Source organism: Salvelinus alpinus, chromosome 4 (genome assembly GCF_045679555.1).
Source record: "Salvelinus alpinus chromosome 4, SLU_Salpinus.1, whole genome shotgun sequence".
Taxonomy (NCBI): domain Eukaryota; kingdom Metazoa; phylum Chordata; class Actinopteri; order Salmoniformes; family Salmonidae; genus Salvelinus; species Salvelinus alpinus.
Window position 1 is genome coordinate 80542134 of NC_092089.1, and position 140735 is coordinate 80682868.

The window sequence follows — 140735 nt, forward strand, 5'->3', positions numbered from 1 at the left end:
AGACAACGAACCCGATGGCAATTTGAATGCACAGAGATACCGTGACGAGATCCTGAGTTCCATTGTTGTGCCATTCATCCGTCTCCAGCACCTCATGTTTCCAAATTCAAGCGGCAACGCACCCCGAACCTGAATTAACATCTCTTTGCACTTTTCTAGTGAGAACATAGGGCTGGAACAACACACCCAGATTATAATCTAATCAATTTAATTTGAATGTGGAATGTGCCTGATAACCAGTCAACCCAGCATACAATTTCAATCCATTCACTTTAATAATACATCAACCAGAAAACATACAATGCTATAAGATATACAGTTTACAAATGTGCAGCTCTTTATAAGCTCTTGAAACAAACCTAACATGATTTAATTTAATTCACACAGTAACATTAATTTAGTCAATTGAAGTTTTCATTAGTTGTCACACCTCTCCTGGCGTCAGTGACCCCAGGACTTCTGTGGGAACGTATCATCCTGGAGAATGCCACAGCGAAGGTATGACTCTCACCTGTGAGATCCAGACAATGCCAAATTGAATCAACACACATGTACAGCTGCACATAGATCAACCTCAGCCAAATCATTGAGACAAAGCTATAACAGTTCAGTGTATGTTGTCAAATTGATCTTATTTATTACATCTTGGCTCTCGCCGGGTCTCATTTGTTGAGCCTGTCGGGGGGGGGGGCTTTATTCCACATCCATCTCAGGATGGCTCCATCATGGCTGCCAGAGTGGAAGCAGAACGAGCGGGGCAGAATTACACAATCTCTTCTTCAACAGCTGGCTCCTACAGAGAGCAAGAGAAACTTCAAAAACACAGATTCCAAACTGCTGCTCGATAAGGCCCAACATTCCCCTTTATATCGATCCTGAGAAGAGAAGCTTGTATGGGGATACATGTTATACACCTCACCACTCCACCACTCAACTAGAGCTTGTAAGAGATACAGCAATAACTGGCAATTGATCATTTGACTGCAATAGATTCAATTGAAAACGCATTGGTGTTTTCCAAATCCAGTCAACCACAGTCACCATCCTATGTAGATCTGCTTCCAAACACGGGGTGCAGAAAAGTAATAGGGTGTATCCCAAATGGGCCTATGGGCCCTGGTCAAAAGTACTACACTACATCGGGAATAAGGGTCTATTTGGGATGCATAGGTTTAAATCTCCTCCGTGTTGGTGATTCAACGTGAGGGCAACCTTGTATTACTCAGAGGTTAACATGAATAATTGATGCAGGCTGGTTCAGTGCGTCAGATGATGATCATTACTACAGAAGACGAGATAAAAAAAAATGTTTTTGAAGAAGAAGAATTGGTCCAACTTTACAAATGTTGCTGCTACTTCTTCACAGACCAAAGCATCGAAAGACCCATTTACTCGGTTACACACAGTTGGACCGGCAGCCATGTAACTGCCAGATACAAATTAAATCCAGGGTTTGGGAGCCTTTAAAAGACGATGGTTGCCATAGAGACGAGAGGGTAGAGAATGGTTGGGTGGTTGGAACGGGTGCCGGGGGAGACATCACCAGTGTTTGCCTGGTTATTGTTCCAATACGTTCCTTTCCTCCCTCCTAACTCCCTGCTGCAAAATAACCAGGCCCCGTACAAACTCAGGTTGTACAACTGATGTACAACACATTTGACACAACAGTTGGGATACAACAGATATTTGGGGATACAACAGAGAGTTTGTCTGCACAAAAGTTATTACACAACTATTGCGCGGTCTGTGTCTCGACAATCATTGTGTAAACATTTTTGTGCAGACAAACTCTGTTGTATCAAAACAGTTGTGTCAAATGTGTTGTACATCAGTTGTGCAAACTGTGTGTGTACGGAGCCAGCTAGCAAGCAACACGGTAACAGACGACCCTCATGAATCTGCTGAATTATTTTAAACTTGTAGTGTTTTTACATCTTGAACACCACCTTCGTCATACATTCTTTGGTTATCGAGGTCCTGTGCCTCATTTTCCTACTAACCATATTTAATTATGCTATTTCTAACTCACGAGACAAGAGGCCCAATACTATGGCTCCTGGTGGGCTTTGCAGTCATGTCGTCAATCTAAATTTGTTTAGAAGTAATGGGAACAGCCAACACACAAAAATGGTATCTTCTATAATTCACATTTCTAAATTGTGTGTTCCTGAGGTGGGTAGGCACAGCTGTTCCAGAGTTAGATTTAGTTAGATTGTCATCACTGTCCTACAAATTCATTTCTTTCAAGCAAAAATACAGAAATAGAAAAAGTACTAGATGCTCATTGTGGCGGTGATAGAGCAATCAACATATCTCAACCACATCAAGTTAGTTATCATTTCCTTAAAGGGCAATCTGGGATTGGAATTTTTTAAACTTTTAAATAAGTTATAAAGAGGTGATCCCAGATTGCCCGTTTAAGTAGCTCAATTCCCCAAAAAGAGAGCCAAATAAATTAATACTATTTTGTTCAAGACAGAATTAGACAGACGCTAATATCTGCAGGCGATCCTTTTATTTCCTATGTAATTCCAAATGTCGTGCATTTAACAAGAGATTCAGTAATTAAAGCCCCTTGCTGTGTCCCAAATGGCACCCTATTCCCTACATAGTGCACTACTTTTGACCAGAGCCCTATGGTATTCATAAGGAATAGGGTGCCATTTGGGAAACATTCTCTGAAAACCTGTATCATCCTGCCCCCAGTCCCCACACACAAAGCAGCTTTAAACAACAGACAGACATTCATAAACATTTTGTTAATTTGATCTGATTAGGACACAGAGACATTTGGGTGGCCTACATTTCTCCAGCCAGTTTGCAGAAAATAAAAGTATGTGGATGTTAAGGGGATTAGATACACTCACCTGGCCTCGTACAAAAGCTCCATTTATTCCCGCTTATTGGATTGGAGTCTACGTTGCTACTGTTTTATTCAATTGTGCGCCGCAGTTTGTATTCATTATGGAGACTATAGGCAAGTCAATGTGCACCAGAAACAATGCCATGCAGAGTAGCAAGTATCCTGGACAAGGCATAGATCTGCTAAAAAAATATCCTAGCATTACCATTTCAATGTGTGACACTCTGTCTCTCAAAGAATGGAGAGAAACAAGGATGAAATACCAAGCGGTAGATTTGTTTGGGATCCACCTGTTTAGGTGGATCGCGTTGGACTAGTTATAGAAAAAATCTTTGCCCAGTTCGAAGGTGAAAAATCGCTGTTCTGATGTCCAGAAGTTATTTCGGTCATACGAGACGGTAGAAGCAACATTAGGTACAAAATAAGTAAAGAAATAAGTTACAAACAATGCGGAAAATAAATAAATAAATAGCATAGCTGGTTTGGAGCCCGTAAAACGGCAACCATCCCATATTGTGCTCTTCTATCTCACGTGCAATGATGTCAGAGGGGGAAAAAACAGTGTTCGTTGTTTGCTGTAACTTCGTGGTCGTAATATTGCAAACAGACATGACTGCTTGCAAAAAAGAGAAAAAGAGGAGAAATGCACTACAGGGTCTCGGCAGCAGTATGAAGTAGAGCTCAAAGGCTGCCTCAAGCAGAGAGCCCTGCAAGTACCTCTACACACAGATTTCGCTCCAAGGCCTATTGAAGTTCTAGGAGTGGGGAGGAGGGAGGGAGGAGGGGGAAAGAGAGGAAGGTGTAACTATCTCTGAGTCACCCATCTTAAAGCGAGCTAAGATGAAAACTTCAAGTAAAAAAAAAAAAATACGGCAAAGAAAGGGATTCACCAACGTATTTTTCAAACGCAAATCTTCCAAGCCTCGGCAACCACATCATTAAATACAAATATAGACACAGGGACGGAAGATGGCTGGTTGTTTTGGGTATTTGGTATTTGAAGGTGTCTGCCTTAAGACAGCAGCACCAGGTGGTGGGTACCACTGATGTAATCAAAACACGGTGGGTCGTTTGAGGTATGAAATCCAGAGATTTGAGAAGAAAAAGAAGGATGGCGGTGGAGATGGTGATGGTGGTGATGAAAATCATCAATAGATCATTGTTCATTACAGAAGATGTGGCTGTGTCAAGGCAAATGTGTTACTATAAGCTGTTTGCATCTGTTTATGTTATGAAAATGTGTGTGTTCGTGTGTCGCACAACAAGGAATCTCCACATTTTGCAGTCCCCTCAGAGTGGGTGTTGTATCCCACAATAGAATAGAGACACTTGTGGCTGCAGGCGACCAAATCTGATTTAACCAAAGACGCGTCTGTGACCTAAATGCTCATGCACCAACTTGAGATGTGTATGATTCATACAGTTCATTTCCAAGGGACAAAAAATATGTTTCCCCAATGACTACATGCTGTCTCACATTGCATGGAGGGACACGGGATGTATGCATTGAAAATAGAGGAAAATTAAGTGAGTATTCATAATGTGTAGACTGCATCATTTGTGCTCCCGATAACTAGAAATGCGACATCTCATTTGCAAAATATGCTGTCGGCTAGTTGCACAATTATTACCAGTGCTGCTGTATGACTTGATCATCAGTCAAGAGGGAAACAAACACATTGTATGTCTGTATAGTGCATTCGGAAAGTATTCAAACCCCTTGACTTTTTCCACATTTTGCTTTGTTACAATCTTATTCTAAAATAGATTTATTTATTTTTTATCCTCAATCTACACACAATTCCCCATAATGACAAAGCAAAAACAGTTTTTTCGATTTTTTTGCAAATGTATTAAAAACAAAAAACAGAAAAAGCTTATTTACATAACTATTCAGACCCTTTGCTATAAGACTCGAAATTGAGCTCAGGTGCATCCTGTTTCCACTCTACAACTTAGAGTCCACCGATGGTAAATTCAATTCATTGGACATGATTTGGAAAGACACACACCTGTCTATATAAGGTGTGCATTTCAGAGCAAAAACCAAGCCATGAGGTCAAAGTAATTGTCCGGGATTGTGTCGAAGCACAGATCTGGGAAAGGGTACCAACAAATTTCTGCAGCATTGAATGTCCACAATAATACAGTGGCCTCCATCATTCTTAATTGGAAGACTTTTGGAACCACCAAGACTCTTCCTAGAACTGGCTTCCCAGCTAAAACTGACAATCAGGGTAGAAGGACCTTGGTCCGGGAGGTGACCAAGAACCCAATGGTCCTCCAGAGTTCCTCTGTGGAGATGGGAAAAACTTCCAGATGGACAACCATCTCTGCAGCACTCCACCAATCAGGCATTTATGGTAGAGTGGCCAGACGGAAGCCGCTCCTCAGTAAAAGGCACATGACAGCTCGCTTGCAGTTTGCTGAAAACACGTAAAGGACTCAGACCATGAGAAACAAGATTCTCTGGTCTGATGAAACCAAGATTGAACACTTTGGCCTGAATGTCAAGCGTCACATCTGGAGGAAACCTGGCACCATCCCTACAGTGAAGCATGGTGGTGGTAGCATCATGCTGTTGGTATGTTTTCCAGCGTCAGGAACTGGAGGACTAGTCAGGCTTGAGGGAAACACGAATAGAGCAAAGTACAGAGAGATCCTTGATGAAAACCTGCTCCAGAGTGGTCAGGACCTCAGACTGGGGCGAAGGTTCTGTCAAAACCCGGTGCGAGAAACAGTCACTAATAATCGTCAGAACCCAGAAGATGAGGCAGACACAGCAGTACTAGAGATGGTGGTTTAATTAAAGAACAAAATCTTCAGGCAAAGAAACTAAATCCACAATGTCCAAAAATAAAGCCAAGAGGCACAAAATGGAAATCCTCCAAAATACAAAAGAAACTCCACAAAGTGGTAAAAAACAGCAGGGAAAAACAAACCTCAAAAGACTACTCAAATAATACACAAGAACTAAACCAGAGAACCTCTGGAAAATCCAACAAGAGAAATATCTGTATAAAACAAGGCTTGGGCTGGGGCTGGGTGCTAACTTACAAACACTGAGCAAGGAACTGAGGAACACACAGGGTTTAAATACTAACAAGGGAACGACCCACAGGTGCAAACAATAATAAGAGCAAGAAAAAACAAAAGGTACAAAAAAGGTGCAATGGGGACATCTAGTGACCAAAACCCGAACAGTCTTGGCCAAAACCTGACAGAATCCCCCTCCTAGGAACGGCTCCTGACGTTCCTACCAGCCTTCTCAGGGTGGAGGGTCCTGAACTGACGAATGAGGTCAGGGTCCAGTATGTCCTTGGCAGGAACCCAGGAGCGCTCCTCGGGACCGTAGCCTTCCCAGTCCACCAGATACTGCCAGGACCGCTGCACCCGGCGGGAATCCAGTATCCGGTGGACGGTATAAGCCGACTGGCCACCGATGACACGGGGCGGAGGGGGAGGTCTGCCTGCCGGGATAAGGGGAGAAAAAACAACAGGTTTTAATAAAGAAATGTGAAATGTCGGATTGATCTTAAGGGATCTGGGTAAGTGCAGGCGAAAAGTAACGGGATTGACTCTCCTGGCAATCTTAAAGGGACCGATGAATCTCTGGGACAGCTTGCGAGACTCCACCCGTAGTGGTAAGTTCTTTGTTGAGAGCCATACTCTCTGGCCGGGGTACAGGGTAGGAGCGGGACGGCGACGTCTGTTGGCTTGTCGTTGGTACTGCTGAGAGGAACGCAGAAGATTAAGACGTGCCTTCTTCCACGTAAGCCGACAGCGTCTGATGAACCTCGAGGCTGAAGGCACTCTGACTTCTGCCTCCTGGTCCGGGAACAATAGAGGAGCATAGCCAAACTGACACTCATGCGGGGATACACCAGTGGAGGAGGAGCACAAGGTGTTGTGCGCGTACTCGGCCCAAACAATGAAGGATGACCATGTGGACGGGTTGTTGGAAACCATACATCTGAGGGTGGTTTCCAGCTCCTGATTCATCCTCTCAGTTTGGCCATTGGACTCCGGATGGTACCCTGAAGATAAACTGGCCGTGGCCCCTATGAGTTGGCAGAAGGCCTTCCAAAACCTTGAGGCGAACTGGGGACCTCTGTCGGAAACCATATCTTGCGGAATGCCAAAGACTCGGAACACATGGTTAATCACCAACTCAGCTGTTTCCTTGGCAGAAGGTAATTTGGTCAAGGGAACAAACCTGGCCGCCTTAGAAAACCTGTCGATGATGACTAGGATCGTAGTATTACCATGGGACGGAGGAAGGCCAGTAATAAAGTCCAACGAGATATGGGACCAGGGTCGGTGGGGAATAGATAAAGGGTGAAGGAGTCCTTGAGGGCGGAGGTGAGAAGATTTGCCCTGGCAGCACACGGAACAGGCCTTGACGAAAGTGGCAACGTCGTCCTTTATGGTGGGCCACCAGAACTTACGCTGGATGAACTCCAAGGTGCGACCTACGCCCGGGTGACAGGTGAGGCGAGAGGAGTGCCCCCACAGAAGGACTTGGGACCTTGCTGCCTTGGGAACAAACAACCGATTGGCCGGACCTCCTCCAGGACCCGGTTCGATGGCTTGAGCTTGTTTCACGGTATCCTCCACTTGCCACGAGATCGGAGCCACGATCTTAGCGGCCGGAAGGACAGTCATGTCAGTATCTTCTCGAATGGCAGGAGAGTAGATTCGTGACAAGGCGTCCGGTTTGAGATTCTTCGACCCGGGTCTATAGGTGAGGATAAACTGAAATCGGCTGAAGAAAAGAGACCATCGAGCTTGTCTGGAGTTCAACCGCTTCGCCTGCTGGATATACTCCAGATTTTTGTGGTCCGTAAGCACTTGAAACGGTTGAGAAGCCCCCTCGAGCCAGTGTCTCCATTCCTTCAATGCCATCTTAACCGCTAGGAGTTCACGATCCCCCACATCGTAATTCCTCTAGGCCGGGGTAAGCCGGTGAGAGAAGAAGGCGCAAGGATGAAGCTTCTTGTCTTCACCCCTCTGAGACAGGACAGCTCCAACCCCAACCTCTGATGCGTCTACCTCCACCACAAAAGGTTCATCCGCCGTTGGTAGTGTCAGGATGGGAGCAGAGAGGATGCGCTGCTTGAGTCCTTGGAAGGCCGTCTCAGCCTCTCTTCCCCACAGAAACCTTGTGTTGCCACCCTTGGTTACAGCTGAGAGAGGGGCTGCAACCGAGCTGAAGTTCTTGATGAACTTGCGATAAAAGTTGGTGAAGCCCAGGAAACGCTGAACTTCCTTAACGGACTTGGGGGTGGGCCAATCCGCTACCGCCCCTACCTTCTTGGGGTCCATCTGGACTCGACCGGGTTCCACTATAAATCCCAGGAATTGTACTCGAGAGGAATGGAATTCACACTTTTCCGGCTTAACGTACAAATGGCTGTCTAGGAGGCGTTTGAGCACTTGTCTGACATGCTTAGTGTGTTCTTGAAGGGAGCTCGAAAAGATGAGGATGTCATCCAAGTAAACAAACACGAAGATGTTAAGCATATCCCTAAGCACATCGTTTATGAGCGCTTGGAACACAGCCGGGGCGTTGGTCAAACCGAAGGTCATCACCGAGTATTCGTAGTGACCAGTAGGCGTGTTGAAAGCGGTCTTCCACTCGTCCCCGGGTTTGATCCGCACAAGATGGTATGCGTTCCGCAGGTCAAGCTTAGTGAAGACAACTGCTTCCTGGAGCAGCTCAAAGGCTGTAGCCATAAGGGGTAGCGGGTAGCGGTTACGGACGGTTATGGCATTGAGTCCCCGGTAGTCAATGCAAGGTCGTAATCCACCGTCTTTCTTGGCCACAAAGAAAAACCCTGCTCCCGCCGGCGAGGTAGATGGACGCATGAGGCCTGCTGCCAGAGCGTCCTTGATGTAGGTATCCATAGCAGCTCGTTCGGGAAGAGAAAGGGAAAAGATCCGACCCCTGGGAGGGCAGGTCCCCGGAAACAGGTCGATGGTGCAATCGTAAGGTCTATGGGGTGGTAGTTTGGTGGCCCTCTGTTTGCTAAATACCAGTTTGAGGTCATGGTAACACTCGGGAACTCGGGACAGGTCGATGGATTCTAGAGACTCGGAAGGGGAACTCTGGGAACTCGGGAAGATACAAGTGGCTTGGCACGTAGGACCCCACTGCTTGATAGTGCCCACAGACCAGTCGATGTGAGGGTTATGGCTGTGAAGCCAGGGATAACCAAGGACGAGAGGGAACTCGGAACAGGAGATCAGATGAAAGTTCATCACTTCCTGGTGTTGGGAAACTGAAAGTCGCAAGGGGGTAGTGGCACGAGTGACAAGTCCAGATCCCAAAGGGCTTCTATCCAACGTAGTAACCCTTATGGGGTCACTTAGAGGTTCAGAAGGAACGCCATTCTCCTTCGCCCAGACCCCATCCATGAAGTTACCTGCGGCTCCAGAGTCTACCAAGGCTTGAAGAGAAAACTCGTGGTCGTCCCAGGAAAGGGTAACTGGAATGAGCAGGCGGGAGTTGGATGGATGGGAGGAGGTTATGTTTCCCGTTACAGTCCTCCCAGGCCTGCACGGGAGAGTGCGTTTCCCTGGAGCCCGGGACACGTAGAGCGGAAATGGCCCGGTTTGCCGCAATATAGACAGCATCGCTCCCTCATCCGGCGGTCTCTCTCAGCCTGGGAGATGCGTCCAACCTGCATGGGTTCTGGTGGAGCCAGCGAGGATAAAGGTGGAGACTCGGAGCTGGAACCGATAGGAGCTAGGGTGAGCGGTCTACGGTTGAGTTCTCTCTCTCTCAGACGCTGGTCTATGCGTGAAGCCAACTTGATCAGGGACTCGAGGTTGTCCGGTGGTTCCCGAGTGGCCAGTTCATCTTGGATGGTGTCAGAAAGACCCTTCAAAAAACACACTGTGAGCGCCTCGTCGTTCCAGCCACTTGCTGCTGCCACAGTGCGGAACTGGATGGCATAGTCCGTCACGCTGCGCCGACCTTGGCGGAGAGTCAGGAGCTGTTTGGCTGAGTCAGGGCCGTTGGTAGGACCTTGAAACACTCGCTTGAATTCTTCAGCAAAGGTAGAGTAGCTGGCACAGCAGGGACTTTGGGCATCCCACACAGCAGTAGCCCAGGCTAGGGCTTTTTCCGACAGCAGGGTGATGATATATGCTATCTTGGACCGGTCGGTGGGAAACGACGATGGTTGCAGCTCAAAGGAGAGAGAACATTGGGTGAAAAACCCCTTACAAACACTCGGATCCCCTGAGAACCGTTGGGGAGGCGGCAGACGAGGTTCAGCCAGGGGGTTAACTGCCAGGGGCACTTGAATCGGATGAACTGGAGCAGAAGCGGTTGCCGGGGAAAGTCGATCCGAAATCTGCTTTATGGAAGTCAGCATCTCTGACAGAAGTTGAGAATGTCTAGCCATTAAGGCCTCTTGCTGAACCAGAGCAGCTTCGTGGCGTTGGACAGTCCCCCCGTGGTGGGACAGCATGGAAAAAAAATCCTGGGTACTGGCTGCCTCTGGGTTCATTATAATGGCTCAGTGTTTCTGTCAAAACCCGGTGCGAGAAACAGTCACTAATAATCGTCAGAACCCAGAAGATGAGGCAGACACAGCAGTACTAGAGATGGTGGTTTAATTAAAGAACAAAATCTTCAGGCAAAGAAACTAAATCCACAATGTCCAAAAATAAAGCCAAGAGGCACAAAATGGAAATCCTCCAAAATACAAAAGAAACTCCACAAAGTGGTAAAAAACAGCAGGGAAAAACAAACCTCAAAAGACTACTCAAATAATACACAAGAACTAAACCAGAGAACCTCTGGAAAATCCAACAAGAGAAATATCTGTATAAAACAAGGCTTGGGCTGGGGCTGGGTGCTAACTTACAAACACTGAGCAAGGAACTGAGGAACACACAGGGTTTAAATACTAACAAGGGAACGACCCACAGGTGCAAACAATAATAAGAGCAAGAAAAAACAAAAGGTACAAAAAAGGTGCAATGGGGACATCTAGTGACCAAAACCCGAACAGTCTTGGCCAAAACCTGACAGGTTCACCTTCCAACAAGACAATGACCGTAAGCACACAGCCAAGACAACCAGGAGTGGCATCGGGACAAGTCTCTGAATGTCCTTGAGTGGCCCAGCCAGATCCCGGACTTGAACCTGATCGAACATCTCTGGAGAGACGTGAAAATATCTGTGCAGCGATGCTCTCCAATAACCTGACAGAGCTTAAGAGGATCTGCAGAGAAGAATGGGAGAAACTCCCCAAATACTAGTGTGCCAAACTTGTAGCGTCATACCCAAGATTCAAGACTGTAATCGCTGCCAAAGGTGCTTCAACAAAGTACTGAGTAAAGGGTCTGAATACTTATGTAAATGCAATATAGATTTTTTTTTTAAATCAATTTTCAAAAATGTCTAAAAACCTGTTTTTGCTTTTTCATTATGCGGTATTGTGTGTAGATTGATGAGGGGGAAAACAACAATTTCATATATTTTAGAATAAGGCTGTAACGTAACAAAATGTGGAAAAAGTCAAGGGGTCTGAATACTTTCCGAATGCACTGTATATCCAAAGTACGTCCCAAATGACACCCTATTCCCTATATAGTACACTATTTTTGACCAGGGCCCATAGGGAATATCGTGTCATCTGGGACACATCTCAAGTCTCCATCTGTAGTGTATGTAATTACTGGACTGGTTCAGTCAATGAGAATCCTCTGCTCATTCCTCGTACCCCCTCTCCTCTCATTCCATCCACCCCCTCCTGTTCTCCATCACATCTAGGGAACCTTTAACCAAACAAATCATCAACTTACAGTACTTGAATGATTTAAATTTGACTCAGATAGCGTTGCAGATAGCGTTGCAATTAACAGTTTGCTGTTCGACTCCCCGCTCTCGATTCAGCCAGTATACAAACAAATGACCATCCTTGCCCCTTCACCAGCCAAGCTGGCCCAGGTAGAGCGTGTCAGAAGGGGCGGCTTCCTCTTTAGCTAGAGCAGCTCTGACAAAAACACTGGGGGCAAAATGTAGGTGCTCTGGGAAGCAAGGGGAGTTTTGTCTGTTCGGAGCCACAGCAAAGCGTTTAATTAATTTCCCAGCCAGAGCGTGAAGTAATTAACCTACATCAAACTAGAGAGTGTGGGAGCTGCTGTCAAAGGCTGCATCCCAATTCTTCACCCTTCTCCTCAAGTGCGTACCTACTTGAATGGATTTAGCAATTGTGGAAAGTTACTCCTGCCAATGCTTACACCAATTATATTGATGGGGAATGTGCAAGTGCATACTTCTGAAGAAGGGTGGAGAATGGGGACGTAGCCCCACTAGGGTGGAGAATGGGGAGGTAGCCCCTGTAGGGTGGAGAATGGGGACGTAGTCCCTGTAGGGTGGAGAATGGGGACGTAGTCCCTCTAGGGTGGAGAATGGGGACGTAGTCCCTCTAGGGTGGAGAATGGGGAGGTAGCCCCTGTAGGGTGGAGAATGGGGACGTAGTCCCTGTACTGTGGAGAATGGGGACGTAGTCCCTGTAGGGTGGAGAATGGGGAGGTAGCCTCTGTAGGGTGGAGAATGGGGAGGTAGTCCCTGTAGGGTGGAGAATGGGGACGTAGCCTCTGTAGGGTGGAGAATGGGGACGTAGTCCCTGTAGGGTGGAGAATGGGGACGTAGTCCCTGTAGGGTAGAGAATGGGGACGTAGTCCCTGTAGGGTGGAGAATCGGGAGGTAGCCCTTGTAGGGTGGAGAATGGGGACGTAGTCCCTGTAGGGTGGAGAATGGGGACGTAGCCCCTGTAGGGTGGAGAATGGGGACGTAGTCCCTGTAGGGTGGAGAATGGGGAGGTAGTCCCTGTAGGGTGGAGAATGGGGACGTAGTCCCTGTAGGGTGGAGAATGGGGACGTAGTCCCTGTAGGGTGGAGAATGGGGACGTAGTCCCTGTACTGTGGAGAATGGGGACATAGTCCCTGTAGGGTGGAGAATGGGGACATAGTCCCTGTAGGGTGGAGAATGTGGAGGTAGCCTCTGTAGGGTGGAGAATGGGGACGTAGCCTCTGTGTACTCTACGAAGAGAGCTATAACGGGTGCTCTAATACTGAGTTAGAGCTGTTGCCAGCTTGGACAGAGCATTGAGTGCAACGTTGGTCTCCTTGGGCAGCTTTGTTGTGTGGACAGTAGAAGTGTAGCTGTAAAGAAAATGACAGTGTTCATCAAGAAGTGAACACTGTAACAAGCATGTTACATGTAACAGGAGTATAATATATATTATTTTTTACCCCTATTTCTCCACAATTTCGTGATATCTAAATTGGTAGTTACAGTCTTGTCCCGTCGCTGCTACTCCCGTACAGACTTGGGAGAATCGAAGGTCGAGAGCCATGCGTCCCCCGAAACATGACCCTGCCAAGCGGCACTGCTTCTTGACACACTGCTTGCTTCACCATCTCTGCTTCACCATCTCTGCTTCACCAGCCGCACCAATGTGTTAGAGGAAACACTGTACAACCAGCGACCGTGTCAGCATGCACGCACCCGGCCCGCCACAGGAGTCGCTAGAGCGCGATGGGACAAGAACATCCTGGCCGGCCAAACCTCCCCCTAACCCATACGACACTGGGCCAATTATGTGCCACCTCTTGGGTCTTAGACCGCTGTGCCACTCGGAAGGCCCCAATAGGAGTATAATCTAAAACAGTGTGATCGTGCAACCATATGTTTTATGGGTCACTGACGGGGGGGGCATTGAATTCAATATATTTGCTTTTATTCTTTGTATACCTTGTCAATATTTATCTTCAAAATTGATCAAATTGAGGGTGCACGTTGGACATGATGACACCTCAGAAAGTCGTTCATGTTTTAGATATCCGCTCAGGAATCTCTGCTCCTTCTCTGATTTGACCAGAATGTGATTTTCTAGTCCAAAGTGAGAGGCGAGGCATCAAATGCATTTATAATAGATCCTAGACAGTCCTGCTGAGCCCTGTATGGTGGAGTAGTTTCAGCGCATCAAGCTGTCTCCCACTGGGCAAAACTGTTTGAATCAACGCTGTTCCATGGCATTTCAACTAAATAAAATCTAAGTGATAATGTTCAATCAATGTGGGAAATTGATTGGATTTGCAAAAAGTAATCCGTGTAAGGAAATTTAGTATTTTTGTCACCCAACTTTTAACATAATCCAATTACAGAGTGAAATTTTTTGTTGATTTCACATTGAATTCAGGTTAGTTGACAGCTCAACCAAATGTAAATCAAAAATAGACGCTGAAATGACGTCTGTGCCCAGTTGGCTAAAATTTAACCGAGACCGAGTTTGAGAAATCTCTCAGAGGAGCTTAAGCCAAAACCCAAAGTAGTTAAAGAGGACGTTTATCAACGGAATGCTGGGATGTTCATTTAGTATTCTAACCTTCTGCACCAGAGCTCTGAATTCTGAAACTTTTCTACATTTTTCTGTTAGCTGGTGCCGTCAGGGATTGAATAGGGCATGAGACGTCTGGCCTTTAGAGCAGGTGCGTTAAGCGATAATACCCTGCTCATGACCGGAAGAAGCATCTCACAGCTCTTTCTCACAGGCGCTTTGGGCTGCTTAATCTGGTTCTGCTACCCAGAATAAAATATGAATGAGCAGGGAGACCAGGGAAAGCCTATGAGGAAGCAGCATTCTCAAAACAAACTTGGCACCTGGCCGAAGTTTGAGAAGAGTGTGTTCCTCCTGCTGCAACGTCTTCCTTCTTGTTTGTTCTGATGGCAAAGGTCAAGCAAGAAGGAAGACCCCATGCTTGGATTGTTTGCCATTTTGTTGCATCTCTGGTGGTTTTTCTAGCTAGGGGCTTATTTTGAAGCCATACTGATGGTTTGAGGTTATTATACAAAATGGTCCATTAGACTGCAAAAGGTACAGAAAGAATACAATGTTTTTATTTCAAACACAAGTACACATTTCTTTCATAATGATTTATATAAGGCTACTTAAGATTATAAAAAGGTTGTTTTGTCACTAGTTCTGGTCTCCAGCCATTCAACAAACTTAATTCCCCAACATCACTTTGTTTTCAGTGTTATATTTTGTGTGTACATTACACAACCCTTTAAAAAGTGATAATAACCTGGATTAAAATAAAGAAATTACTCATAATTTCTTTATTTGAATCCAGGTGAATATCACTTATTAAAAGGGTTGTGTACTATTGATACATTGACGGAATAACCAGTCGAGACAGCAAACTGAAGCTCAAGCAAACGTGGCTCTGGGCGGTGTTCAGACTTCAGAAAATTGACTTTCTCTCCTCTTTTCTAACATTCCCTCCCTTCCTCCTTTCCTCTCCGACTCTCATTAAATAGTCATTACTGGGACTCCTGGAAGTTTCATTCTGTACTCATCTGAGAAAACCGACCCCAGACCCTCCTGCATCTAGCCCCCAGGCCCTCCTGCATCTAGCCCCCAGACCCTCCTGCATCTAGCCCCCAGACCCTCCTGCATCTGGCCCCCAGACCCTCCTGCATCTAGCCCCCAGACCCTCCTGCATCTAGCCCCCAGGCCCTCCTGCATCTAGCCCCCAGGCCCTCCTGCATCTAGCCCCCAGGCCCTCCTGCATCTAGCCCCCAGGCCCTCCTGCATCTAGCCCCCAGGCCCTCCTGCATCTGGCCCCCAGGCCCTCCTGCATCTAGCCCCCAGACCCTCCTGCATCTAGCCCCCAGACCCTCCTGCATCTGGCCCCCAGGCCCTCCTGCATCTAGCCCCCAGACCCTCATACATCTGGCCCCCAGGCCCTCCTGCATCTAGCCCCCAGGCCCTCCTGCATCTAGCCCCCAGACCCTCCTGCATCTAGCCCCCAGGCCCTCCTGCATCTAGCCCCCAGACCCTCCTGCATCTGGCCCCCAGACCCTCCTGCATCTAGCCCCCAGACCCTCCTGCATCTAGCCCCCAGGCCCTCCTGCATCTAGAACTCAGACCCTCCTGCATCTAGAACTCAGACCCTCCTGCATCTGGCCCCCAGACCCTCCTGCATCTAGCCCCCAGACCCTCCTGCATCTAGCCCCCAGGCCCTCCTGCATCTAGAACTCAGACCCTCCTGCATCTAGAACTCAGACCCTCCTGCGCCTAGCTCCCATACCCTCCTGCGCCTAGCTCCCAGACCCTCCTGCATCTAGCTTGACGTTCGCACCATTTAAAAAAAATTACAGTAGCCCCCATAATTTGCTCTCACGACGTGCTGAGGCAGACTACCGCTCAACTAGGACATTGATGGTGTGGTGGGTGGCCTCCTGAGAATAAAAGTGTACAGAGGAGGCTAAAGAGTAAAAAGTGGGCCAACAGTACACAGCTAAACACAAACCTCTCTATGGCCTTTATCACAGGACTATATACTTTCATCTAAATGTTCAACATCTTGAATGTTTTTGCATGTCAGGCCCCACAAATTCAGGAAAAACTTGTCTATAATCACTGCAATGTCAACACAGCCTTTGTGGGCAGGCTTTGTGTAGCCTAAAGTAAATCCCTCAAAACACCCTCAAACTTTAGCAAAGGCCTAGCTCACCCTATGCCAACACCAGCATGCTACCAGAGCACAACAATCAATCATCTAGGAAATGCTGCTTTATCCTCCCACAATGTGCTGTCATGCAGCAAGTACTAATGTTATAAGGATAGTTATGGTCCTTCCTCTTGCCAAGGACTCATCTAAAGTTGACTACATCAATTAGCAAGCTGTGCTTTGAAGTGCTTAAACGTCTGTTTCACATGAAAAGTGCTGGTGCGCTTGTCATACAGCAGGGGAAGGATAATTGTAGTTATCATTTTATATTAGTTGACATTAACTGTCTTTGCTATATTTGGAGGACTACAGTTTCTACCTTTTGCAATCAAAAAAATAGAAACTGAGCTTACTTCAGATTTCATCATGGGTCAAAAACAAAAAGCCCTTTCATGTTGGACTCAGTAACCACCTCTCTTCTTCCTGACAAACAGTTTTAACGGTCGAGGAAAGCTTTCTGTCTGGTCAGTGTTGTGTAGAGAAACTCAATTCCCACTTCGACCATTAACTCTGGCTCTGAGAAACATTTCCATTCCACAGCAGCTCTGGACATCAATAACAATCAGAGAAAAACAAATCAACTCATGCCAGCGAATAGGATTCAGACCAACCAGGGGTGTCAATAGACACAATGGTAATTGGAGCCAATTTCTCAACCACTAAGTTCAAACTTGATTCATGTTGTGGCTTAGGGACGCCATTTTGTTTTCTTTTCTTTTTTTATCATTTCATTTTGAACTATGGGTAATCTGAAAATCAAACAATTCCATTATGAATACATATTAATTTCTAATAACCTCACAGACGCATGTATTTCAAATGCCCTGTTGATCTGCGGTAATCGTCTCATACCAGTTAATAAGATGGTTCAGTAGGAGCACTCACATCATTGCGCTTCATTTTAAGGCGCTTCCCCCAGAGTAGACAAGGCTAAACTAATTGTAGGTGCATTTTCTCAGTCAGACATCTGATGCTAGCCTTGCACAGGGCTTATCAGAGAGAGGTTTACATGGTGAAGAGGGAGCATCACTCATGTAACATGACGGTTCCTAGTCCCTGGTCAAGACAGCTCTTCCATCAGTCCAGGTCCCAGATTACACAATTGATATATGACAACATAAAGTTGAACACTAAAGGAAATTCAAACAGTCACATGACTTGACGTGGAGATGCTTTTCTTAGACTTTGGAAACTGTGCGCTTTGATACTTAATAACCTTTTAAGGATCGCACCCTTTTTTTCCAATTTTAGCCTAAAATGACATACCCAAATCTAACTGCCTGTAGCTCAAGACCTGGCAGAAGGATATGCATATTCTTGATACCGTTTGAAAGGAAACCCTTTGAAGTTTGTGGAAATGTGAAATTAATGTAGGAGAATATAACACAATAGATCTGGTAAAGATAATGCAAAGAAAAAGCATGTGGTATTTTGTATTCATCTTTGAAATGCAAGAGAAAGGCCATAATGTATTATTCCAGGCAAGGCGCAATTTAGATTTTGGCAGCAGTGTATGTGCAAAGTTGTAGACAGATCCAGTGAACCATTGCAATTCTGTTCAAAATGTTGTGACAAGACTGCCCAAATGTGCCTAATTGGTTTATTAATAACTTTTGAAGTTCATAACTGTGCACTCTCCTCAAACAATAGCATAGCATTCTTTCACTGTAATAGCTACAGTACATTTGACAGTGCAGTTAAATTAACAAGAATGTAAGCTTCCTGCCAATATCAGATATATCTATGTCCTGGGAAATGTTCTTGTTACTTACAACCTCATGCTAATCGCATTAGCCTACGTTAGCTCAACCGTCCCGTAGGGGACCTACCAATCCTGTAGAGGTACCAATCCTGTAGACATATTGAGGGCATAACATGCATGTGCCTTTTCCTTCTATTGAGGTTAAAGTTGAAAACATTTTCAAGTAATGTATCTCTGCTTTCCACAGGGGAATGTATCATATTCTGGAGTCCAATAAAAAATAAATCACAAATTCCAGGTGTGCTAAGCAAGACACATGCAAACGTAAAAACAGCAGTGGATGGGAGTTCATACAATTCTCCAATGACCAAGTGATTCAGCAGCCACACTGCTGTTTGCTAATTTAACTTTAATGCCTGTGTTACATTCATTTTTCTCCATTATGTATTCAGCACTGCAGCTACATAGGAGCCACAGGGCACTGTATTGTTGCATTTTCCACATCGTCCCATCTCCATCCCCATGAGCGCTCCAGGCATAGCTGAGGAAAATGGGGCAGCCCACGTTAAACACTCCTTCACATCCCATTGTTACGAATCTGACTCATATTGATGCTGCTCAAAAGGGCCACCTCTACAATTTACGGCGAGATAGTTCTTTCCCTGGCGAAAAAAGATTGCAGTCAGAGTGCAGTTTAACTGCAGTACAATGCAGTATAACCGCAGTATGCTGCAAATACTGCGTCCAAAATAACACAATTTTTTTACTACTGTAATTTTGCAGGGTAACTGCCGTTACAGTGCATTATAACTGCAGTTCAACTGCAGTATACTGCAGTTATTCTGCAAGTGCTGCGTCCAAAATACCACAGTCAACAACAGTTACTGCAATTCTACTTGTAAGGGTTGGTTTGTGAGCTATTTTAAGGGGCAACAAAAACTGTTTAACCCCCTTGAGTCAATTGACACACCGGTGCGTCAATCTAAGTTACATAATACAAAAATCCACATCAAAATCCGTCAATTTAAGGTAGAGATATCAACAACTACAAAAATCATTGAATGTGTCTCAATCCACCACATCAGCCTGTGTCGCACTTCCGCATCTACGGTGAAAGGTGGCAGAGCTAGAGCGGTGTTTGTCAGATCATTGTGGTGTTATTTGCATATTGCATCCTGATTAGCCATATGCTAATGAGGGCCTGTGGGAATGTAGGGGTTCATGAGGAAAAAATCTTTCATGTGGCTTCTAATGTGAAGCAACGTTAAGTTGGAAATAAATGTCCATTCATAAAGATACACCGTTAGTAGTTATTTTACTCAAGTATTGACAAGTTTGATTACACGACAACCATGAGACATCCCGAAAATCGCTCTTCTCACATTAACGTCTGTAGCATCCAAACGGTTTGACCACTCTACAATGACCACTCTATGGAAAGGGGAGACTCTCACAAACACAATGGTGTTCTCCGTGTTGCTCTACCCCCACATGTGTCAGGAGACTCGTCTGAAGGCGGTACTGTCCGTGTGCCAACTTCTATTCGGTAGCGTCCGAACAGTTTGGGCTACAAGCTAATGAGACCCCATTGTGAAAAGGGGAGATTCTCACAGACACGATGGTGTTCTCCGTGTTGCTCTATGACCGCCACGCCCAAGTGTCACGGGACTCGTCTGGAAGTAACCAGTACCGGTTTAAAAAGCAAATGGAAGTATTAAGGTAATTTTGTGCATACCCAAAAAACTGAATAACACATTCATAAATAGCAAAAAGGACAGTCAAAAAATAAATCATAATAAAAATGGTTTTGAAGTGTGTGCTAGATCTAAGAAATATGTGTAAAGACTAAAATTATAAATATATTTTTTGGGGGGGTTGAGTTTTTATATATTTCCTAGATTTAGGACACACTTCAAAACCTTGTTAAATATGAGTTATTTTTTGACTGTCCTTTTTGCCATTTATGAATGTGTTATTCAATGTGTTTCTCTGGGCATTAGTAGTATTGGCCAAAATCAATATTTTACCAAAAGATATATATACAGTACCTACTCATTCAAGGGTGAAAGTTAATTTGTGGCCAATCAGTTGTGTTGTGACAAGGTAGGGGTGGTATACAAAAGATAGCCCAATTTGATAAAAGACCAAGTCCAAGAACTTTGAACGTTTCTTCAAGTGCAGTCACAAAAACCATCAAGCGCTATGATGAAACTGGCTCTCATGAGGACCGCCACAGGAATGGAAGATCCAGAGTTACCTCTGCTGCAGAGGATAAGATAATTAGAGTTACCAGCCTCAGAAATTGCAGCCCAAATAAATGCTTCGCGGATTTCAAGTAACAGACAGATCTCGACATCAACTGTTCAAAGGAGACTGCATGAATCAGGCCTTGAATTGCTGCAAAGAAACCACTACTAAAGAACATCAATAAGAAGAAGAGACCTGTTTGTGTCAGTGATTTATTTAGAATTCAAGGCATTCTGCATTCTGCAGCGATCCCATCTGGGAATATCATTTGTTTTTCAAAAGGACATGGACACAACACACCTCCAGGCTGTGTAAGGGCTATTTGACCAAGAAGGAGAGTGATGGAATGCTGCATCAGATGACCTGGCTTCCACAATCACCCGACCTCAACCCAATTGAGATGGTTTGGGATGATTTGGACTGCAGAGTGAAGGAAAAGCAGCCAACAAGTGATCAGCGTATGTGGGAACTCCTTCAAGACTTTTGGAAAAGCATTCCAGGTGAAGCTGCTTGAGAGAATGCCAAGAGTGTGCAAAGCTGTCATCAAGGCAAAGGGTGGCTACTTTGAAGAATCTAAAATATAGAAAAGAAACGTCCTCTCACTGTCAACTGCGTTTATTTTTAGCAAACTTAACATGTAAATATTTGTATGAATATAACAAGATTCAACAACTGAGACATAAACTGAACAAGTTCCACAGACATGTGACTAACATAAATGGAATAATGTGTCCCTGAACAAAGTTGGGTTCAAAATCAAAAGTAACAGTCAGTATCTGGTGTGGCCACCAGCTGAATTAAGTACTGCAGTGCATCTCCTCCTCATGGACTGCACCAGATTTGCCAGTTCTTGCTGTGAGGTGTTACCCCACTCGTCCACCAAGGCACCTGCAAGTTCCCGGACATTTCTGGGGGGGAATGGCCCTAGCCCTCACCCTCGGTCATGTCAGGAGGAGCCTACAAGAAGGGTACCACAAGAGGGAGGAGGATGTCTTCCTCACAGCGTTGAGATTGCCTGCAATGACAACAAGCTCAGTCCGATGATGCTGTGACACAGCGTCCCAGACCATGACGGACCATCCACCTGCAATACAGGCTTCGGTGTAACGCTCAATCCTTCGACGATAAACGCAAATCCGACCATCACCCCTGCTGAGACAAAACCGCGACTCGTCAGTGAAGAGCACTTTTTGCAGGTACTGTCTGGTCCAGCGACGGTGGGTTTGTGCCCATAGGTGATGTTGGTGCCGGTGATGTCTGGTGAGGACCTGCCTTACAACAGGCCTACAAGCCCTCAGTCCAGCCTCTCTCAGCCTATTGCGGACAGTCTGAGCACTGATGGAGGGATTTTGGTAACTCGGCCAGTTGTTGTTGCCATCCTGTACCTGTCCCGCAGTTGTGATTTTCGGATGTACCGATCCTGTGCAGGTGGTGTTACACGTGGTCTGCCACTGCAAGGACAATCAGCTGTCTCCCTGTAGCGCTGTCTTAGTCGTCTCACAGTAAGGACATTGCAATGTATTGCCCTGGCCACATCTGCAGTCCTCATGCCTCCTTGCAGCATGCCTAAGGCACCCTCATGCAGATGAGCCGGGACCCTGTGCATCTTTCTTTTGGTGTTTTTCAGAGTCAGTAGAAAGGCCTCTTTAGTATCCGGTGCTTTCATAACTGTGACCTTAATTGCCTACCGTCTGTAAGCTGTTCGTGTCGTAACGACCGTTCCACAGGTGCATGTTCATTAATTGTTTATGGTTCATTGAACAAGCATGGGAAACAGTGTTAAACCCTTTACAATGAAGATCTGTGCAGATATTTGGATTTTTACAAAATATCTTTGAAAGACAGGGTCCTGAAAAAGGGACGTTTCTTTTTTTGCTGAGTTTATTTTGATTTGTTTAACACTTTTTTGCTTACTACATGATTCATATGTGTTATTTTATAGTTGATGTCTTCACTACTTTTCTACAATGTAGAAAATAGTACAAATAAATAAAAACCCTTGAATGAGTAGGTGTGTCCAATCTTTTGACTGGTACTGTATATATTTTTATAAAAAAGGGACGTTTCTTTTTTTGCTGAGTTTATTTTGATTTGTTTAACACTTTTTTGCTTACTACATGATTCATATGTGTTATTTTATAGTTGATGTCTTCACTACTTTTCTACAATGTAGAAAATAGTACAAATAAATAAAAACCCTTGAATGAGTAGGTGTGTCCAATCTTTTGACTGGTACTGTATATATTTTTATACCTAAAGGGGTCCTACAATTCAAAATCAAATAGCTAAATGAGCCATAGTATAACCATGTTAAAACAATTCCATATGTCAGCTTAGCACCCCTCTCTCCTCCAACGTCTTAGACTGTAAAGAATTAATAGGAAGTGCTTTGAGGTCTGAAATGAGGACGAGGAGCAGAGCAGAATGTTCAGTAGCAACAAGCAAGTGTTAGTCAGCACTTCAGATGATTTACATCCACAATATGTTTCAGTCTCATACAATTGTACACACTCAAGCCAACACAATTAGATCTGTATTTCATTGTTACAATTGCTCTGTACAACCACTTGCCATGTCATAAAAAGGCTTCACAATTCAAATCCACTGTAACATATCTAACATACCCAACATGTCTTGTTAATGGACCAATGTGCTCGACGCACAAATCATGGCATTTGATATATGGAGAATGGAAGGTGTGCGTGTGTGTGTGTGTGTGAGAGAGAGAGAGAGAGAGAGAGAGAGAGAGAGAGAGAGAGAGAGAGAGAGAGAGAGAGAGAGAGAGAGAGAGAGAGAGAGAGAGAGAGAGAGAGAGAGAGAGAGAGAGAGAGAGAGAGAGAGAGAGAGAGAGAGAGAGAGAGAGAGAGAGAGAGAGAGATGTCAGTCATTTTCAAAATTATCGCAAATAATATCATTGCATGCTTTTCAGGCCAAATACACGTTTCAATTAATACGTGTGTGTGTGTGTGCATATGCATACACTCTCGTGTGTGCTTGTGCATGTACTGTTTTGCATATGTGTCTATAATTGAAAACACAGCATAAGGCAGCTGGACCAGGTTGAACAGTGGCTTCTCTGAAGTCAGCCACTGGACTGAGGCGTTGAGAGGCACAAGCCCTGAACCACTGAAGGCGTGACACAAGGACACCTGTAGAAGAGTCCCAGGTTATCTCTCCGCACCACACAATCCTTCCTCTACTTCTTTAACTTCCAAATGAATGACATGGCCGAGACGGTAGGAATGCAAATGAAGTAGGAAGGGGCAGACAAGGTCTAGAATCGTCATTTGGGCCTTCCCCACATGGTTGAAAAGGAGCTTTATCGGAGAGTCGGAGACAGAGACACTCTAGCTAAGCAGCAGGACATAAGCCGGAGAGAGAGTGTGAAAAGGTGGTGAATGGACGTTACCGATTGAAAGACCAGCAACGGTTCCACTTTGGGTTTCTGGTGCTTATCTGGAAGTAGGGAGAGTAGTTGGTCTATCTGTCAAGGTCTCTGTGAGGGGGGTAAAGTGTCTGGCAGTCAAGGTCTCTGTGAGGGGTAAAAGTGTCTGGCTGTCAAGGTCTCTGTGAGGGGGGTAAAGTGTCTGGCTGTCAAGGTCTCTGTGAGTGGTTAAAGTGTCTGGCTGTCATGGTCTCTGTGAGGGGGAAAAGTGTCTCGCTGTCATGGACTTTGTGAGGGGGGAAAGTGTCTGGCTGTCATGGTCTCTGTGAGGGGATAAAAGTGTCTGGCTGTCATGGACTCTGTGAGGGGGTAAAAGTGTCTGGCTGTTGTGGTCTCTGTGAGGGGGGGAAAGTGTCTGGCTGTCAAGGTCTCTGTGAGGGGGAAAGTATCTGGCTGTCATGGTCTCTGTGAGGGGGAAAGTGTCTGGCTGTCAAGGTCTCTGTGAGGGGGGTAAAGTGTCTGGCTGTCAAGGTCTCTGTGAGGGGGGAAAGTATCTGGCTGTCATGGTCTCTGTGAGGGGGGAAAGTGTCTGGCTGTCAAGGTCTCTGTGAAGGGGCAAAGTGTCTGGCTGTCAAGGTCTCTGTGAGGGGGTAAAGTGTCTGGCTGTCATGGTCTCTGTGAGAGGGTAAAGTGTCTGGCTGTCATGGTCTCTGTGAGAGGGGAAGTGTCTGGCTGTCAAGGTCTCTGTGAGGGGGGAAAGTGTTGCTGTGGGCCCACTGAGTAAAGTATAGCAAAAGGACCTTTAATATTGATGAAATAAAAAAATATTCATCACATGAAGCTCCAAATTTTCTCCTCTTCAGATCAATCAATTTGCCTGCTTTACTGTTATTAGTCAAAGCCGGCTTTAGCTAGCTAGTAGGATTAGTCTCAGGAGTACTATGCCAGCACGGCAGAGTCTGTGCGTTCGGTGCACACACCAATCACAGAGAAAATCGTCATTCCATTCAAGGAGGAAGTAGCGTAGTTCCACAATCATGCCACACATAGTGTCATACAGATAGCATTGCTGAATTAAAGCTCTAAAATGGCACGCTTCTTTCATACACAGTTTGTCTGCCAGCGTTTTTTCTGTTTTGGAGATTGGTACAGCGTACATTGCTCACTGCCTGTAATTATAATTATTATCTTAACATTATGCACGCTCTGGCTGTGAGTTACCCCGAAGGAGCAGAGCCTAACGCCAAGACAATGTATCCAGTACGGTAATCTTTTTAATAAATGGTTAAACGAATACGTGGCATTTTCTGTCTGAAATGTATTTTTAGATGTAAGGGGACCACTTTGAATGAGGTATCTGGAGATCCTCCCCCAACAAAACTATACAGTCAAACTGTCCATGTAAGGCCATAAATAATAGGAAACCATACCATTCGTAAGTAAAATAAAAGGAAACCATACCATTCGTAAGTAAAATAAAAGGAAACCATACCATTCGTAAGTAAAATAAAAGGAAACCATACCATTCGTAAGTAAAATAAAAGGAAACCATACCATACGTAAGTAAAATAAAAGGAAACCATACCATACGTAAGTAAAATAAAAGGAAACCATACGGATGCCCTATGAGCAAGCAGGAAGGCATCCCAATAATCCAACAGAGGTGACCTTACTAACCTGCATAGCCATGGTCTGTCATTAAAGCATTTTCCTTTCATTAAACCTTTTCCTCTCATTTAACCGCACTGGCTATTTATGCTCACGCTCACTGCTCTCGATACAAGACTCTGCTCTCTCCTTGAGTCTCACCACAGCTGTTTGTTGACATCCTAGCCTGCCCTATCCAGGGGAGACATCCTAGCCGGCCCTATCCAGGGGAGACATCCTAGCCGGCCCTATCCAGGGGAGACATCCTAGCCTGCCCTATCCAGGGGAGACATCCTAGCCGGCCCTATCCAGAGGAGACATCCTAGCCGGCCCTATCCAGGGAAGACATCCTAGCCTGCCCTATCCAGGGGAGACATCCTAGCCGGCCCTATCCAGGGGAGACATCCTAGCCGGCCCTATCAGGGGAGACATCCTAGCCGGCCCTATCCAGAGGAGACATCCTAGCCGGCCATATCCAGAGGAGACATCCTAGCCGGCCCTATCCAGGGGAGACATCCTAGCCTGCCCTATCCAGGGGAGACATCCTAGCCGGCCCTATCCAGGGGAGACATCCTAGCTTGCCCTATCCAAGGGAGACATCTTAGCCTGCCCTATCCAGGGGAGACATCCTAGCCGGCCCTATCCAAGGGAGACATCCTAGCCTGCCCTATCCAAGGGAGACATCTTAGCCTGCCCTATCCAAGAGAGGACAGAGAAAGAAAATGAGGCCAGCAAATCCACAGGGGTATGACATCCATATAATTCCCCATTACCTTTTCCACTTCTTCCTCCTGGCATTGTTCATGTCTAATCTAAGAGGGGTTGATGTTGTTGTTGTGGAGATCTCCGTCTCCCGCTGAGTTCACAGAGATTCCTTTGTAATTATGTGTCAATCATGCACCTTTCACTGCATTAATGGCCCAAGCGATCCGGGAGCTCGACTTGAAGCCGGCCGGGTGGATTCGATGGCAGATGTCTGCTTTTTTTCTGTAATCTTCTCGAAGGAGGTTTATTTATGTTCTGTCATATCATTACTTCTGAGTTCCGACCACTTTCACATATATCAGAAGCTATAGCAATGTTGGTGTTAAGGACATAATGGATAGGCTGGAGGACCTTGAGTAGTAGTGTATGGAAAATAACTCCTCACAGTACATTCTGGCCCACTTCTGATACCGAAGTCATACATCCTTTAAATACTTCTGACAAACTCTCAGAGGGTGTCTCGGGGAGAGTTGGGATATGTGAAAAAAAAACATTTCCAATTCACACATGCCCATAATACACACTTGTGTATGAAATAGGATAAATATAAGCACCCACCAAATTATCATTGTTATTATTACTATTATTAATATTACATCCTTTAAATTGGTGCTGCATGTCTGGAGGACAACTCATGACCTGGGTCATCATTTAGATCCCTTTTTCTCAAAACTGGACCTTGAGGCCGGGCACTGATTCAGACTTGGAACACTACCCTGCAGGCAAAACTGGTTAGGTTATAAACATCATGTTCAGATTGTAAAACAACATTTTCTTAACGTCTTTTAGCAAACAGATGTTTTTATCCGGTTGTAATCTGGTTATCTGAACAGATATTAAGCAAAATAGGACGTCTTTCTCATGATGTCTTAATGTCATCATGAAAACGACATCTTTACTAAAATGCAACCAATTGGTTGTAAACAGGTTATATTTTGATTCCTCAATTTTAAAAAACTGCTTGCAACCAGAAAATGACCATTTGGACTGTGACTTTTCACAAAGCACAACGCTGTCAAAAATATATAAAAACTTATTTGAAAGTCGTGGGAGAAATTCTCAGAAAACCTTATGAAGATTCTTTATTGAGTCTGTGTTAAACATTGGAATTTAGTTTAGACGACTCTCGTCTTAGCACCAGGGCAAGTTTTCAAATCACAAAAACACCCTATTTTTGCCCCGAGAGACATCTTACCCAAATGTTGCATTGTTAATGAAAATCTTTTTTGGCATCTTTGTTACCCACATACTTTGAGACAGAATACTTCTGACTGCTTAGAAAACACCTTGGGAAGTAAGAGAATTGTTTGTCTTCCCTTGTTTGGAGAACAGGGCTCATCTGTTAAAGAGAACTTGGTCTCAGCATGACTCGCTGTTAAATGAAAGGTTAAATAAATAGAAAATTGGCACTCACCACAGCACCGACAGCTGATGTCAGGGTTGAATTTCCTAGCACCCTGGCACATGGTAGACATATCAGATAAACATTCAAGAAAGGTCAAGAACAAAATGTCAAATTTCAACTTCTGGGTGGAATTCCCCATTTAACTCTCCTTATATCACCACTATGATCTTACATCATATCTGGATATGGGTAGTCATCTGCTCGATGTCAGCCCTTTCATTCTGTCAGTGCCTGTTGCCATTCATGTGGATGGGCTGTCTACTTTGGCTGCCTTGGATATTGTACGAACGCTTTAGGCCTGCTAACTCATGCTAGAGTCTGTCCCATTGAATAAAGCCTTGCTGTCAACAGGGAGAAAGAGCAAGCGAATGCTATCCCTCTGGATTTACATCTGCTTTGGGGAACGTTCCTTTCTGGCGCGCCACACACATGTAATCAAATGATATAAATATTATATTTAGAAAGCATTTTTGTGCTTTCGAAAGTTGCCTCAAACCAGGTTTTTTTGGAGATAAAAAAAAATAATGTGAACCGGCAAATTGAGAAAGGCCATGAGGATTAGATTTAAAGGGAGGAATGACATCTTTATGTATGAGGCACTTTAAAATGAACAGGCATATTCTTTGTTGCATATGGGTCCTCTCTCTTTGAATAAGCTTATCTGCATACCTTTTAAATCACTTTCTCATAGAATTGGTTTTGTTGTCTTTGCACCATGTGTATATTCTAAGTAGATGTTCTGTATTTCTAAAAGCCTACCATTGGAAATGCTAAACAGATCCTTTAATGTTGTGAATGGGATTGTACTTATCTTACTCTATTGTTCACCTTAGAATAAAGTGATTTGTGAATCTAACTCCACACCCCCGTCTCCATTATCTTAAACCTTCCATTTATTTTATGTCTCACTGTCCACCAGCTTGATTTGAAACGACCTGGTTGTCTAACATCTCTTTTTGACTAATTGATGTTCTCTAACCTTAAAAGATGCTTCTCCTGATCTAAGAGGAGGGGCCAAAGATTTAGCTTGACTCATTTCTATGTCCAAGACAAGCCCTGTAGTATTCCACTGAACCAGGGTCTTTGGTGTTTAGTCTGCTGCTGTGCTATGGAGGATCCGTGGAAGGAGAGGTTAGCTACAAACAGAGCTTTACAGCCACAGGTCAATCCCTCCTTGGGGACTTCAGACTGGGGGGGATTGTGCGCCTCAGGGATGTGTTTGTGCACGTGCTTACCAATTTCACAGGGAAGTGTAGGGTCAACACCCCTTGGAAGGTAACCCCTAAGCCTGCTTTATGGCCACTTTCTGTTGGATTGCAACTCACATCAACAACATAATAGAGAGCTAAAGACCGGATCGTGATGTTATAGGCTTTGGGGCTTTGCTCATTTTCGTTTTCGATTTCAAGGTTGGTTCTGTTTGGGTGTGACTTGCCCTGATTGGAATCATCCTAGTTGGTCAGGATGGGTTGCACCTGTCGCCTCGTTAATCAGTCATTAGTTTCACCTGTGCTGGCACAGGTGATATGTAAGAGCGGCTGGCCCAGTGGGCATAAGAGATGTTGGAAGACCTTGACTCTTCCTCATTGAGTTTGGGAAAAACAAAGCCTTTTATCTTGTGTTATCTTTAGTTAGCGCCACTTACTATTTACTCCATATAACAAGTTGGTGTGGGTTTTTATTTTCATTTGCCTTTTCTTGGGCAAATTTAGTTGGACTCATAGTTGGTGTCTTTTAGGACCCAGTTTCTTGTTGCTAGTCAACTTTCAGTGGACACCCCCATGTGTGTCTGAGAACCTCTCCTAAAACCCCACCTGTTTCATTTTGGTTGTTGTTGTCACGCCCTGACCTTAGAGATCCTTTTAATTCTCTATTTGGTTAGGTCAGGGTGTGACTAGGGTGGGCAATCTATGTTTTCTATTTCTTTGTTGGCCTGGTATGGTTCCCAATCAGAGGCAGCTGTCTATCGTTGTCTCTGATTGGGGATCATATTTAGGCAGCCTTTTCCGACCTATTGTTTGTGGGATCTTGTTTTTGTGTAGCTGCCTGTGAGCAGCACAGCACGTCACGTTATGTTTTTCTTCTGTATTGTTTTTGGTGAGTTTCATATTTATTAAACATGTGGAACTCTAAGTACGCTGCGCCTTGGTCCATTCATTCAGACGATCGCAACAGTTGTTAGTGACTCTTTGTTAGTTCCCCCTTCTTTTTGGTTTCTTGTTGGGGAACGTATTAGTGATCATCAGGCACCTAGCAGAAGAAAACTGACTGAAACAGGGAGGTACTACCTAGCCTTATAATAATAATAAATGCTTTGTTTTTTTCTGTTGCATGCACTTATGAACACAACCTTGACAACCTTTGCTGTAAATACATTCTGTTGTTGTTGAAAAGTGGGCATGTCTGGTGTTTTAAAATCTCTGTGATTTAGACTGTGATACAGGTATGTGACAGGGATGAAAGCAGCAAAGTACAGGACCTAAGAAGCCCTACCTGCGTGTTTGGTTATCTTAAGGTTGTATAGGTAAAAGGGACACGTTTAAATTAAGGTTGCCGGGAAGTTAGACAGAAGTAAAACTAAATTTGTGTACTGTATGTGACAGGGATGAAAGCAGCTGCATTAAGATCAAGACCTTGGCTAAGTACATGCATGTTTGGCTGTATTAGGGTTTCTGAGAGGTATGTGTTTGGTTATATTAAGGTTGCTGGGAGAGGATGTTCTATTGGGGTTGCATAAGTGAAAGGAACATGAAAGAGACACGATGTGACTGACTGCCACAGCTGGAGTCATACCTTTCGTGGCTAGCTCCCAGAAGTAGAAGGCAGGGAATAGAATGATGTTAGAGGTTGCGCAGCATGAGATGGATTGGAATAACTGGGCGGGTATTATTTTACAGCAGCATCCATCGTGTTCGGTTTGTCTGTTGTAGCTGTCTGTTTTCGCCCGTGTAAGGTGTTCTTAAGTATACTGTACATACTTTAATCTGTAGTGTCTATGTTAGCATTGAATTGTAGGACAGACCTTTTTTCCTATATTCAGAAGAGTACACTATATCAAAACGTTTCAGTACTTTTTCCTCCGTTTACTGCCTAATCAATAAGACTGTGTTTTTAATGGGTATTGACTGTTGGGGACTTCTCATGTAAAATGTTGTCTCTGTTATGACGATGAATAACGCTCCCCATTGCTCACTTGTAGACCCACCAGAGTACATACACACAAACGCACTAAGGCAAACAGCAGAAGTGACAGTGACAGCTCCTGTGCTCCAAATCTCCCAAAATAGGGGAGAATTCACAACTTGATTTGTGGCCGAGCAAGCTGTCCCCAAGCCAATGGGGCAGGGATGTCACGCACCATTAATATTCGCCTATATTTGGTCAGAGCTGCGCTCTCCCTGTCACGTTGTCTTTAGGTGGGTGACAGATGTACCCCCGGCCCCAGATGTCAGCACTCCCGTTAGGGGGGCCATGGCAGCCAACCAAGCCTAGGTGTGTAGCTCCATGCTCAGGGAAAATGATGCTGTCAGAACAGTGTTTGATAAGTGCTGCTGCCAACAAACACCATTCTTCTTCCCCCTATCTTCTTCAATTCTCCCTCCACCATCACTTCTTCTCCCTCCACCATCACTTCTCACCCCATTCCACAACTTTCGTCTCAACACTGCTCCACTTCCCTCATTATCACTCGCTTCCATTCCTCCTCCATTGCAAGTTGTTACCATGGAGTGGTTGGCTACAAGGCATGATGGGAGGGAGGAGAGAGAGAAAGCAAAAAAATAAAGAGAAATATACAATTGTGTCAAAACACACAAAGCCACCACACCAGCTACCAGGGAACCCAACAGTGGCAGGTGTAGCAAGCCATTTTTCCAGTCAATTTTCCAAATCTTTTCTGGCTTCTACTCTGTCTGCTGAATCATGGCACCCCAGGGAGAAGCGCTTTAGCAGCCAGAAAAACTCCCAGTAATAGCAACGATAAAATAAGAGCTTTTTATTTCAAAGTGAAGAGAGAGGAAGAGAGAGAAAGAACAAAAGAGTGCAAAATCTTGTGATTGGGAAAATGTGAAGCTGGCAATCATAGCATCAGAATCAAATGCATTTTTAATAAGCTGGCTTCAGTGCAGAAGGAACAGGCAGATAATTGTCCTACTCACAAAAAAAGGATGAGTTTAATCGGGCGTGTTTTCTCCCCACGAATAGATAAAAAAAATACAAGACCTTTATCTCTTTAGGAAGCGTCAGGGGCATATGACAAAATCCGCAAGGAAGATGAATGACTTAAACAGAATGGAGGAAATTTGATGGTTAGGACCCGTGAGTGATTTCTCATGTTGTGCTCCCACCCTTTGATCTCCCAGTTTACAAACCCGTTAAATGAATTCCGTTATCACTCCTTACTTTGTGTTGTTCTTCAGAAAAGTGCCTCGCGAGACATTCCTATTCAGATTGGTGATTGAGGGCTCAGCGTGGTGGCATCAAAATAAACTAGTGGATAGATGAGAATGTAGAGAAAATTACTTCCCTTACAAAAAGTGCGTTTACACAGTCAACCAAATTGTTTATTTCACTAATTGGTCCTTTGATGTGAATAGATCGGATAGGTCAAAAGACCAATTAGTGGAAAAAAGATCAGAATTGGGCTGCTTGTGTAAACGCAGCCAAAGTGCTTTGGTGTTCTTTAAAAGACTATATCCCCAGTTGGGTGTCTTGCGCATTAAATAGATTTAACCCCCCAGGACACACTACTTTGTGTGTCGCGTTTTATGCACCCTTTACCTCCCCTATGCTTTACAACTCGGTAAAATGTGGCAGGTATCAGTGGCGACCTGTCATTCAGAGCAGAGCCCCACCTGTTTTGAGCCCCATCTGTTAAGCGAGAAACTAAAAATGTGTTGGCATTAATGTGTCACATGTCAGTTTGTAAACAATGTTAAATAAATTAGTTAATTGAGTAAATAAAGCCACATACAAACATGGTCTCTTTTTTGCTTTCTTGAGTAAGGAAGTTCCAAAATGCAGGTGTTAAAGCCTTTATAACTTTCAGTGGTGATGGGGCAGCCAGCGGAAAATACAGAGCGTAGGGGTTGTTAATGTTATCTAGTTGGCCGTGATTGGCTCAGTATTCTGTCAATCATGGGGACACTACATCACCTCAAAATATACAGGGAGAGCTCGAAATTCAATCCCCTTGGGTGCTGCCATAGATTTACATTATAAGTTCCCATCCAAGAAGGCTTAAGGTCATTGGCCACAGAGAAAATGACGTCAAATCACGTTATATCTACCATAGCTTTGATTGGACTGATCATGTCAACATCATACTTTCAAAATCGTAGCTAGCAAGCTAGACAAGCAGTCATCATTATGAATCAAGTCAACAATCTACTGGCAAATCCTTTTCAAGGATTTTCATATGAAGAGAAATGATAGATAAAACATATTGGTGTTCATCGGACATTGGACATAAACATTACAAAACAAATTGGTAATCACAAATTCAACAATGAGTGGTTTGGAAGGAATCAAAGTCTAACTGCAAGCGTTGCAAAGCAATCATTAGCTTGCTATTCAGTTGAGAGGGTGTGTGGTCCATGTCTGGGTTTAAGGGTCTCTTTTCCTAGCTTAAAAGGATAAACATTCACATGCAATATCATGGGCCATAAAAGGTTGAATACATTGGCCATGCTGTCAATCCAGCATGACTTCTGCCGCATTCAAAACAGCTGGAAACTCAGAACTGGAAAATCTCAGACTTCAGTGAGTTCAAAACAAGTAGGAATTCTGAAGAAAAAAAAACGAGCTCCGATTGGGAAAATACGTTTTGAACAGTCAACTAACTCAGAATTCCAAGTTGTGAACTCAGGCCTCTTTCTAGAGCTCGACTCGAAGTTCACTGACGTCATGAATCAACCTTGTTTTTTGTCCCAGAGTTTCCAGTTGTCTTGAAAGCACCATAAATCCAGAGAATGCCAAATGTTGATGACAACATTTTCCCACAAGGACCATCGCAGCAACTCCTGTTCAAGTTAGCACAGCACAACAAGGGGAGTCCAAAAAGTGTAAGTTGTGTTAGTAGACCATGTGCCTCGCCCTAATAATTTGGTCCCTTTCCCACTCATAACTTAGCCTACTGTTCTGACTTGGTGGTGCACATGTAGCCTATAGCCTGTTTTAGAGAAATGTCACCATTGAATATTGTAAGAGCTTTCATTGTCTGCTTATATGCTCCCTTTATTTATCCTACGGTTCTGACTTGGTGTACAGGGAGAACACTAAGAATGGCCCATATTCTGTTGCTGTAAATTTCAAAAGTGCTGAACAAAAAGTTGACTATATCTGTCTTAGATCTCTCATTAATGTCTTAATTGAAATTACAGATAGCCTCTTATCTGCCCATCATTCCCTTATGCCATAGTTTGTACATCTCAATTGTCAGTAGAAACCATATTTGTTTAAGCAAGTCAGCCATATCAGCTATGTTAAAAAAAATGAGGCTGAAAGCACTGTTTCACTTTCAGACAAGGCTCTGCTGATAGCCAGGTGTAGCAGTGTTAAGGATTCACTCCATTGTGCTAAAAAGAAAGCTCTGCTGTTGGGACAGCTTTATGTCGGCCCTAACAGTTTGTGTGCACCGTTTGTCACAGTTATAGTGCATTTCATGTATTGTATAGTGCAGGGGTGTCAAACTCAAATACCCAGTGGGCCAAAATGTAAAACCTGAACAAAGTCGCGGGCCAACATTGAACAAATGAACCTTTTAATATGGACCCAAACAAGTTTTGCTTTAACATTGAATATGGAACAAGCATCGCTTATTACCATACAATATATAATTTAATAGTGGAGACATGCAAAATCGAATTTCAAATGAAAAAACACATCAATGGCATTCATTTATTAAATAAATAAAATTTAAATAAAAATCGTATGCCTCTTTTCTATTTGCAGCCTTCTGATTTAAATACCAAAATAAACTTTTTCCACTGGCTAATAATTTTACAAATAAAATGATAATAAATCAATCAACCATTCAAGCCCATGCCTTGTAGCAAGAAAAAGTGCACAAAGAAAACGTTAAATATTGCACACTGATCTAATCTGATGTGCCCAAGCCAGATACCTGGCATCTCTTCTTGGATGCTAGTTCATCAATGTCTGGGCTCAGGCTCTGAGCTGAAGAAATCCTCAGTATCGAGCGAAGGTGTTCATCAGTCAGACGTCTCCTGTGAGTTGTTTTGGTCATCTTCATCGAGGAGAAAAGTTGCTCGCATAGATAAGTGCTGCCGAACATGGAGAGCATCTGAGCAGCTTGGGTGCGGAGCTGAGGCATTGTGTCAGGGATGAACCGTGGAAACTGTGCGGCGCCCACAGCATCATACTTTGACTTCAGCGTGTCGTTCCACTGGAGTTCAATCAGCTCCATTTGGATGTTGGTTGGTGCATTTTCCACATCAACTGCGAAGGGATTACTAAGCAGTTCAAACTTACATTTCTGGACATCGAAGTCGGCAAATCGCGGTAGAGATCTGCGCTTTTATGGTTTGGCAGCAGGGAAAATGGCAATGGTTTCCTTGCAGCATCTGATTCTCCCACAGGCACAGTTTAGTTTTAAAGGCCCTCACTGCAGCATACATGTCTGTGATGATGCGCCCCCGCCCCTGAAGCTGCAGGTTCAGCGCATCGAGATGGCTCGAGATGTCACAGAAAAAGATATTCTGCCTCCCACTTGTCCAGAAAGCTCCTGTTTTCTGCCTTTCTTTTCGCCATTTTTGGGAAGGGATAGCGCGCTGACAGTTGTAGCGTCTATGTTGCTATGACTACTGTCACAGAGGAGAGGGCGTTTCTGGGTCCTGTCCTGATTGGCGCGCGAAAACAACAGCAGAGCATTATGGGATTCGTAGTATTAGCGGTGAATGCGCTGTATAATACCGGCGGGCCAGCTCTAGTAGTAATTTGGTATTGTCTCGCGGGCCAAATATAATTACCCCGCGGGCCAAATTTGACACCCATGGTATAGTGGCTTTGCTGGCATGTATCTAAAAAAAAATGGGGGGGTTTGCAAAAATCACCACTGACAGGTATATGCTTGTCGGTTGATAATGTAAATCAAGGGTTATGGTTACAACAGTCTTTTCACTTTGACAGTTCACAAGTTGAGGACCAGACATTAAATGGGTTTAGAATATTTGAGGAGACGAATCGGAGAATAAGTTTCATAAGGGGAATGAGAACGGACTGGATGAAGCCAAGATCTGCAGATGAAGGATCTGGGTGGGGGGGGGTTTGGGGGGACTCTGTAGGGTTTGGCTTGGAGTCTCCCGTAGGCATTACTGTCAGGCCGGGATAGTTAGATGGCTGTGGTGAAGGCAATCCACAAAAAGAGAACTCCAAGTTAGTCAGACCCTGGAGAGGAAGTTAGAGGTTCTGGACTGTAACTGCTGAATGGGTGGCAATATAGTTGAGGTAGTACAGGCATACGGACGAGATGTCCACAGTGAACCAACCGTAGATCCCAGGAGAACTAGCAGAAGCGACGGTGGCAAGGAAAACAAATACTTCCTTAAAGGAAGAAAACCTGGAACCAGGCTCAGCATGTGGTGGGCTGTCCTGATGATGTCGGAGCAGATGTAGGAATGATAGGCTTGCGTGGACAAGTGGCTGAGAAGTTGTACGGTGTAGTCTGGGATGCTGCGTCGGGATGTCAGGGAGACAGCTCCGATGCGGATGGACCACTGGTGTGGTTCCGCCAAACTGATCGGTTTTGGTGTGTTTGATGGTGAAATCTTTGTCGAGGATGGGGACATTTGACTCGCTAGGATGACAGGAAGGGTTGTAGATAGCAGATGAGGATATAAACTAAGAACATTTCAGGAATATATTTTTTCCTCCAAAATAAAAACATTGACTCTACTGTGGAAGAGACTGCAAAGGAGATAATCGGACCGCAGCGTCTGGATGCAGGCAGACAAGATGTCGATTGTGATGGGCTGGCAGCAAGGGGCGGGGGGGAGGGGGCTTAGGTGCATTGGAGGACCTTGAGGAGAAGGGAGACATTTGGGTGAGAGGATGAACATGGAGACCCATTAAGCAAATTGAGAAAGTTCGGATGGAGGATGTCCGCATGGAGAGGGATGAGCTGGCATGTGTAATGAAGGCAGACATAATGACCAAGTCATTGGAGAAAAAGGCATGTGATAGATGTATTAGGAGGGATTGGGGTTGGTAGGGGTTCTGTATACGGGGCCAAGCACCTGAATCGCGATTGAGTTACATTAGCCGGGTAAATGTGCAGCTCTAAGAACGAAGCGATTGATTAACAGATTGCCAGGCTAGACGTCTATGGAAACTCATGATACGGAGGGAGTCAGAATGGCCATTCTTAAGGTGTACCACAGAAAGTTGGTCAGAATGAATAAGTATGGCCCTTCTGGACCATTCGTGCCTGCAGAGAGGTGTCTACGACAATTGGGTACAACTCAAATAGGGCGTGGGGGTGGACGCAGGAGAGGAGGCAAATTCATGCAGCAGCAAGACAACCACTGTAGAAACCCCTGTACCTGATGGAAGGGGCTGCATCAGTGAACAGCTGTAAGTCTTCAGGAGAAGAGTAATCGGTGATACCATTCAATTGACTCTGGAGGTGGCAAAGCCTGAGCTCCGAGGGATCAAAACACCACAGTGTGAAGCAGGGAAGGCACGGAGGAAGCCAAGAGAGAAGATGGGAAGGAGCTGCCTTGAGGGATGATCCTGATTAGCATAACTCAGGTGACCCAGCAGTGAAAGCAGCTGACATTTAGTGCAGGGGGGAGATGCCAAGTAATTGGAGAGGGAAATGTGCTAAAGTTTATTGAAACGCAGGGAGGCCTGAAAGGAGACTGGGTCCAGCATGATGCGGTGGAATTTGAGTCGAGTGGAGGGACCATTGACTTTTAAGAGAGAAATACGCCAGAATATAAGGAAGCCTATTGACATTCAGCTAGAGCCAACAGAGTACCTCGGCTAAGGTGTTGAATGTTCGAGGGCTGCTATTGCATCCAAATGTCAGGCGGACAGAGAAGTAGTACTGCTAGGTGTCGGGAAGGAGGGGCAGCACCTTGAAGGCGGAGAGGCCAGAGCAGGCATACAATTTGGAGAGGGCACTGCTGGCAGAGGAGGCAAGGGCAGGGAGTGAGGGATGGAGGGTGGGAAAAGCTCACGATAAGATAGACAAAGGGGCAGGGGAGGACACAGAGAGAGCTGGAAGGCCATTGGCAGGGGGTGGAGCCATGGCGTCCGGGATGTTTGCGGGCTGCGTCTGGGCAGAAGCAGTGTGCTTACCCCCCAGAGAGCCCACGTACAGGTAGAACAGCTCTGCCTTATCATTACAATAGAACGCGATCCCTCATTCCCAGAGCTTCTTCTGTAGACTAAAAACAGTCCAGGCTGACAGCACTGGAGGCTCTGATTTGGATGACTCAGAAGTGGATGCGGGAGAAGAGGGGAGGGGTTCTGTAGAAGGGCGGGATGGTGGGGGTCGAGCCTTCCCCGCATGCGGAGAAGGGAGGATGGTGAGCTTCGGCGGGCAGGGCGGTGGGGAGATCAGCCTGGCGGCTGGCCAAAGCATTTTGGTTATTTGTGAGGCTTGGAACGATGTTGGGGTACTGAGACAACGGACACAGCTGTCTAGTTAGAGGTGGTGCGTCCCCGATAATGGAGAGTCTGGAACTTAGTCTGAAAACATCTCGGAATACAAGGCAGTGAGATCAATCTCCATTGTAATCTAAGTAAGTTATCTAACTTGAGTAGACCTTACGATAAAGGTTTTTCACACACAGTGTCTTGCATGAGAAGCAAAAAAAGAATGACTGTTTGGTGAGGTTTTAGTAGGATGGTAGTGGTGATTAAGGAGAGTGAGAACAGGTGTTGAGGCTGATTAGCACTTAGTACTTCCGGCGCCGACAGAGATGGCCGCCTCGCTTCGCGTTCTTAGGAAACTATGCAGTATTTAGTATTTTTTATGTATTATTTCTTACACTGTTACCCCAGGAAATCTTAAGTCTTATTACATACAGCCGGGAGGAACTATTGGATATAGGTGCAATGTCAACTTACCAACATTATGACCAGGAATACGACTTTCCCGAAGCGGATCCTCTGTTTGGTCCACCACCCAGGACAATGGATCGGATCCCAGCAGGCGACCCAAAACAACGGCGCCTCAGAAGAGACAAATAGAGCGGTCTTCTGGTCACGCTCTGTAGAGGGGCACATCGCCCACCGCTCCCGAGTATACTACTCGCCAATGTCCACTCTCTTGACAACAAGGTAGACGAAATCCGAGCAAGGGTTGCCTTCCAGAGAGACATCAGAGATTGTAACATTCTCTGTTTCACGGAAACATGGCTCACTCGGGATACGTTATCAGAGTCGGTACAGCCACCTGGTTTTGTCACGGATCGCGCCGACAGAAACAAACATCTCTCTGGTAAGAAGAAGGGCGGGGTGTATGCCTTATGATTAACGAGTCGTGGTGTGATCATAACAACATACAGGCACTCAAGTCCTTTTGTTCACCTGACCTAGAATACATTACAATCAAATGCCGACCGCATTATCTACCAAGAGAATTCTCTTCGATTAGAATCACAGTCATGTATATCCCCCCCAAGCAGACACCTCGACGGCCCAGAAAGAACTTCATTGGACTCTATGTAAACTGGAAGCCACATATCCTGAGGCTGCATTTATTGTAGCTGGGGATTTTTACAAGGCTAATCTGAAAAGAAGGCTCCCTAAATTTTATCAGCATATCGAATGTGCGACCCAGGCTGGCAAAATTCTGGATCATTGTTACTCTAACTTCCGCGATGCATACAAAGCCCTCCCTCGCCCTCCTTTTGTCAAATCTGACCACGACTCCATTTTGTTGCTCCCAGCCTATAGACAGAAACTTAAACAGGAAACGCCCGTGCTCAGGTCTGTTCAACGCTGGTCTGACCAATCTGATTCGATCACGTGAACTGGGATATGTTCCGGATAGGGTCGAACAACAACATTGATGTATATGCTGATTCAGTGAGCGAGTTTATTAGCAAGTGCATCGATGATGTTGTACCCACGGCGACTATTAAAACTTTCCCGAACCAGAAACAGTGGATTGATGGCAGCATTCGCGCAAAACTGAAAGCGCGAACCACTGCTTTTAATCAGGGCAAGGCGACCGGAAATATGACCGAATACAAACAGTGTAGCTATTCTCTCCGCAAGGCAATCAGACAAGCTAAGCGTCAGTATAGAGACAAAGTAGAGTTGCAATTCAACGGCTCAGACACGAGAGGTATGTGACAGGGTCTACAGGCAATCACAGACTACGAAAAGAAAACCAGCCCAGTCGCGGACCCTGATTTCTTGCTCCCAGACAAACTAAACAACTTCTTTGCTCGCTTTGAGGACAATACAGTGCCACCGACACGGCCCGCTACCAAAACCTCCTTCACCGCAGCCAACTTGAGTAAAACATTTAAACATGTTAACCCTCGCAAGGCTGCTGGCCCAGACGGCATCCCTAGCCGCGTCCTCAGAGCAAGCGCAGACCAGCTGGCTGGTGTGTTTACGGACATATTCAATCAATCCTTATCCCAGTCTGCTGTTCCCACATGATTCAAGAGGGCCACCATTGTTCATGTTCCCAAGAAAGCTAAGGTAACTGAGCTAAATGACTATCGCCCCGTAGCACTCACTTCCGTCATCATGAAGTGCTTTGTGAGACTAGTCAAGGATCATATCACCTCCACCCTACCTGACACCCTAGACCCACTCCAATTTGCTTACCGCTCCAATAGGTCCACAGACGATGCAATCGCAATCACACTGCACACTGCCCTAACCCATCTGGACAAGAGGAATACCTATGAAAGAATGCTGTTCATCGACTACAGCTCAGCATTTAACACCATAGTACCCTCCTAACTCGTCATTAAGCTCGAGACCCTGGGTTTCGACCCCGCCCTGTGCAACTGGGTCCTGGACTTTCTGACGGGACGCCCCAGGTGGTGAGGATAGGAAACAACATCTCCACCCCGCTGATCCTCAATACTGGGGCCCCACAAGGGTGCGTTCTCAGCCCTCTCCTGTACTCCCTGTTCACCCATGACTGCGTGGCCATGCACGCCTCCAATCATCAAGTTTGCAGACAACACTGCAGTGGCTTGATTACCAACAACGACGAGACGGCCTACAGGGAGGGGGTGAGGGCCCTCGGAGAGTGGTGTCAGGAAAATAACCTCACACTCAACGTCAACAAAACAAAGGAGATGATCGTGGAAACAGCAGAGGGAGCATCCCCCCTATCTACATCGACAGGACAGTAGTGGAGAAGGTGGAAAGTTTTAAGTTCCTCTGCGGACACATCACGGACAAACTGAAATGGTCCACACACACAGACAGCGTTGTGAAGAAGGCGCAACAGTGACTCTTCAACCTCAGGAGGCTGAAGAAATTTGGCTTGTCACCAAAAACACTCACAAACTTTTACAGATCGAGAGCATCCTGTCGGGCTGTATCACCGCCTGGTACGGCAACTGCTCCGCCCACAACCGTAAGGCTCTCCAGAGGCTAGTGAGGTTTGCACAACCCGTCACCAGGGGCAAACTACCTGCCCTCCAGGACACCTACACCACCCGATGTCACAGGAAGGCCAAAAAGATCATCAAGGACAACAACCACCCGAGCCACTGCCTGTTCACCCCGCTATCATCCAGAAGGCGAGGTCAGTACAGGTGCATCAAAGCTGGGACCGAGAGACTGAAAAACAGCTTCTTTGTCATGGCCATCAGACTGTTAAACAGCCATCACTAACATTGAGTGGCTGCTGCCAACATACTGACTCAAATCTCTAGCCACTTTAATAATGGAAAAATTGGATGTAATAAATGTATCACTAGTCACTTTAAACAATGCCACTTTATATAATATTTACATACCCTACATTACTCATCTCATATGTATATACTGTACTCTATACCATCTACTGCATCTTGCCCATGCTGTTCGGCCATCGCTCATCCATATATTTATATGTACATATTCTTATTCATTCCTTTACACTTGTGTGTAAAAGTAGTTGTTGTGAAATTCTTAGATTACATTTGAGATATTACTTCATGGTCGTAACTAGAAGCACAAGCATTTTGCTACACTCGCATTAACATCTGCTAACCATGTGTATGTGACAAATAAAATTTGATTTGATTTGATTTAGTAGCAGCTGGAGCTTGTTTGAGGAGCTACGTTCAAGGCAACTAGTTAAGTGTTGCAAATGGCAGTGGAGGCTGATTGGCAATTGTTAGCAGCTGGTGCTTGTTGAGTTGCTAGGGAGCTGAGTTCAAGGCAACTAGTTAAGTGTTATACTACATGACCAAAAGTATGTGGACAGCTACTCAGCTACTCAAACATCTCATTCCAAAATCCTGGACATTAATATGAAGTTGGTCTCCCCTTTTCTGCAATAATAGCCTCCACTCTTCTGGGAAGGCTTCCACTAGATGTTGGAACATTGCTGCGGGGTCTTGCTTCCATTCAGCCACAAGAGCGTTAGTGAGGTAGGGCACTGAGATTGGCAAATTAGGCATGGCTCGCAGTCGGCGTTCCAATTCATCCCAAAGGCGTTCAATGAGGTTGAGGTAAGGGCTCTGTGCAGGCCAGTCAATTTCTTCCACACTGATCTTGACAAACCGTTTCTGTATGGACCTCGCTTTGTGCACAGGACATTGTCATGCTGAATCCAGAAAGGGCCTTCCCCAAACTGTTGCCACAAAGTTGGAAGCACAGAATCGTCTAGAATGTCATCGTATGCTGTAGCGTTAATATTTCCCTTCACTGGAACTAAGGCGCCTAGCCCGAACAATGAACAACAGTCCCAGACCATTATTCCCCCTCCACCAAACTTTACAGTTGGCACTATGCATTCAGGCAGGTAGCATTCTCCTGTCATCCGCCTAACCCAGATTCATCCGTCGTACTGCCAGATGGTGAAGTGTGAATCATCACTCCAGAGAACGCATTTCTACTGAACCAGAGTCCAATGGCGGCGAAATTTACATCACTCCAACCAACGCTTGTCCACCTTTACATTTACCACTAGCCCAGTAATCACTCCTTTCAATGGTAACCTGTTACTAAGAGCAAAGCAAGAAACCGATCTTGCCCCGAGTTGTGTGACACGGAGCGCCCACTCCTTTTTGGACGGAAGAAACACGCAAATATCGCAAGCCCACTACAGGTTTCCTTCACTGACTCAACTGCACCCAACTCCTTTCCCACCCACCCTGAAATCCCAAATGGATCTACTAAATGGCAAGGATTCACTTTCTCCCAAAATGTCACTCCTACTGGACCAGATTCTTCTTTATGTCAATCGATGAAAGGCTTAGGCTCCAAGCTCTTCACCACACGTTCCACTTTGCATAACTCGCCCTCACTCAATTCCATTTCACCTCCATTACTCAACCTGGTGCACTGCTCACTCTTCTTCGCCCCCCGTCCCTCTTTCTATCACCATCTTCATCAAATTCAACCTCAACCTCTGCATTCCTCATTCTCTTCAACGCCTTCTTCCTCTTTTTCCTCTTCCCTTCCTCACAGCTGAAACAGAAGACTGTCTCCTGCAGCTTAGGTAGAGCCAGTAGATCCCCACACTCATAACAGAAGACTGTCTCCTGCACCTTAGGTAGAGCCAGTAGGTCCCCACACTCATAACAGAAGACTGTCTCCTGCAGCTTAGGTAGAGCCAGTAGGTCCCCACACTCATAACAGAAGACTGTCTCCTGCAGCTTAGGTAGAGCCAGTAGGTCCCCACACTCATAACAGAAGACTGTCTCCTGCAGCTTAGGTAGAGCCAGTAGATCCCTACACTCATAACAGAAGACTGTCTCCTGCACCTTAGGTAGAGCCAGTAGGTCCCCACACTCATAACAGAAGACTGTCTCCTGCAGCTTAGGTAGAGGCAGTAGGTCCCCACACTCATAACAGAAGACTGTCTCCTGCAGCTTAGGTAGAGGCAGTAGGTCCCCACACTCATAACAGAAGACTGTCTCCTGCAGTTCAGGTAGAGGCAGTAGGTCCCCACACTCATAACAGAAGTTCCTGTGGTTCCCGCTTGTCTCTGTAGCCTTTTTCCACACGACCGTCCCCACAAAATCTTCTCCCCGTATTGAAACGAAGAGGAAAACCCATTGTTTTTACCACCCCTGCACATCCACTCTGTACTAGTACCCTGTGTATATAGCCAAGTTATCATTACTCATTTTGTATTTATTCCTCGTGTTATTATATTTCTATTATTTTTCTCTCTGCATTGTTGGGAAGGACCAGTAAGTAAGTCTACACGTTTTGTTTACGGAGCATGTGACAAATAAAATGTGATTTGATCTCCCACACATAGAGCTAATTGCAAAAGAGAGAAATAGTAATGGCGTATTTTTGTAGGCACTAACTCCGCCATGGTTTGTTGGACAAAGCCTATGAGAAAAATGAAAAAGTTTTTTTGAGTTTTGGGATGAACGCCCAACATAAGGTCTGTGGTAAACACAGGTTTAGGAGATCGTATACGTTTTGTCCTATGACATAATCTTCATCAGCTAACGTCACTTTTTGTGAATTTTGAAGAATATATGTAATAATAAAAATAGATCAATCATAAAGGCTTCATCATTCATAAAGTTCATGTTAACCAACTGCTATTATCTCGTAACACAAAATATAAGAGCCTGTGCTAACCTCAGAATTTATTTGAGGGGTTTATTCCTAAACTCTATTCTTTCCCATTCTTTTTATCCATGGGGATGGCTGAACTAACCAGATGTTATTTTTTGAGGGGTTGTAGGACTGCAAAAAGCTCTGTAGCATCTATCTATCTGACCAATATCAAAAAAGAGGCTACTGTCCCTTTAAATCCTCCCCCGTATTATTCCTGGAGTAAGCGGTTTGCCATTAAAAAAAAGAGCGAGAAAGAAGGAGAAAAACACACTCCCGCTAAAACACACACTGACAAACACAAACACAAGTGTAAAAGAAGAGACCGAGTGGATTCGTACTGTTCTCTGGATTTAGTGGTTGGGGGGAAGAAGTTTCTTTCCCCAAAGCCAAACTGTTGTATTAGATTTGCAGACTCACAGAGACGATGCCTTTCTTTTGCCTAGTCTCAAAAACCGCTCAGTGGATTTGATTGCCGCTCAGATTATTTTCTGCAAATGATTCCAACGGGAGGGATTGAGAGACTGAGCCAGAGGATGCTCTCACAGGTCATAAGGATTCTATATGTCTTGTCTTTTTGCTTTTTTCAAGGAGGCTTTATCAGGTAAGAAAGACAGAATTGCATTGCTTGTGGGTTATCTTTCACTGGGCAACAGAGTGGATTTAAAGCATTTCTTCTTTTTTTTACATTTCATATAATCCTTTACAGAGATTATATCACTATCTATCTGATTATTGTGGTTAAATTTTGCTTTGAGTATGCAGAGGAATAAAAGGTGAAGTTAAGATCAATTGATCTTGAGACTAACCGGACATTGATTGCTACCAGATTTTTGTATATTTGGACATTGGCAAACACATTCTAATATAGAATATTTGAGCCCTAGATCCTTTGTTTAAAAATGCATTAAAAGTTATCTTGACAGCTCAGTCAAAAATAGAGGCAAGATGTTGACCAGTAACAATCGATTTATAACGGAGGGTAAATAACTAGCAACAAAAGAGACATGCAAACAATGGATTATTCACAGCACTGTCTCCTTATGTGCAAGTAACAGGTTTGTATGATTCTACCTGGCATGTTACCCTTGTATTAACACAATATGATGCAAAATACCTCTATCTCACCCACACCTAAACAGAAGAGAGAGAGAAGATAAGATAACCTGTATTGACTTAAACTACCTGTAGAGCATCCAGCTGAACTTGTATTATACGTAGTGGATACATGTATATTGTAACCATTATATAACAGTCACCATAACCTGGTAACCTCACCATAAACTGTACCTACTAAAAAAAAAAAAATTATATAGCAAATGCCTTCTTTCGAAAAATCTGTCCTGATGTGATTTCAGAAATGGAGTGATGAAATGAGTGTGCCTGGCACGTGTACAATGCTTGATTTAATTATCATAGGAAAACAGTGGAATGCTGCTGTCTCATTTCTGTTTAGACAAGGTGTCTGGGTTGACAGACACGAGAGAGACGCTCACTCTATTTCTCTCTCGGTCGCACTCTCTCTCCCTCTTCCCTGCTTTCTGTATATACATTTTTTGCTTCCTATCTTCCTTTCTCACTCTCTCTCTTGGTCAGTCTTTCTCTCTATCTCTCCTCTCCCCTCTCCCTATATATATATGTATGTATATATATATATATATATATACAGCTGAAGTCGGAAGTTTACATACACTTAGGTTGGAGTCATTAACTTGTTTTTCAACCACACCACAAATTTCTTGTTAACAAACTATAGTTTTGGCAAGTCGGTTACGACATGTACTTTGTGCATGACACAAGTACATTTTCCAACAATTGTTTATAGACGGATTATTTTACTTATAATTCACTGTATCACAATTCCAGTGGGTCAGAAGTTTACATACACTAAGTTGACTGTGCCTTTAAACAGCTTGGAAAATTCCAGAAAATGATGTCATGGCTTTAGAAGCTTCTGATAGGCTAATTGACATCATTTCAGTCAACTGCAGGTGTACCTGTGGATGTATTTCAAGGCCTACTTTCAAACTCAATGCCTCTTTGCTTAACATCATGGGAAAGTCAAAAGAAATCAGCCAAGACCTCAGGAAATACATTTTGTAGACCTCCACAAGTCTGGTTCATCCTTGGGAGCAATTTACAAATGCCTGAAGGTACCACGTTCATCTGTACAAACAATAGTACGCAAGTATAAACACCATGGGACCATGCAGCAGTCATACCACTCAGGAAGGAGACGTGTTCTGTCTCCTAGAGATTAACGTACTTTGGTGCGAAATGTGCAAATCAATCCCAGAACAATAGCAAAGGACCTTGTGAAGATGCTGGAGGAAACAGGTACAAAAGTATCTCTATCCACAGTAAAACAAGTCCTATATCGACATAACCTGAAAGGCCGCTCAGCAAGGAAGAAGCCACTGCTCCAGAACCGCAATAAAAAAGCCCAACTACGGTTTGCAACTGCACATGGGGACAAAGATCATACTTTTTGGAGAAATGTCCTCTGGTCTGATGAAACAAAAATATAACTGTTTTGCCATAATGACCATCGTTATGTTTGGATGAAAAAAGGGGGATGCTTGCAAGCCGAAGAACACCGTCCCAACCATGAAGCACGGGGGTGGCAGCCTCATGTTGTGGGTGTGCTTTGCTGCAGGAGGGACTGGTGCACTTCACAAAATAGATGGCATATTGAGGTAGGAAAATGTATGTGGATATATTGAAGCAACATCTCAAGACATCAGTCAGGAAGTTAAAGCTTCGTGGCAAATGGGTCTTCCAAATGGACAATGACCCCAAGCATACTTCCACAGTTGTGGCAAAATGGCTTAAGGACAACAAAGTCAAGATATTGGAGTGGCCATCACAAAGCCCTGACCTCAATCCCATAGAAAATGTGTGGGCAGAACTGAAAAAGCGTGTGCGAGCAAGGAGGCCTACAAACCTGACTCAGTTACACCAGCTCTGTCAGGAGGTGGTCCAAAATTCACCCAACTTATTGTGGGAAGCTTGTGGAAGGCTACCCAAAACGTTTGACCCAAGTTAAACAATTTAAAGGCAGTGCTACCAAATACTCATTGAGTGTATGTAAACTTCTGACTCACTGGGAATGTGATGAAAGAAATAAAAGCTGAAATAAATAATTCTCTCTACTATTATTCTGACTTGTCACATTCTTAAAAAACAGTGGTGATCCTAACTGACCTAAAACAGGGAATTATTACTCAGATTAAATGTCAGGAATTGTGAAAAACTTTAAATGTATGAGTAATAAATGAGTTTAAATGTATTTGGCTAAGGTGTATGTAAACTTCTGACTTCAACTGTGTGTGTGTGTGTGTGTGTGTGTGTGTGTGTGTGTGTGTGTGTGTGTGTGTGTGTGTGTGTGTGTGTGTGTGTGTGTGTGTGTGTGTGTGTGTGTGTGTGTGTGTGTGTGTGTGTGTGTGTGTGTGTGTGTGTGTGTGTGTGTGTGTGTGTGTGTATATATCTCACTCACTACCAGTCAAATGTTTTAGAACACCTACTCATTCAAGAGTTTCTCTTTATTTTTACTATTTTCTACATTGTACAATAATAATGAAGACATCAAAATGATGAAATAACACATATGGAATCATGTAGTAACCAAAAAAGTATTAAACAAATCCAAATATATTTTAGATTTGAGTTTCTTCAAATAGCCACCCTTTGCCTTGATGACAGCTTTGCATACTCTTGGCATTCTCTCAACCAGCTTCATGAGGTAGTCACCTGGAATGCATTTCAATTTTACAGGTGTGCCTTGTTAAAGGTTAATTTGTGGAATTTCTTTCTAAATGCGTTTGAGCCAATCAGTTTTGTTGTGATAAGGTGGGGGGGTATACAGAAGATTGCCCTATTTGGTAAAATACCAAGTCCATACTATGGCAAGAACAGCTCAAAAAAGCAAAGAGAAATGACAGTTCATCATTACTTTAAGACATGAAGGTCAGTCAATTGAAGAAACGTTGAACGTTTCTTCAATTGTAGTCGCAAAAATCATCAAGCGCTATGGTGAAACTGGATCCCACAGGAATGGAAGACCCAGAGTTACCTCTGATGCAGAGGATAAGTTCATTAGAGTTACCAGCCTCAGAAATAGCAAATAAATGCTTCACAAAGTTCAAGTAACAGACACACTTCAACATCAACTGTTCAGAGGAGACTGTGTGAATCAGGCCTTTATGGTCGAATTGCTGCAAAGAAACCACTACTAAAGGACCCCAATAAGAAGAAGACTTGCTTGAGCCAAGAACCACGAGCAATGGACATTAGACAGGTGGAAATGTGTCCTTTGGTCTGGAGTCCAAATGTGAGACGCAGTGTGGGTGAACGGATCTCCACATGTGTAATTCCCACCGTAAAGCATGGAGGAGGAGGTGTTATGGTGCTTTTCTGGTGGCACTGTCTATGATTTATTTAAGGCATGCTTAACCAGCATGGCTACCACAGTATTCTGCTCCCCTGTCGTGTGTGTCTACCGGTCCAAAGTGTTTCTACCGAGAGTTTTCTTCTATATTCTTTGTAGCTGTTTACAGACCACCACAGACTGAGGCTGGCACTAAGCTAGCATTGAATGAGCTGTATTCCGCCATAAACAAACAAGTAAACGCTCACCCAGAGGTGGCGCTCTTAGTAGCCTGGGACTTGAATGCAGCGAAACTTAAATCAGTTTTACCAAATTTCTATCAGCATGTTAAATGTGCAACCAGACGGAAAAGAACTCTGGATCACATATACTCCACACACAGAGATGCGTACACAGCTCTCCCTCGCCCTCCCATTTGGCATATCTGACCACAATTCCATCCTCCTGATTCCTGCTTACAGGCAAACAAAGTGACTAGATCAATAAAAAGTGGTCAGATGAAGCAGATGCTAAGCTACAGGACTGTTTTGCTAGCACAGAGTGGAATATGTTCCCGGATTCCTCCAATGGCATTGAGGAGTACACCACATCTGTCATTGGCTTCATCAATAAGTGCATCGACGACGTCGTCCCCACAGTGACCATACCAGAAGCCATGGATTACAGGCAGCATCCGCACTGAGCTAAAGGCTAGAGCTGCCGCTTTCAAGGAGCGGGACTCTAACCCGGAAGCTTATAAGAAATCCCGCTATGCCCTCCGACGAACCATCAAGCAGGCAAAGCATCAATACAGGACTAAGATCAAATCGTACTACATCTGTCTGACACTCGTCGGATGTGGCAGGGCCTGCAAACCATTACAGACTACAAAGGGAAGCACAGCCGAGAGCTGCCCAGTGACACGAGCCTACCGGACAAGCTAAACTACGTCAATGCTTGCTTCGAGGCAAGCAACACTGAAACATGCATGAGAGCACCAGCTGTACCGGACGACTGTGTGATCACTCTCTCCGCTGTCGATGTAAGACCTTTTAGACAGGTCAACATTCACAAGGCCGCAGAGCCAGACGGATTACCAGGACGTGGTCAGCGCATGCTTGGAGTACAACTAGCAAATGTCTTCACTGACATTTTTAACCTCTCCCTGTCCGAGTCTGTAATACCAACATGTTTTAAGCAGACCACTGTAGTCCCTGTGCCCAAGAACACTAAGGTAACCTGCCTAAATGACTACCGACCCGTAGGACTCACGTCTGTAACCATGAAGTGCTTTGAAATGCTGGTCATGGCTTACATCAACAACATCATCCCAGAAACCCTAGAACCACTCCAATTTGCTTACCGCCCCAACAGATCCACAGATGATGCAGTCTCTATTGCACTCCACACTGCCCTTTCCCACCTGGACAAAAGGAACACCTATGTGAGAATGCTTTTCATTAACTACAGCGCAGCGTTCAACACCATAGTGCCCTCAAAGCTCATCAATAAGCTAAGGACCCTGGACTTAACACCTCCCTCTGCAACTGGATCCTGGACTTCCTGATGTGCCGCCCCCCAGGTGGTAAGTGTAGGTAACAACACATCCGCCACACTGATCCTCAACACAGGGGCCCCTCAGGGGTGCGTGCTCAGCCCCCTCCTGTACTCCCTCATGACTGCACTGCCAGGCACGACTCCAACACCATCAAATTTGCAGATGACATAACAGTGGTAGCCCTGATCACCGACAACGACAAGACGGCCTATAGGGAGGAGGTCAGAGACCTGGCCGTGTGGTGCCAGGACAACAACCTCTCCCTCAACGTGGTCAAGACAACGGAGATGATTGTGGACTACAGGAAAAAAAGGACCGAGCACGCCCCCATTCTCATCGACGGGGCTGCAGTGAAGCAGGTTGAGAGCTTCAAGTTCCTTGGTGTCCACATCACCAACAAACTAACATGGTCCAAGCACACCATGACAGTCGTGAAGCGGGCACGACAAAACCTATTCCCCCTCATGAGACTGAAAAGATTTGGCATGGGTCCTCAGATCCTCAAAAGGTTCTACAGCTGCACCATCGAGAGCATCCTGACTGGTTGCATCACTGTCTGATATGGCAACTGCTCGGCCTCCGACCACAATGCACTACAGAGGGTAGTGTGAACGGCCCAGTACATCACTGGGGCCAAGCTTCCGGCCATCCAGGACCTCTATACCAGGCGGAAGGCCCTAAAAAAAGACTCCAGCCACCCTAGTCATAGACTGTTCTCTCTGCTACCGCACGGCAAGCGGTACCGGAGCCGAGGTCCAAGTCTAGGTCCAAGAGGCTTCTAAACCGCTTCTAACCCCAAGCCATAAGACTCCTGAACATCAAGTCAAATGGCTACCCAGACTATTCACATTGCCCCCCCCCCCCCTCTCTACACCACTGCCGTCCTCTCACTGTCAACAGTGTTTATTTTCAGCAAAATTAATGTGTAAATATTTGTATGAACATAAGATTCAACAACAGACAACCTGAACAGGTTCCACAGCCGTGACTAACAGAAATGGAATAATGTGTCCCTGAACAAAGGGGGGGTCAAAATCAAAAGTAACAGTCAGTATCTGGTGTGGCCACCAGCTGCATTAAGTACTACAGTGCATCTCCTCCTCATGGACTGCGCCAGATTTTCCAGTTCTTGCTGTGAGGTGTTACCCCACTCTTCCACCAAGGCATCTGCAATTTCCCGGACATTTCTGGGGGGAATGGCCCTAGCCCTCACCCTCCGATCCAGCACTTCCCAGACGTGCTCAATGGGATTGAGATCCGGGCTCTTCGCTGGCCATGGCAGAACACTGACATTCCTGTCTTGCTGGAAATCACGCACAGAACGAGTAGTATGGCTGGTGGCATTGTCATGCTGGAGAGTCATGTCCGGATGAGCCCTCAGGAAGAGTACCACACGAGGGAGGATGATGTCTTCCCTGGAAGGCACAGCATTGAGATTGCCTGTAATGACAACAAGCTCAGTCCGATGATGCTATGACACACCGCCCCAAACCATGACGGACCCTCCACATCCAAATCGATCCCGCTCCAGAGGACAGGCCTCGGTGTAACAGTCATTCCTTCGACGATAAACTCTTGTCCATCCTTCACCCCTGGTGAGACAAAACCGCAACTTTTCAGTGAAGAGCACTTTTTGCCAGTCCTGTTTGGTCCGGCGACGGTGGGTTTGCGCACGTAGGCGACATTGTTGCCGGTGATGTCTGGTGAGGACCTGCCTTACAACAGTCCTTCATGCCCTCAGGCCAGCCTCTCTCAGCCTATTGTGGACAATCTAAACACTGATGGAGGGATTGTGCGTTCCTGGTGTAACTCGGCCAGTTGTTGTTGCCATCCTGTACCTGTCCCACAGGTGTGATGTCCGGATGTACCGATCCTGTGCAGGTGTTGTTACACGTAGTCTGCCACTGCGAGGACGATCAGCTGTCCGTCCTGTCTCCCTGTAGCTCTGTCTTAGGCGTCTCACAGTACGGACATTGCAATTTATTGCGTTGGCCACATCTGCAGTCCTCATGCCTCCTTGCAGCATGCCTAAGGCACCTTCACGCAGATGAGCAGGGACCCTGGGCATCTTTCTTTTTGTGTTTTTCAGAGTCAGTAGAAAGGCCTCTTTAGTGTCCTAAGTTTTCATAACTGTGACCTTAATTGCCTACCGTCTGTAAGTTGTTAGTGTCTTAACGACCGTTCCACAGGTGCATGTTCATTTATTGTTTATGGTTCATTGAACAAGCATGGGGAACAGTGTTTAAACCCTTTACAATGAAGATCTGTGAAGTTATTTGGATTTTTACGAATTATCTTTGAAAGACAGGGTCCTGAAAAAGGGATGTTTCTTTTTTTGCTGAGTTTACATGAGTCCATATGTTATTTATTAGTTTTGATGTCTTCACTATTATTCTACAATGTAGAAAATAGTATAAAAAAAAATAAAGAAAAACCTTTTTGAATGAGTGGAGTGTGTGTGTGTCTGCGCCTCTCGCGCTCTTTCGCGCTCTTTTTATATATATATATATATCATCATACACACCTCTCCTCTCCCTCTTATCTTTTTGCTGTATCTCTCGGAAACTTTTGCAGTGAACGCTTTCCCTATTTCATGCCCTGTCAAACCCAGGTGTGAGCAGGAGAGGGAATTAAGATCTGCATAATCCCATCGCCAGGTTCCACACCCGGTGAACCTTGGGGCTGGAGAGAGCAGCCCTTTAGCCTTGGGGAGCAGGGGAACTGGCAGCACCACCTCAGAGAAATCAGCCCTCCAACTAGGCAGGGAGAGAGTGAAGAGGAGAGCGCAGGGCCCAGAAGTGGTTAGACAGAGGACAGAGGGTGTGGAGGAGATGGGAGGAATAGAGAGACGTAGAAAGAGAATGGGGTGTAGAGTAGGATAGAGGTGGACTAGGAATAGGGAACATCTGGTTTGGTGGACGGGAGGGGGCAAAATATAGCAAGAAATAAGAGGGAGGGAGAGGGAATGACACAGTCCCCTGTGGGGATGGAGAATGAGTGACCTGTGGCTGGGTAACATGGTTGGTTTCTTAGGGACTAACAACCCAGGACATCGAACAGGGCTCAGTAAATTACACGCTTTGTAATCAGTCATTGTAGTGGAGACTCCGTGTGTGTAATTTAGGTCTGTGTGTGTTCACTACACTGCTAACCCAACGTGTGGATAAAGACAGACACCGGCATCTACAGCCGTAAAATTGCATAGACCCTGCTCCCAGTGCTATTTGGTTAGTGAAGGGACCCAGACTGAGTCAGAGCTGAGCTGGTTGGTGTTCATTATGCATCATAAAACATGCGTGAACATGACCCTGATCTCAGAGCACCTCCCGATCAGTAACTGCTGTGTAGCCGGGCCTGCAGGGTTGTGATTAGCAGGCACGCTAAACGTGAGTCTGCTCTGGCCTACTCAGACACTACAATATCTCAGTGTCTGTCTTCCATGCTGAACTGACCCATCTCATCAAATGCCCCAGGGAGGGACGACAGGGAACACGAACGAGGACTTTAATTTATTAAATATGTACTCAACACTGGATAGTCAACTTCGAGATTGTTTCTGAAAATGGGTTAGTGGTCATAATTATGTAAATAAGCAAGGGATTGGGTTGAACGTGGTCGAGTGGGTGGAACTAGGGCTGTGGCGGTCATGAAATTTTGTCAGTCGGTGATTGTCATGCAAATAACTTCCGGCCTCACTGTAATTGACCGCTAATTAACATAAGCACGTTTAGCATCTCCGGTTTCCACGCATAGTCTACAAGCCAATGATTCAGGTTCTTTGGAACATCTACATTTTAAAAAGTCTAATAAATCCATTTAATATAGCCTACTAGGCTTCAGTGGGATCCAGATTGTCATCCTGAGATATTCAGTTATACCGGCACTGAACACAATGGTACTATTTTTGAAACCCCCCTAAGCCTTTAATCTGAATGTTAGCAATGCCAACAAGTACATATAAAATGCTATAGATAATGCTAACGAGCACGAGCAAACATTTTTATACAGTCTCTGACTTAAACTGTTTTCAGGACAGACATGCCAGCTCATAAAGTTATACAAGTCAATAAAAAATGCTACTCACAGTTTGTTGCAAAACAAATATTAGACAGCAAGGCTCTTGATCCAGGAGGGAGTTCTCTGTTACCGGCAAGTGAAGCTTGATATTGAAGAAGCTAAACACTTAGCTAATTAGCAAACCAAATTCACAACTGCATAGCATTTTCAGCACCTTTTTAGACAGTTAACTTAATAGTTATAAGATATCTAGCTGGCAAACATTTAGTTGTGAATTCCATACTGTAACTAGATCACCTGGTGCGTGCTGTACAACAGTGAGTGACTCCCAAGGCTCCGGTCTTTCGTTAGCCTCGTACGAACCGTCCTGATCTGGCGAGCTCACATTCTGTTTCACTATACGGATACACAATGTGAGCTCACGAGATCAGAATGGTTCATACGAGGCTAGTCTCTCGTCATTATGTGCTTTTAAACATAAACCACGTCACTGAGTACTACCGGTAAGCTTCATAATGGAAAAATTATGCGATGGGTGAAATGAAGAACACTATCTTACATATCAACTAACATGTTGCACAAGTTGACTGCAGGTATTTACTTAAGTACCAACAAATATTCAAATGTATTAAAAAAATATAAAATAAATTGTTTCTATTGACGGTATTGTAATACCATCCTGTGGCTATTTCCATATACGGTGCACCACCCAAGCCTAGCTTGTATGACATCAATGGGGTATTTTATTATAATCCCCAACGTCTCATCTTTCCTTTCAGAACAGATCGACTCCTCTCGATTTACAGCATTTCCCTCACTCAGACAAGCGCCAAATCCTATAGCATACACCATCAAAATAAATCCATTATTTATTTTAGGCAGGTGTAAAGAAACATTATCACGAGGAGAAATTGTAGCCTATTTCAGGGGAACAGAATAGCATATTTTGAGTCATCCTGATCTGGCTATGCCATATGTCTGTGGGCTGCATTAGTTCATTTAGCAGGCAAGATTTACTTATAATTCCTGTTGCATTATTTGATAGTAGGAACAATAGAATTGAACCGAATAAAATAGAAAGGATATTTTCCACAAACGATTTCCAAGGGAGTGCGCACATGTGGCTATTGTGTTGAGCGGTTAGCAAAGAAACGGGTTCTCTGAGTTATTTATGCAACTTTAGTTGTGATACAAATGTTAGGCTATATGTTTTAATTCTAATACATTTTAAGGCTGCATGATAGAACTCAAAGTATTATTTGAAAAAAGTTGCATGAAAGGTAAGAGCTCTACTGTTTCTTGCTCATGCGGAACACACTTCATCAATCTCTTATTCACCATTTGACAAGCACTTGATAATATTCTTACCCATCAGACTATTCTCAATTTAATCTGGTGTTTATATATGGCCTAATAATGTATGTGTGGAATGGATATTTTTATTAAGAATGGCCCATAAAATAGCCTGCACTTGAATAGCAAATGGAGATTATGTGCAGTAGGCTACACCGTTTGTAAAGCAAGTGAATGTGCTTAATTTAAAGATTTGAGCAATAAATATAGCAGCACGAGAGAACTGGGATCATCTTTTTAAAGTGGCCAGTCAAAACTGTTTTCAAACGTGATTGCGTTATGACTGGGCTTATAAGAACACGTTTCACTAAGCTCTGTAGACTATGGGCTCTCCACCCATGTTCCAGGAGTCCTAGGCCTATAGGGTACTGTACTTTGAGTTATTTGGCCACTTAAATTGTGATACAAACTTTATCAAAACATATAGGCCTATGGGCTAGAATGCATGATGCATGCGACTGATTTGAAAAAGTAGGCAAAACATTTCTTTAGTAGACTGCACTGTGAATGGGCATCATTCACAAGTGATACTATTCTCACCCATCAGACTATTGTCAATTTAATTTTGCCTTTACATATACTAAACAATAGATGTGTGAATTTAGTATTGACTTAGAACGGATCAGTGTCATGTAATTAATCGCTTGAATAGCTAATGAAGGACACTTTCCCGCAGTTCATTTTCATGACAGCCAGGTAGGTTGCTCCTGTTGTAAAGCGAAGCGATGTGCTTAATATTAGGAAAGTTGCGAAATAAATATAGTAGGCCTAAGCTATAGAAAGCTAATGGGATCCTCTTTTTAATAGTCATCAAAACTCTGTTTTCTCACACGATAGCATAGCCTATAGAATTGTTGCGCAACATGGGCTTATAGGAACTCTTATTTCATTCTATGCATCAACCAGCTATGAGGAGCTGGATCTCGCTGTGCAATATTCTGCTCTCATGAAGTGTTGATTTGATTTTTGATTTCCTTTCCATTGATGTCAGAGTGATTAGAGGGACAATAGAGCGCTAAGTACCGGCCATTAGCGACTGGTTGTTAGCAAGTTTGGTAGGCTACGAATGATAAAATCAAATTCTATTTGTCACATGCGCCTAATACAACAGGACCTTATAGTGAAAGGCCATAACCAACAATGCAGTTTTAAGAAAAATACAAAAAAATGAAGTAAGTAACAAATTAATTAAAAAGCAGCAGTAAAATAACAAAAGCGAGGCTATATACAGGGGGTACCGTTTAGAGTCAATGTGGGGGGGCACCGGTTAGTCAAGGTATTATGTACATGTAGGTAGAGTTATTAAAGTGACTATGCATAGATATTAAACAGAGTAGCAGCAGCGTAAAAGAGGGGGGATGCAAATAGTCTGGGTAGCCATTTGATTAAATGTTCAGGAGTCTTATTGCTTGGGTAGAAGCTGTTTAGAAGCCTCTTGGACCTAGACTTGGCGCTCTGGTACCGCTTGCCATGCGGTAGCAGAGAGAACAGTCTTTGACTAGGGTGGCTTCCTCTGACACCGCCTGGTATAGAGGTCCTGGATGGCAAGAAGCTTGGACCCATTGATGTACTGGGCCGTACGCACTACCCTTTGTAGTACCTTGCAGCCGGAGGCCGAGCAGTTGCCATACCAGGCAGTGATGCAACCAGTCAGGATGCTCTCGATGGTGTAGCTGTAGAACCTTTTGATGATCTGAGGACCCATGCCAAATCTTTTCCGTCTCCTGAGGGGGAATAGGCGTTGTCATGCCCTCTTCACAACTGTCTTGGTGTGCTTGGACCATGTTAGTTTGTTGGTGATGTGGACACCAAGGAACTTGAAGCTCTCAACCTGCTCCACTACAGCCCCGTCGATGAGAATGGGGGCGTGCTCGGTCCTCCTTTTCCTGTAGTCCACAATCATCTCCTTTGTCTTGATCACTTTGAGGGTGAGGTTGTTGTCCTGGCACCACACGGCCAGGTCTCTGACCTCCTCCCTATAGGCTGTCTTGTCGTTGTCGGTGATCAGGCCTACCACTGTTGTCATCGGTCAAACTTGATGATGGTGTTGGAGTCGTACCTGGCCGTGTAATCATGAGTGAACAGGAAGTACAGGAGGGGACTGAGCACGCACCCCTGAGGGGCCCCCGTGGTGAGGATCAGAGTGGCAGATGTGTTGTTACCTACCCTTACCACCTGGGGGGGCGGCCCGTCAGCAAGTCTAGGATCCAGTTGCAGAGGGATGTGTTTAGTCCCAGTGTCCTTTGCTTATTGATGAGCTTTGAGGGCACTATGGTATTGAACACTGAGCTGTAGTCAATGAATAGCATTCTCACATAGGTGTTCCTTTCCTTTTGTCCAGGTGTGGAGTGCAATAGAGATTGCATCTGTTGGGGTGGTATGCAAATTGGAGTGGGTCTAGGGTTTCTGGGATGATGGTGTTGATATGAGCCATGACCAGCCTTTCAAAGCACTTTGTGGCTACAGACGTGAGTGCTACGGGTCGGTAGTCATCAGAGCGCAGTTTTGGAGAAGCCTAGTTACATGGAATTTGACTGTGGTCATGGCTCTTGACTGGCGGTAATACGGTCACTGTAAGAGCCCTAGGTGGAATGCATAAAACAACACACAAAGGGATATCTGAGAGAGCCCAGCGATCTTGTTTATGAGGGGAGTCCTGGTTCCAGTTCAGATAATTTGCTCCTATTCTAGGCCCTTTTTGTCTTCCCTTAATGGGCCAAGGAGGACTGGGTAGGTTTTAAGATGGAAGATAGCTTGATCATATTGGAATTGGACCAATAGGGAAGTAATAACCCTCATGGGACAGAGATGATTGGTTAGGATTTGGACCAACCATGTAAAATAGTCTGGACATGTTGTCAGGACCGCCCAAATGTAAAATGCATGCACACATGACTGTTGGTAGCTTTGGATAAAAGCATCTGCTAAATAGCATCTATTATTCTACGTATCAGTGACATCCACAATGATAGTAGGGAACATGACAACTTATCAAGGAACTGTCGTCTGAAGGAACTGTTCCTTTTCAAATTCACACAACACGCATCAAAACAAACTTGCCTTTGGGGAAGCTTTGGATTCAGGGCATGCTTTTAACTACTAATTGATACAACAGACTTTGAAAGAAAGTTTTAAAAAAGTCCTCCAGAAATGACATGAACTTGCTATTACTGCTTTAATAAATTTCTGACTGCTGTTTTCTCTGGTATGAAAGCATCAACGGAGCAAGACTCGGGGCTAGTCAACAAAGGAGAGAGCCTTGATTATGAATGAATCACAGTCCTGTTGCTCAAAGAATGTTGGGGTACAGTGGTTCATACAAATGAAGAGAAATATGTCTTAATAATAAAGCGTACGTGGGGACACATTTTTCTTACATTTGTCTAATGTTTTTTTGAGACTGAGACGTTGGTATTAGATTCATTGAATCTGAGGAGCATTAAGATCTCCAATGTGTATCTTTTCATTATATTCCATTTCTCTGTCTCAGCCGATTATGGTAGTTTTTCAGTCAGAGTAGACTAATGAGATGTTTTGGGGGGAGAGAGAGGAAGGGCAGATGGGATGCACACGTGGGTTAATGGTAGAAAATGAGGGCCAGGTTAGATGATGGGTGGCGAAAAGGGACTGTTCTCCTCTGCCCGTCATCTCTGCCTTGAAGGAATGTGCTGTGAGGATCCAGTCAAACAAGACAAGTAATACTCAAAGAGAATGGATACAAATGAGTGACTGAAAAAGGAGCCAAATCATTTCATATCATTCTTGTTAGAGGACCACCAAAAGCTTTGAATATGGACCCAGCCACATAGAAATGTCACCTCTGTCAACCGTATTGAGACCATGTTTGTCTACGGGGCTCATCATGCGTGACGGACAATAGGGGCGTTGGACAGCATCCGTTCTGTCTTTTTTGAATCAAAATAGGCATTGAGTTAAACCAATGCATAACGCATTCTAAATGCATTTCATCCATGGCCAGGCAGCCGGGCAGCCGGGCACTACCTGACAGCTTTGGAATAGCAACACCATCAGAATACACTTCTGATTTCAGTCAGACAAAAATGCTAATTTTCCTTTGGATAGACGTACCGTTTTACCATTCATCCCCTGTGCACATAGTTGTCTGAGGCTGTTTACCAGCAGCTTATATGAGCTCAATAGCCCTCCGTCCAGCCACACTCATTTTGTACAGAGCAAACCAAATTTTCCCCTACTATCAATATTTGTCTCGTCGCCTGGCGGGCTTTCGGCAAACAGGAAATGAGCACACAAACCCAAGGCATACATTCAAGCATGCATTGCAGCTTCCTCTTTGCCAGATTCCTATCTCAATGGGACTTACCTGATTTTAAAAATGTGGGGGTTACAATTTACTGATGGTCTCTCCAGTGTATTGGTGACAGAGGCTGACACCTTGGGCTGGGAGAGAAGAAACAGATGGTTCTCAGCCCATTTCACCCGGCACCTCGCTTGACCTGAAACATGTCTCTACCATGAGATGGAATGTGGAGAACAACCACTTTTTGTACACAACTGAATGATAAGGGATTGGCGAAAACCGAGTATGTAGGGCTGAGAGGTACAGTAGCCTGGGATCCACACTGAATATCACTCTGGCCGTGTCCAAATACCCTTACGTCCTAAATAGTAGGCAGTTTTTAAGTGTGAGGGAAAAAAAGAGTTATGTTTTAATAGTATGCAACATTTCGAAAATCGAGGACACTTTAAATGCCCGGATGTCATACTCGTTTTGGCTTTGACAACAGCTGATTAATTCGATATGGGAATGCGCTACCGCAATCAACAATTAGCGGGAAACTACGTAATGACGCATTCTCAGCAAGCAAAAATAGAATGTTTAATACTATGTGACATTTCGAGGATGTTATACTCATTTCAACTCTTCATCTAATAGAATTTGATGCACACTTTTCCACAGTGCATTGGAAGAGGTGGGCTGTGAGTGATAGGCCCTAGTTCTCTTCAAGTAACCAACCACAAAACTAGGCTATTTAATTGGGAAAATGGCAGATGCTTCTGCGGTGGTGTTCAAATGTATGCTAAGTAGTTTTTGTTATCCATAAAATCACGAGTATTGCATCGTAGACTACATCTTTTGAGAAGTTGTTTTTTCCATTTTATTTTTACACAAAGTGGGTTTCTATTTTCTCGCTGAAAAGTGTTTATTGTTCTCTTGTCCTTCGTCAGAGCTTTTAAACAAAATACTAAACCCTCTTTAGATTTCTGAATGTGTCTGCACCGGGGACATTAATGATGTCATGTTAATCAGGCCTTTTGATCTGATTTTGTTTTAGTTTTGTAGGCTAGGCTACCTATTGAATTAGTGAATATATGTTTCAAGCCTTAGCAGTCATTCTGATCTTGTTCCCAATGATCAGTGCTTTAGTTTATTATGTTGCTATCCAAATCAAATGTTATTTGTCACATACCGTACACATGTTTAGCAGATGTTATTGCGGGTGTAGCGAAATGCTTGTGTTTCTAGTTCCAACAGTGCAGTAATATCTAACTACACACAATCTAAAGTAAAGGAATGGAATTAAGAATATATAAATATTTGGATGAGCAATGTCAGAGCGGCATAGACTAAGATACAGTAGGATAGAATACAGTATATACATATGAGATGAGTAATGCAAAATATGTAAACATTAAAGTGACTAGTGTTCCAATTATTAAAGTGGCCAGTGATTTCAAGTCTATGTATATAGGGCAGCAGCCTCTAATGTGCAAGTGATGGCTATTTAACAGTCTGATGGCCTTGAGATGGAAGCTGTTTTTCAGTCTCTCGGTCTCAGCTTTGATGCACCTGTACTGACCTTGCCTTCTGGATGGTTGCAGGGTGAACAGGCAGTTGCTCAGGTGGTTATTGTCCTTGATGATCTTTTTGGCTTTCCTGTGACATCGGGTGCTGTAGGTGTCCTGGAAGGCAGGTAGTTTGCCCCCTGTGACGCATTGGGCAGACTGCACCACCCTCTAAAGAGCCTTGCGGTTGCGGGCGGTGCAGTTGCCATACCAGGCGGTGATGCAGCCTGACAGGATGCCCTCAATTGTGCATCTGTAAAAAATTTAGGTGCCAAACCAAATTTTTTCAGCCTCCTGAGGTTGAGGAGGCGCTGTTGCGCCCTCTTTACCACACTGTGTGGTGGACCATTTACTTTGTAAGTGATGTGTACGATGAGGAACTTGAAGGTTTCCACCTTCTCCACTGCATTCCCGTCGATGTGGATAGGGGGGGGGGTGCTCCCTCTGCTGTTTCCTGAAGTCCAGATCAGCTCCTTTGTTGTTAACGTTGGGTGAGAGGTTGTTTTCCTGGCACCACACTCCCTCACCCCCTCCCTGTAGGCTGCCTTGTCATTGTTGGTAATCAGGCCTACTACTGTTGTGTTGTCTGCAAAATTGATGATTTGACGTTTTGTCTTTGTCTGTTGGTGTTTTGTCTTTTAGAGGTTTGTCTCTGGCATGCCATAAAACAACACATGCAAAAGGAATGACAATCTGAATGGGAAAGCACTGTTCAACACACCGCATCATTTTGATCTGTTTTGGAAAGAAACCTTGCTCTGAGCATCGGTTTTAGATGGATAACATAAAAAATGCGTCCCAAATGGCACCCTATTTCCGACATAGTGCACTACTTTTGAGAGAATACGATGCCATTTGGGGTCACCTTCAGTCTGATACAGTACTGGTCTTAAGTGCCCCCAAAGGATCTGAAGTACAGTGTCCTAGCCTAAATGAACTTTCACCATGTAGTTGTGTGGAGTATTTATTTTGTTGTTGTTCATGTTAGGAATACAAATAATTAATAAAAAATGATAATAGATAAGTAATATATTATTCAGTCCATTTGGTTTGCTGGTCAATGTTTTAGGCATTTATGAGCTGGCCTGCCAGCAGTCTTATACTGTGTGGACCATTTCATGGGTGAAGACAACATGAAACCTACCTGGACAACGTCTTCCGATACACTGGTCTCAACAGAGGACCTTCCTACCAGCTGTCATAAACAACAGTGCTATGGCATGCCATCCTCTGGAGCAAGTAAGCTATAGAGTACCCAAAAAACAGCACACGAATGGTGTATAGTGTGGGGCGTGACTTTGGGCAATGAATAAGGTTTGCACGTTTTTTTATGTCTTATTTTGTTTCTGTTTTTTCTTTGTGACTTTGTATTCGAGCAATGTGTCAATTTGATGTGGTTATTAGGCGGGGTTTCTGTACAGCACTATGTGACATCTGCGGATGTAAAAAGGGCTTTATAAATAAATATGATTGTATATGATTGATTTGAGGCGCGCATAGCCACGCAGTCATGGGTGAACAGGGAGTACAGGAGGGAGCTGAGCACTCATCCTTGTGGGGCCCCTGTGTTGAGAATCAGTGAAGTAGAGGTGGTGTTTCCCAGCTTCACCACCTGGGGGCGGCCCGTCAGGAAGTACAGGACCCAGTTGTACAGGGCGGGGTTCAAACCCAGGGCCTCGAGCTTAATGATGAACTTGGAGGGTATTATGGTGTTGACTATAGCTCAGCATTCAATGTACAGCATTCTTACATAAGTATTCCTCATGTCCAGATGGGATAGGGCAGTGTGCAGTGCAATGGCGATTGCATTGTCTGTGGCTCTATTGGGGCGGTAAGCAAATTGAAGTGGGTCTAGGGTGTCAGGTAAGGTATAGGTGAAATGATCCTTAACTAGCCTCGCAAAGCACTTCATGATGACAGAGGTGAGCTCTATGGGGCAGTAGGGATTTAGTTCAGTTACTTTTGCGTTCTTGGGTACAGGGACAATGGTGGACAAGCATGTGGGCACAACAGACTGGGATAGGGAGAGATTGAATATGTCCGTAAACATTCCAGCCAGCTGGTCTGCGCATGCTCTGAGGAGTGGCTAGGGATGCCGTCTTGGCCGGCAGCCTTGCGAGTGTTAACACGCTTTAATGTCTTACTCACGTCGGCCATGGAGAAGGAGAGCCCGCAGTACTTGGTAGCGGGCCGCGTTGGTGGCACTGTGTTATCCTCAAAGCGGGTGAATAAGGTGTTTAGCTTGTCCGGAAGCAACATGTCGCTGTCCGCGACGTGGCTGGTTTTCCTTTTGTAGTCCGTAGTTGTCTCGTGTCTGATCCGTTGAATTGCGACTCCACTTTGTCTCTATACTGACGTTTTGCCTGTTTGATTACCTTATGGAGGGTATAACTACACTGTTTGTATTCGTCCATATTCCCAGGCACCTTGACATGGTTAAATGTGATGGTTTGCGCTTTCAGTTTTGCGCAAATGCTGCCATCTATCCACGGTTTCTGGTTAGGGTAGGTTTTAATAGTCAGTGGGTACAATATCTCCTATACACTTCCTGATAAAACTCAGCCACCGTATCAGTGTATTTGTATATGTTGTTCTCGGAGGCTACCAAGAACATATCCCAGTCCGCATGATCAAAACAATCCTGAACCGTGGATTCCGATTGGTTAGACCAGCATTGAATAGTCCTTAGCATGAGTAATTCCTGTTTGAGTTTCTGCCTATAGGAAGGGAGGAACAAAATGGAGTCGTGATCAGATTTGCCGAAGGGAGGGCGGGGGAGGGCCTTTAAAGCATCCCAGGAGTTGGAGTAGCAGTGGTCGTTTGTTTTAGCAGTGCGAGTACTATAGAACACCTTTTCAAATTTGCTTTGTTAAAATCCCCAGCTACAATAAATGCGGCCTCTGTAAATATGGTTTCCATTTTGCATAAAGTCCAGTGTAGTTCTTTGAGGGCCGTTGTGGTATTGGCTTGAGGGGGAATATACACGGCTGTGACTATAACCGAAGAGAATTCTCTTGGGAGGTAATACGGTCGGCATTTGATTGATGTATTCTAGGTTTGGTGAACAAAAGGACTTGAGTCTCTGAATGTTATCACAATCACACCATGAGTAGTTAATCATGAAACATACACCCCCGTCCTTCTTCTTCCCGGAGAGATATTTATTCCTGCGATGAACTGAGAACCCAACTGGCTGAACGGACTCTGACAGTATATCAGAGCAATGTTTCCATGAAACGGAGTATGTTACAATCCCTGATGTCTCTCTGTAAGAGAATCATCGTCAACTTTATTATCCAGACTGAACATTAGCGAGTAATATACTCGGAAGCGGCGGGTGGTGTGCTCGCCTCCTGAGTTGGACTAAATGTCCTCTCCGACTACCTCTTTTCCGCTGGCGGAGTTTTGGAACAGCCTCTGGTATCAGTTCAATAGCCCTGGGGGGTACGAACAAAGGATCCGGTTCTGGAAAGTCGTATTCCTGGTCGTAATGCTGGTGAGTTACCGCCGCGCTGATATCCATAAGTTATTCCGGCTATATGTAATAACACCAATATTTTCCTGGGCTAATAATGAAAGAATAACACATAAAAAAACGAAATATTGCGAAGTTTCTTATGAGCTTGAAGCACGGCAGCCCTATCCATCGTCCTACCAGCAGTTCTGAATTCGTGATGCACCGACTGTCCACCTTTTTCTGTGCAATAGCCTTTTGATTTGAACATTTAAAACGTTTTGGTGTATGTACTAGGCTATTTGATTTAATTTATATATGTTACAGCACTTTGGTTTCACTAGTAAACATATTGAAATTCAACCAAATTCTCTGTTTCTGTCTTGAGTCTTTTTGAAAAAGGATAGATGGGCTACTATGGTAAAGGTTGAATGTGATAGTACGTCTATAACTCCACTCCTATTCTATTCAGAGAAATTAATCACATTTGTAAATGAGCTATTATCAGGCTGGTTAAAGCGATGCATGTCTGTTGAATTTGGAAAATCCATCTGCACTCGGCCCTACCCCACCTACTCAGCCAGTCAAGAGCCGCTACTGCATTGCAACCATGGCATACTGCATACTTTTTACTAAATGGTACGTGTTAAATAGTATGCGACAATGAGTAAATAGTATGCAGTACACTAGTATGGGTATTCAGACAAGGCCACAGTCTGTGTCTGGAATGAGTTGTGTTTTGCAGTCACTGTGAAGACTGATCTGACCTGCTATAATTTAGCCAATTCTAAGTGTCCCTCTGTTGAAGCAGGCCCAGACTGACTCAGTGAAGTGAAAATGAGTATTCCGTTTTCAATTTGCAACACAGGGAAAGGGGCCAATTCTGTCATATCTCCTTGTCAAGCATATCACCTCACATGCACAGTAACCTAAATTAGTATTTTTTTCACCCAACTTTTTCCTGGAGAGAGGAAGGACACTGCATTTTTACCCTGTAGTAACCCTTACCCGCTATGTCCCCAGGCTTGTGTGGCAAAGTTGACAAAGTGAAATTTCTCCACTGCCAGCCACCAAACCCAGAGCCACTAAATAAAGCGCCCATCATGGAATGTAACTGATGCGGATGATGGGAGCCCCATGTTTACTTTTAATCTCCCTCCTGACAAGTCCCCCTAATGATTAAGTCTGCATCCCAAATGGCATCTATTCCCTATAGCGCACTACTATAGGTTCTAGTCCAAAGTAGTGCACAGTAAAGGGAATAGGGTGCCATTTCAGACGCAGACTTAGACAGCAGTCGGCTAGAAGTCATCAGTATGCAAAGTCGTCCGCTGGTCAGGGTCGGAGAGAGACGCAGACTTTAAAGTGCATATGTAAGATGACTGGTGTTCCGCTCGCAGTGTTTCCTAAACCCTGCCATATGACACAAACTTCTATCAGTACAATCCAATATCAACAGACAGTCACAGCCTCTCCTTGTACTAACATAGGAGTCATTACAACCGTCTCGTATAACCACATACCATTCCATACTGTCCGTGTCCGAATACCAATACTAGCGTACTGCATACTATGTACTCATTGTTGCATACTTAGTAAAAGGTATACAGTATGCTACGTCTGCAACACAGTAGCGGCTCCTGATTGGCTGAGTAGGTGGGGCGGGGCCGAGTGCAGTTGGATTTTTCCAAATTCAACAGACATGCTTCACATTAACCAGCCTTATAGTAGCTAATTTACAATTTAAATGAATTACTCTGAACAGGAATGGAGTTATAGGCCTACTCAGGCTGGTTATAGGCAGACTATCACATTTTACCTATATCATAGCCCATCTATCCTATTTAAAATGGACTTAAGACTGAAACAGATAATTCTATAGTTCTATTTCAACATATTTATTGATGGAACCAAATACTGCAACATACACTGAGTATACAAAACATTAGGATCACGTGCTCTTTCCATGACAGCTTTCACCTGGATTCACCTGGTCAGTCTATCATCCTTTATTGATGTCAGTTGTTCAGTCCACTTCAATCAGTGTGGGGAGGAGACAGGTTAAAAACATATTTTTTAAGTCTTGAGACAGTTGAGACATGGATTGTGTACACTACCGTTCAAAAGTTTGGGGTCACTTAGAAATGTCCTTGTTTTTGAAAGAAAAGCAATTTTTTTGTCTATTTAAAATAACATCAAATGGATCAGAAATACAGTGTAGACATTGTTCATGTTGTAAATGACTTGTAGCTGGAAACGGCAGATTTGTATTTTTATGGAATATCTACATATGCGTACAGAGGCCCATTATCAGCAATCATCACTCCTGTGTTCAAATGGCACGTTGTGTTAGCTAATCCAACTTTATAATTTTAAAAGGCTAATTGACCATTAGAAAACCCTTTTGTAATTATGTTAGCACAGCTGAAAACTGTTGTCCTCCTTAAAGAAGGAATAAAACTGGCCGCCTTTAGACTTGTTGAGTATCTGGAGCATCAGCATTTGTGGGTTCGATTACAGACTCAAAATGGCCGGAAACGAAGAACTTTCTTCTGAAACTCGTCAGTCTATTCTTGTTCTGAGAAATGAAGGCTATTCCATGCAAGAAATTGCCAAGAAACTGAAGATCTCGTACAACGCTGTGTACTATTCCCTTCACAGAACAGCGCAAACTGGCACTAACCAGAGAAGAAAGAGGAGTGGGAGGCCCCGGTGCACAACTGAGCAAGAGGACAAGTACATTAGTGTCTAGTTTGAGAAACAGACGCCTCACAAGTCCTCAACTGGCAGCTTCATTAAATAGTACCCGCAAAACACCAGTCTCAACGTCAACAGTGAAGAGGCAACTCCAGGATGCTGGCCTTCTAGTCAGTTGCAAAGAAAAATACATATCTCAGACTGGCCAATAAGAAGAAAAGATTAAGATGGGCAAAATGTGTTATGGACAGATGAATTTAAGTTGGAGGTGTTCGGATCACAAAGAAGAACATTAGTGAGACGCAGAAAAAATGAAAAGATGCAGGAGGAGTGCTTGACGCCATCTGTCAAGCATGGTGGATGCAATGTGATGGTCTGGCGGTGCTTTGGTTTGTACAGGGTAAAAGGGACTGGTATTCTGACTATAATGGAGTGGCCAGCACAGTCACTGGATCTCAGCCCTATTGAGCTGTTGTGGGAGAGGCCTGACCATATGGTATGTAAGTGCCAATCCAACTTGTGGGAGGTGCTTCAGGAAGCATGGGGTGAAATCTCTTCAGATTACCTCAACAAATTGACAACTAGAATGCCAAAGGTCTGCAAGGCTGTAATTGCTGCAAATGGAGGATCCTTTGATGAAAGCAAAGTTTGAAGGACACAATTATTATTTCAATAAAAAATCATTATTTATAACCTTGTCAACTTCTTGACAATATTTCCTATTCATTTAGAAACTAATTTAATGTATGTTTTCATGGAAAACAAGGACATTTCTAAGTGACCCCAAACTTTTGAACGGGAGTGTGTGTGCGCCATTGAGGGTAAATCGGCACGACAAAGGATTTGAGTGGGGTATGGTAGTAGGTGCCAGGCGCATCGGTTTGTGTCAAGAACTGCAACACTGCTGTGTTTTTCATGCTCAAAAGTTTCCCGTGTGTATGAAGAATGGTCCACCACCAAAAGGACATCTAGCCAACTTGACACAACTGTGGTCAACATGGGCCAGCATCCCTGTGGAATGCTTTCGACACCTTGTAGAGTCCATGTCCTGACAAATTGAGGCTGTTCTGAGGGTGAAAGTAAAGGGTGCAACTCAATATTAGGAAGGTGTTCTTAATGTTTTGTGCACAGTGTATATCAATTAAATCAAATAGCCTAGTACACACACCAACACTTTTCAAATGTTCAAATCAAAAGGCTTTTGCACAGGCTTTATCCATAAATTGTATAATTTAAATAGGTAGCCGAGCCTACAAAACTAAAATAATCCATATGTTAAAATCAAAAGTCCTGATTAACATGACATCAATAACAGCGCCACTTCCTGAGTCCCTGGTGCTGACACATTCAGAAATGAGCTCTGACGAAGGCCAAGCGGAAAAACAAGAAACACTTCAATGAGGAAACAGAAATCCACTTCATCTAATAAATCCAATAAATAACAAAATACTTCTGTTTTTCAAAGATAACCTGCAATGCAATACTCGTGATCATAATAAGGAGAACAAACTACTTAGCATACATTTGAACACCACCGCAGAAGCTTCGGCATCTTCCCAATTAAGCAGCCTAGTTTTGTTGGCTACTTGACGAGAGCTACGGCCTATCACTCGCAGCTTACCTCTTCCAATGCACTTTAAAAGTGTGCATCAAATTCAATTAAATGAAGAGATGAACATTTGTGTATCCTGGCATTTAAACTATCCTCGATTTTCGAAGTGTCACACACTATTAAACATTCTTTTTTGGCATACTGAGAATGCGTCGTGCGTGATTGCGTCGCTTCCCGCTTTACGTTGATTTCGGTAGCGCATCCCCATGTCTAATTGATAAGCTGTTGTCAAAGCGGAAATTACTGACATCCGGGCATTTAAAATATACTTGATTTTTGAAATGTCGCATACTATTAAACTTAATTTCTACGCACACTCAAATGTCCTACTGTTTTGGACGCAAATATGGGTATTCGGACACGGCCACCGTGTCATATTGAACACAATGGCCAGTCTATAGGCCATACCAGGGGTACTCAAGTACTATTTGAGAAGGTCAAGTCACACAAGTGTCCTAGGTGGCAAAGGTCTGGATGGATTTTTGTAATTTATCAGTGTAGTAACACCCCCCCACCCCCACACACCTCGTAACACATGCATCCCCAGACTGTTCACACCCCTCTTGTTGGCAGAGAGAAATGTTCAGTTTAAAGCTAATTTCCTGCATTCTACACATTATGCCATGGAGCTAAGGGAAAATGTAGCGGTTTTAAGGCTAATTTCCTGCATTCTACACGTTATGCCATGGAGCTATGGGAAAATGTAGCGGTTTTAAGGCTAATTTCCTGCAATTCTATACATTTTCCATGTCTTATGTGTGTTCATATGACACCAGGAGGCAAATCCCAACTGAATTCCCCCCAAAATATTTAGTGCCTTCAGGAAGTATTCACTCCACTTGAATTTTTACACAATTTGTGTTACAAAGTGAGATTACAATTTATTTAATAGTCCTTTTTTTTGTTAACGATCCACACACAATACTCGACTATCAGTGGAAGAAAAAGTATAGTTTTTCAAGAATTAAACATTAAAAGTGTAGTTGATTGGTAGATCGGTAACGATATCAAATCAGACTTTGAAAATATCTATAAGCATGGTCAAATTAATAAATATGCTGTGGTTATGTATTAAACCACCCAAGATATCGAAGATACAGTCGTCCTTCTAAACTGAGCTGCATGACATGGGATGTTACCATGAGGCCATTGGTGATTTTTAAAACCACTTGTGGCTGTGAAGGGAGAACTGAGGATGAATCAACAACATTTTAGTGACTCCACAATAATGATTTATATGACAGAGTGAAAATAATAATACAAATACACAGAATAAAAATATTTGAAAACATGCACTAAAGTAATACTGCAAAAAAACGTTTTGACCTAAATGCAAAGCCTTATGTTTGGGGCAAATCCAACACAATACATCACTGAGTAACTGTCGGCTTGTTTTCAAGCATGGTGGTGGCTGCATCATGGTATGGGTATGCTTGACATTGGCAAATACTGTGGAGTTTTTCCAGATGAAAAGAAACAGGATAGAGCTAAGCACAGGCAAAATCCTAGAGCAAAACCTGCTTTCCAACAGACGCTGGGAGAGGAATTCACCTTTCAGCAGGACAATAACCTACAACACAAGGCCAAATCTACACTGTTGCTTACCAAGAAGCAAGTACATTTTCCTGAGTGGCCAAGTTACAGTTTTGACTTAAATATTCTTGAAAATCTATGGCAAGATTTTGAAAATTGCTGTGTAGCCATGATCCCCAACATCTTGACAGAGCTTGAAGAGTTATGAAAATAATAAAGGGCTAATATTGTACAATCCAGGTGTGTAAAGATGTTAATCCCACTTTGTAACTTGTCATGGAAATTCTAACCAAAAGGAAGATGGACTTTAGCTTATTCAAACAACTTCATTATAAGATTTGCAAAAATGGAGAAGTTAACAATCATTTCATATCTCAAGAAAATATACTTTTTTTAAAAGTATACTTAAATGTGTACAAAATATATTTTAAGTCTCCTTTAAAAAATGCATGTGCACAAAAATGTGCATATATTACCAGCATCCTCTTCTGCAGTTGAAGTTTTGATTTATAATATGATATTGTTCCTCATATTTAGCTTATTCAGATGTTTTGATGTTCATTTTCAAACGGAATAATGTTGTACTTTTAATTACACAACATATTACGCATTTTATTGAAATGTAAATGTAATACAGTAATGTGAACAACTAAAGGGAGAAATGCCAATGGTGCACAGTTCTCAAGTCTTACTTGTAAATTGTAAACTGCTTTGTAAATAGCATGTTAACACTGGCTGAGAAGATGCCTTGGTCAATCAAGGTAACCTTTACTTAGCTTTAAATGTAGATTTTTGGAAAGCAGACTGAACCAGTCTCAACATTAACAGTGAAGAGGCGACTCCGGAATGCTGGCCTTCTAGGCAGAGTTGCAAAGATAAAGCCATATCTCAGCCATATCTCAGATTGGCCAAAATAATTCAAGATTAAGATGAGCAAAATAACACAGACACTGGACAGAGGAACTCTGCCTAGAAGGACAGCATCCCGGAGTCGCTTCTTCACTGTTGATGTTGAGACTGGTGTTTTGCAGGTACTATTTAATGAAGCTGCCAGTTAAGGACTTGTGAGATGTCTGTTTCTCAAACTAAACACTCTAATGTCCTCTTGCTCAGTTGTGCACCGGGGCCTCCCACTCCTCCCTATTCTGGTTAGAGCCAGTTTGCACTGTTCTGTGAAGGAAGTAGTACACAGCGTTGTACGAGATCTTCAGTTTCTTGGCAATTTCTTGCATGGAATAGCCTTCATTTCTCAGAACAAGAATAGACTGACGAGTTTTAGAATACATTTCTTTGTTTCTGGCCATTTTGAGTCTGTAATCGAACCCACAAATGCTGATGCTCCAGATACTCAACAAGTCTAAAGGCGGCCAGTTTTATTCCTTCTTTAATGAGGACAACAGTTTTCAGCTGTGCTAACATAATGGCAAAAGGGTTTTCTAATGATCAATTAGCCTTTTAAAATGATAAAGTTGGATTAGCTAACACAATGTGCCATTGGAACACAGGAGTGATGGTTGCTAATAATGGGCCTCTGTAAGCCTACGTAGATATTCCATTAAAAAAACAGCCGTTTCCAGCTACAATAGTAATTTACAACATGAACTATGTCTACACTGTATTTCTGATCAAGTTGATGTTATTTTAATGGACAAAAAATGTGCTTTTCTTTCAAAAACAAGGACATTTCTAAGTGACCCCAACTTTTGACCGGGTGTGGGGGTGTTTTTTGGTCGGGACCCGCAGACTGTAATGACCCCATTCTGCATCTGGTCAGCCTTTTGAGTATGGCTGCCCTGCTCTATACCAAACCCTATACTGGTATATTGTCTATGGCTACCTGATGGAATCCATGGAATCTGTTCTCTCTTGCTCCCAATAATGAAAATAGCCTTTAATTGGCTGAGTAGCACTCCAGCCAATGGCTCCTGAGACCATTGCTGCAAGTCATTATGTTCACAGCAATTAGGGACATGTAGTGGGCCCATTACAAAGTCCTTCATCATATCATTAAGCCCACACCATATAGCTTGAGAGACTGACTGACTGACCTCTCGACCTCGTCAATGGATTACCAATTTGGCCTCCATTATGTAACGCTTATGCACGTGATTACTCCATAATTACTATCGAAGCTGGTATGTAATGTCCTTCGTTGTATATGGAAACAGCAGGTAAAGCAATGATTCCATTATATAGAACTAAACTGACCAAACTCTTACAAATTAGTGCAATTAAGTGAAGTGCCATAACATTGTAGTAATTTATTAAGCAACGGTGTAATGAGTTCTAGCAACAACCAAAATCAAATTCCATATGCTAAGTGTGAGCCTGGTTTGTAATGGTGTGGTTACAGAATTTGATTTTGAAAGATGGATACTGTAAGTTAGCCGAGGTCTGATAGCATGGAATTGTGTCAGTGCAGGTAGAATCCTTCCGAGGAGATATCCTCAGCTCAGATGAAACAGCGTGGGAGCGAATAGGTGGAACGGAGTTGACAGCTAAAGGAATTTGGACCAAATGAGAAGTCATGAGGTCAACATTTCAGTTTAACCTGGCATTGGTCTGTCAAAATAGACGAGAGTATTCTGAATTCAGAAGAACTGTTAAAGGTTGGTCAGGAAATGATTGATGAGACTGCCCTTCTTGCACTGCCTAAATGAACACCTGTCTTGACTAGATGAGCATATTATGCACTTCAGACTTCTACCCGGTACAGCCAGAGGAGGAAAAGAAGGTCTGGTTCCTATCAAGATCTCTTCCTTCTAGGGAGTTTTTCCTTGACACTGTGCTGCTGCGTCCTCTTAGGTGGTCCAAGCCAGGTTACTGTAAAGCACTTTGTGACAAGTGGTTTTAAACGAGGCTATATGAATAAAGTTTGATCGCACATAACTACACTTAAATCTAGGTTATTGGCACTGCTTAGTACTGTCTGCTTTTATGTAGGTCTATGACAAGGCCTGCCTAAGATCCTTAAGACCATATAATGCAAGTGATATGCATTATAAAATGCAGTTTAGAGAAAGTGGCAGCAAAGGCAAAGCGGTGTCCATACGGGATTCACTGTGTAGCTCGTCTATATAGGTGATGCTATCAGAGGTAGCATATAGGGTGGTGTTGAGGTCACTCTTATAAAGGACAGACTTTAAACAAGCATCTCGATAAGAACCAAAATAACAAAACACATCTTTCTCTGTCCTTCTCTCGCTTACCCCCTCTACCCCACTCACCCCGTCTCTCTCTTATTATTTTTTTGAAGCCCATGTCACACATGGCTGGCGAAGCAGTCTTGAGAAGGGGGGGATTACAACTGTGCTCGTCAGATAACAACACAATGGTAGCGCGTGGCGGACTCCGCTCCTCTCCAAGAGCATGAAATGAGAGCAAGCTGTTGCCGGGTGCACACGTGAGACGTTTAATTCCTCGCAGCGCCGCATAAATTAGCAGGGCTTGTGTCAGAGCAGATCTCCGTAACCCTTTGACTCCATCCAGCCTGCTACTGCAAGAGCACATTAAATCCAACAACACTAATCACAACCGTGCCACCGCCGAGTACCAAAGGCTGACTTGTGCACTGACCCGCTACTTAAGCTAGCTACTACACAGGAAGTGTGTACTAACTTTATCGACGTTCTGCATCCTCCACTGTACTGGCCGAGACCCTTGGAAGCCTCCTCCAATAATCTGTTGCCATAACAATTGTAATTTATTGATTAGTTCAGTGTCGTTCTCCATTACGCTTTGATACTTGTCCTGTGTTCTGCATTAGTACAGGTTTTAGTAGATATTTTACAGAGAAACTGATCAAGGTGCTTTCTCAAGCGTAAAACAACAGCTGAGGCTATCTGTGGTCATAAGCCCCCTATACTGTGGCCTCTGGTCCAGTCCCAGACACCCGACTACACACCATTAATGAGATTGACTAGCTGTCCTTAAGTGAGGCGCGGTCGGGATTTGTAGTCCAAGTTGTTACAGTATTGGGGTTTCAGGCCTGGGGTGGTCTGCCTCTGGGTCACGTGTAATATCTTTGTTCCACTGCATGGGTTTGAATCCGACCTACTTCTCTCTCTGTTCTTCTTTGTTTTTCTCTATCGCACAACCTTGTCCAATAAATGTAAAAAATACAAAAAGAGTGGGAGTTCACTCCTTTTAAAAGAAGTGATTAGTACATGTGTAGCAATATATTCAGTAGACTAACTAACCCAGTGCCGACACACAGGACACAATCTATCATAATGAAATCGTAATGGGAACACAGTATTTATGGGTTTGAACATTGAGCGTGTGTCCATACTGTATGTGCACAGAGCAGGGTTGCGTTCATTAGGCCACGCAACAGAAAATGTTGTTAACTGAGCGTTTTATTATTGGACAAGTCCTGGTGGACCCTCCCTGTTTCAGTCCGTTTTCTTCTGTTTTTGTGCATAATGAACGCAACCCTACCCAACCTCCCCAGTCTCCTCTCCTGCTAGGTGCTTTGGTACCGGTATACCTGACTCTATTAGGCATGGCCAGGCCCACAGCCTCCTCCACATCATTACATGACTGGCGTGTATCTCGTTTATCGGGCAAACATACACCGATTAAGCTCCTGACGTTCATCCTTGGTTGCGTCGCAAATGGCATCCTATTCCCTATATAGTGCACTACTTTTGACAAGAGCCCTATAGGTTGTCCCAAAGGGCTCTGGTCAAAAGTAGCGCACTATATAGGGTGCCCTTTCGGACATAACTCTTGTTTTTGCTCTCACCTTGATGCTTGACCACTGGCTCTTCCCATTAATCTGTCTGGCCCCTGTAAAACACCCAGTCACCCACGTCATTATGCTGTGGGGACAAGGCCAAATTGCTGACTGCCTATTGGCTGGAGGGTCGTTTGCCTTTCAATAAGGGGGCATATCATTGGATCGCTGAATAAACATGTCGTAGACGTTAACTGATGGCACTATGTGGTGAGTACTTTTTTTACTGCAACAATCTCTGGAGATGTCTGTCTACACATAGTGACTTTGTCTTAAAGATGGAGTTTATCTTCACATTTTCTTCCGGCAGTGTCGGGCACATAACTATTGGTGGCGAAATCTGGAAGAGAGCTGTCTCGGTCATACTCAACACACAGACTTCTAAAAGTATCCTGGCCAAACACAAGTTGTTATAGGTCATGAGGAAAACTTACCTGGTGAGAGGTCATGAGGAAAACCCACGCACGTACATACTTCCAATGGGATTAGCTATATGTCACTGTCCTGTACTTTACTGCACTTTTCTGTCCTTAAATGGCTAAAAGGGAAATGCGTGTCCACATCTCTTTCAGCATGCATCATGCCCAGAGCAACAGAGGAATCAAGTGGACTGTGCCATGGCAATGCTGCACTGTTTGTGTGTGTCCAACACACTGTGGAGTTGGTGCCAGTTTGCAAACAGAAGGCACTCCACACAAAAGAGGACTCGTCCTCTGGACTAACATACAAGTGGGCAAGAGCTCTGCTGGAGTTAGACCTGCTAGTCAGTGAGGATTATACTGTTCAGGAGTGAAGCCAAAGTCTATCCACTCAGTTGGCCGATTCACACTATAGTGCCAACTCGTACCGTACTGGCTCGGATATATAACTTTAATGTAGTCCTTTCCTGCAGTATCTATGTTGTATGTGTAACCAGGACAGCCCAGTAGAGCTCAATTTGGCCCTTTTGTGTGAATCAGACACACACTGAGTGTACGAAAACTAAGAACACCTTCCTAATATTAAGTTGGCCCATGTTGACTCCAATGCTTCCCACAGTTGTGTCAAGTTGGCTGGATGTTCATTAAGGAATCATAGCTTTCACCTGGTCAGTCTACATTCAGTGCATGAGTCTATTTTTCATTTTTATTTAACCTTTATTTATTAGGCAAGTCAGGTGAAAACAAATTCTTATTTACAATGACGGCCCTAACCCTAACCCGGACGACGCTGGGACAATTGTGCGCCGCCCTATGGGACTCCCAATCACAGCCGGTTGTGATACAGCCTGGAATCAAACCATGGTCTGTAGTGACGCCTCTAACACTGAGATGCTGTTTCTCATTTAGAACTGACTTTTGAATAATGAATAGCTGTTGTTGGTAAAGAATTTTCCTGAAAAAGCAGCTCAATATTTTTTGTGTGAACATGTATTTCTGATAGCCTCAGAGAGTAAAACATGACTTTTGTTCGTACTTACAGTGGAGAGTGTTCCCATGCCGTCTTATCTGGTGCTGTGCATCTGTCAGGTTTCAGAAGAGGAGCCTTCTCCCAGGGTTTGTACACAGTCAAATGCATCATTAAATGCATGGCTGATATGGAAAACAACCAGTTTGACGAGCCTTACTTTCTCTTGCGTCTTTCACGAGCATGATTGAAAACCCCAGCCGACATACACAAACAAACATGGATGCATGCAGGCATGCACGCACGCGCACACACACAATCTCTGACAGGCTCAGGTTATTAATTTATTGCCACCGGGGCCCACTGGTGTAACCTCTAAACTGCTTGCTAACTGTACACTGTATTGCATGATTGTAGCGGGTTTACTAACGCATTAGTTCTACCGTAGTAGCTATGTTGACTTGACATTAGCTAATATGGTGACAACGACGTAGGCTGTGTGTAGCAGTTAGCGGTTATGATATGGGTTGGCTTTGAAAGTTTTTTTTGCCTGGTCACAGGCAGCTGATTTGTTGTTCACTGAAGTCCACAAGTGAAGAGAAAAGGTGAGAGGAGGAGAGCGCATAGATGCGAGAAGGTATTCTTCAATGATCTGGCTGCTATAGAAGTGAACCGTGTTTGCGTGTGATCAGGGGTGTATTAATTAATTCCGCCGATTCTGAAAAAAACTTTTCTTAAACTGAAGAAAACGGAACAAAACGGGGATAAACATACCTGGATTTGTCCAATAGAAACTCGTTTGCAACTGTTGGACTAATGAGTACAACATAGATCAGCTAGATGCAAGTAAGTTTGTGGAAGGCGGTATTGAATGTGTCACTGTCTACCACCTTGATTACTCAAATTTCTCTCTACCTGTAAACGTTCATTCATAGGCTAGGTTGTAGTAACCTCATGATGGGTATAGGAAAAATTTGAGTATCATGTAGTAAGTAGCCTAAACATATCGATGTTACATGGAGCTGGGTGAATATAATATGAATGACAGTCATCAAATATGCTGTAACAGAAATGAGGCCATGCTCATGAAAACATTTATCCTCCCTCATCTTAGTGGCGGTCGATGACATTTGAGTGAGATTAATGAGCTGACACATCCGTCCATATTCAAGTGATTACCATTTCGACTGATGAGCTGACACCTCCATCCATATTCAAGTGATTACCATTTCAACTGCTGAGCTGACACCTCCATCCATATTCAAGTGATTACCATTTCGACTGCTGAGCTGACACCTCCATTCATATTCAAGTGATTACCATTTCGACTGCTGAGCTGACACCTCCATTCATATTCAAGTGATTACCATTTCAACTGCTGAGCTGACACCTCCATCCATATTCAAGTGATTACCATTTTGACTGCTGAGCTGACACCTCCAACCATATTCAAGTGATTACCATTTCGACTGCTGAGCTGACACCTCCATCCATATTCAAGTGATTACCATTTCGACTGCTGAGCTGACACCTCTATCCATATTCAAGTGATTACCATTTCGACTGCTGAGCTGACACCTCCATCCATATTCAAGTGATTACCATTTCGACTGCTGAGCTGACACCTCCATCCATATTCAAGTGATTACCATTTCGACTGCTGAGCTGACACCTCCATCCATATTCAAGTGATTACCATTTCGACTGCTGAGCTGACACCTCCATCCATATTCAAGTGATTACCATTTCGACTGCTGAGCTGACACCTCCATCCATATTCATGCTGGCTCAGTGGTAAGTGGAAGACATTTTATCATCTCACTTAAGCAGACTGATTTGCGTCCCAAAGGGCATCCTATTCCCTATACAATGGAATACTTTTACAAAAGTGTGGCACTAGGGTGCCATTTAAGAAGCACACTGCAGGTTCTGAATATACAGTAAGATACTGTATGTAGACTCCGCCCATGGGATTGTGTGTGATTCCGTCTGGTGAGAAATCCCAAAGGGATTTGAAACAGAGGTGGTGTCTTGTCAGTGGTGGGAAGGGGGAAAGGGACACACACACACACACACACACACACCAGCGATTGCGCACACACAACCACTGAGTAACACACACACACTCACTTCATTATCTAACCCAATTACCAATCCAGTTAGCTCGCATCTAAAATCCAATCGTACTCCTCTCAAATCACTGCATTTCATGGCCTTGACTAGATCAAGAACATGAAGCCCCCTGGTTCTCTGATCAGGGAGATTATACTGACTACATTTGAACACACCCGCTTTGCACAAGGCAAGGTTAGTGAAAAGGTTATTGACAGGTGTAAATTGCATCAACCCACGGTCAGCAAACATCTGCTGTAAATGTTGTGTGTAAAGAGCAACACACACACAGTGAGCAACCGTAAGCATGTTACCCTAACGAACCAAGATGCGTACATCTCGCCTACATGCTTAATCAATTATTAAATTATCAGGTCCAATCCAATGCATTGTGGATGAGAAAACAGAATAGTACAGGAGATAATCTAGTAGTATTTAAATCAAATGGTATTAGTCACATGCGCCGAATACAACAGGTGTAACCGACAGTGCAGTTTCAAAAAATATGGATAAGAATAAGAGAAAAGTAACAAGTAATTAAAGAGGAGCAGTAAAAAATAACAATATACAGTGGGGCAAAAAAGTATTTAGTCAGCCACCAATTGTGCAAGTTCTCCCACAATTAAAAAGATGAGGCCTGTAATTTTCATCATAGGTACACTTCAACTATGACAGACAAAATGAGAAAAAAAATCCAGAAAATCACATTGTAGGATTTTTAATGAATTTATTTGCAAATTATGGTGGAAAATAACTATTTGGTCAATAACAAAAGTTTATCTCAATACTTTGTTATATACCCTTTGTTGGCAATGACAGAGGTCAAACGTTTTCTGTAAGTCTTCACAAGGTTTTCACACACTGTTGCTGGTATTTTGGCCCATTCCTCCATGCAGATCTCCTCTAGAGCAGTGATGTTTTGGGGCTGTTGCTGGGCAACACGGACTTTCAACTCCCTCCAAAGATTTTCTATGGGGTTCGAGATCAGGAGACTGGCTTGGCCACTCCAGGACCTTCTTACGAAGCATTTCAACCTGCTCCGCTACAGCCCCGTCGATGAGAATGGGGGCGTGCCCGCCCCTCCTTTTCCTGTAGTCCACAATCATCTCCGTTGTCTTGATCACGTTGAGGGAGAGGTTGTTGTCCTGGCACCACACGGCCAGGTCTCGGACCTCCTCCCTAGAGGCTGTCTCGTTGTTGTCGGTGGTCAGGCCTACCACTGTTGTCATTGGCAAATTTAATGATGATGTTGAAGTCGTGCCTGGCCGTGCAGTCGTGAGTGAACAGGGAGTACAGGAGGGGGCTGAGCACTCACCCCTGAGGAGCCCCTGTGTTGAGGATCAGCGTGGCGGATGTGTTGTTACCTACCCTTACCACCTGGGGGCGGCCCGTTAGGAAGTCCAGGATCCAGTTGCAGAGGGAGGTGTTTAGTCCCAGGGTCCTTAGCTTATTTATGAGCTTTGAGTGCACTATGGTGTTGAACGCTGATGGTAACCCTAATGGTAACCCTAAGCTTTGTTCCAGCCAGAACAGGCTCCTGCCCTATAGCCAATCTCCCATTTCTGTAGTGTGAGGCAGCTTGATGAACAAGTACAGTGCCTTTGGAAAGTATTCAGACCCATTGACTTTTTCCATGTTATAGGTTACAGCCTTATTCTAAAATGTTTGTTTTTTTATCTCATCAATCTACATACAATACCCCATAATGACAAAGCAAAAACAGATTTTTGGAAATGTTTGCTAATTTTATAAAAAAATACAAAACTGAAATATCACATTTACATAAGTATTCAGACCCTTTACTCAGTACTTTGTTGAAGCACCTTTGGCAGCGATTTACAGCCTCGAGTCTTCTTGGGTATGACGCTACAAGCTTGGCACACCTGTATTTGGGGAGTTTCGCCCATTCTTCTCTGCAGATCCTCTCAAGCTCTGTCAGGTAGGATGGAGACCGTCGCTGCACAGCTATTTTCACGTCTCAACAGATGTTCGATCGGGTTCAAGTCCGGGCTCTGGCTGGGCCCTTGAAGGACATTGAGACTTGTCCTGAAGCCACTTGCTGTGTGCTTTGGGTTGTCCTGTTGGAAGGTGAACCTTCGCCCCAGTCTGCGGTCCTGAGCGCTCTGGAGCAGGTTTTCATCAAGGATCTCTCTGTAAATTGCTCCATTCATCTTTGTCTCGATCCTGACTAGTCTCCCAGTTCCTGCCGCTGAAAAACATCCCCACAGCATGATGCTGCAACCATGTTTCAAAGTAGGGATGATGCCAGGTTTCCTCCGGACGTGGCACTTGGCATTCAGGCCAAAAAGTTCAATCTTGGTTTCATCAGCCCAGAGAATCTTGTTTCTCATGGTCTGAGTGTCTTTAGGTGCCCTTTGGCAAACTCCAAGCGGGCTGTCATGTGCCTTTTTTACGATGAATGGTTTCCATCTGGCTACTACCATAAACCCTGATTGGTGGAGTGCTGCAGATATGGTCATCATTCTGGAAGGTTCTCCCATCTCCACAGAGGAGCTCTGTCAGAGTGACCATCAGGTTCTTGGTCACCTCCCTGACCAAGGCCCTTCTCCCCCGATTGCTCAGTTTGGCCGGGCGGCCAGCTTTTGGTGGTTCCAAACTTCTTCCATTTAAGAATGATGGAAGCCACTGTGTTCTTGGGGACCTTCAATGCTGCAGACATTTTTTGGTACCCTTCCCCAGATCTGTACCTCGACACAATCCTGTCTCTGAGCTCTATGGACAATTCCTTCGACCTCATGGCTTGGTTTTTGCTCTGATACGCACTGTCAACTGTGGGACCTTATATAGACAGGCGTGTGCCTTTCCAAATCATGTCCAATCAATTTAGTTTACCACATGTGGACTCTAATCAAGTTGAAGAAACATCTCAAGGATGATCAATGGAAACAGGATGCACCTGAGCTCAATTTCGAGTCATAGCAAAGGGTTTGATTACTTATGTAAATATGGTATTTCTGATTTTAATGCTTAGATAAAAAAAAATTGCTTTGTAATTATGGGGTATTTTGTGTAGATTACTGTTTATTTATATATGTATATATATATTAATTTAATCCATTTTAGAATAAGTCTGTAACGTAACAAAATGTGTAAAAAGTCAAGGCACTGTACATCCTCTGGACAGGCCCCATGTCTATCGAAGGGCATTACCCCCAATTAATTTCCTTAATGCTGAATGCCCATTTTTACAGTCTTTGGTATGACTGGACTGTGAATCAAAACCCCAACCGTACAATCTCAGGGCGGACACTAAGCACAAGATCACTAAGTTAGTATGGAGTATACAGCAGCACCATAAATATACTGTGTGTGTGTGTGTGTGTGTGTGTGTGTGTGTGTGTGTGTGTGTGTGTGTGTGTGTGTGTGTGTGTGTGTGTGTGTGTGTGTGTGTGTGTGTGTGTGTGTGTGTGTGTGTGTGTGTGTGTGTGTGTGTGTGTGTGTGTGTGTGTGTGTGTGTGTGTGTGTGTGTGTGTGTGTGTGTGATGTCTAGGCTTTGTATTTGACTACTAGTTGACTATAGTGTGTGTCTATTAGGGCTGACCACATTTAGTCGATTGTTTGGTCGATAGGCTGTTGGTCGACCGAGATGTCTTAGTCGAGCAGTAGCAAAAGAAAATACAGTATATCATGGTGTACAAGACACCTGTCTGAGTGGCCTGATCCATTTTGGAGGCCGTGGGGATGGCACAGTGTAAGACGTGCTACTGAAATTGTATATGGTTATATTACATAAGAACAATACTAATACAATGATATGATTTTAAAACATGCGCTTTGTCCCTCTTTGGATTGTGGTTTCTGTCCACGGTTCTGAAACACATCAGTGCACTGTTGAATTGCACCTTTTTCCTAGACCATGTTATGTGCATAATAGCAAAGTTAACCAGCATACTGGTGGTAAGAACAATGCCTCAGAGGCAGCAGCAGAATGAGGAGATGAGAAAACAGCCCTTGCCTTATTGTCTAAGAAAAGTGAGAGGGGAAACCCAAACTTTATTAGCTCTATAATCAATAGCCTAACTGTTAAATGTACCTGGCTTTTTAAATCATCAATATAGTTGAAGTCGGAAGTTTACATACACTTAGCTTGGAGTCATTAAAACTCGTTTTTCAACCACTCCACACATTTCTTGTTAACAAACTATAGTTTTGGCAAGTCGGTTAGGACATCTACTTTGTGCATGACACAAGTCATTTTTCTAACAATTGTTTACTGACAGTGAATTAAGTGAAACAATCTGTATCACAATTCCTGTGGGTCAGAAGTTTACATACACTAAGTTGACTGTGCCTTTAAACAGCTTGGAAAATTCCAGAAAATGATGTCATGGCTTTAGAAGCTTCTGATAGGCTAATTGACATCATTTGAGTCAATTGGAGGTGTACCTGTGGATGTATTTCAAGGCCTACCTTCAAACTCAGTGCCTCTTTGCTTGACATCATGGGAAAATCAAAAGAAATCAGCCAAGGCCTCAGAAAAACAATTGTAGACCTCCACAAGTCTGGTTCATCCTTGGGAGATATTTCCAAACGCCTGAAGGTACCACGTTCATCTGTACAAACCATAGTATGCAAGTATAAACACCATGGGACCACTCAACTGTCATACCGCTCAGGAAGGAGACGCGTTCTGTCTCCTAGAGATGAATATACTTTGATACGAAAAGTGCAAATCAATCGCAGAACAACAACAAAGGACCTTGTGAAGATGCTGGAGGAAACGGGTACAAAAGTATCTATATTCACAGTAAAACAAGTGCCATATCAACATAACCTGAAAGGCCGCTCAGCAAGGAAGAAGCCACTGCTCCAAAACCGCCATAAAAAAGCCAGACTACGGTTTGCAACTGCACATGGGGACAAATATCATACTTTTTGGAGAAATGTCCTCTGGTTTGATGAAAAAATATATAACTGTTTGGTCATAATGACCATCGTTATGTTTGGATGAAAAAGGGGGAGGCTTGCAAGTCGAAGAACACCATCCCAACTGTGAAGCACAAGGGTGGCAGCCTCATGTTGTGGGGGTGCTTTGCTGCAGGAGGGACTGGTGCACTTCACAAAATAGATGGCATCATGAGGTAGGAAAAGTATGTGAATATATTGAAGCAACATCTCAAGACAACAGTCAGGAAGCTAAAGCTTGGTCGCAAATGGGTCTTCCAAATGGACAATGACCCCAAGCATACTTCTAAAGTTGTGGCTAAATGGCTTAAGGACAACAAAGTCAAGGTATTGGAGTGGCCATCACAAAGCCCTGACCTCAATCCCATAGAAAATGTGTGAGCAGAACTGAAAAAGTGTGTACGAGCAAGGAGGCCTACAAACCTGACTCAGTTACACCAGCTCTGTCAAGAGGAATGGGCCAAATTCACCCAACTTATTGTGGGAAGCTTGTGGAAGGCTACCCAAAACGTTTGACCCAAGTGAAACAATTTAAAGGCAATGCTACCAAATAACAATTGAGTGTATGTAAACTTCTGACCCACTGGGAATGTGATGAAAGAAATAAAGTCTGAAATAAATAATTCTCTACTATTATTCTGACATTTCACATTCGTAAAATAAAGTGGTGATCTTAACTGACCTAAGACAGGGAATTTTTGCTAGGATTAAATGTCAGGAATTGTGAAAAATTTAGTTTAAATTATATTTGGCTAAGGTGTATGTAAACTTCTGACTTCAACTGTATATCTACAGAAATAAGACAGATCCTGCTTCTGTTGCCTGTTTGAGTGTTTGTATAATAGCCTACTGATTCCGTGAGCTCCAAGCCTCATGCAACAGCATGTCAAGTAAACAATTTCACAAATTCAGCCGTTTTGATATTTGCTTTGCTGCAATAAAAGCTTCACACTTTTTTTCCGTTAGAAATGCCTCTCGTATTATTTATAAATAGTGTTTACACTAAATAATATTTATAATAATAGCGCTCCTTTTTCTTGATCTCCTTATTGTTATTAATAAGTAGTGTCATTAGCAGGCTTAGTATAGCAGCCTTGTTTAACCACCATCGAGCTGTAGGTCTAAGAGCACAACCTGTTTAGTCGTAACTTACTTAGGCCTATATTTCAATACTTCTATAGGCTACTGTATCAATCAATCATTGATTTGTTCATGTCATCACACAGCATACAAGTCATTCATGATTTGAAATTCAATTTTGAATTTTATTTTTAAAATAAAGCAAGCCTTGAATAATTAGCTTAAATAAACTGCTCCATCTCGGAAACAGTTTTTAGTGTTTGCTGGAATAAAGGCTTAGCAAAAAAACTTTACCACAGACTCTAATATTCTTAAACTTTATTTAGTTCCAAATGGTCATAATAATTATATTGTAATCTATATAGCACCTGTTTGGCACACACAATATGCTTGCTCCTTACCTTATTTTGCTTGATCTCCAATATTTTCCACAACTAGTCCCATTTATTCCACAAATCTGACTTTCTCTATAACTCCTGCGCAACCTGTAAATGTTCCCCAATTTCGAGTTTGTCATGACCTCTGCGTCCATTTTGCTGTTACGTGTTCAGAGTTTGTTATAACCAATTTATTGATGTGATTATGATATGCTATAGGCACTGTCTGCCCGGTCATTAGGCAGGATTAGGCGGCCGCAGTGGCGGCAGATTGACGAGGGTAACATTTTCTAAACAGACCAAGACGCACCTCCAACAACAACACATAAAACCTCATAATTCTGCCCAAAAACAATTACAATTTCTCTCAACCAATGGCATATTGGCTTTTTGGGTGAGCGCTGATGCCGCCCTGTGATAAGCAGTGCCCACTTTGTCAAAGGCAGGGGGGGCAAAATATGTTGCTTGTCCATTCCCAGCGCAGCTCTCCAGGGTGCTGTTGAAGAGACGCATCTCTGCAGCACTCCAACATTCAGTCCCAAAAAATGATCTAACATATATGGTAGAAAGAGTATGTGGCCTTTTTATGTAGCCTACAGGCTGGAGATAAAATGTATGATAATGTAACGAGACGGACACCTCAGTAAGCATGGACTGACACCCTTTCGATGTCTTTTTCTGGTGCGTCCCAGACCGCACTTGACTTTGTCCAAACATAGGTGTCTAATAAAAAATTTAAATATTTTCAACGGCTGTAAAATACAATGGTTGAACCACTAAAGGTTTTGCGATTATGCTGCAGGACTAAGATGTATTTTGTGGTTTAGTACGGTACCCTGCGTCACCACTTCATTGCTCCAGACCAGTGCAAGGGGGAGTTAGAGCACTGATTATGCTTTTGGGTCCTACTGTGTCTCTGAATAGGCGACATAAAGCTAAATAGAAACTGATAATTGTGCACGACTTCAGTATTACTTACTAAAACTGTTGTTACACTAAGGTTTTTATTTTGTTAGGATTATTTTGCTCTTACTGTTGTACTGTAGCCCACTCCCGACCGGTCACGTTGTACAGCGCCTGAGTGACGCAACGGTCTAAGACACTGCATAGCAGTGCAAGCTGTGTTACAGATGCTGGTTCAATACCCGTGCTGGCCTCGACTGGTAGACCCATGAAATGACTGTAGGTTTTTGGTTTCTCTCCCTCTAAATACAGAAATAAATCATTCTAAATAACAAACTGGCTTCATTTACAAATTAGTAACTGTCTCACCCCATGTTCAAGAATGGCATTTTTCTCACTCATTTTATGTTATTTGAAAACTCAATCTCCAAAATATTGTTATTTTTTAAACAAAGCGATTTATTATTAATTTAGAATTATATAAAAGCCCGTTGGATATTCTCACAGATATATTATTAACCCTGTTATTAGCAGGACAATGTATATTTTGGTCATGGCTCCCGAGTGGCGCACAATGGGATTGCCTTGCAGTGCTCAGCTGTATCCACTGAAAGCGCGCGGGGTTTAAGGCACAAGGGCAGGGGGCACGGCATGGGCCACAGAGCCATGCACAGAAGACCAACCTAGCCCATGGGGAAGGAAGGGGGGGTGGACCCCCCCCCCCCCCCCCGCCACACTGCCGACACTTTAGGGGGCATTGCACTAATAATTGCGCTGACTAGGGAAACATTCCCGCTGTTCTGTTCTTAGTGCCAGTCTGCACGTTCAAACTAAAACAATGTAACTAATAATGGCATCTTTAAGCTTTCGTTAATAAAATAATGATACAAATACTCTTTCAAAAGCCATGTTTATTTAGTTATGGATCCATAACGAATTACTATAGGAATAAATGTCACTGAATTACAGAAATATCCTCCATATGTAATTATTGGCGGAGAGTCATGTCATATTTTTCGATATACTGTAGGCCTACCGTAGGTGACATGAGTCTCACTAGTGTTGAGTAATGTGATGTTAAAAGTGGTGTAGGTCATATTTATTTAAAGAGCATATAGAAGCAATAGGATTTGAAGCAATAGCCTACAACTGTTTTATCACTGTTTCCCACTGCTCTGAGACAAGCATGGGGACTGGTCTTGATAAATCAATGAGATTTTTATTTTGACAATCTCGGTTTGGGTGTTGGTTAGACTACAATTATGGTTTAGAAATGTTATGCTCTTAGTGTAACCTTTTTATTTAACTAGGCAAGTCAGTTAAGAACAAATTCTTATTTACAAGGACAGCCTACTCCTTCCTGCCCATCGGGGATTTGAACCCTAGTCCCGACCGTCACGTTGAACAGCGCCATTTGTTTCCGTTCCATCCTCCATCGTTTAATTTATCAAATTAATCCCAAACTCTAGAAGTAATTGGAAAGGTAGATGCAAATTATTTGTGACATTGTGGTTACAATAAAGAATGTAAACAAGATGCTGTGTTTTTATTTACAGTAGTGATGGACAGCTGGTGGCATTTTTAAAATAGGTTTTCAAACACTTGTAGCACAATTTTCGCTGGACAATACTCTTTATAGCCTGGCTACTGTAGGTGTGAACATCCCCCTACCTGCAATGTTTTCGATGCTTAAGTACTCTGAAGTGTTACATTTCTAACTCAAAACAGCAGTACAGTATTTCTTCATCAACATCTTTATGCTTTCGTTAAAATAACTAGAAAAAATACATAAATGCAGATGGTTATTTAAACTACATTTTAGTTGCACAGCCACCTAATTCCATGACCACAGGTAAACCTTGCTGAGATGATCAATGTATTTGTTGCATTGTTGTATCGTCAATTTCTCTAGCCAAAACGTCTTAATGGCCTTGACCAGTTCACCTTTGCTTGTAGGTTTGACAGAGTTACGGATTAATGTTTTCAGTTGATGCATGTAGAGATTAAAAAAACATTTTTTAGATATACTGTAGGCCTACCGTAGGTGTTGTAAGTCTTTTTATTTAACCTTTTATTTTACTACATGTAGGTCTACTTAATCATAGGGTCCAGCATAACTCTTTATGATTTCTTCATCAAAGAAATATTGTGCCATGATACCTGAAAAAGGAGGCAACAGTGAATTATTGTGGAACACATAGCAGTCCTTGCGGTGTAGGCTACCATATTTGATGTACCTTTTTGATTTGTAAATAGCCGAACTTACCAACAAAAATCAAATATGGGCCTGGTCTCTGGTGAGAAATCGCCCCCCACACATGGAGTTTGAGGGGATGCTTGGGACTCTGCTTGCTTGACCTTCTTCCTTTTTTTGTAGAAATTTTGAGCAAATTGCTCAAGGGACACAGTTGATTTGTCTGTGAAAATAACATCATTGAATGACTCGCCAGCTTGGATCCATGCCTGGGCCTGCAGGACGCGAAGTTCTTTGTTTGTCAGACGAATCATCGGGTTGAAACTACAGAACAGTACAAAACGAGAGCACACATGGTTAATGTTCTGAAATTTTTTCTCAGTTTCTCAATTTTTCTCAGTTGTTTTGAATGTGGCAGAAGCCAATGTATTCAACCTTTTCTGGCCCATGATATTGCATGTGAATGTTTATCTTTTTAAACTTGTTAAAGAGACCCTTAAACCCAGACTTGGACCACATATCCTCTCAACTGAATAGCAGGCTAGTTATTGCTTTGCAATGCTTGCAGTTAGCCACTGATTCCTTCCAAACCACTCATTGTTGAATTTGTGATTTCCAACTTGTTGTGTAATGTTGATGTCAAATGTCCGATCAACACCAATATGTTTTATGTATTATTTCTCTTCATATGAAAATCCTTGAAAAGGATTTGCCAGTAGATTGTCGACTCGATTCATAATGATGACTGCTTGTCTAGCTTGCTAGCTACGATTTTGAAAGTATGATGTTGACATGCTCAGTCCAATCAAAGCTACGGTAGATATAACGTGATTTGACTTGATTTTATCTGTGGCCAATGACCTTGAGCCTTGGATGGGAACTTATAATGTAACTCTATGGCAGCACCCAAGGGACTTGATTTTCGAGCTCTCCCTGTAGATTTTACGTAACGGGTCACCACTGATTATGATCACACTTCAATTCAAATATTATGGTGACACTATATGGTTTGGTATGGTTTAGAAACTTGGGAACCAAGCTTGAGTTATCAGTGTGGCCCTATCACCTGGTTAGGGCCACATGTTGAAATACTGTATCTTCACTCCTAGAATAAAAACCTCCAGGTTTCCGTCATAACTGTCAATTTATTGGAAGAAAATAAAGAATTACAGTGTGGCAGTTTGGAAAAAAACTTATCCTGTCCTAATCGTCCTCTGGAATAACGGACATTCTGGAGTAATAATTACATAAACAACATTCTCCAGTAATACTAGTCCCATGCGAATAGGTATTTGGTCACGTGCATGCAATGGTGTTACGGCTGTCTAATTCCTCCTCCTCGGATGAGGAGAAGGAGTAAGGGTCGGACCAAAACGCAGAGTTGTTAGTGCTCATATTGATTTAATCAAATCGAAACGAAACTGAACACTTACAAATACAAAAAAACAACAAACGTGACAAAACCGAAAACAGTCCCGTGTGGCACGAACACTGACACGAGATACAAACACCCACAAAACACACGTGAAACCCAGGCTGCCTAAGTATGATTCTCAATCAGGGACAACGATTGACAGCTGCCTCTGATTGAGAATCATACCCGGCCGAACACAAACATCCCAACATAGAAAATCACACATAGATAGCCCACCCCAACTCACGCCCTGACCAACTAAATAAATACAAGAAAAAGGAAAAACAGGTCAGGAACGTGACAGATGGATACATGTGCAACGTAAAGAGAGCAAGGGTCGAGGGAATAGGGAATGTTTTTCCTAAACAAATGAGGGATTTCGGTAACAGAACTTTTCATTCAGAAATGGCTGTAATTATGTTGCAACATGGGCAGGGCGATAAATACTTATGTTCTGTGGTGGTTGCTGCAGCAGGGAGGAGAGAGAGAAAACAGGTGCTAGTAACAGTCACTCAGTATTTTTCTGTATTTATTTTATTTTTTACACACTGCAGCAAGTCTGGGCCCGGCACAATCAAATCAATTGCTGGTCGGACTCCCTCTAGTAATTTGTGTGTCTTAATTATTTAATCAAACCGTGTGCTTAAAGCATCAGACAAGCTCAGTGAATATAGTGGATTTAATTAAAACACCATGGAGTGTCAATATATGGAAAAATACACGTTTAAACAATTTTGACCAATCGATTGGTGCAACAACAGACGGCTCTTGGTCGACCAAGATTTATTTAGTCGGGGACAGGCCTGAACCAGAGCTGCTCCTGCCGTATCTCCAGCCCTAAACAGACCCAAAGACCTCTTTCACAGCCTGCACAGTCACTGTCTCTAACAGAGATCCATGCTAGCAGTGTTGCAGTGAGACTGACAGGAGGCAATCCGTGCTGATATCAGATCTTGGACGTGTGGGAAGGTGTTGAATACAGGGAGGATGGGAGAGACAGGAGATATCTGGAGACTGAGGGCTCAGCAGAGCTGACTGTATACCAGGTGTGTGTCCCAAATAGAAGCCTAATCCCATAGGGCTCTGGTCAAAAGTAGTGCACTGTATAGGGAATAGTATGGTTCCATTTGGGAAGCACACCTGCTAGAAGCCCTTAAACCCTGCTGTAGTGTAGCAGTGGGATCAACAGGGTAGAGTTCAATCCGCTTGTCAACATTTTTATGAGTAATTGCTGTTTTTAAGACAACAAGGAGGATGTTGAAGTATTGCAGGTGTTAACAGGATTCATCAAGTCCTTCAGGTGCTGAGCAGAACAATGCAATCAGTGCCATTCACTGTACAGTAGGCCTTCAGTAGCATTAAGTCTAGCAATTTGAAAATAGCTGTTACTAGACTGAAATACTTAAAGGCAGTTCTAAAGACCTTATACCAAAGCTTTGACAACATACCTGAGAAAAACAAATATATTGGGCTCATTAATGTGTGGATTTCTCCATATGTAAATCCTTACATTGGGCACAATTAGTGGGTGACCTTTTGAGTATGTATGCGCATATTAAACTGGATTCTACCTAATCAGTTCGTTACTTAGATGGATGTTGAAAAGAGACAAAAACAGCTGCCATGATAATTAATAATAGAATAATCAACTGCTGGGTTTTTGCGAGTCGGCACTCAGTGAGACGGTTGAAAGTGACAGCAGATGTAGCAATTAAGAGTTGAAGAAACCCAACGTGATGGAAAGAAAGCTTCTCTCACTTCTAATCGTGTAACATCCGGACACCTAGCTGATAGCAGCATCACATTAGAGGGAACAGTCAATATGAATAGTTTGAAGGTTTCAGTGTGAAGAAATATGGAAGTTGCAAGACTGAAACTAGAGGAGTAGATCAGCTAAAACTGGAATGGAGTTATCTGGGTCAACAGACCAGATGTAGCTCTACCCTCAGACCAGATGTAGCTCTACCCTCAGACCAGATGTAGCTCTACCCTCAGACCAGATGTAGCTCTACCCTCAGACCAGATGTAGCTCTACCCTCAGACCAGATGTAGCTCTACCCTCAGACCAGATGTAGCTCTACCCTCAGACCAGATGTAGCTCTACCCTCAGACCAGATGTAGCTCTACCCTCAGACCAGATGTAGCTCTACCCTCAGACCAGATGTAGCTCTACCCTCAGACCAGATGTAGCTCTACCCTCAGACCAGATGTAGCTGTACCCTCAAGAGTGGAGGCATATTGTATCCCGGTCAGTCTGGAGACGAGGCTAAGCTTGGAGACATCATTTTGGTTGGGCCCCTAGAGATGTCAAGACTCACTCCCGCAAGATTGAAGATTGCATTACAAATTAGAGTGCATGAGCGTCGGAAGCGGCGATTGATTTCTTAGTGGGTTAGCAGCATGGATTAGTTTAAATCATTATACCCCAGGGCTTGCAATCAGACGGCTAAATGTACAATGTTTCTATAAAGCTAATTTAGCAATTTGTTGCGTTGCGCACTAAACAAATTATATTTAGTAATTTAAAAAATACTTAGCATAAACACAGTAGTGAATATTAATAGTTCAGTGATGAGGTGGAGATGGAAGAGAGATCAATAAGAACGGAAAAAAATGATATGCTATGTTTGTAGAAATGAGACTGTGTCGATTCCAACCCAGCCACACAACTCGCAAGGTCAATTTATGTCCCGGGACTATTTTTACTCTACTGCCTGCTCCTGTGTCTCTTGTAGCCCTGTACAGCATTTTCCCACCCACTCTATACCGCCAATTCTCAACTGTACTCTGAAAAACTATTGTTGAAGGATGATAATGAATTCTCGACGCTCCATAGACAAATGATGAGGCAGCGAAGTGGAGTCAAATGTGATCCTGTGTCCTATGATCTCTTCCTTCAGACTTCAATGGTAAACAGGAAATACAATTCCTCATTCTTAAGATAGGTGTCTTGAATAAAAAATCATATAGTAGGCCTATTAGAATATTTTGGGATGTTCAACACTTCCTGCAATGTTGATTTACATAACAGGTAGAGCTGAAATTTGTGTAAAATTGAGGAAATGTAAATGCTCTAAAGTTATACATTTAACTTTCTCACCATGACAGTAACAGCCCAGCAGTGTAACATATTGGAGTCATGTGTCTTACAGAGAGCCTCTACTGTAAATTGAACCAGGAACTCCCCTATCACCCTTTATGACTCAACTTCTCTTTCACAACCCAGTCACGACTCAACAAAAACATGTTTCTCCTCCCAGGTATATTTCTGTATTTCTGACCTCTTCTTTGCTCCATAATTCAGGCACCTTGGTTGGAAAGCGAGGTAGCGGCAATGATCCCTTCCCTTTGCACTGTATTCCAGTTTGCTGTCTTGTGGGGTTTCGCCCCCTGCTCACAAAGGATAGATATGGCCTTTACATCTGACACATGCCAGTTTCTCACAATTTCTCGGGCAGAGCATTTTCAGATTCAGAAAACATTTTGCAGCAGTCAAAGTACATACAGACACGATACATATTTATATGTAAAACACAACAGAGAAAAGCTACAGATATTTACCGAATATTTACAAAAAGGTCGGCAGGATAGTGCAAAGGTCTTAAAATGTCTGAGTAATGCTGGGCCTGTGTTTGCATGTCAAAGTACTTAGTGCTTCAAGTGCATATTAGTCCGTCTTGTTCATTGGAAGTATTTTGTCCAGCTGTTGATGCGATCCCTTTTGTTGTGTTCGACTGGGAGTTGCTGAAGCCTGCTACTGTATAGAGCAGCATCGCTGTTCGCCATAGTGCAGTGGCAGTGAAGACGAATGTGCAGGGGTAAATTGCAATGTTCTCCAAATCCCATTCCCCAATGAGGCTATTGATCAATAGCGAAGGGCTTCTGTTACAGGCCATAGAGCGAGAAGGTCCACATGGGTCATTCAGGACAAAAAATGACATGTTGATATATTACCATATAAAGGTCAGTGGATATGATATGTAACATGAAATAGGGCTTGTCAACGCTCTGTATACGAGGTTCCATTCATTTGGTTTTATTGTAAAAAATATATATATATATTCACATACTTTAAATATTTTAGCGTGTGATTCGTGTCAGATGAGCAGTCAGTTGTGCACCGCATCGTTGTACTTTGCAATGTAACCCAGTTGTAACAAAGGGTGTCTTTTTTGCTGATCAAACACGCTAGTGCAAAGACAGATGAATCAGGGTTCTACACTAACTTTTTCCCCAAGGAGTACATGTGCTCCTAAATGAAAAAATATAGGAGCACACAAAGAAATTCAGGAGCACAGTATAAAATGTTCAAGTAACAGAGTTTATTAACAAACTATTTATTCCATACATATTTACACTGTGTGTGCGCATGTACTAAGGGACACACATCTGTACAACAGCACATACCACCAATCACACATTGACCCATGCCTACTAGACGCAAAGGAGATCAGTTGTCCAGATGCTTTTGTATGTTGGCCGTCTGGCACGCTTAGAGGTCAGTGAGCGGTCCCCGGCAGGAGTAGAATCCAACTCCTCGACAGAAGGCCCCTCCAGTCCAGGCTGATCCTCATCAGGTCTTCGGTGGTAGAGACCCCAAGGCAGCTTCTTGTGGAATTCTTAATCCGGTGCTGCGCAGAGAAGCCTCGCTCACACTGGGCGGCTGAAATGGGCAGCGCCACCATAAGCTACACCAACTCCAGTATGTTCGAGGGAAAAGATTATATCTTTCAATTTCATTTAAACTCTTAACATTAACTTATCAAAACCAACCATAGAAGGATGCCATACATAACCACTCAGGACTGTTAGTCTACCTTGTAATCTTGCCTGTAGGGGTCCCACAGGTCATGGTCTCCCACAGGCCACTGTAGGACTTGTCGTTGAAATTGTGGCTAACCAGGATTTTCAGCCCCTGACACTCATAGTGGATTGCAGCAATGTTGCACCCCAATCTGCAGGATTGAACAGAGCAAGTGAGTTTGCAAATATGCAAACATAACATTGTCTCATATGGCAATGCAGTGTCAAATCAATTCTTACCTCTCTAGAGGCTCCTTGAAAAGCCTTGTCAGGTCTGCCACACCATCATCGCCAAAGGGGAGAAGGCTGGCCTGGTCTTCTGGCCATGTGTCAGGGTTTAGCACTCTGAAAGACTCCACTGGGTTCTGGACACCCTCATCCTTCAGCAAACCACCAAACCTGGCTTTGAGATCATCCACCACGCCGATGTTGATGGACGCCTCCATCTGCTACTTCAGCTGGGGATTGGTGAGATCTGTGAAGCCTTTCAGATTCCCCTTCAGTTTAATTCCATTTAGCATAAATAACACGCGCACACACAGACACACAATGAAATGTCTGGCCATTTGTCTGTCTCCCATAAACATTTTTTTTAAAGACTTCTCCACTGCATTTCCCTCCTTATCCTCAAATTGTTGTATTGAGCAACGAATACATTGATTTTCACACTGAGAATCTGTCTTAATCATCGATTTATCTTACATCCTAATAAGCTCTCATCCTAACACACCTGGAATCTCCTCTCATCACCCTGCTGCTGAGCAAGCATGGTCTGGATCTTCTCCAGCATGCCTCCTGCCTTTGCCCTAAGCTTTAGTGCTTCCAGTCTGGTCACTGTATTCCTCAACTCTGACATGGCTTGGGGGAGGATCAGGTCATTCCTTTGCAGGGGGAGGCTAAGTGAGGATAGCTCCTCAAACATGTCTGAGAGAAAATGGCAGAATACACAAAAGAGTGCATTCTTTATTTCCCGCTTTATCTGTTAAGTAGTGAGTAAATAAACTGTCACCTGTCAATTACTTGCACACTGTGCTCTTAAATAATTTTTCCCTTTCGCACATATCTATTTTTAGGGGCAAATGCGAGTGAAATACTCGAACTGTAGAGCCCTGTGATGATGATGATGATGATGATGATGATGATGATAGTATATATGCCATTCAGCAGACGCTTTTATCCAAAGTGACTTAGTCATGCACGCAAAATTGTCATAAATTGGTGGCCTTTGTCTGAGAGCAAAATTGAAATCTTGAGTAGATTTAAAGGACAATTTCCCAGCTAGGGGAAATGAAAAATGCCTATTCCAACAGGTGGAAGGGCCTGTTAAGTTCCATCTCCCATTATGCTAATAACACAAAACGCATGGCTGTCTAAATGACTCTGATTTCCCGTGATGCGTGCTAAATCCAAGGAGCGGCGGGGCCACTATCCCCAATTGAAATGCTTTCTGATCACTGGGCTCACTAATAAAAAGCAATTGGCAGCATATGTTTGCAATTCATGCGCTGAATATGGGCTCGGTCTAATTAAAATGAATCTAATTCGGTGAATTCTACACAGAGGCGCTGCCAATTTGCTTCTTGTTGTCAGGCAAAATTATTTCAACAGTGCTTGAGTAACATGAGAGAAGAGAAGCCCGTACTCTGCTCTCGTATCACTGTTCTTTATTAAGCTTTACGAATAAGGCCTTCGTCAGAGCTTTTGAGAACATTTTTTAAATTTGCACCCTTGCTCCATTCAATGCATCGAATGGGGTTGGAGTCAAGGGAAAATGTACGTGTTACCAAATATGACAATATGTATTTCGTAAATATTCGAATAAAGTGTTTTTAGACGTGTTTAATACACTTAGTACACACTTTATTCTAACATTTATGAAATTCAGAATGTTATATTTTGTATAATTTTTCCTCGACTCCAAGAAGAAGAGCAGAGTGCGGGTTTCTTCTTTTTCTCATGTTATTCAATTGTTACCATGCACCTGCAACAGAGGTCAAATGTGCCAGTTCCTTTTTTGAATAACAGAGTAAAAGTAACATTGAGTAAAATAGTTTGAGACTTGCATTAAGGTAGGTCAAGAGGCGAGGATGTATTATTTAAGACAGTCCACGCTAACAGTGTCGGCTATAGCTTTAATGTGGTGAAAGAGGAAGTAAAGAAGTGTGCTTAATAGACTCCTAGAGGTCCAATGATGCCTGTGGAGAGAAGAGTCGGTGCCCTAAACACTGACCCGGACACCCTTCCCCCTTCCTCCAGTTGAAATATATTTAATACAATGCAGTTCAATGCAGTCAGACAGTTGTAGTTCTACAACTCCTGACTTGTCTCAGTTCTGTTTTCTTTCACTTTCAGTTGCATCTTCTCATTGTCCCTGCATTGTAGTGAATGTTCACATGATATATTATATAGCGTTGTTAGCTGTCTCTCTTGCTTTACCTCAGCCTTACTGGTTGCCTCACAACTCCTCATGAAGATTATAGCCTCAGAAATCCAAGCTTGGAGTTGATGGGAGAAAGAGAAAACAGTGCATTATGTATGGGGGTAGAAGACATGCTACTGTATAACGCTGTTCAATGGTGCTCCAAATGTCAGAAAACCTTTAGCTATGTGAGGCTCAGGCAGAAGGCTGGACTGTTTTGAAAGCATTGTAAGATATTTGGCTGCAAAAGCTCACTGGAGATAAACTCCCCGAATTAGCAGAAAGCTCCAGCCCCATATGACTTGCATAGTCCTTTAATAGTCCATTGTAAGCCTTTAATGACTGACATAAGTAGTGTATTAATATTGTATCATCTGTCAAATCAAGAAGTGATGAAAGCTTGAAAAGCAACAAAGGGAGGCCTCCAAACATGTTTCCAATAGTTACAGGACTGTCAAATGCTGTTGCTGTGCTGACCGTACACTCAGTGCTCCTGACAGCGCTGACGGAAGTCGACAGAGTACTTCCTTCTCGAACCAGACTGTCAGCATATTACACTGGGTCGACACAATCAACACAAGATGAAGATATACACACTCACCTTCCTTAATGAAATGGGAAATATTGGTCCTGTGGTTTTCTAACAAAGTTAAATATCGCATTCATTCTGAGTTAGTACTATGCAGTTGCATCTTTGATGCTAAACAAAAACTGACATACAAGACAGGGAGTTGAATACACTTTGCACATGGCATGAATACACTAGTCACATGGCATGCGGCCATCTTGACGAAATGACAAATTCTCGCTATGCGTTCATCTGTCTTGGTTGTTGCTCAAAGAGAGATGTACAAATTAGAAACTAACGATTCATGCTAGATTTCTGCATGTAAAATTCAGTGACAAGGATGTTGTACAGGAATTTGTAGTACAGGAATTTCTTTTTCTCACCAAAATTCATTCTGAACAGCTGTTGAGTTATTATGCAATTCTCCTGTTGTATTTGGTAACAGCACTGTTCAAGGTTTGCCCAATCCCACAGCTTTGAGGTTTCCAATTGCATTTGATCTATGGCAGAAATATAGATTATTTTTTTCTTCTCCTCTCCAACAGCGGAGCAGTTACAAGTCCCTATGTCTCTCTTTGTTTATAATTTCAAGAAATATGGCAACAATTTAACCTCCGTTTCAAAACACATTGTTGACCAAATGTTGTTACTTGTCTGGAAGTCAATAATAAACTAACCACATTACAGGAATCTGATACACAGAAAATACAGGCCTTCTGTGAGGAGGGAGGGAGAGCGATAAGGAAAACAGAGTTGTTAGATATTCTTGGACACGCTCCGATGTGGATGCAGAGATCAGACAAGATGTAGAGAAGGCCTGAAAAGGTCATTCAATGTCCCCAACTTGCATCTCAGTGATTTAGGAAGAGGCCCTCGGTTTTATTTAACAGGCTCCTGCTGCTCTGTCGAGCCATCACCACTGACCTAAAGATGCAAGCAATACAGACGTGATGGAGGCCACAACCTCTGTCAGATAAAGTTGCACAATTTCCATTCAACGTCAGGTCATTTTTTACCCTTGACGACGCAGGACAGTGTATACTCAGATTAGAAATGCGTTAGGGTTGATGGAGAGTTGATGTACTGTAAAGCCTAAGGGGATGCATAGGAATCTCACAGCTTTCAAGGCCACCTGGGTAAAGATTCAAGATTCACATGAGAGAGGGCTGCAGACCATTACAAACAGGACCTAAGAACTGCTGAACTGTTGTGAACTGAAGGAAGCCTATATAATGTTGGGAAGGATCCAAACTCGAGGACCACTCTCTTTTTTTATGTCTTTGAAAGTTAGCTTATTATAGTAGCAGTCAGTATGTAATGGGTGGGTTGGACGGTCCAAATAAATATATTCTCAGTCCCGAAGTCAAAATTCTAACTGCTTATTAAAGTAACAGCTTTAAAAACAATAACATTTCAATTGTATTTGTCACATGCTTTGTAAACAACAGGTGTAGACGAACAGTGAAATGCTTACTTATGGGAGCTTCCCAAGAATGCAGAGAGAAAATAGAGAAATAATAGAAAAGTAAATCACGTAATAATAGATTCACAATGAGTACCGATAACTTTGCTTTATGCACGGGGTGCCAGCACCGAGGATCATCTCAAACTGAACTGTCCTCAGTGCTTATTAGTATTACCAGGCACATAATGAGTCACCTAAAGACAGCTCCACGATTCTAGGCTGAAATTCACTCATTCTCTCAAAAGTATGTCTTGCCTAATAGCTTTGTTTCCAGAGCATTGCCTCGCTGATACAGTATATAGGAGGAAGTAGGTTGGCTTATGCTCTCGGCTCACTCCGTCTTGAGCGAGAATGTGAATAAAAAAGTTTCCCCAACTCCACTGAACCCTTTTGCGGCTCAACTGACATGGGCATCATAAAATGGACACCCTATGGAGATTTGTTCGATTTTCACGTAATTGTCCTCAGTCACCTTCCCGCTGGCCTGTCACAATCACCCAGAAATCCATGCCAACACCTTCGCAATTGTAATTAAGGAGACCAGTTTCTCATGTGTCAATAATTCTTGAAGTCTGAAGAGAACTGTCACAGCTATTTAGTTTTTTAACGCTTGAGGCGAGATCGACTCAAAAATTTGCAGCTCAGAGGAAATCGCTATTTCAAACTTGTCAAGAAAATCAGATTGCTTTTGTCTTTGGAAATTTTATTTGGAGCTTGGTCTCACAGCAGATAGGAATGAAACATATATTTACTGGATAGAATTCTATTCAGGTTACCCATACAACACGGCGTGTGTGTGTGTGTGTGCCTCTGTGGCCATAAGCGAGAGTAAAAGAGATGGAAGGTGCATCAATGCAGTAGCATCAACTGTAAACTTCATTCAACAGCAGATGAACCAAAGACTAGGGGGAATTCAGGAACTTTCCCGCAGTAAGAGAGACTGAGATGTAGCTCAGTAGAACCCTCAGGGGTATATAGTTGATGATTGATTTTTAATGGAGGGTGGAGAAAGTGAACGCTAGTCAGACATCCAAGGAGACCGCAAATCAAATCCTAAGGTTTTACTCTCACCTGTCATTAAAAATGCATGTTTTTTTTGTGCAGGCATCATCTTATTAAACACATCACAGCAAAGTTTGAGTGAGTGATATGTCATACTATTCAAGGCTTTTAAACCATTTTATTTCCTGTTTAAATGTAGTCATCAGAAACACCAGAGCATCCCAATCATGTAAAAAGATTACAATCATATCTATGTAGCTAAGTTTGCTACCCGGTTTCATCAGATTTGGGGGCTCTTCCAGGATTGAATGGAGTCAGTGTTGTGGCTTTTCGAGGTGTTTGCCTGTGTAGCTGGCCAACGCATGTTGGGTTTCATTCTTTTTCTCATAACCAACTCTATACACATATCAAATGCGCCAGTGCTTCTGAAATGGAGGTGGTGGTTCGTTGAACTATGTTATTTGGATAAGTAACCTTGCCTGAGACCTGAAGACTTGTGTGCTCGTTTCTCAAGCAAATGCCTTGGCTTTAGCTCATTAGGCTAACACAGTCTTGGCACGTAGGAGACCGGGGTTCGAACAAGAGTGTATGGGACTCAGCAGATGAGTACAGTTCAGAAACCTTGTGATATGTCTGGAACCTTCACCACCCAGGCTACACAGGGCACCAGGCTACACAGGGCACCAGGTTACACTGGGCACCAGGTTACACTAGGCACCAGGTTACACAGGGACCCTCTTCACAGCCCAGGTTACACTGGGCACCAGGTTACACTGGGCACCAGGTTACACTGGGCACCAGGTTACACTAGGCACCAGGTTACACTGGGCACCAGGTTACACTAGGCACCAGGTTACACAGGGACCCTCTTCACAGCCCAGGTTACACTGGGCACCAGGTTACACAGGGACCCTCTTCACAGCCCAGGTTACACTGGGCACCAGGTCACACAGGGACCCTCTTCACAACCCAGGTTACACTGGGCACCAGGTTACACTGGGCACCAGGTTACACAAGGACCCTCTTCACGGCCCAGGTTACACTGGGCACCAGGTTACACAGGGACCCTCTTCACAGCCCAGGTTACACTGGGCACCAGGTTACACTGGGCACCAGGTCACACAGGGACCCTCTTCACAGCCCAGGTTACACTGGGCATCAGGTTACACTGGGCACCAGGTTACACAGGGACCCTCTTCACAGCCCAGGTTACACTGGGCACCAGGTTACACAGGGACCCTCTTCACAGCCCAGGTTACACTGCGCATCAGGTTACACTGGGCACCAGGTTACACAGGGACCCTCTTCACAGCCCAGGTTACACTGGGCACCAGGTTACACTGGGCACCAGGTTACACAGGGACCCTCTTCACAGCCCAGGTTACACTGGGCACCAGGTTACACAGGGACCCTCTTCACAACCCAGGTTACACTGGGCAGACGGCACACAGGGACCCTCTTCACAGCCCAGGTTACACTGGGCACCAGGTTACACAGCGCACCAGGTTACAAAGGGCAGACAGCACACAGGGAGGCTGGGGGAGGGGCCTGGGGTGGGATAGCCGTCCATAGTTCACAGGAGGGAGCCAGGATCGTGACTGATCCGCTAACAATTGCATCAAAAGCATCGGGCAAAATCAGCGGCATGCCAGCCAGGAGAGATCCATCACACAAGCCAGGGCACGTGGGCTCCGGAACTGCTCTCTCCCCCTCTCTCTCAATCGCTCTCTTTCTCTCCTTGGCCTGTTGGGCTTGTCAGTGGCAGACTGAGCCATGCTGGAGCTGGAATCAAAGCCTTCCTTCCCTGGTGTGACATTCACAGCATTTCAATTGAGCCATCAATCTGTCAAGCCCCACTGCTGCTAAGCCAGGCTGGATTACACACTGAAAGAGGGAGTGCAGGGGTTGGATGTGGATGTACCTTTCCCCTTTCGCCACCTCACTGTAGTTAGGGTCTGTTGAACACTATGTACTGAACATCATGTGACAAAAGATGGGTTTTCGGAGGCGGCCGTGTTAAAGTTGTTTTTCTCTCATTATGTATTCCACTGATGCCAATTTGAAGTTTCTCTAACTCTTGCTTCTCTCTCCCCCTCTTTATGTGTTTGTTTTTGTTCTTCAGACCGGGCTCCTGTAAGGAGGAGATAAAGTCCTCTAGTAGGACAGTCCCCTCCTCGCAGTCCCCGTCTGACTTCCTGGACAAGCTCATGGGGAAAAGGTCTGGCTATGACGCCCGCATCAGACCCAACTTCAAAGGTACCTTAAGTATGTTCAGAAGTGGGCTACAGCTCCCATAAAAAACACTGAAACTTCACGGAATGAATGCAAGCGGACAGCCACTGTTTTTAATAAAAAGCTAGATAGGACTTGCCTGTAGAAATGTATAGGAAGCATAGAACTGCTTACTTAAAGTTTGAATGAGTTTGAATTTTATCCATAAATGTACCCAGATTTCTATTGTATGAAAATATTTTGATTACTGAATGCCATAATGTAATTATTTTGTTAGATACTTCTCCCTAATAGCTGTAATCATATTTTTTCGAAGCCATTTTAGCTGTCACGCTAGCTGTTCAGTCTGAACATATTCACAAATCATGGGAATCCGTTGTGCTGTGCAGACACTGTCTCCCTCCGAGGCACGTGTTGCTAGGCAACCCCCTGCACGTGCCTGGGCAGGCCTGCTTCCTCCATGGCTAAAGCCAGTGTAAGAAACGTGCTAACAAACGTTTGTGCTATGAAACTAAATACAACTTCTTTGCTAGATTCATGATAGTGTTAGACAAAGCAAGGAAAGTGAACTCATTTGCCCATGCTAACGTTCAATCAAACCGTAACTCAATGCCTCAATGCCGGTCTGCCTACTTTCTATAGCAAACCATTTCATGAATGGAGTGGTGTAAATCAAATCAAATTTTATTTGTCACATACACATGGTTAGCAGATGTTAATGCGAGTGTAGCGAAATGCTTGTGCTTCTAGTTCCGACAGTGCAGTAATATCTAACAATTCCCCAACAACTACCTAATACACACAAATCTAAAGGGGTGAATGAGAATATGTACATATCAATATATGGATGAGCGATGGCCGAGCGGCATAGGCAAGGTGCAATAGATGGTAGAATATACAGTAAATACATGCGATATGAGTAATGTAAGATATGTAAACATTATTCAAGTGGAATTATTTAAAGTAGCATTGTATAAAGTGACTAGTGATCCATTTATTAAAGTGGCCATTGATTGGGTCTCAATGTAGGCAGCAGCCTCTCTGAGTTTGTGATTGCTGTTAGGCAGTCTGATGGCGTTGAGATATAAGCTGTTTTTCAGTCTCTTGGTCCCAGCTTTGATGCACCTGTACTGACCTTGTCTTCTGGACAGAAGCAGGGTGAACAGGCCGTGGCTCGGGTGGTTATTGTCCTTGATGATCTTTTTGGCCTTCCTGTGACATCGGGTGCTGTAGGTGTCCTGGAGGGCAGGTAGTTTGCCCCCGGTGATGCGTTGTGCAGACCGCACCAAGGCTTTTGAGAGCCTTGCGGTTCAGGGCAGTGCAGTTGCCGTACCAGGCTGTGATACAGCCCGACAGGATGCTCTCGATTGTGCATCTGTAAAAGTTTGTCAGGGTTTTGGGTGACAAGCCAAATTTCTTCAGCCTCCTGATGTTGAAGAGGTGCTGTTGCGCCTTCTTCACCACACTGTCTGTGTGGGTGGACCATTTCAGTTTGTCTGTGACGTGTACGCCTAGGAACTTAAAACTTTCCACCTTCTCCACTGCTGTCCCTTCGATGTGGATAGAGGGGTGCTCCCTCTGCTGTTTCCTGAAGTCCCGAGGATGTGGGGACAACAGACTGGGATAGGGAGCGATTGAATTGTCCGTAAACACACGAGCCAGCTGGTCTGCGCATGCTCAGAGGATGCGGCTAGGGATAGTGTACATAATAAACTGGCCACTGAGTGGCTATTTCATACTTGCGCCACATCAGAGAGTTGACAGCAAGACACTCACCACTTCCTGTACATACAATAACCCTCAGTGTCATTCAAAGATTTCAAAATGATCTCTAACTAACTTTTACACAGCAGGTCAAACAGTTGGAGTGATGGATTGTCTTTTTATAATTTCTTCAGGTCCGCCTGTGAATGTCACCTGCAATATTTTCATCAACAGCTTTGGGTCCATCACGGAAACTACTATGGTGAGTCTGACCAACTTGAATTTCCACAGTGAATTAACATCCTGGAATTAGAAACTGTTTTAAGCTAATAATTGAATGTGTTGCTGACTGCTGCCATCTTGAAAGGGTCTCAGAGAGACAAACCTGTATAAAGAAAGGTGAAATAAAAAATGTAAATGAATATGCGCTTTATACAAAATACCATAATTGTCCAGGTAGCATGATAACCCTGAGGCAGTCTCATTGCTTTGTAATCATGAATGACTGTGAAAAGGAGCATATTTGAGCAGGTATACACGAGCAAAATCCCTGAATTGAAGAGAAATCTAAATGATCTCCTCCAGCTAATACTGTTAATTCCATCCCTTTGGCCTGCTCAGTATTGGATCAATTCCCTCACCGCTCTCCCTTTATTTCCTGGAGTCTATCAGAGCAACCTTCAGAGACCAGTGGGTCAGTGATGTTCTGATAATGAACTGTCCGCTCTGCAATTAAAATGAAAAATTGGAGGAAAAAAAGAGTGAAATGGGGAGAAGTGCGAAAGAATCTCTCCCCGTAAGCCTGTCCAATACAAGAGGGAAAGTGCTCGGTCAGTAGATTGTAGTTGTTAAAGGCTCTTTTGGCACAGAGGGCTGGACCCCAGGTTAGGTCAGTGTGGACAGAGGACACTAGTGATGTCACTGGACGATGTGGTAAAGGCCTAGTGTTTATTGTGATAAATGTGTTGTGCTGCCCTTAGTTTATTTGTGGTACCTCATGGGAACAGAGACAGACCGTTATGAACTGCCGGAGAAGACAGACAGCATTTACTTAAATGATTCACTTGAATAACTCCTGTGACTAAATGAGGACGTGAACTTTTTGTGGAATTAACCAAATTTCAAAGTAGTCATTCATTGATTTTGCTTCCCACAAAGCATATTTTTGTCATTTCAACAGGCACTGAACAGAACTTAGATTAACCCAGAATCTGGTACTTCATTCTGCACTAAGTATTCTAGGTTATTGTCTGTGATTTCCCCCTTTACAAATGGACAAAATGTAAATTACTCCTGCATGACTCCTAATTCCTTTAGTGTAACCCTAAACTACATAGATTCACACTACTTTCCAAAGTATAAATACACCCTACTTTTCAAAGAACTAATTAAAATGTCGCATTGTCTTGGCTATAATTAACAACAGTAAAGGTTATTAATTTAATCAGACTTCCTACTTTACATCAGAGACAGACGATCATGAACCGAACAAGCTAATTGAAGAATTGAAACCTGGCAACGGTATCACTTCATTAATTGCCTCCTATAGTGTGTGACAAGGTATGACACACTGTCTCGAACTACTATGTCTCAATCTCGATTCATCTTCCACAATTCCTGACTTCCTACCTCCTCGCCTCCTTCTCAACCGCATTCCAGGAGAAGTTCCAAATCCATCCCCTCTGACCTTTTTCCCAGTGTGTTTTTGAGGAGGCAGCGAAGAAAGAGAATGCGAGGAATCGAGGAAAGATTCATTGAGAAAGAGACGATTACTAAATTTATTGGTCAATCCACAGGACTACAGGCTCAATGTGTTCCTACGGCAAAAGTGGAACGATCCCCGTTTGGCTTACCAGGAGTACCCAGACGACTCCTTGGACCTGGATCCTTCCATGTTGGACTCCATCTGGAAGCCTGACCTTTTCTTCGCTAACGAGAAGGGGGCTAACTTTCACGAGGTCACCACCGACAACAAACTGCTGCGGATCTTCCAAGATGGGAGTGTACTGTATAGCATCAGGTGAGCAGAAACAATTCAGTCTGTGGCCACAAGGGGAGCAAGTGAGTTATTCAAGATGCTTCTGTCTGTGGCCACAGGGGGACCTAGTGAGTTATTCATCACATTAACTTTGATACCAATATATTAGCCCCACAATCAAAACCAAACACTGCTGTGAGTTGATCTATCTCTCCTTCATCAACATTCATGACCCCATGAAAGGAATTGAAAAACATTCAGTTAGGCATACCATATTGGTTACAACGGCAGATTTATTCGCTAACAATCACACAGTAGTCCAAAAGGCATTTTAGGAGCTACCTCTCTGAAACCGAGGACACAAAGAAACTTCGAAGGCTCATTCGTCAGTGTATTTGTGGGGGATATTTTTGAGCCTGGAATTTCACGTCATCGCAGCACAATAGCGATGGGGCTCCTGCTGCGAGCAGCGTAGCGCTGGTGCCTCTCGTCTGTCCTCTGGGCAATGCATTACAGCAGGTAATTACACGGCTTCTCTTAACTCAAACTCCTTAATAGTTACTTCTCTTCCCTGCGGCTCCTTGAAGGCTCAATGCATCAGCGCCTCAATAAATAAAGGGAAGGATGTGTCTACCAATTAGTTTGCTATTGTAACCGAATGGCATTGTAACTCACGGCATCCTTTGCAATTTGCCTTTTTTGATAACGCTTACAATTCATGCCCTAATGTATAGTACAGAGTTAATCTTGGGATAGGTCGTAAAACTGTCCACCGTCAAAGCATTAGGTGAGTTTTAATCAAATGTCTGCCCTGTGAAGAACCTTTAGTGACCTTTGCAGCTGTCCTCCTTGCCTCTGTCTTCATTTCTCTCTGTATGTTATAATTCTCTTCTTTCACGCTCTCCTTTGCCTTTTACCTTAACCTAAAGCTGCCCTTCTCTCCTTCTATCTCAGGCTGACTCTCATCCTGTCCTGCCCTATGGACTTGAAGAATTTCCCCATGGATATTCAGACCTGTACCATGCAGCTTGAAAGCTGTGAGTCTCCCTCTATCTCCTTCCTCTTCCTCGTTTTCCTTTTCAACTCCTCCTTCTCCCCTTTTCACACTGGCTATTAGCTTATAGATGGAGCAATTTAAGTTGTGAAAATCTTGAGATATTATCATCACAAAGGGGTGACATTGATTGAGGTTATATTCAATACTTGAATGTGACCGGCTAGGTTTTGAGTTGCTGCTTTTATCAAACATCCTCTGATGACGGTTACGCGTGCATAAAATAACACCGACACTGACTGTGCAATAACAAATTACACGCTTTTTATTTTACCTTTATTAACTAGGCAAGTCAGTTAAGAACAAATTCTTATTTTCAATGACGGCCTAGGAACAGTGGGTTAACTGCCTTGTTCAGGGGCAGAACAACAGATGTTTACCTTGTCGGCTCGAGGATTTGATCTTGCAACCTTTCGGTTACAAGTCCAACGCTCTAACCACTAGGCTACCTGCCACCCCTTTGACAGTGATATCCCTTAAGGGTAATGAAATTAATGTGCGGTGTATCAAACATGTAGGAATCTCTTCATAAAAAATATAAATAGAACAGAGTCAGTGGATAAATCCTGGATAGAGCATGTCCTTCCTTATTACCTAGATAAAAGGTCAAGAAAAAAAGAAGTCAATTCGCTACCCCCTTGCCCCCAGCACTGATGGCATCTGCCCCCCCCCCACAAATCCAATTTCCAGGATATCAATAATGAAACCTTCATTTTATGTTCCCTTTTATTATATGACCCACCCCTGGCGCCCTCCACAAGGCCAGACAAAATAACTTAAGTCTAGTTAATATTCCTATTGCTTTGCCCCTCTGTTTCAATTGGAAGAGTTTTACTAGTGTAGGAACTTGCTTGGAGCATATACACAGACTATACCAAACATTAGGAACACCTTCCTAATATTGAGTTGCACCTCCCCCCTTTTGTCCTCAGAACAGCCTCTAGAGTGTACCACAGTATGAGTCATAATACCCATAAAACCTAGTGGTCAAACAGGGAAATGGATCCAATTGTTTTTCCATTGGAACCATTTCCCTGTTTGACCACTAGGTTTTATGGCTATTATGAAACCTCCACTGTTGGGTTCTATATGTCGGGTAATGGACACTACTAGGTGTCCATGCCGGATGCTGGCAAGTGTTGACTCCAATGCTTCCCATGGTTGTATCAAGTTGGCTGGATGTCCATTGGGTGGTGGACCATTCTTTATACACATGGGAAACCGTTGAGCGTGGAAAAACCCAGCAGCGTCGCAGTTCACGACACAAACCGGTGTGCCTGGCACCTACTACCGTACCCTGTTCAAAGCCACTTAAATCTTTTGTCTTGCCCTTTCACCTTCTGAATGGCACACATACACAGTCTGTGTCTCAATTGTCTCAAGGCTTAAAAATCCTTATTTAACCTGTCTCTTCCCCTTCATCTATACTGATTGAATTGGATTTAACAAGTGACAACAATAAGGGATCATAGCTTTCACCTGGATTCACTTGGCCAGTCTTTTGTATACTCAGTGTATTTCAATGCCAAATATGATAAAGATGAATAAATATATTTGTGGGAATCAATATGCAGATGCATGTACAGATGTAGGATCTTAATTTGACCTATATTGTCACAGCAAAATAATCCTGCAGCAATAGGATTTGAAAGGCTATTAGTTGGCCACAATTAGGCTACATGAAAAGTGCTAAACTGTTAATTTAACCATGTTGGTTTTCTGTGAATTCATGCAAATTATGAAGCTCATCTGCATTTCCTGTGTTGCAGGAAAATTCTCAGCAACAAAAGAATGATCAAATTAAAATCCTACATCTGTGAGGTTCACTATTCTCAGCATTGCCCTACAGAGTAACCCTATACCACTGTCGTCGTCGTCGTCGGCCCCTCCGTTGTCTGCAGTTAAACCCTCCTAAAGTGTGGAGAGCAAGTGAGGAGAGATCTTGTCCAACAGCGGAGAACGTGCCAGCCAGCAGGTTTACTACCTGACAGGGCCATTACAGGAGTCCTAATCCTTTCTGATTAAAGGAAGCCCTCCTCTCCGTGGCTCTAAAGGGACCGGCCAGCTCTGTTTTGACAAGTGTTACTACACCGCCCAAGGGTGTGATCACCTTGTCTGCCCGGGAGGACAGTGCGAGGACACAGTTGCAGGTTTAACTGCCACGCGTTGTGCCAACTGCCAACGCTGCCACATTGAGAGAGAGCGAGGAGGGAAAAGAGAGGGAGGGGGAAGGGAAAGAGGGAGTGGTCTGAGGATTCCAGTGCTGTTTGTTAGCTGTAATCTTGATGCCTTGAGTTCTAGTAAACATTTACATTTTTAATGTTTGCCTTATTCTGACAGATCATGTAGCTATTTCATATTTCAAACAATCTTTTAAACCATGATGTGTTCTTGTGACCCAATTTGGTATCATTAAGCTAGTAAGTAAATGGATAAAGTAGGTAACCTTATCAAACACATCCAGACAGTCCAGAAAACATTTCATCACCATTATGAAAACCTTGATATTCTCCTTGCTTGTTAATGAAGGTTGTGTGAATGACTCAGAAGTCAACAGGGGAGAAATACGTGTGTTTTAGTGGTGGCGTTGTTTTCAGTCTGCTGGTAAGGATCGGGGGATAATATCTTGAATAATTGATGTCTTTGTTACTCAGGCCCCAGGGGCCCCAGATGGACATCAGTAGTATTATTCAGATGTGTAAAGTATTCTACGGCAGGGGGTGCGCAAAGCAATTACAGTCTCGTCTTGAGTGGTTACGTACGGGTGCTTGGTCGAGTGTGATGTATGTTTGCTTACACTGTAACCTCGCCAAACTGACAGGCTTTGTGGGTCTTCAGCGGCACAAACACGTGTAAGCGAATGCAAGGGCAACCCTGCATCCATTAAGCCATTAGCTCCCGCTGTCGGGGAGGCATGCACCTCACGTTCACCCTTCGCATTCAACCTTCAAGCAACCGGTCTGCCACTTTGGAAGCTGTGGCGTATGACCTTTATCATGACAAACAGGCGGGGAGGGAGATGTGAACAGAATGGCAGCTGGACTGAGGGACATCACCCTGTGTACCCCACACCTCTCCCTCTCCCACCCTCTCTCTTTACACCCCGGTCTATCTCTGTCCAACCCTCCATCTCTCCCTTTCTCAACTCTATCCCTCTCTCCATATGTCTATCATTTAAGCTTGGGCGGTATACCGTATACCAGGTTATTTTGAAATGGCCACGGGATGGTTTTTCAATACCATCAATACCATTTGAAACTTTCTCTGAAGTTTTTCAATACATTGTAGCTACTTTTTAAGTAAATACCTGTAGTCAACTTGTGCAATGCGTTAAGAGATAAAGAAGGTTATTCCATATTATTTTACATTATGAAGCTTATAGTTCCCCAGAACAAATGAGCCAGTCACGTGTAAATAGCACAAAGGGAGAAAGGCGGAGCAGGTGAGTCCAGCTGTGTATTGACGGGTTGCGTTTCATATTGAATGTTTTTGGTTTCAATCGAGTGATCAGGGACGTGCAACTATAGATTTCCGTCAGAAATACGTTAGTGCAACACATTCGGCAGAAAATTGGTTAATTTTCATGAACAGAAGTGGAACGCTATTCGGCTGGCAGCCACACAAGGTTTTTGCAAAAACGATGCATGGCCATCATATTTCTAATGTTTATCATGTTTTTCTTGAAGTTAATCTTTAATTTTACCAGAGGAAAGTAGGTTGGCTATACCAAGAAAAGGACCAGAGATAAGTAGCTACACATCAGTCAAAGCACTGTCTGCTGATAGAATTCCCGTTCTTGAATTCTCATGAGTGGAGAGGTGCAACTGAAGCACGAAATGTGTGTGATGCCCAGCAGAAATTACAAAAATAAGCATTTTAGATCTGCCTTCACAAAACGCAGACTAAGATTTCTTATGCATATTATATTTTTTCTGTGCGTGAAAAATTCAGTTTAACTTCCCTTACGAAAAAAGATTGCAGTCAGAGTGCAGTATAACCGAGGTACAATACAGTATAACTGCAGTTAAAGTGCAGTATGCTGCAAATACTGCTTTTTTTTCAAGTTTTTTTTTACTACAGTAATTTTGCAGTGTAACTGCAGTTACAGTGCAGTATAACTGCAGTTATAAACTAGGTGGTTCGAGCCCTGAATGCTGATTTGGCTGACAGCCATGGTATATCAGACCGTATACCACAGGTATGAGAGAACATTTATTTTTACTCCTCTAATTACATTAGTAACCAGTTTATAATAGCAATAAGGCACCTCAGAGTTTTGTGGTATATGGCCAATATATCACGGCTAAGGGCTGTATCCAGGCACTCTGCGTTGCGTTGTGCATAAGAACATCCCTTAGCCGTGGTATATTGGCCATATACCACATCCCGTCGTGCCTTATTGCTTAATTATATTGCAGCACACTGCAGTTATTCTGCAATTACTGTGTCCAAAATACCACAGTTGACTGCAGTTACTGCACTTTTTTTGTAACGGTTGCTAGTTATCTAAGTAAGATACTGAATTAATAAGGTGACGGGGCATCATAATGTCTTAGCTTTCTGCCGTGTCAAATAAGTCAAAGCCCTTTGGATGAGTTATCTTTACAGCTGCCAATGCTATCTTTTTGATTTCCTTGCATTTTTCTCCTCTGCCTGTCTGCTCCTCTCCGTCTGCTTTTTCCCCATCTTCTCAGAGCAGAGCAGAGCAGGCGGGCTTCTTACCGTAGCGACTCCGGACAGATACAGTGTGTACACATGCTGCTTCAGAGCAGACAAGCATGGATCAAAACATTGTTCATTTGCGCAATGTCTCATTCACATTCACTTGTAAATGTCCAAACTCACCAAAAGTGACATTCGGTAGCTCCTACATATATTTATAACTTTATGAGCTGGATTGTCTTTCTTTGCAATTTGTTATTTTCGTGTGTGTTTGTTAGCATATTTAGCTAGCAGACTCCATGGAAATTCGCTATTACTTGTGCTACTTTTGTTAGCATTCTGGAAACAGATTCCCAATGGTCGTTTTTTTGCGTTTGTTTGGCGCCCCCTTGTGTATTAAGCATGTAATATTGTAAATCCCAGAATGACGATACAAAAATCTGGAAACCGCCCAACCCTTATATCTTTCCCTTTGCACTTCTGTTTCTCAATGTCTCCCACCCCTCCTCCCCCCACTGTCTCGTTCTCTGTAGTTGGGTATACCATGAATGATCTGATCTTCGAGTGGTTGGCCGAGAACCCGGTGCAGGTGGCTGATGATCTGACGCTCCCACAGTTTGTGCTGAAAGATGAGCAGGATCTAGGCTACTGCACCAAGCACTACAACACAGGTGGGACCTTGGTGGAACTTCACTTCCATTGTTCTTCTGGTAGAAACATAAATGACAGTATAGAGGTTTGGGGATTGAATCCAAGTTTAAGAAAAGTTCAGAGCATAAAGACGGTGCTTTCTACTCACTTAGTTTAACTGAGAAAAATAATATAATTAAGTGCTCAATGGAGTAGCAACAACTTCCTTATCAACATGGACCAGTGGCAACTTTTCCAACCTACACATTTAAACTACTTAAATTCTTCTGAATATGCCAAAAAGACTGACACACATACTTGCCATTTCTATTGTTTCCTGTGGCAGGTAAATTCACCTGCATCGAGGTTAAGTTCCACCTGGAGAGACAGATGGGCTATTACCTGATCCAGATGTACATCCCCAGCCTGCTCATTGTCATCCTGTCCTGGGTCTCCTTCTGGATCAACATGGATGCTGCACCGGCTAGAGTGGGCCTAGGCATCACCACCGTGCTCACTATGACCACCCAGAGCTCCGGGTCCCGGGCCTCTCTACCCAAGGTCAGCAGAGATAATGGTCTACCAACCTCAGGGATGTAGTGTTAAAAAGTAAGGCAAGTAAGCGGGATGATCGACGGCGAGTATAGTAAGTGCTAAGGCGCGTAAACACTATACACCAGATGCGTCGCTGTCAACGCAGAGCTTGTAGGAACCGCTAGATTTGGTGGGTATGTATCAGAATCTTTCAAGTTGTTTCAGTCCAATCAAATGACTCCTCTCCCAATGCTGATTGGCTATTTCAGATGTCACTTTAGTAGGCCGGTTCAAAGTAGACCATGCCAATTTTCGAAGTATGAAGCTAAGATCAATCTGATGTTCCACCTGGTTATCGTCACCTGACAGATCAACAGAACGCAATGTAACGGTCCAGTTCATAACCAATACTTCCAGCATCTGCAATGCTTGCCATGACGCACATGTGGAAGTACCTGGATAAGTAACTGCTGCCTCACGCTAGGCCTCTAGGTTCGACGGGTTAAGAAAATATCACAATAACTAGGTTAGACTGGATAAGGAAATATCACAATAACTAGGCCATGTCTAGACAGGTAGCTGGCAGACTATTGAATTTCCAATTTGAGTTTGACCTGTTTTGACCTTGGCGTGTTCATGAATAGAGTGGAGTTGACTTTACCTGGGTCTTACTGTGACCTCTCAAGGATGATGTCTGCCTGTATCTTATTGACTCCCATTGGAATTCTGAGCCATTCTGAGGACATGGCTCCATAGTCTGCCTGGTTGAGGGATGGGTTGAAAGTCCTTGCGCCACACCTCCGTCATTATGCGCACCAACACCTCAATTGATTGGCTATTGATGACCTGGCGACCTTGTGTGCCCCTTCCCTGCGTCTCCAGGTGTCCTACGTGAAGGCCATTGACATCTGGATGGCCGTGTGCTTGCTGTTCGTGTTCGCCGCACTGCTCGAGTACGCAGCAGTCAACTTTGTCTCACGGCAACATAAGGAGTTCATCAGACTGAGGAAGAAGCAGCGGCGGCAGAGAATAGTGAGTGTAAACCACCACACACACACACCTACCTGTCATCTCCTATCACACTGACTTATGCCCCATGTTATGGTGCGCCTATGTTTATTCAGAGACTGACAACGGCAACACACTACAGCTGGCCGTCACATTACATGAGAAAGATCAGCTCGTTTCAGGCTCAGCTCATTTCCATGGTGAGCACTAACTTGCATAGAGATTTGTGTGCTCCCTGCTCCCCCCGGCACACCATTCCCCTGCTGAGTTAACAGGCTGTTTTCCAGCCTCACATCACTGGAACTCTGGGAAAGTAATACAGGGGTTTTTAAAGGATGAACGAGAGCTTACGACTTAAATTGCTGATCTGAAGTATTACTTTCCAGGCAAACAACCAATCCACCATGTACCCACTTGTAGAGAGTGTAGAGCGGTAGTGCTACTGAGAGCATATGATCAAATGGAAGACCCTTTAGCGAAACAGAATTAAATCTCAAGAGCAGAGACAAGAGTCCGAAAGAATTACATTAAGCTGTGCTCCAAAATGGCTGGGCTGCTTTCCCAGACTTGTAGTAAAGCTTCCACTGTCCAGGGCAGACAAATCCCACAGATTTAATGGACCGTCTACTGGACCCAAATCAATAACAGGGGAGAAAATGATTGTCCATGAGAGCAAGAAGTAACTCCTCCCATAGCGGCTATATCGGTCCGCTAACACAGGACTAGTAAAGGGCCAGTACATTACTTTTGTGAGGAAATATTAATATTGTTTTTTAATTCCTATTTTTCAGGGGGTGCATTAGCACCCCTACTTCCCTATGACTCCTCCTCTCCACATCAGTTGGGCAATTACTCCCGTCGAGAAATTTGGCTTCTGAATTATCCATCTCGGGTGGTATTGAAGCAAAGCCTTGGTCTGATGGAGCACACCTATCTACTGCCACCGACTGACCAGGGTTCATCAATACCTATTGTACCTCCATGGTCTTCAGCTTTGAAAAACCAGAGAGAGCAGTTAGACCCTGAGTCCCAAGCACCCATGTACCTCTACTGTATACACTACAGCTTACATCATACAGGAATAAAATGTGTTATATTGTAGGGTGTTTGCCGAGCCAACAATTGTAGGGTGTTTGCCGAGCCAACAATTGTAGGGTGTTTGCCGAGCCAACAATTGTAGGGTGTTTGCCGAGCCTACTCTAGTTCCTTAAGGATATTTTCCTCAGCCTCCTGAGCCACAGTAATTCCTTTGGTAACAGCTATGGATGATGAATTGTACTTTCAACGTTTTCCTTGAGCACTTCTGACTTAAAGACTAAATAGCATAGCTTGTTTTCCGTTTAGTTCCACATCACCATGTTTGATACATTTTATGTCCACTTCATTTATCACACGTTTTGGCTCAAAGCTAGTGCTTTAGCTGAATTTGGAATGAAGCAGAGAAGACTCCCTGCACTCAGCAAAAAGCAGATTAGCATTTCTGTGGAATTAAGTTTGAGGAACTTAGCGAATCTTTCTCTCGGGACCCTTGTAATATAATAAAAGCTGAGCAAATAAGTACACAGTTCAATGTGCAACTGGTTTCTGACTGGTATTGAGAGAATAGCATGGTTTCAAATGGCATTATTCCAATCTGTGTACTTGCTCCTTTCCCTACGGAGGCCATGGCCTTGGCCAATCAACCGGGGAGTGTAGAGTCACTGAGGAAAGTGAACGACCTGCCTAGCAACAGCACAACCAGCACCAGCTACCACGGGAACCTGAATCAGCACTGCAGCGCCTGTGCCAGGGTAAAACCAACCAGTGTCACCTCTGACCCCAAACCGAATGTCTTCCGCCACTTCTGATCCCCAAACTGAATGTGTTCTGCTCCACCATGTGTCGCCCTAAAACAAGCTCCTTCTCACTCTCCTTCCCCTGGTTTGGCTCCTGACCTTCACTCCGTCCTAATTATAAACATTGATTTGAAGTCCGAAGTCTTTCTATGTCTGCGGCTCCAGGTGTGTTCTCTCCCTCGTCTGTCATCACTTTGTGGGGGTGGGGGTGGGGGGGGGGGTTTCACAGTGCCTTCAGAAAGTATACATACCCCTTGAAATATACTTACCTGTTTGATTTCAAAGTGGCGACAACTACTTGCTGCTCTGACCCCCAAGCCAAAGTCGATAATGTAAAACGTTGGTGTGAATTTCTAGCAGTCGGGTAAAAGGAAAGTCACCAGAAGTGCAACTCTATTTTTAACACAAACTTTTCCACATGCACTCAGTTTACACTCTGTAGCAGAAACAGACTGGCAATAGGGCAGTTCGTGCAAATGCCCGGTGGGCTGGTCCATCTTTAGGACGCAATGCGGGCGCAGCCCATGGGCATGCAAATGTTATGATTTTTGCTCAGAATGATCACCATTTGGCTAATTGACTGCTGTCCAATTAACCAGACGCTGGCCCAAAATGGACCAACCCAGGGCCGGTGTGTCAGAAATGCTCTGGCCAATTTCTGGTCCTTGTCCGCCCCTGCTCTGCAGAGTCAGGACACTGCATGCTGTTGATCCCAGTGGTGAGAACGGCACTCCTCTTCAACAAATCACAAAGTGTGTACCGAAGCTACCTGACTGGGGCCAAGAGCACGGGCCAACGACGATGAGTACCTATTATCTTTAGTGAAACGCATCATTAGACCTCAGCACATGATGTACTGTAGTTTAGGTGGAAGTAGGAGAGATAATTAAGTGCAAGAAGATCTCCTCATCCTTCTGTTGTAAGGTGTAATTTGTCATTGTGCAACAGATAAATGGTTAATTTCTACCAAGTTCACTTACAGCCCAGGAACAAGGCAGGCAAGTCGGAGAGGGAAGCCAATGCTCATTATTGAAGAAAGGAACATGGCGGAGCTGAAGTTGGGCTATAAATGGGGACATATTGGTAACTGCCCTTCACTAAGGGCATCAAGGGTCAGGGAGAGAGACACTCGAGGGGGGGGTCAATTGACTCACTGCCGTCATACTGACTATTAATCACCCAATTTAGATCCTACATCTCCACTTTCCCTCTGCCAAATGGCATCTCTCAAGGTGTCAAAGGACTGTCAGCGTTAAGCTACATGTCTATTAATATTCTCCACAAAGAAAGGGAACAGGGCGTCTCACTCTGCGTGGAAAGGGTGCCATCCATCACATGGTAATGCCCATTGTGAGTTTTTTGTCGGACCCTGACTTTTCACTCAGGCACCTTGAGAGATCATTATTTCAGAAATTTAGGGGAAAAGGTGTCCTTAGCCTACAAAGAGAAATGGAGGTAATTTTTGTTATACTGATAATAAAAATTTCCCCTTCGCTTTAATGATGATGTTCCTCTCCTTCTACCCTCCCTCTGTGTAGAGACACTCCGGAAAGGCAGATGATTGAACAAAAGTGATCTTAGGTCGCTGGCTTGATTAATTAATCAATCAATCAATCAAATGTATTTGTAAAGCCCTTTCATAAACACCATCTCTCATAAAGAATCCATCACACGAGGCAAAAGTACAACACTTTAGACTGGAAATACATCTCCCTTTAAGTTATATTTTCAGGCATGCTTGATGTTTTTATTTATGTCGTGCCCTCACCCTATAGCCCTTTTGCTACGATAAACCCCAAATGCCTGCATCTGAGAATTATCCACTGGGAAGAAATATGAGCTAATGCCAGTTGACAGTGTGAAGCCAATCTGTGTTTTCCTTTTGATTCCCCAGGAAGAAGAACTGGCGAGAGACAGCCGTGGGTTTTACTTCCGCGGCTACGGACTGGGTCACTGCCTACAGACCAAGGACGGAACAACTGTGGAGGGGGCAACGGTCTTCACCCCGCCACCCCCAGCGGTGTCCACTGTTTATGATGGCGAAGCGGTCCGCAAGCGCTTCGTGGACCGGGCCAAGCGCATCGACACGATATCCAGGGCCGTCTTCCCTCTGAGCTTCCTCTTCTTCAACATTTTCTACTGGATCACCTACAAAGTGCTGCGACACGAAGACATCCATGCAAACTTGTAATACGCTCTCTGCTCTAATCCCCACAACTTCCTCATTGTTTCATGCTACATTTCAGTTTTTCTTCTTTCAACCAAAACTGCCTGCAAGATATACATTAAAAAAGGAGGATTAAGTGTTTGAGGCATATGCTTCATAACCATTGATCCTAAAAACTCTGCTCAGGTAGGTCTTCAGAATCTCAGAGCGAGACCATGTGAGCAGAGAACGAAGTGAAGATATGGATTCAAACTGGTGTTAGATTGCAGTTTGTTTTTTGCGTTCTCTTTTATCTTACTCCTCTTGTTTTGACTGGATTACAACAGATGCTACAGACGCTAGACTAGAGACATAACAATGCTAGTCTTTGAACTTCTGCCTGAACTCTGAAGTCGTGGTCTTTGCCTTTAGCCATATTCCAAAGTGAATATTGATTGTAGCTGGATGGATAATGCTGACTTGAATTTTAACACTCAATGCATCTTTGAATGAATGTTTTTAAAAAATAACAATAAAAAAAGGCTTTTTTACAACTTTAGATTGCCAAACAAATGAGGGAGGGATTGGGGTCTTTGATATTCTGGATATTTAATGGGGTGGGGATATGTTGTTTTAACTACATATGACGAGATTATATATGTATCACACACAAATGTATAAACTGTAGATAAACAGAGTTGTTCATCGATTGCACACCTCACAAATGTGTATTTCCTTTTGTCTAACATTTGAATAAATGGGATATTCTGCCAGGAAATCGCAATTGCTTTTGCTCCTCTGTCGCTAAATGTATTGTTGGCGGAAGATCGAAATTGCTCGCATCACAGAAATGCAGAGCTGTAATACACAGAAGATTCAAGACTGACTTTTAAAACAGTCAGGAAATTCCCCAACAGATTTACAGCATCATAGACAATTGCTTTCTGTTATAGTCTTCCATTAGTTTCCAATATAAACTGGGTGGTTGGAGTCCTGAATGCTGATTTTGCTGAAAGCCATGGTACAGTATATCAGACAATACCACAGGTATGACAAAAAATTCATTTTTACTGTTCTAATTGCATTGGTAAGCAGTTTAAAATAGCAATAAGGCACCTCTGGGGTTTGTGGTATATGGGCAATATACCATAGCAAAGGGCTGTAATCCTAAAACCAGCCCCTTAGCCGTGGTCAATTCGTCATATACTACACCCTCTCAGGTAGAATTACTTAATTAGAGTCCACCAACAGTGGGCCAAATTCCATTAGGCAAGTGCAAAAAGTGTTGCCACTATTTCATGAAATTTTACAACTTTGCCTCCCAGCAAATAGAACATCAGTGAACATCAACAGTTTTTGAAGGCTTTTCCCCGGGGCATGAATTGTCACTAGCAGAAACATGCATCACCCCTATACTTTTTTCTATTAGAAGCATCACTGCCAGAATCCTTTAGTGAAACGTATGAAAGCTCCCGTTCATTTTCCTGTCCCCAGTGTGGCTATGGACGTGTGGAGACGTAGAAAGAAAGAGGGCATTGCCAGCAAGGGAGGATTGTTTTTTTTAATGGGAAATCAGAGGGTGTTTTATCAACTAATGAGTTTAAAAAGGACTTGCCGTTCACTGCTAATGACAATGAATTCAGACCAGCAACTTCAGCTTACTGTCCTTTGTCTGAGGCGAGGCATTCCTAATCAACTCTTGTTTGCTGTGCTCCCATGGGCGGGCGGGGGTGTGTGGGGGTGTGATCTGTGCCTTTTAGATGTCTATGTTCATGGAAGGTTAAAGGTAGGAGGTTGTGGACACTTGATGAATCGATGCATACGGACAGACCTATTGTCAAAAACCAGCACGTAAACCAATCAGACTGAAAGGGAGTGGGATCTCCTCATTACTTGGGGGATAGTTGCATACAATCTCCATACAATCAGATTTTGAAGGGGCTATTTTTCCCCTCTGATGGAGCTTGTCATTATGATTCTGAAATTACGTGTATACTCTTCCACATGCCCACTGCAGAGTTAATCCAAGGTGGCCCAGAATGCCCATATTAAAACACTGTCCTCACTATGACAAGTTACGGACGAGAGCTCGATTCCTGTTGTCTCAAATCAAGTTTGATGATGACCCCCTTTTCCAGACATAAATACATGAAAAGAAACATTGGAAATGGGGGAAGGTGAGGCACATTGCCTCAGAGAGTTGAAGGGTTTCTGGACATGAGAACGAATATAGTGGGTTGACACATTCGCTTAAACCCTGCATACTCGCCTCTGACAGCTTAAGTAGATTTTTGAAAAGGAAATCTGAGGGCAATAGGCAAATGTCAAAAAGATTGGATTTTGTAGTCAACAGCGAGGGTCTGTCTCTCGGTTTCTTCACAGCAAACACAACCCAAGGGGGAGAGACTGCAACAGGAAAAGTTACAGAAATGGAGACTGCTGTAATTTACTTTAACAACCATTACAGCAATAATGTATCAATTTATTTGAATTATGGCTCTGTATAACATGAGAAGGTATTGTCTCATTTTGTGGAAAAAATTGTGCTTTTGTGTCAGTTTAAGAGGCTTTTCTATATCTGCAATCCATGACTGACACAAAATAGGCCCTGTGCTTTCTGGCACATCACCCCCACTACGCTCCATCATGCTCCCACCTGCTTCATCCCCACCTCCTGAAGGGAACATTTATCGTCAGGGTCTCTTTACTCAGGGAAATGGGGGAAGATTGAGGGGTGGTGGGGCTCTAATGGATTCCGATAAAGTGGAATCTCACGGATGCCCCTGTAAGACGACCCCGCGGACCTTCCTCTTGACAAGCAACCAGGATTCATAAGCTAACTGTCATTACGCACTTAATCCCCGGGAACGTGAGGACTTTTACAAACGCCGCTCTCGCTCTCTTGCACTCTCTGTGAGAGTAGCATGATTGATCTTGGCGAGGTGGCCCCCAGGTTTTCTCCTGATGATTGATCTTGGTGAGGTGGCCCCCAGGTTTTCTCCTGATGGGCATCATAGGTAAAGGCGGAACCACAGAGCCCTCTAACGGTCTAATCAATAAACTAATTTTCCATCGGAACGATGGCTTCAAATGAGAATATTCAATATTTATTCACTCACTCGACCGGGAGTCACTTGACGATGCCGCGTCATTCCCAACAGGTGACATCAGTCGACTTCGATGACTTCTGTGGCGAGGCATGTTTTTGTGTCTAAGAAAGGGAATTTGGCCCAACCAGGCACTGGAGAAAAGGATATGGTCTGTGTGTTTGTTCCATTTCTTCATGGCAGGCTTTATCATTTTCTGGTTGTCCATGAGCATTCAACAACACAGGTGAACAGAGGACAGACGTGTTGGTTTGATGGATGCGTTGGTCCGCTATGTCAAGGGCATGTCCTTGCCTCCCCCTTGGGGATAATCAACATGCTTTTGCCACTTCCTCGGAGTAGAATGTCAATGGAAGCCACAGGTAAAAACTGATGTGTAAGCCACCACGGAGCATCCTAGGACTGTTGTAATCAATACTGTTGTCCTTTTGGATGAAAGCCTTTTCTGTCTTTCAGTACCATTTCTCACTCACAAGCACAGAAACACATGAATATAATAATAATTAATTACATTTGTAAAGCACTTTTCTCAAAGTGCATAAAATAACAAATACAAACCAAATAGAATGGTTGTTGGCACAACTAGACAGGGGAACACCAAGGAACCCAGCTGACGCTATATGGGACAAGGATACCAAGGAACACAGCTATCAACAGTAAATATCCACTTATCGAACCACTACCTTCCTCGGACTCGCACACTATAAAATATGATAGAGTGTTTGTACAGAGGGAATTGCTCCAAGCAGGGTTTTTAATGCAGACCTTGAAAATGTCACCAGGCACTTCAAATATAGATATCCGTGCATGGTGAATATACCTTTCATATGTGGTCACTTCAATAGCTCCCTTTACGTAGGGGCCAGGAGAGAGGAGTGATCCTATTTAGCAGTTCCTCTCCCTTAGAATTCCCCTGACAACCTTATAAAGGCTCATGTCAAGGTCTGTCTCCCCCACAACGTCACCTCTACATTAAACAAAATACTCAGGACCCTCCTGCAGGAAAACCACCGGAAAATTCTGTGCAGAGAAACACGGCGCAAACGCACAATCCTCTGCACACCAACACAACTAAAAAAGCACCATCAATACCACTGGCTCAGAAAAGCCAAGGTACACCACAATTAACCAGCTAGAGATTCTACATCAGCTGTAATCACATAAAAGTAGACACGTCCATACACAAACATGGTTCATTTTTTATTTTCTAATTTCTGTTGTCTGAGGTGCCAGTAAGTCTATTAAGTCCACTGGGAGCAACAGCAGAGATGCCACAACACACAACCATTACAGAGATATAAACTCAATTTCGAGACTCTGTATACTGCAGGTTTCCTCCAGATTTTCAGTAAACAGAGGAAAACATTTCCCCGGTATCCTGCAGCTCATCTGTCAATCTCAACACCAAGGTTAAAAGCCCCCATAATTGATGGTGCCTTAAGGTCACAGAGAGATAATATTTGTAACTAGATAATATTTGTAACCAGGCTCCCTGTCCCTGTGGCAGAGGTTTCAAACATTCCGCTAGATTTACGGCTGAAGCCCTTCTGAACACCCCCCTCCCCCACCTTTCTGAGTGAGAAGACAAGGATACAGTGCAGTGTGTGATCAGTCCTACGAGTGAGAAGACAAGGATACAGTGCAGTGTGTGATCAGTCCTCCGAGTGAGAAGACAAGGATACAGTCCACTGAGTGATCAGTCCTCCGAGTGAGAAGACAAGGATACAGTGCAGTGTGTGATCAGTCCTTCGAGTGAGAAGACAAGGATACAGTGCAGTGTGTCATCAGTCCTTCGAGTGAGAAGACAAGGATACAGTCCAGAGTGTGACGAGTCCTCCGAGTGGGAAGAAAATCCATTTAAAAAAGCATTTAAGTGCTCACTGTTCTGCACACTTAGCTATAGCAGCCTACATAGAAAATCCATACGATTTCCTTTTCACTAATCCCCCTCACTGCTTCTGCATTTCTTTAATTCAGTAATCTGAGAGAAATTCATTTTCAGCCTATATGCTTCACGGTTTATATGGAATGATTACGGGCATGTGTTCCCACTACCCTTCTCCTCTTTGTCTGAGAACATGACAGAAAGATAAATAGTACTTTGGCAAATCCTTCAATGTTGTGGAAAAGAATCACCGTAATGACTGCCAAGCCTCCTACCCAAATCTTTTCACTTGTGTGATTAAAGCCAGGGAGAGCAGTCTAGTCACATAGACAAGATGTAACATAGTAAGCTTAAATCCGTGACACTGAAATTAGTATGATATGTTACGTTTGGTATGGTTACATAAGACTGATGGTTACTTAACGCAAAAACAAAAATAGGGTGGTTGGTCGGTGTGGATGGGTGGGCGTATAGTGTGAACCCAAAGGTAGCGAGTTCGAATCTCATCATGGACAACTTTAGCTTTTTTGCCAATTAACAACTACTTACTTCTTTTTAGCTACTTTGCAACTACTTAGCAGGTTAGCTAACCTTTCCCCTAACCATAATTTTAACCCTTTAACCTAACTCCTAAATGTAAAACATTTTACATTTACATTTTAGTCATTTAGCAGATGCTCACCTAGCTAGAATTCGTAACATATCATACATTTTGCATATTCATAACATGTAGTATGTTTTGCAAATTTGTAACATATTGTACTTTTTGCAAATTCGTAACATAAGATTTTGCACATTCGTAACATATAATACGAATTCTAATTTGTAACATATCATATGAAATGGATGATGGACATCCACAAATGAATACATACTACTGTATATGTAATGTAATTTTACAATACTAAATGGAGTGTCTCGGATTTATGTACAGAATGAAACCGTTTTCAGTTGAATTTAAGTTACGGCCGGAGAGTAGGTGTAGTTGTAGCTCATGGTATTGACAACAAGACCCACATAATGTAAAAACTCTTCGCAGAAACTGTGATTCTATGTAGAAAACACATCTAGCATGTTGAAATTCACAATATTATCAAGAACTAAACTGAACCATACTAAATAAAATAAAAAATTTAAACACACCTGAATGACCAGCTATGGCCAATTTATTTCACAGGTGGGCGATTCCATGCCAGAATAGGTGGGATACATTGTTGGCATGTTCTGGCAGTTCTCACATAGAAACTTTATTGGGAGGAAGGATGTTTGGCATGCTTTTTACATTTGTGTCACAAACCATTTTTGAGAAGATCATGATGAAAGTGAAAATGTTATGCCGTTTCTAGACATGTACAGTTGAAGTCGGAAGTTTACATACACCTTAGCCAAATACATTTAAACTCGGTTTTTCACAATTCCTGACATTTAATCCTAGTAAAAATACCCTGTCTTAGGTCAGATAGGATCACCACTTTATTTTAAGAATGTGAAGTGTCAGAATAATAATAGAGGGAAAGATTTATTTCAGCTTTTATTTCTTTCATCACATTCCCAGTGGATCAGAAGTTAACATACACTCAATTGGTATTTGGTAGCATTGCCTTTAAATTGTTTCACTTGGGTCAAACGGTTCGGGTAGCCTTCCACAAGCTTCCCACAATAAGTTGGGTGAATTTTGGCCCATTCCTCCTGACAGAGCTGGTGTAACTGAGTCAAGTTTGTAGGCCTCTTTGCTCGCACACGCTTTTTCAGTTCTGCCCACAAATTGTCTATAGGATTGAAGTCAGGGCTTTGTGATGGCCACTCCAAAACCTTGACTTTGTTGTCCTTAAGTCATTTTGCCACAACTTTGGAAGTATGCTTGGGGTCATTGTCCATTTGGAAGACCCATTTGCGACCAAGCTATAACTTCCTGACTGATGTCTTGAGATGTTGCTTCAATATATCCACATAATTATCCTACCTCATGATGCCATCTATTTTGTGAAGTGCAGTCCCTCCTGCAGCAAAGCACCCCCACAACATGATGCTGCCACCCCCGTGCTTCACGGTTGGGATGGTGTTATTCGGCTTGCAAGCCTCCCGCTTTTTCCTCCAAACATAACGATGGTCATTATGGCCAAACAGTTCTATTTTTGTTTTATCAGACCAGAGGACATTCCTCCAAAAAGTATTATCTTTGTCCCCATGTGCAGTTGCAAACCGTTGTCTGGCTTTTTTATGCCGGTTTTGGAGCAGTGGCTTCCTCCTGAGCGGCCTTTCAGGTTATGTCGATATAGGACTCGTTTTACTGTGGATATAGATACTTTTGTACCTGTTTCCTCCAGAATCTTCACAAGGTCCTTCGTTGTTGTTCTGGGATTTATTTGCACTTTTCGTACCAAAGTACGTTCATCTCTAGGAGACAGAATGCGTCTCCTTCCTGAGCGGTATGACGGCTGCTTTGGCCCATGGTGTTTATACTTGCGTACTATTGTTTGTACAGATGAACGTGGTTCTTTCAGGCTTTTGGATGAACCAGACTTGTGGAGGTCTACAATTTTTTTTCCTGAGGTCTTGACTGATTTCTTTTGATTTTCCCATGATGTCAAGCAAAGAGGCACTGAGATTGAAGGTAGGCCTTGAAATACATCCACAGGTACACATCCAATTGACTCAAATTATGTCAATTAGCCTATCAGAAGCTTCTAAAGCCATGACATCATTTTCTGGAATTTTCCAAGCTGTTTAAAGGCACAGTCAACTTAGTGTATGTAAACATCTGACCCACTGGAATTGTGATACAGTGAATTATAAGTGAAATAATCTGTCCATAAACAATTGTTGGAAAAATGACTTGTGTCATGCACAAAGTAGATGTCCTAACCGACTTGCCAAAACTATAGTTTGTTAACAAGAAATTTGTGAAGTGGTTGAAAAGCAAGTTTTAATGACTCCAACCTAAGTGTATGTACATTTCTGACTTCAACTGCCTGCAGTAAGACCTTATGATCCATGACAATCCCTGAACAATCTGAAATACCAAAAACATTGTACGCCTTCGCTGGTGTGGAATCGCCCAAGTCACAAAGTACAAAGGCATGCAATATCAGGACTTTAATTTCTTCATCTCACCTCAAACTCAATTAGATTCACAGCAGATCTCCCCTCTCTCCAAACTTCCCTCCCATAGTTCTGAAAAGAGCAGAAGTGGAACAAACTGATACGATATTAAAAAAGACAGAGAAAGAACCTCTCTTTTGTAATAACACATCTCTGGAGGTCTGTCCACGCTGACCAGTGCAGACACGAAACGGACCGTCTCTCTGGAATCCCTCCCTCCCCTCCTCCTTCCCTCAACCTCATCTCCTTTCGGTTAATTCCCTCTCTCCTCTCAGTCTCTCCATCTGTCCAGGCGCTATATTATTAACTGAGCTGATTTAAGCAGCCTGCAGGTAGGAGGCTAGACCTGGGGACTGACAGCTTTGAAAGGAGGAGAAGAGATAGGCAGGTACGGTGCATTTGCTGCTGCCTCTGCCTGACTGTCTCTCTACAGTGTCTCCAACTCAGCTCTCATCCACCTCCACTCTTAGGTCTAAACCCTATCTCCAAGAGGATTTCTTCTCCTCCCCCCGTTTTTTCTGCCCATCTGACATCACTCACACTGGTGTAAATGCCCAGGAGAACGGGCGAGTGAGACAGCCCTGCACCGGTTTCTGCGCTCTGACACTGATTCAGTGCTGTAGGTTTGGCCCGGGAGAGAGGCAAGAGAACGGGGGAAATAATTATTTCCATCCCTGGGAGGTGTGTGTGTGTGTGTGTGTGTGTGTGTGTGTGTGTGTGTGTGTGTGTGTGTGTGTGTGTGTGTGTGTGTGTGTGTGTGTGTGTGTGTGTGTGTGTGTGTGTGTGTGTGTGTGTGTGTGTGTGACAGCGGAGGGTTAAGGTAAGACAGCTAAACGCCTCCTTGCCTCCCCGCAGAGGAAATATGGAGGAACGCCACTAACCCCCCCTTCCTCTTGCTCCCCTGTCAATACCACACCACTGAGTGATGACCATTACAGTGTGGCTGTCTGTCTCACCATTCCATACATCGGTCACTCTGAAAGTACATGTCTGTGCTTTGATTCCAATTGACCACCTTTTCACTGTGATTCCCTTTATTGGGGGGGGATATATGAGACATACCCATCAGAGTTTGTCAGACTTGACAGGGACATGAGCAATCCTTTACACTTTGGCAGCTGGGCTCTTTTAAAATGTAACTTTAAAAAACACTGTGTTAAGAAATACTTTGTAAAAGCCATAGAGTAGACAGATAGGGGAACGACATCTAAATGTAGTCTTCAAACCCCTAATTCATCAAGCCAAGGACAGTATCTTCAATCTCTTATCAGTGAAAGGTACGACTGTCTGACTATCTGATTCCTCAGGCTTTTCTTTTAGACGGCCATGCACTGTAAATGCTTTGGTATGCCTTTCAAAAGAAGTTGCTTTGCATTAACATACAAGCATCTTTCAAGTAATTACTGTACACTTGGAAACCAAAAGGGCACGTTTCACTCTAAACCACCCAGCCAGCCTTTTTGTGTTTATATGCCCACTGTACACCTCCCACTCAGTGAATGAGGCCTGTCACATGTTCTCTGTGAATAAAAGAGCTTGGCCTCCAAATATACTGAGTGGGTAGCCAGGAGACGTCTCTGTGGGAACAGGGACGTATTCAATAAAGGCACACATCAGAAAACGTTCTAAAACGTTTTGTAACAGAAACATTTGTAATTTGACAAGTCCGGGTCCTGGTAAGTCCCTGTGTATTTCAGTCAGTTTTCCTCTGTTATGTGCATAATGAACACAGCCAAGGTGTCATCCCTGTGGCTTGGACCTCACCAGGGCAACAACGGCAGAGGCCTGTAATGAATCAAAAGGTAACTTCCTCCATGCTAATTAGCAAGGGGTGGGGAGGTAAAAGTCCCTCTGCTAAATATCATGTGGATCCCTGCGAATGCCACACTGGATTATAATGAGCGTCTTAAGGTTAGCCTGTCCATTCTCGTCATCCTCATGCTTGTTTCCAAGGACAGGTGATAGGCGAGGCAATAGGGAAGAGGATCCTCTCACACTGGGTTTAGTCTCAAGGTATTTCTTTACTCTTTGCCACATTTTATTTTTATTCATTTTATTTTACCTTTATTTAACTTGGCAAGTCAGTTAAGAACAAATTCCTATTTTCAATGGCGGCCTAGGAACAGTGGGTAAACTGTCTTGTTCAGGGGTATTTAATCAATACAATTAACAAATGTAAATTTACAAATGTCACCCAAACACAGTGGAAACTACTTTATAACACCGTTTTTATTTGTTTGAGATAGGATTCTGAATAAGTTTAACTGGGAAGGCGACATTAATCTAGGTAAGATACAGTCAAATTAGTGTTTTCTCACCCAAATACTGCATCTAGAGAGCTGATCTTAAATTGTGCCATGGACTAACTTTGGGTGATTCTGGGTTATTTTAGGTAAAAGAGTCAAACTTAGAGGGGTATTTTTCTTACCACTTTGTCCTGGAATTAGAAGACTACCTTCTGTCTGGGCGAGGCAAACCATTTCTCACTTTCTACGCTGTCTGCTCTTGTCAGCAACAAAACTAGAATAATACTGCTGCAAGGTCAAGGTGTTGGAGAGGAACAAAGCTCCTGGACTCCTTTTGGAGTTAATGGTTTGTTTTGATTGATTTTTCCATTTTTTTCATTTGAACTGCTGCTTTGTTTTTCTGTTAAAGGAAGTTTGGAGAAGTTCCCTGCCAACTACGAGTTGGTGGTTTTCTTTTTGAGTGTCAAACTAATTGACAAAGAGCATTGCTAAGATCCTCTTTCCTTCATATACACTGCAGCTATTTATACACTACATAACCAAAAGTATGTGGACACCTGCTCGTCGAACATCTCATTCCAAAATCATGGGCATTAATATGGAATTGGTCCCCCTTTGCTGCTATAACAGCCTCCACTCTTCTGAGATGGCTTTCCACTAGATGTTGGAACATTGCTGAGGGGACTTGCTTCCATTCAGCCACAAGAGCATTAGTGAGGTTGGGCACTGATGTTGGGCGATTAGGCCTGGCTCACAGTCGGTGTTCCAATTCATCCCAAAGGTGTTCGATGGGGTTGAGGTCAGGGCTCTGTGCAGGGTTAGGGTTAACCATGAAAAACACCTCCAGACCATCATTCCTACTCCACCAAACTTTAAAGTTGGCACCAAGCATTGGTGCAGGTAGCATTCTCCTGGCAGCCGCCAAACCCAGATTCATCCGTCGGACTACCAGATGGTGACGCATTATTCATCACTCCAAAAAACATGTTTCCACTGCTCCAGAGTCCAATGGCGGCCAGCTTGTGTGCGGCCATGGAAACCCATTTCATGAATCTCCCGACTAACAGTTCTTGTGCTGACGTTGCTTCCAGAGGCAGTTTGGAACTCGGTAGTGAGTGTTGCAACCAAGGACAGACAGATTTTTACGCGCTACGCACTTCAGCGGTCCCGTTCTGTGAGCTGATCAGCCCAGCTCTAGCAGCGCAGAAATTTGACAAACTGACTTGTTATAAAAATGGCATCCCATGACAGTGCCACATTGAAAGTCACTGAGCTCTTCAGTAAGGCCATTCTACTGCCAATGTTTGTCTATGGAGATTGCATGGCTGTGTGCTCAATTTTATACACCGGTCAGCAACAGGTGTGGCTGAAATAGGCGAATCCACTAATTTGAAGGGGTGCCCACATCCTTTTGTATATATAGTGTATGTCTCCCAAAAAGAGATTGGAGTCCAAGTGGATGCAAGAGCTGGATATGTAAAATGTGTTCTTATTGTTTAACATTAAGGGGAAATGCGCTCTATAAATGAATTATTATTATTATTATTATTAACAATTTAACGTACATTTTGTCTGTCAAGCCTTTGCTTCTTTTATGTGTGGTTACCAAAATAATGATGTTTGTCTAGACCAGAACAACCTCCCAGATACACAGCAACATCTTGTTGCCTTGGAAACAAGGGCCTGCTGAGAAGCTGGGAGCAAGTCATTCTGTGGGAGGAGGAGGGCAACCTAACCCATAAGATCTGTGGGGTGAGGAGGGGGGAGGAGAAGTTGCGACTGGAACCATGCTGAATTGAACTCATGGACCATTTATTCACCCCCCCCCCCCCATCTCCTCTCCACATGCACACACCCCTAGATGACCCCAACTCCCGACATCATCATCACCATCAACAAAATTTGTCTCCACTGGGGCCTCCATCCTAAAAATCCCCATCTCTCTTTATTAACTCTGCGTTGAAGGAGAGAAGCCTTGCTTCACAGCTCCTCGTGTGTGGAGTGTTTGGGTGGAGGTGGAGTGTTGTAGGGGTAGACTGGCCCACCAATTGGTGGAGCAAGAGGCCCAGGAGGGCAAGGCTCTAGAGGTGCTCCTATGCTCCATTATTTACTGTCTGCCCTCTGCGTTGAGCACTGAATGCTGCTGGTTGCCCATCCAGTCCAGTCATCCCCCGCTACACACCACCGCAACGTGTCAACTTAACTACTGGAAATAAAAAGTGCTGTACAAACTCAAATTTGTCTGGGGCCTTGCCATTGCTCATAATCTAAACAAATACATGTGTTGCAGATACAGAAAATTGGTCCATGAATGCTATTTGTCAAGCACTCAACCCTGCTCCTGAGTTGGAAAAGTTATCATTTTTTCCCTGCATCACCTATATTTTCATTTTGGGTGAACATGGGCTACAAAATGCAAGTGTGACTGAGTTCCACACATAAAACTCTTCTCTACATTCAAGGACGTATTCTAGTACTTGAACTTAAAGTAATTCAATCATTTATGAATATGTTTTTATATTTGTATTCATAGACAACAATAACAAGAGGTACCTGAGAGCATTGTTTGATTGAATCAATCGTTGATAGGGCTTGAAGCGGCAGCCTTTGAATTTTCATTAATGAGAAACGTGGAGAAAATTGATTATCTGCTTTAGCTACCAGGCTCATTGATGGAGCAAAAACCTGTGGGCTACATATTGTTTGATATATTTTCCTGTTAATTTTCTCGCATGGAAAGAGTAACTTACTGGTTTACTGTTGGTTGCAAATATGAAACTGGTATTGTTTGTTTCATACTGCTAAAAATCCCCTGAGCATGTTTGGCGCTTTACACAAAACTCATAAAAGATGAGCCACTCTCACTTCGTACAAATGATTAGGAGCATATTTTATTTTCCCCTCTAAGGACAGAGAATAAATTGGGTATTACAACATCAGATCTTGTTCTGTTTTCGTAAAAGGTTTTCATACTGTACAAAACCCTTGGGAAATAATATTTTACCACTCAAAGACAAGGTGTTGTAATATGGATTATGGAGGCAGTGTTCAACATCATACAGTATCCCCATTTTGCTGACAGTAACAGAGAGACTGAACAGGCAATGGCAGGTATTTAACGAAAGGCAAGAGGGATTACTAGGGACTAGGCACTACTTGGATCAGTTTCTCTAATTTCCCCCCAAAATTTGCATTCCTATTATAACACCTTCATGCACATGAGAAATATATTATTTTTGACTGGGTTGAAAACAAATTTTAATAAAATGTTGCCTTTGCCACATGATTCCCACGTCGCCATGCTTGCCAGTCAAGTGCAACAAGAGATGATAATGGGTTGAACCTTCCCGTTTTAGCATGATGTAAATTTCAGACCAGACAATGTCTGGATGCCACAAGAATTAAAATCTAGGTTGCATTCCCCTGCTCAGACATTGCATGCATCAACCAATGGTTGCATGCCACGTCGTCGACTGTGCCGTTGGGCACTCAATTGCTATAACATATGCGGTTAGCTGATACCTAAAAATAACTATCCAGGCCTTGTAGGATCTCGCATGTGTCAGCAACGCCTGGGCAGAGGAACACTTGAAAAAAATTAAAAATGTGCCTTTATTTAACCAGGTAGGCTAGTTGAGAACAAGTTCTCATTTACAACTGCGACCTGGCCGAGATAAAGCAAAGCAGTGCGACACAAACAACAACACAGAGTTACACATGGAATAAACAAACATACAGTCAATAATACAATAGAGAAAGTCTATATATAGTGTGTGCAAATGAGGTAGGATAAGGGGGGTGAGGCAATAAATAGGCCATAGTGGCGAAATTATTACAGTATGGTAAATTAAACACTGGGGTGATAGATGTGCAGAAGATGAGTGTGCACGTAGCGGTACTGGGGTGCAAAGGAGCAAAATAAATAAAATAAATAACAATATGGTGATGAGGTAGTTAGATGGGCTATTTACAGATTGGCTATGTACAGGTGCAGTGATCTGTGAGCTGCTCTGACAGCTGGTGCTTAAAGCTAGTGGGGGAGATATGAGCCTCTGAACACTGATATGAACACTCATATCTCTGATATGAGTCTCTGATATGAGTCTATGAACACGCCCCAAATCTTTCTGATGTCAGCCATGGGGACATATTGGTCGCGTTCCCCTGCTCAGATGTTGCATGCATCAACCAATGGTTGAGTGCCACGTCATCGACTGACAGATTGCTATAGCATATGATGTGGTTAGCTGATACGTTAAATACCTTTCCAGGCATTGTAGGATCTGGCATGCGTCAGCGATGCCTGGGCAGAGGAACACTCCCACTGCTTCCATGGGATCCTCTGAACATAGATTCAAGGATATTAACTTGTCTAGTTTCCATAGTGATCACTATTGTATATGGATATACCCAGTGCTATATAGCTAGGCCTATAGACATACACTGTATATGGATATACCCAGTGCCATTTAGCTAGGTCTATAGACATACACTGTATATGGCTGTGGATATATTTGTTGATAATAATTTATTGTGTTCTATAGTAAATAATGCAATGGTAAAAAGGAAACAACTTATGTACTCACTCCTTCTCCACTAGCTTATCAAGTTAACAACCAGTGTGTTGATTTACAAAGGCTATTGCAACAGACAATGCCAAATTTAAAAATGTATTTTAACCAAACTGATAGGATTGAGATCCCATGTGTTCTCTTCCCTTGCCTTTGGCTCATCTTACCGTCCTAAGTGACCAGATGAAATCATTTGATAACCCGATCGTCTTATCAGATTTGTTTTCTCGCCAAATAAAGCCATATTGCACATTGTGTTTAGTTTAGGAAGTAGATAAGATTTAGAAGAACCGTGTTTGTGAATCGTGACATATTTTCTATCTCAGAGGAAAGAGAATAAGAAATGCTGCACAATACTAGGAAATCTATTTGCTGGTTGATAGTTGGTGAAACAGTGCAGTCATAATGCAAGGAAAATCTCAGCACATTTTACAGCAGTAATGGCTCAATGCAAAACAGCACAAATTATTTTATATTATTTGTGGACTTCTTTTAAACCACAAACAAATGTGGTATACAAAATCCCAAATCAAATCCAATACTGTCGTTGGAACAAACCTGGCAACAGAGAGCCAGTAAAATGACTTTCCTTTATGATTCTTATACAAATCAGGAAATCTAAAGCTTGGGTTTTTCCTCGGGAGTTACAAGTGCCTTGGAGCTTGGTGTGTAAACTAGGCTTAATGTCTCATCCAGCATTTGGGGGCCACCACTGTTTTTATCTCAGAATGAGAAGGTCATTTCTGTACTCTCTCACACTGATGCAGCAACCTGTGCTGTGAACTGTAAAAAAAAAAAAAAAGAAGGCATTTTATCCTAGTAAAAATCTCTTACTTTGTGCCATATGGCAAGGTTAGGTGATAGAGAGGCAGAGCATTATACAGTGTGACTGCCGTCTCCTCTCTGTCAGGCAACACAATAATAATTCTCTAATCAAAAATCCCCTGAGGATAATATTTACCTCATCAGTGAGCACAAAGGTACTGCTGACGCAGCTTACTCAGCGTGAAGGACCAGTGGTGTAAAGTAGCATGGCAGTAGCTGGATAACACAGAGGACCCATCAAAGACTCTCATCAAAGCCTCCTGGAACAAATCAACTTTTTTTTGTTCCCTTTCACATTATTTTATCTGTGAAAATAATACAAAATATGCTATCTTTAAAAGTGAATGACAGTTTATGTATTATGTGTGTACCACTGGTTTACCTGTTTTTTTACAAAAGTATAATCTGGTAAAATGTTATATTTACTGCCAAGTAATTAATTTTGTTTCATTTGTGAAACTCTAAAAGAAGCGCCACACAGTATAAATTGGTATCAGGTAGTTGCTAATCGTGTTTAATTATTTGAAGTGAATGTCCTCTGTGCCACACCAGGTAAAAAATACCACCTCCCTGAAATAGCCTAGTTCTAGGACTATAAAATCCAGTGTTACCGGTATCCATGAATCTACTTGTCTAGTCAAGTCCTACACAGACAGACAGATGATTTGTGACTGTGCTCAGACAAACAACAGGAAGACTGTTTGAGATCCTTGAGCTGCTCTCTCCACCAGCCTGCCAGCAGCCTGTTTCTGTAGGAAACATACTGCCGCTACTCTTTGCTTGGCATTCTGCTGTGGCTATTCGTTTACCAGCTCCTACTCCAGCAATAAAGCAATAATATGCAGGTCTATCTAATTATTACAGGGGGCATGAGATCCATCAAGGCTCTTCAAAGTTGAGATTCGTCATGGCAACCTTGCATGCAGTACAGTGCTGCGAACGGCAATCATAGTCAGAGTGAAGGTCAGGCTTTGTGTACTCTCAGACTCTTTAAAGGACTACAAGCTGAATCATGTATCGATTACACTATTAAAATCGATTTTTATTTTTCAAATATACTGAAAGGCCCTTCACCAAGGCCTTGTAAGTCGTCATTGCGGTATAGTAGCTCTGCTAGATCATTATTAATAATATTTTAGATTGTAATCACGAGGAAGCCATTATTGAAAACCATTTTCATAACAGCGACCAATGTAAAATTATAATTAGGTGCATACGTTTCACGGAATTACTCTCCCCACTGTTTGATTCACTATCTGGGCTTGGGCTTAAGTTTTGCAAATAGATGTTTCAACAGAGCTTTCAGTAGTAGGACTATTGAAATGCCAATGTGTGCGTGTGCGTGTGTGTGTGTTCCCACCTACAAGGACCAGAGTGTCTGGCCCTAGAAAGTGTCCATCAATTCATCATACTGGGTATAATTTATCAAGTGGGACTGTTAACAATCTGTTCTCTCCAGAAATGTACAAGTAAATAAGAGTGAAGAAATAGTTTTAAAGTATTTTGGTGGCTGTTTACCAATATACAGATAAACTCAGCAAAAAAAGAAACGTCCTCTCATTGTCAACTGCGTTTATTTTCAGCAAACTTACCATGTGTAAATATTTGTATGAACATAACAAGATTCAACAACTGAGACAGAAACTGAACAAGTTCCACAGACATGTGACTAACATAAATGGAATAATGTGTCCCTGAACAAAGGGGGGGTCAAAATCAAAAGTAACAGTCAGTATCTGGTGTGGCCACCAGCTGCATCTCCTCCTCACGGACTTCACCAGATTTTCCAGTGAGACGTTACCCCACTCTTCCACCAAGGCACCTGCAAATTCCCAGACATTTCTGGGGGGAATGGCCCTAGCCCTCACCCTCTGATCCAACAGGTCCCAGACGTGCTCAATGGGATTGAGATCCGGGCTCTTCGTTGGCCATGGCAGAACACTGACATTCCTGTCTTGCAGGAAATCACGCACAGAACGAGCAGTATGGCTGGTGGCATTGTGGGTACCACATGAGGGAGGAGGATGTCTTCCCTGTAACGCACAGAGTTGAGATTGCCGGCAATGACAACAAGCTCAGTCCGATGATGCTGTGACACACCGCCACAGACCATGACGGACCCTCCACCTCCAAATTGATCCTGCTCCAGAGTACAGGCCTAGGTGTCACGCTCATTCCTTCGACGATAAACGCAAATCCGACCATCACCCCTGCTGAGACAAAACCGCGACTTGTCAGTGAAGAGCACTTTTTGCCAGTCCTGTCTGGTCCAGCGACGGTAGGTTTGTGCCCATAGGCGACGTTGTTGCCGGTGATGTCTGGTGAGGACCTGCCTTACAACAGGCCTACAAGCCCTCAGTCCAGCCTCTCTCAGCCTATTGCGGACAGTCTGAGCACTGAAGGAGGGATTATGCGTTCCTGGTGTAACTCGGGCAGTTGTTGTTGCCATCCTGTATCTGTCCCGCAGGTGTGATGTTCGGATGTACCGATCCTGTGCAGGTGTTGTTACACGTGGTCTGCCACTGCGAGGGCGATCAGCTGTCTGTCCTGTCTCCCTGTAGCGCTGTCTTAGGCGTCTCACAGTACGGACATTGCAATTTATTGCCCTGGCCACATCTGCAGTCAGCATGCCTAAGGCACGTTCATGCAGATGAGCAGGGACCCTGGGCATCTTTCTTTTAGTGTTTTTCAGAGTCAGTAGAAAGGCCTCTTTAGTGTCCTTAGTTTTCATAACTGTGACCTTAATTGCCTACCGTCTGTAAGCTGTTAAGTCTTAACTACCGTTCCACAGGTGCATGTTCATTAATTGTTTACGGTTCATTGAACAGCATGGGACACTTCAGCGAGCAGGCCTTTCTAATCGACCTGGCCCAGGTATCCTGGAAGGATATTGACCACATCCCGTCAGTAGAGGATGCCTGGTTATTTTTGAAAAATGCCTTCCTCACCATCTTAAATAAGCATGCCCCATTCAAGAAATTTAGAACCAGGGACAGATATAGCCCTTGGTTCTCTCCAGACCTGACTGCCCTTAACCAACACAAAAACCTCCTATGGCGTTCTGCATTAGCATCGAACAGCCCCCGTGATATGCAACTTTCCAGGGAAGTTAGAAACCAATATACACAGGCAGTTAAAAAAGCCAAGGCTAGCTTTTTCAAGCAGAAATTTGCTTCCTGCAACACAAACTCAAAAAAGTTCTGGGACACTGTAAAGTCTATGGAGAATAAAAACACCTCCTCCCAGCTGCCCACTGCACTGAGGATAGGAAACTCTGTCACCACCGATAAATCCACTATATTTGAGAATTTTAATAAGCATTTTTCTACGGCTGGCCATGCTTTCCACCTGGCTACCCCTACCCCGGTCAACAGCACTGCACCCCCCACAGCAACTCGCCCAAGCCTTCCCCATTTCTCCTTCTCCCAAATCCAGTCAGCTGATGTTCTGAAAGAGCTGCAAAATCTGGACCCCTACAAATCAGCCGGGCTAGACAATCTGGACCCTTTCTTTCTAAAATTATCTGCCGCAATTGTTGCAACCCCAACTACTAGCCTGTTCAACCTCTCTTTCATGACGTCTGAGATTCCCAAAGATTGGAAAGCAGCTGCGGTCATCCCCCTCTTCAAAGGGGGGGGACACTCTTGACCCAAACTGCTACAGACCTATATCTATCCTAACCTGCCTTTCTAAGGTCTTCGAAAGCCAAGTCAACAAACAGATTACCGACCATTTCGAATCCCCCCGCACCTTCTCCGCTATGCAATCTGGTTTCAGAGCTGGTCATAGGTGCACCTCAGCCATGCTCAAGGTCCTAAACGATATCTTAACCACCATCGATAAGAAACAATACTGTGCAGCCGTACTCATTGACTTGGCCAAGGCTTTCGACTCTGTTAATCACCACATCCTCATCGGCAGACTCGATAGCCTTGGCTTCTCAAATGATTGCCTCGCCTGGTTCACCAACTACTTCTCTGATAGAGTTCAGTGTGTCAAATCGGAGGGCCTGTTGTCCGGGCCTCTGGCAGTCTCTATGGGGGTGCCACAGGGTTCAATTCTTGGGCCGACTCTCTTCTCTATATACATCAATGATGTTGCTCTTGCTGCTGGTGAGTCTCTGATCCACCTCTACGCAGACGACACCATTCTATATACTTCTGGCCCGTCTTTGGACACTGTGTTAACAACCCTCTAGACGAGCTTCAATGCCATACAACACTCCTTCCATGGCCTCCAACTGCTCTTAAATACAAATAAAACGAAATGCATGCTCTTCAAACGATCGCTGCCTGCACCTGCCCGCCCGTCCAACATCACTACTCTGGACGTTTCTTACTTAGATTATGTGGACGACTACAAATACCTAGGTGTCTGGTTAGACTGTAAACTCTCCTTCCAGACTCACATCAAACATCTCCAATCCAAAGTTAAACCTAGAATTGGCTTCCTATTTCGCAACAAAGCATCCTTCACTCATGCTGCCAAACATACCCTCGTAAAACTGACCATCCTACTGATCCTCGACTTCGGCAATGTCATTTAAAAAATAGCCTCCAATACCCTACTCAATAAATTGGATGCAGTCTATCACAGTGCCATCCGTTTTGTCACCAAAGCCCCATATACTACCCACCACTGCGACCTGTACGCTCTCGTTGGCTGGCCCTCGCTTCATACTCGTCGCCAAACCCACTGGCTCCAGGTCATCTACAAGACCCTGCTAGGTAAAGCCCCGCTTTATCTCAGCTCGCTGGTCACCATAGCAGCACCCACCTGTAGCACACGCTCCAGCAGGTATATCTCTCTGATCACCCCCAAAGCCAATTCCTCCTTTGGCCTCCTCTCCTTCCAGTTCTCTGCTGCCAATGACTGGAACGAACTGCAAACTGAAACTGGAAACACTTATCTCCCTCACTAGCTTTAAGCAGCAGCTGTCAGAGCAGCTCACAGATTACTGCACCTGTACATAGCCCATTTATAATTTAGCCCAAACAACTACCTCTTCCCCTACTGTATTTATTTATTTATTTTGCTTCTTTATACCCAATTATTTCTCTTTCTACTTTGCACATTCTTCCACTGCAAATCTACCATTCCAGTGTTTTACTTGCTATATTGTATTTACTTCGCCACCATGGCCTTTTTTTGCCTTTACCTCCCTTATCTCACCTCATTTGCTCACATTGTATATAGACCTATTTTTCTACTGTATTATTGACTGTATGTTTGTTTTACTCCATGTGTAACTCTGTGTTGTTGTATGTGTCAAACTGCTTTGCTTTATCTTGGCCAGGTCGCAATTGTAAATGAGAAATTGTTCTCAAATTGCCTACCTGGTTAAATAAAGGTGAAATAAAAAATAATATAAATAAAAATTGGAAACAGTGTTAAAACCTCTGTGAAGTTATTTGGATTTTTACGAATTATCTTTGAAAGACAGGGTCCTGAAAAAGGGTTGAGTTGAGTTTATATGTGAAAGGGATGAATGGTATACTACACTTTTTAAAACATTAACTAAATTGACACACTGAAGCCCTTAAAGTGCTTATAAAGATGCAATCTGACTACATTTGCCATACTTCATGAGGTAAAAGGTTGATAGGTCATTGATATACACTAAATTACCAAAAGTATGTGGACTGATGTTGGACTGATGTTGGGGGATTAGGCCTGGCTCGCAGTCGGCATTCCAATTCATCCCAAAGGTGTTAGATGGGGTTGAGGTCAGGGCTCTGTGCAGGTCAGTCAAGTTCTTCCACACCGATCTCGATAAACCATTTCTGTATGGACCTCGCTTTGTGCATGGGGGAATTGTCATGCTAAAACAGGGAAGGGCCTTACCCAAACTGTAGCCACAAACTTGGAAGCACAGAATCATCTAAAATGTAATTGTATGCTTTAGCGTTAATATTTCCCTTCACTGGAACTAAGGGGCCTAGACCGAACCATGAAAAACAGCCCCAGACCATTATTCCTCCTCCACCAAACTTTACCGTTGGCACGATGCATTGAACCAGGTAGCATTCCCCTGGCATCCTCCAAACCCAGATTTGTCCGTCAGACTGTCAAATGGTGAAGCATGATTCATCACTCCAGAGAACGCGTTTCCACTGCTCCAGAGTCCAATGGCGGTGAGCTTTACACCACTCCAGCCAACGCTTGGCTTTGCACGTGATGATCTTGGCCTTGTGTGCGGCTGCTCGGCCATGGAAACTCATTTCATGAAGCTCCCGACAAACAGTTCTTGGCAAGACGTTGCTTCCAGAAGCAATTTGGAACTCGTAGTGAGTTTTGCAACCGAGGACAGACGATTTTTGTGAAGTGTGACGAACTGACTTGTTGGTACGGTGCCACGTTGAAAGTCACTAAACTCTTCAGTAATGCCATTCTACTGCCAATGTTTGTCTATGGAGATTGCATGCTGTGTGCTCGATTTTATACACCTGTCAGCAACGTTTGTGGATAAAATAGCAAAATCCACTAATTTGAAGGGGTGTCCACCTACTTTTGTATGTGCTGTGTATGTTTAGTCTTGGGGGCAGGGGGCTTATCAGGTGGGCATAATACATTCACTGGACAGTTTATTAGGAACACCAGGCTGTTCACGAAAATGGATAGCTCCTGTGGTCGTGGCTTGCTATATAAAGTTACTGTTCGATTGGACATTAGAAAAGGCAAAACGAGTGACCTAAGCGACTTTAAGCGTGTATTGATCGTCGGTGCCAGGCGCGCTGCATCCAGTATCTCAGAAGCAGCTGCCCTCCTGGGCTTTTCACGCACATCTGTGTCTAGGGTTTACAGAGAATGGTGAGACAAACAAAAAAACAACCAGTCAGCGGCAGTCCTGCGGGATAAAATAGCTTGTTGATCAGAGAGGTCGAAGGAGAACGGCAAGAATCGTGCAAGCTAACAGGCAGGCCACAAACAGACAAATAACAGCGCAGTACAACAGTGGTGCGCAACGCACAACTCGTCGATCCTTGTTACGGATGGGATATTGCAGCAGACGACCACATCGAGTTCCCCTCTTATCAGCTAAAAACAAGAAGCAGCAGCTCTAGTGGGCCGCCCGATCACCAACGCTGGACAGGAGTGTGAACACATCGCCTGGAAACACGAG

The 140735-nt window shown here is 43.6% G+C and overlaps 1 protein-coding gene across 4 annotated transcripts; it reads left to right on the forward strand.

The window, feature by feature from the left end:
• Positions 1-44534: 44534 nt before the first annotated feature.
• On the forward strand, positions 44535-118660 carry glra4a (glycine receptor, alpha 4a). 4 transcript variants are annotated; one of them, XM_071399174.1, is made up of 10 exons: positions 44535-44894; positions 102216-102358; positions 104224-104291; positions 105826-106049; positions 106962-107044; positions 112257-112394; positions 112700-112914; positions 113770-113919; positions 115557-115685; positions 117625-118660. In XM_071399174.1, the coding sequence occupies exons 1-10, from the start codon at positions 44788-44790 to the stop codon at positions 117919-117921; spliced, it is 1554 nt and encodes a 517-aa protein (XP_071255275.1). In that variant the 5' UTR covers positions 44535-44787; the 3' UTR covers positions 117922-118660. The 4 variants fall into 4 exon arrangements, with proteins under 4 accessions (XP_071255275.1, XP_071255277.1, XP_071255278.1 ...); XM_071399176.1 differs by having other exon boundaries at positions 102216-102349; XM_071399177.1 differs by lacking the exon at positions 115557-115685.
• Positions 118661-140735: the final 22075 nt, after the last annotated feature.

Excerpts from the sequence above, each read along its gene's own strand:
- glra4a (XM_071399174.1), top strand. The coding sequence starts at position 44,788 with ATGATTCCAACGGGAGGGATTGAGAGACTGAGCCAGAGGATGCTCTCA. Across the intron at positions 104,292-105,825 it reads CCATCACGGAAACTACTATG|GACTACAGGCTCAATGTGTT; the intron begins GTGAGTCTGACC and ends GTCAATCCACAG. Across the intron at positions 113,920-115,556 it reads AGCAGCGGCGGCAGAGAATA|GCCATGGCCTTGGCCAATCA; the intron begins GTGAGTGTAAAC and ends TTCCCTACGGAG.